General features: G+C 51.8%; 8 protein-coding genes across 8 annotated transcripts in view; 4 read left to right on the top strand and 4 right to left on the bottom strand.

The window, feature by feature from the left end:
* The window catches only part of ST7L (suppression of tumorigenicity 7 like), a gene marked incomplete at both ends in the record, with an annotated part of 19908 nt that extends 8062 nt beyond the window's left edge, over positions 1–11846 (bottom strand). The window contains 15 exon segments of the mRNA XM_079546537.1: positions 4–154; positions 2847–2949; positions 3593–3665; positions 5275–5389; positions 5826–5923; positions 6320–6474; positions 6779–6857; positions 8484–8599; positions 9193–9247; positions 10005–10164; positions 10876–10958; positions 11447–11747; positions 11750–11767; positions 11769–11807; positions 11811–11846. Coding sequence (XP_079402663.1) covers positions 4–154; positions 2847–2949; positions 3593–3665; positions 5275–5389; positions 5826–5923; positions 6320–6474; positions 6779–6857; positions 8484–8599; positions 9193–9247; positions 10005–10164; positions 10876–10958; positions 11447–11747; positions 11750–11767; positions 11769–11807; positions 11811–11846 — 1582 coding nt within the window.
* A 141-nt stretch (positions 11847–11987) lies between these two features.
* CAPZA1 (capping actin protein of muscle Z-line subunit alpha 1) lies at positions 11988–20485 on the top strand (the record flags this gene model as incomplete). Its single annotated transcript, XM_079546307.1, has 10 exons — positions 11988–12026; positions 15790–15853; positions 16083–16134; positions 16910–16973; positions 17406–17612; positions 18023–18102; positions 18523–18601; positions 19094–19165; positions 19775–19837; positions 20345–20485. 10 exons carry the CDS (start codon positions 11988–11990, stop codon positions 20483–20485), a joined length of 861 nt encoding a protein of 286 aa, XP_079402433.1.
* A 3061-nt stretch (positions 20486–23546) lies between these two features.
* Positions 23547–29024, top strand: MOV10 (Mov10 RNA helicase; the record flags this gene model as incomplete). Its single annotated transcript, XM_079546451.1, is given in 21 exon segments — positions 23547–23680; positions 24441–24537; positions 24677–24804; positions 24885–25123; positions 25195–25435; positions 25608–25730; positions 25841–25994; positions 26066–26220; positions 26292–26468; positions 26548–26695; positions 26770–26931; positions 27009–27261; positions 27264–27365; positions 27446–27565; positions 27641–27743; positions 27905–28028; positions 28104–28295; positions 28382–28456; positions 28533–28658; positions 28758–28846; positions 28916–29024. Coding segments are annotated over 21 exon segments (3051 nt in total).
* A 942-nt stretch (positions 29025–29966) lies between these two features.
* On the bottom strand, positions 29967–31284 carry RHOC (ras homolog family member C; the record flags this gene model as incomplete). The annotated part of the gene is made up of 4 exons (XM_079546375.1): positions 31126–31284; positions 30806–30926; positions 30328–30458; positions 29967–30140 (listed from the first exon to the last, which is right to left on the bottom strand). Exons 1-4 carry the CDS (start codon positions 31279–31281, stop codon positions 29967–29969), a joined length of 582 nt encoding a protein of 193 aa, XP_079402501.1. The 5' UTR covers positions 31282–31284.
* Positions 31285–36817: 5533 nt separating this feature from the next.
* Positions 36818–43199, bottom strand: PPM1J (protein phosphatase, Mg2+/Mn2+ dependent 1J; the record flags this gene model as incomplete). Its single annotated transcript, XM_079546344.1, has 10 exons — positions 36818–36965; positions 37199–37350; positions 37481–37588; positions 37833–37896; positions 38012–38130; positions 39350–39434; positions 40621–40733; positions 41113–41412; positions 41504–41630; positions 42919–43199. 10 exons carry the CDS (start codon positions 43197–43199, stop codon positions 36818–36820), a joined length of 1497 nt encoding a protein of 498 aa, XP_079402470.1.
* Positions 43200–50617: 7418 nt separating this feature from the next.
* On the top strand, positions 50618–56060 carry TAFA3 (TAFA chemokine like family member 3; the record flags this gene model as incomplete). Its single annotated transcript, XM_079546450.1, has 4 exons — positions 50618–50732; positions 54629–54778; positions 55356–55480; positions 56049–56060. The coding sequence occupies 4 exons, from the start codon at positions 50618–50620 to the stop codon at positions 56058–56060; spliced, it is 402 nt and encodes a 133-aa protein (XP_079402576.1).
* Positions 56061–93660: 37600 nt separating this feature from the next.
* Positions 93661–98270, bottom strand: SLC16A1 (solute carrier family 16 member 1; the record flags this gene model as incomplete). Its single annotated transcript, XM_079546540.1, has 4 exons — positions 93661–93941; positions 94270–95133; positions 95656–95799; positions 98054–98270. 4 exons carry the CDS (start codon positions 98268–98270, stop codon positions 93661–93663), a joined length of 1506 nt encoding a protein of 501 aa, XP_079402666.1.
* A 19206-nt stretch (positions 98271–117476) lies between these two features.
* Positions 117477–133102, top strand: LRIG2 (leucine rich repeats and immunoglobulin like domains 2; the record flags this gene model as incomplete). Its single annotated transcript, XM_079546341.1, has 18 exons — positions 117477–117697; positions 119157–119228; positions 119756–119830; positions 120255–120389; positions 120733–120876; positions 120977–121120; positions 121608–121751; positions 121996–122139; positions 124973–125053; positions 125826–125897; positions 126026–126094; positions 126808–126971; positions 128008–128328; positions 129650–129931; positions 130342–130791; positions 131277–131426; positions 131972–132253; positions 132873–133102. The coding sequence occupies 18 exons, from the start codon at positions 117477–117479 to the stop codon at positions 133100–133102; spliced, it is 3180 nt and encodes a 1059-aa protein (XP_079402467.1).
* Between the last annotated feature and the right edge of the window lie 7751 nt (positions 133103–140853).

Here is a 140853-nt window from a genome sequence, read left to right as displayed (position 1 = left end):
TACTGCCTTCCCATGTGCAGTGCAGCAGATGTAGAGCCCCTTCTATTCTCTTCCAGTGCTGGAGATGGAAAAAAGCATATGCTACTGCCTCACTGTCCCCTCGTTTCAGGATATGCTCTGGAGGTAGGACTAAGCTTTTCATCTCCAGTAGATACTGAAAGTAAAAAGGGAAAGCACACTGGTTAAACAGAATATTCCAAAAATCTTTACTGACGGTGGAGAGGATCACTTTTGGGGCAGCAGAGCACCACAGAGACCACTCTCCATGTGCTGATAGAACAGCCCAGTCCTCACACAGTGCAGGTAGCAAGGCAGCACCCACTGGCAGGGGAAGTGAAAAGCACTGAGTCACCCATCAGTGTGTAAGACTCAGTTTAGTGTTCTCACACACAAAGTACCAAGACAGAAAGAAGAAAAGAAAGCATCTTCAGTAAAACAAACATTAAAAAAAAAAATCTTGTGGTACAATGCCACAGGAACTACAGGTTTAGGCTAATAAAAAAATTGGTATTTTTGCTCATCATTTCATCCCTGCAAGTTTCAGCATAGAACACTAAATAGGTATTAACTCCCAAGTATAAGGAGTGAGTCAGGAAGCATCGGTATGCTAATCAAACAAAGAATAATCCACCAAACCCAGGAAAACCTTAATTTCATCTGGTTTAGTGGAGCTAGCATCAAGTATCTCCAATCTGAACTTTCCCCATACATCAGCAGAATGTGTGACGTGCAGAAGAGTCAAATAACACAAGACTGAATAACTGAAGACTTTCCTCGACACATGGGACACACAGTTTTGCTTTTTCACTGTATACTAAAAACCCAAAGAGAGGTATTGCTTTGGAATTTTGCTTTCAAAAACAGATGAGTCTTTTTAAAAGAATTAAGTGATAGTTCCAGCTCTATTATTTACTTGAGTTGTTCTCCCCCAGCATATAGCACCTCATTCAATAACAGCCAAAGCTAATCCACATCTTTGATCACTGTAGCTAGCGATTCCTTTGACTGTCTCCCGAAGTGTAAGAATGCAGCTTGCTCACCGATTTATTTCAGCAGATGCCACAAACTATGAGATTATTTACTAATCTAGTTTGAGGACTTAACTTTTCCCATTCAGATTCTTGAAGGAATGTAGTAGGGGTTGTGCCCCGGCCAAATAAAGCACATTTACTGCCTGGCTAGGTTCTTCCCTTAGTGCCTTGGGCCCACACTCTGGAGGGTAATATTCTTGCTAATCCTCTCTAATCCTCTTCAATTTTTTTTATTTTTTATTTTTTTTTAACACAGTAAAGGATCACTCACACAGGGCTGCTGTGGGAAAATGGTCTCAGATATCTGACCTCTGACCTGACTCCTCATGCTCTCTCCCGTGCCCAGTTTTCAAGCTGTAGGAACTGCTTCGATTGCAAACCCAGCAGTTGTGATGGAGCCCTGCTACCAGCATTGCCACAACACCCCACAGCAGCCTTCTCCTAGCACTGTGAAACATCTCCTCGCCTTCCAAACAAACAAAAAAATAAAAGTAAAGCTCAGAGCAGAGAGAAACAGACACTTCTCCTTACACAGAATGATGTTACGTGTAAAGAAAACCACTTTCATTGGATCCCAGAAGAGATTTCTGTGTTAGATATTTATTTATTGTTAGTCTATGGGACAGAACAAACTGCAAATTCAAAAAACAGATTTTCTTCCCCATTGGACCACTGCAACCAATGAAATGCTGCCATGCAGTCCAATAAAGCACTGCTTGAAGGCAACATTTTAATTTTAAAAAGTCACAACAAAAATACGGATAAGCACACAATTGGGAGAGATGATCAAATTACTGAAACCTGGCCTCCGTTTCCATGCATGTCTGCAGAACTACTGTCTGCAAACAGACTTTTGACTTGCTGTCTCACCAAGGTATATGGGACTCCTGAAACAACTGAAGGACAAACAAAATTAAACAAACTTGTAGATAACGATAATGCGTTATAATCTTCTTCCCCTAGAGGCAGAGGCAAAAGAAAAGTCTGTCTGAGACTGTCTGAAATGAACTTGCTACGCTCTTGATCAGTCATGCAAACAAGCAGCAATTTCTCCCAGCAATTAGCTTCCCCAGTGCACATTCTATTAGATTGGACAGGCAGACAGAATAGAGGGGTTGGATAATTTGAGCCTTCATAGCAATAGTCACTCGGACTCCATGATCATTTGCAGAGGATTAGGTCCAGACCTAAGCAAACCCTTTGCATTCAAGGTTTCAAATTGAATGCATCACCAATACCAGGACAGTAAAATGCAGTACAGAATTTTATTTCCACACAGTGCTCGGTGGAATCCTTACCTTGGACACTTAAGCAATGAGATATGAAGTTACATCATATGGTAGTATTGATTCTTCCTCTCATTTAAAAAAGAAGAAAATCAATGCTGGCACATCTGCCACCAACCAGAGCTCCAGAGCCTGGCTTCTAAGCATAACATGAAGAAGCATTATGAAATTCTGTGAGTAGCTATGGTTTGGAAACCTCATTGGGCTACAGGGATTTTAAGTGTTTAATTCTACATTTGCTAATATCTATCCTCATCCAAGAAGGGCCTGTAGAAATGCATTAGTGGAGTTTCCAACAAGTTAGATAATTTTGAGGGTTTTTTTGTTTTGTTTTAAATCAAAACCATTCAAACATAACCTATTACAAAAAAAAACACCTTTACAATATAAATAGTTGACTGTTTAATAAGTCAAGGGCCACAGTTAACATCAACTTCAAGAAAATCTGGGGCTCAAACAATCTGATAATACAAAATGACTACTTTAAGGAAGTAATAAAGCAATCCAATAGAAAATAAAACCCTCTTACCTTTGGAACATGAGGGTTAAATTCCACAGCTCTGTGAATTGCTTCCACAGCATTTATTTCTGCTGTACTAAGCCCTCTTTTGAAGGCAGTTTCTGGGGAGAACCTGAAGGGGAAAATTCATGCTGAACAGAACTAATAAATAATAAACACTAACCAGGTCTTTATTGGCTTTTAAGCTTGAAGTTCATTAAAATTGACTGATTTGTTTCACGGAGGCAAACGTTCCTGCTAGTTTAAGTATCTTGACTGTCATCCAAGCCCACAGGGCAAAGATATGTTAAACTTTTTGAAAATTTCATGTCGACCTCCCAGGGTGACTGAGCACCCGTATCTTTCATGAGATTGATAGGACACCAGCTAGGGGGAGGTAAAGCTGGAATCAGCCACGGAAACAGACCAGAATCCAAGCACAATGCCAATAAACCACCACCATCACCCAACCCAAAAGCAAAGAGCTGCTGAACGCCACGGGCAAGATTGAAACAAGATTATACAGAGGTGCATGTGTGCCTGGGCTTTCCAGAAACATCTTCACCTGTGTTAACGCTGTGGATTCTTAAAAGAAACTTTAAATTATGTCTCGCTATAACTACATTTAATTATACATAACTAAACATATACATAAGTATGCATAACTTGCTCGTCGACATATATTACACATTGGGCCTTGACCTTTTAAATTCATATTTTAAAGCTTAACTGGAGATTAGCAACCAACCACTGCTTTCACAGATGTGCTTGCTTACCTTTCTGAAACAGCTCTGGCTTTTAACAGGGCTGCTGTGTAACAAATTGCTGCTGATTTTGGAAGACTGATATCTGTGATAAAATAATCAAGCCGTAAGATTTTAAGGCAAGACAAAACCTTTTCAATCAACTTCCTTTGAGCTTAAAGATTTTTGGTACTGGTACACCATACAATAAACGTAACATCCAGAACATTCCACCTCCATTTAGAAATGTTGATTTCCTTTGCAGTCGTCTTTCTGATCGCTCATCAGCATCAGATTAAAAACTCGGAGCTGCAGTTAGGCAGTAAAGTGACTAAAACATAACAGAACACTGAAACTGAACTCAAAGAGAAGTGCATCTATAAATGCACACTTAGGAACAGTGTGCTTTTCCTGTATTAACTCAGGAAGATTTAAAACAAGCTTCTGATCTTTGCCTAATTTTGTAACATTAACACAGTTTTACAAAAAATGGACGGAATCTAAAAGCTGACCAAAAATTGCATTACAGACAGGTAGACAAATTTTATAGAAAATGCAACTTCCATTCTTTTCCAGTTGCCCAGGAAAAAAAAAAATCTATTAGTTATAGGTTTTGTAGAACATGCAAGGCTACGTTTGAGCTGACAATTACAGATTGGAAGGATAGCACTCCACAGTACAAGTTTACTTTAGAAGCAGACAAAGTCTGGGGTCTAATTCCCAAATACCATGTTGTGTATAGTCAGATGGCTCTTGCTTTTTTTTTGTAAATCCCATCCTAGGCTTGTCCATCACTTACTAGAAGTCTGGCTGTCGTACCAAGCAAAACACAGGGAGGCTACAGAGAGTTTGAAGCTCATGCTCATTTTTCCAGATGCTTAGGAAAAAATCAGAAACCTTTTCTTAAGCAAGTGTCACAAACTCTGATGTTAACAATGAAGCACCAGGAAAAAAAGCAAACGATTGTGTGGAATTAATAAGAATCCACACAGAAGAACATAGATGATGAAATAAAAGGAGCTTGCATTTGGGGTGGCCACATACAACAGGCACGGGATTTTGGCAAGAACATGATATTTTTAATTCCCTGAAGCTATGAAGGAAGTTTACATTTTATTAGCTTTTATCTAGACTTGTACAACACCTGAAACGTATTAGTTCAGATGGAAAGTGAAAGCAAACTGCTGCCAATTAATGGACAAAAGCTTGCACACCACTAATCTCTGGCAAGAAGTATGCTTGTATGCCACTAATAATCCCTGACAAGCAACCTCAGCATTACAGAGTTATGAAGCCAAGCCAGCAGCACAGCAGAAGGGAAGACTAACTTGTTCAGCCATTTACATCAATTACATAGGGGGGCATGCACTAACTGAGAAAGGCTGATGAAATTAGGCATAACCAAGGATGCAGAAAAGATTAAAAAATTAAAATAATCCTTGAGCTGGAGCAAAGTGAGCTCCAAGACCTCTTTATGAATTAGAGTTAACTTAGGACGTGTGTACTGGCTTACAGCTTGACTAAATTAGAGCTCACCATTGAAAAAAAAAATATACAGCCCACAGTATGGAAGAACCTATTCACTGGTGATTATAAGAATCTATTCAAAGAGATGAGATACTGGGCAGATACCTGCTTTCAGACAGGCACACCTTGTCCAGTTCACCTGTATGCTTATACAAACCCACCAATATTTCCCAACAGGTGTCACTTACCATCATACTTTGCTAAAACTGCCTGGACATCTGCATAAGCCTGTAACTCCAGTAATGCCTCCAGGAGGTTTTCATGAATATTCAGCATGCTGAGAAGTGGAAACTCTTTCATTAACTGAAAAATCAGTAAAGAGAAATAAATTAAGCACATACAAAAAATCACTTGAATCCCTGAATATTTAATAAAAGGCAGCATGATAATTTAAGCTTTTTTAATGTTCTTTTCTTTCCCAGTGTCAGAAACTGACAAGAAACACAGAAAGAACTGCAGCATTCCTACCTTAAAGTCATCACTTTTTTCCCCTCAATACACCTACTAGAAAAATAAGCACACTGAGGCTCAATCATGCCCTCAGCCCAGATCTGCACATCTCCCATAGTGAACTGATTTGGTTAGTAGTATTTTCCCATACAAAAACAGCCTATTATACGTGTTGGGCAAGGGAGAGAAAAGTTGATGTTGAGAAAAGGATGAGGTATATAAAGAGTAGTTGATAAGGCAGACACAAAGCAAACTGGACAAGAGACTCAATTTTTTTCTGATTACTTACATCTCTCATCATTTTTACCGATTCCCGAATTCTTCCAAGTTTTCTTGCACACATAGCCAGCCTTCTTTTCACATAGACCAGCACATTAGTGTCTCTTCCTGATTGAAAGAAACAAAAACAACAGACTAATCAGCTCCAATTCTTTCTCTCTCTTCAAAACACACCAGAAATCCTACAGCCTTTATCCTAGCCACACATAATAGCATAAAATAGTTACTATTGCTATCCCAGCAAAAGCCCATCTAGCCCAATGCCAGCAACTTTTAAACAGGTTAAATTACAAAAAACCCTCTTTTCACAACCTGTGGTGAATACACAGCAAGCTGCCACTTCCTAGATTCATTCAGGTACTACAACAGGTCATACAGCAGACGATGCATAAGTAAGAAGTGCCTCAATACACTGTAAATCAAACTAGCATCACTAATTCTAGCTTTGGTTTTCCACTTCTGCTCACATAAAAATAAGTGTTTCTTTGATTGAAAAGTGCTTACGTAGCTGTGCTTCATGCTGGGGACTTTGGGAATGGCAGTTCTGAGACTTCCTGTAAATCATCTCTCCTGCTTTCAAAGCCTGCTTGAAATACCTCTCAGCATCTACAATGGTTGTTGCTTCTTCCTCTGCGAGAAGGACGTATGCAGTGGCACAACTGTAACAAGGCAAAAAGCCACAAGTCACTGTGAGGGACACAGGAGCCTATTTTTGAATAAGTACAGAAGAACCAGAAACGAGGAGTTTTCACTTACGTGAACCTACAATAACATTGACTGAGTAAAGCTAAAATAACATCAGGAAAACAAAACTTTGCAGTTTTAGAGAAAAACACAAACTTTGAGAAAATTTGCTGATTGTTCCTGGAAGGAGAAACTAACAGCGTAACAGCGCACTCAGCTTTACTCCATTTAATCTTTCAGACTAGAAACAAAGCAAAGGAATCCACAGACTAAACTTACTCATTGTTCAACTCTAAGGCTTGATACGCTGCTTTAATCCGGGCTTGAGGGTTTCTCTCTCGCCATGCTTTCTGCATAACTGTTGTAAAAACACGTAAAGGCTGGTGAGATACAGAGAAGCTGGCAAACACCTGCTAGCAAAGCAGAAAAAGTGAGGCAACAGAGGCTGCCCATGCCTCAGTTCTGTGTTAACATCCACTTGCGTTTGCAAATGCCTCTTTGCTGTGTAACTGTTCCAAGGAAATGAATGTTTTCATGTCAGCAAGAGTTTCTATCGAAAGCAGCAGAATCTTGCAACTTCTCACTGTGTCACAGATTTGATTTAAGATAGCAACGCCATCAGGAAGATTATTCACTGACCATTTAAAAACTCCTACACTGAGAAGCAAAGACAGCTTACATAACCAGACAGATGTACAATTTCTAAATTACTACAGCTTTTGGAAACATTTCCCAAGACTTCTTGAAAGCTTGGCAGGAGTAATTGTTAAACACAGGCTCTTGCACAGACCTGCACAGAATTTTAATTTATGCTTTCAAACAGAACCTCCAAGAAAACAGTGATAGAGTTAAGATCTGTTGCACATATCTACGAAATGCTTCAGTGTTTAGATGAGATCATAAAGAGTTAAACAACGCCCTTTTAAATTTGCAAAGTATCTTCCAGTGGCAAAGCCACACGACAAAGCCAATTCAGTATATACTACAGTTACCACCTTATTAGAAAGTGTTGTAAGAAACAAAAACAGCAAGTTCTTCCCACTCAGAAGGGTAATCTGAATCTCAATTTGAATTCAAAATTACAGTCAGATGAAGAGCAAACAAATGGAATGCAGCATCTCTAAGCCTTTCCCTTAGTTGGAAATAGAAGTGAAATTCTGATGGAATGCCTCCATCAGGGAAAAATGGGAATCCCAGAATCCCAAACTGGAAGTCAGCTTCTAGCAGAAGACAGACAGCATACTTAGAGCTGCCATTATCTGTGCTGAAGTAACAGCTTTCACACTAAATAACAGTTCTGAAATAACTCCAAAACTTTACGTTCATGGAATCACATATCTGGCCTATCTCAAAGCACGATAAGAGAACTGAAGAATCCATACATGTTTCTTTTGGAACAAAACTTTCTGCTGTCCAGCAAGAATAACGTGGAAAAATGTTTGAGTTTTCTTTTGGAAACAAAATATTAGTCTTGGCTTAGCAAGAGAGACAGTACACTGCACTTGTGAAACAGAAATACGTAATTCATATCAAAAATGTCACAACGAGCTGACAAGCAATGCTTCCGGAACGTGAGAAATTGGTAACAGCTAGGAGCCAGTCTGACAATAGCCAGGTAGAGAACAGTTTCTTCACTCAACATTTGGAACACGATGGCAAAATAACGGAGATGGCACTGTCTGCTCGTAAAGTTTACATGAGATCACTTCAGTAGTTGTTGAGGAAACAGTCCATGTTTTCAATATTGAGTTGTTCGCTATTTTTTAAGTGAGCTATTATAATATGCCAAGATCCTGAGAGCCTTTATTAAAGCACGAGGTGAAAAAAAATCTTCCCAAATCCACACGTTAAACCTCCAAAGTAGGACAGAAAGGTTAATTCACAAAATATTTGGCAGGATAGCTCGTGCCACCTGGAAGTACGTGAAATATCTCCAGTTCACACACCCCAGCTGTTGTGTATCTTATGCATACGGTACAGGTACCTGTATCCGAAGGCCGAAGGGCATCTGTATCACATGTGAAAAAGTTCTGATGATCTTGAGCGGATAAATTCATGTCATAGTAGGTAAGAGGCTCTTTCCCAGTCACCCACATGTATCTTAAATGGGAGAAATGTCAGTAAAATGGTAATGCTGATGCCAAAGAAGATATCTGATGCGTTTTACAAGTAGTGCAGAAAATTTGTTATTAATAAAAGTCAGGTGCTACTAATCAGGAGTTTTCTAGTATTACTGTTCCATAATCTTAACAGGATGCACAAGGAAAAAAATCTTTTTGATCCTGCAGTCCTAATCAACTTTCTTCTCAAGAAACAAAATAACAGAGACTTACAGCTGCATCTTCTCAGAAGAGAGACTTAAGATTCAGAATCACTGTCTCAATCTCTGAATAAAACAGTAACAGCTGTAAGACCAGGACTTTCGTTTTCAAGAAGAGGGAAAATAATTCCGGGAATATTTTTCTCCTACTTTACTCTCAAAAAAAAAAGGATTATTTACAATAATATTTGCATTCTTAACATTGAAACTGTCAAAGCTTGGATAGGTGCCTTTTAAACACAGGACTGGCATCAATCACCCCTGCAGGGTTCGGCCATTTCCCAGTACAACCAGCAAAAGCTCTGCACTGAAGTCATGCATAGGCTCCCAATTAATTTTAAATACATGCAATGGAAAGTGATATGGTTAATACCTGCTGTATTCTGCCCCTCTGAAAAGATTAAGGGGATTTCGCCACATCTTGCATTCTGAAAAAAAAAAAGCACTTTTTGAATTAAGAGCACAAACAATCCTACTTTGAGATTAAAATGCAGTTGTGAAAACGCAATTTTAATTTTAGAAGCTCGTTTAATTTTCAACTTGATTCAGCTTGATCACAATCATACAATCTTTCCCATCTCCATAAACTTCTGCTGTCACATACGTGTTTTGGCTGCTCGTTAGTATTAAATATTAAAAAGTGCCACTTATATCCAAGCAAGTTGTACCTTGCACGTATTTAGAACAGCAAATATCTAAAGTTACTGAAACAGTTTTAGCTGAATGTGTCATCTATTTACTAAGGGAATAAATAATTAATGTTTTAGATCAATTACCTCATTGTATCATTATTAACAACACACACCATAAGATGTAGGCCTTTCATAGAATGATAGGATCATAGAATGGCCTGGGGTGAAAAGGACCACAGTGCTCATCCAGTTCCAACCCCCTGCTGTGTGCAGGTCACCAACCAGCAGCCCAGGCTGCCCAGAGCCACATCCAGCCTGGCCTTGAATGCCTGCAGGGATGGGGCATCCACAGCCTCCTTGGGCAACCTGTTCAGTGCCTCACCACCCTCTGGGCGAAAAACTTCCTCCTAATATCCAACCTAAACCTCCCCCATCTCAATTTTCTCCAATTATTACAAGCAATAGCGCAGAGTAAATTCCCTTTAAAAGTCAACTCATTTGAAAGCATCACCTTCAAGCAGAATGAAAACTGTTGGGATGTGTTAGCAATCACCTGGCACGTTCTGTCTGTTGGCCTCATTCTCCCCAGCTGAGAACGCTGCTGGTGCTGGAGGGCTGTTTTCCACGCCGCCGATGAGCGGCCTCAGGTGACTCACAGATACCTGCTCAATGAAGGACGTGCCATATTTTCGGAAATGCCACCACTCAAATACCTGTTATGGGAGGAAAGAAAAAAGCACCCCACATTTCCTTAGGCAACACCCTTCCGACATAAACACCAGGGATGAAGAGAAAATTGCACAGAGCGAGGACATCCCCTTGCAAATGTTTACAGACAGAATATATTTACCTACAAATTAATGGTAATTACCTACTTCAGGATTGTCTTGTCACACAGGATTAACAACACAACATGGGAAAGTTTGAAAAAAGGAAAGTTTTACTCTCATTATGTTCCTCTCTCCCCAGGTCTTATTGTTACACTATGGACAATGAGGTATTTATACCTTAATACATGCACAAACCACCAAACTACTACTGTTGGAAACTAAACTCCCGACCTTCCAAGAGATAAACATCTCAGAAGTTTATTTCCACAGATGTCCGCAGTCTCTGCATGTATATTTTGAAATGTTTATATGTTTATGCATATAATTTATGCACACACCTGCTCAAAACAAGCCTGAGTCCCTTAAAACAGATATAATCTACTTTGCCTAGGCTCAAGTGACACACAAGACACGTAATTAAAAAGTATTTAGAATAGGTATGGAAGGATACCAAGTAACAAGCTCCTTGCTAGTGCAAAGGCACCCTCTAGAGTCTGAGCACAGAAGTCTATGGCATTCACCTTCAATGAAACTACCTCAGAGGTGCTGAAAATGCAGGGAAAGAAAAGGAAAAAAGAAGAGCTGCCTACTTACAAATATCAGTCCGGATATAAAGGATGAGGTCACTGTGAGGGCAAAGTAGAATTTTGGAGTCAAAGTGCTTAAGAACACAGTCACTGTTGGGAGACAGAAAAACCAAGACTTAACAAGCAGAACTGAAACACGCAGAGAGGTTTTTATTGAACAACACAGCATGAAAAATTACACACAAGTGTGGTATAAGATCACCCTTGGGACCTCGTGGCTAAAACTGCTTTATTAGAGCTCTTTTGGTCCGAATGTATCTCTGTGACAGCTCGCTGCTTACGCGACCGTCCCAAAATACAAACGTCACTGAACAACAGCCTCGTGGCACGGGTCCTTTCAGGGCATTATTTCATCTTAACTTATACCCGAAACGCGCCGCGTTATGCACGGTGCTGCCCTCATCGCCCTCACGGCACAGGAGAGGAAACGCGGTTCTCTCTCCCTTACACAGACCGAGGGTTGACCACAGCCCGGGCTCAGTGCAGCGCCCGGGCGGTACAAAGCCCGGTTAGGAGAGCACAAAACCCGGCCCGGAAGCCCCGCCGGGCTCCACCGCCCCACTCCCCGCCCGCCTCACCGGCCGCCAGGCCGTCCCGGAGCCGTAGCGGCACCCGCAGCGCAGCGTAGAAAAGCCCGAGCCCGGCGGCCACAGCCAGCAGCCCGCGGGCCCACGGTGCCGCCGCCCGCCGCCTCAGCTGCTCCCAACGCCGCAGCGCCGCCGCCGCCCCGAGGCACGGCGGTTCCCTGCCGGTCCCGCAGCCGTCCGCCATGGCCAGCGCGGAGGATGCCGGGAAGGGGCGGGGTGGACGGGCGGAGCCGGGCGGGGTCTCCCCGCGGTGCTCGGTGCTCAGAAGCGGCCTCGGTCCGGCTAAGTTTCCCCCTGTTCCCCAGGCTCATCCACCAGACCGCAGCCCCGAGCTTCCGCTCCGCCTCCAGCCTCACGAGCCAGCGGGCTCGGCTCTCTCAACCGCACCCATCTCTAAGATGGCGGCCGCGTGGCGTCTGCCCACAGCCAAGATGGCGCGGAACGCGCTTCCGGTCCAGCCCCGGCTACGGCGCCCGGTGCGGGACTCCCGGCGTGCTCCGCGCGGGGCCGGGCCGGGCCCAGAGCTGCCAAAATGGCCGACTTCGAGGACCGGGTGTCGGACGAAGAGAAGGTAGGGAGCGGCCGCCTCCGCCCCACGGGCCCCCTGCTGCCTCACGGGCCAGCCCAGCCCAGCGCTGCGGGGCGCCGGGAGCCCTACAGCGGGCAAGGGCTGCCCGTCGGCTCCTCCCTTTCCCCGGGCCCATTCAGTTCGTAGCCCTGTTTCGTTCCCACGCATGCAGCCCCGGCTCTCCGCCCGCATTGCTTCGGTGCGGATCGAGGAGCTGAGGGGACGGGGCGTGGAGAGAAAGGCTCGTATTGAGAGGTGCAGAAAGATCGTTCCTCTGATGTGGGGATGCGGAAAAATTGCTGTCTTAAAAGCAGCGCTGAGTTGCTAGAAAGGAAAAGCTGGCAGCCTATGGCCATTTCTTTCCCACATACCACAGCTAAAATCAGCACCCACAGCTAAAATCAGTACCCACAGCTACTCTTCCTTGCATAGTAAAACTATTGCATGTGGGTTTTTTTTGTTGGTGGTTTGGTTTTGTTTTTGTTTTCTTGAAATTCTGCTTTGGGATGCCAACATTCGTTGATCCTCAGGGATCCTTTGAGCACGGAGTTGCTTTTATTTTCCTCTCCAGCTGCCTGCTTGTGCTTAATGACAGTGGCCACATGGTGAAGGAGGCTGGCAGGGCCTTATGATTGATGTGGCCTTTGATACAGTTCTAGATCACAGCAGCATCGAAATGAATATTTCAGAGCAGAATTCACGTGGAACTGAAATCTCTCCAATGCTGTATCAAATCTTTGACCTGCTTGGCTGCTGCAACAGAAAGCGTGTTTGAAATGAAAATGAAAAACAAAGCTTTAGCAAGTTTTTAGCAAAGGAAATGAAGTGAATTGCCTTTGGTAACCTCACAGGTCATTAACAGAGCTGGAAAGTAGAACCAGATCCCTGTTTTAGGCTACAGCTAAACTTATCACTCAGTCTGGGAGCGAGAATCAGGATGTAGAGTCAGCTGGGCTCTTTTTCCACTGCATTCCCTGAAGTCTGTGGTTCCTTCACAGCACGTTCATCCTGCACTGCGTGTATCCCAGCATTTCATTTGTCCAGGCAGATAGGATTTCACTTGAAATAGGAGCCCTTGTTCAACTTTATGTCCCAGCACGGGCAGGTTTGAATCAGTCCAAGTAGCTCCGTGTCCAACGCTGGTAGAAGATGGAAATGAATTCTAAGAAACATGCAGCAGAGCTTTATTACAGCATCCATGTAATAAACAAAGAAACCCAACGATCAAACAAACGGTAAAATTCATTTATTCCCTCACACCTCCCATCCTTATAAGTCTTACTTGAGGAAAGCCAGGGCTCAGGAACCAGACCTGCTGCAGTGTGTTTTCTAACTTTATTCTGCTGCTGTTTTGCCAGCTTTACCAAATTGCTGGGCAGCTTCTCTATCAGCAACTCTCCCCATTTTGGAAAAAGGAAGTCAGTGTAGTTAGCTTGCTGCAGAGCTACCTGAAATGGCAGCGATGGGCAGGAAGTGGGGCAGCTTGCAGAAAGCCTTATTTTCGCGCTTCTGCAAAAGAACTTCCTTCCACTGTGCTGACACTGCTCCGAAACAAACCAGCCCTAAAAACAACAAGTAATGGTGATTCAAATGCTTGGCATTTAGGATTAAGTTCTCTACTGTCAACTTCTTGATTGATTTCAGTGGTTTGATTTAAATGCTTTTTATTTTATTGTTCCACGACAGAATCAATGCAAGGGCTGCTTTAAAACAGTGAGTGGTTTTCTGTGGCAGAGTTTGCTTTGTGTCTGGTTTTGTGGGGACACAGAATGGAAGTGCAAAGTCCTTTCTGTGTTGACTTAATTTTACACATCCTTCCTGTGTTGACTGAATTTTACACATCCTTCCAAGGCAGAGGAATGTAGAAGACTAAAAATCTCTCCTGTAGTATTTATTTCAGCCCCCATGTGTTTTATCAGAAACTATAGACCTGTAAGTCCACCTCCTACAACCGTGGTCCCCTTCTGCCATACAGAGCACAGTTCTGCAGCCACAGCATTGTTCCTTATGTGTACACAGAGTAATTCTTATGGCTTTTAGAGGGGCTTTTCCATATGTTGAGCACCTTGTAAAAAGTAATCTGTTCATCTGGAGAATTAATTTGCAGTGCACATTCTAGTCACTGAAATGGATCTTGGTGTGCAGTGGTACATGAGCTCCAAGTACTGTATCTCCTGATGCTTTAGAGCAGTCTGATCCAGCTGTACTGATGCTTACACTTGCACTTTCTTAGAAAAGCACATGCTGTAATTTCCAGAGTGTTTCAGCCCTTCAGGGCTGTCTGTCAGAGAAATCCACAGAGGATACAAAACAGAAGCATCCCTCTTAATTACTGCAGGATTATCTTCGTCACCATCCGAGCTTCCAGCAGCGAAGTCTAACAGGATTGTGAAGCAGGACATCCTAATTACAGTTCTTTGGACAGTGAGAAGTTTCACGCAATAAGAACGATATTATTACAATCCTAACATTCTTATCAGCCTCATTTAAAAGCAGGAAATGATGAGAAAAAGGCTTTACATTTTTACTAGTATGAACTGTACAAGTTACCAACTTACACCAACAATCTTCAACGTAAGTTTTTCACTCATACTACATAATTATTCCATGCATAAAGAATACATGTTTTTTGCAAAATAGACTCCAATTTGGAAAGCAGTCTCTTTTTATCTGAAGCTCTGCCCAATTAATGCAGGGTTGTTACTTGATACTGTTGGGATAAGGCAGTTTACCCTTTGTTTGCAAAGGTGTGAGTTTTCTTTCATGGCTTGCTTTAAATCATTATGTGACAATTGATGCAAACAACTATTACTAATTAACACAGCAGACAGGAGAGAAGCAGTGTTTTTCCAGCTGTGGCAGTAATTCAGCTGAAATAGGTGAACACTCCAAAATTCTAATAATCCCAGACTTGTATATGGGATTTTTGGTTACAGTACAGCTTTATTATTTTTCAGAAGGGAACTGCTTTTGTTTTTACAGCCTCAGTTTACAGATATTTGGGTCTTTTCCTTCCACTTGGCCTTTTCTCTTATTGTATCAGTTCCAGATGCCTTAATTCTTTCCTACAATGACAGCTCATGGCTGGACTGTGCTGCAGTTTCCAGTAAAAGACTGCTGCAGGATAAGGGAAGGAGTAAGGGTGCCAGACAAGGGTGGCAAGTAACCCTTGAGAAAACACACGCCAGAAAAGCTGGTACACTGCATGGAGTAGTTCCAGTTCTTTTTGTTAACCACAGACTTCAAAGAGACAATAACTCCTGAAAGCATAGCGTGACATCGATAACAAGAAACCAGGACGTCCTGTAACGAAGCCCTGTTCAGCTCCTGACAAAGTCAGCAACAAATCCATAAGTCAGGGTGAGGTCAAACAGGTTTCCTACACTGTTTCCAGATAGGTTTAGGGTCTAAGACTTTGAGTACACACTCAGTGTTCCTGCACAGGGCATCACGCTGCATGGATGAAAAGCTAAATGTGGGTGTGATGGATGCACAGATACACATTTGCAATACAATATTGCAACTCTTACAAAGAGTGAAACTGTACTGTGAAGGTTGAACAGTTCCCATTTTTTACAGTTACGTGGGTGGAGTTGGCTCTTCTTGCTGAGCATCTGAAAAAAATACCTAGTCTCACAGGACTGAAGGTTTCCACTTTGAAAACACACACCTGGATTTCTCCCCAACTCTGATAGTGTTTTTTGTTTAATTGCTTCGGAGTGGGTTGCAGTCTGTATGAAGTCAGCAAGTGGTTTTGTCTTTACAGGTGCGTATAGCTGCAAAATTCATCACTCATGCCCCTCCTGGAGAATTTAATGAAGTATTCAATGGTAAGTAAAGAAAAGCCATCAGTGGCATTTTATTCACATTCATCCACTGTGACAGACTGTGTCACGATGCATTGCTCTGAGGTCAGAGTGGGGAAAAGCATGCTGCCATTCTGTGACTACTTACCTTAATAAAATGATTCAAATCAGCAACGTTTATGTTTGTACAGTTGAAAATTGGAGAAACTTTGATCAAAAAGCCAATAACTTACTCGAGCACTCCCTCCTCCAGATGTCCGGTTATTGCTTAACAACGACAATCTTCTCAGGGAAGGAGCAGCACAGTGAGTATTCGTGTTTCAAGCATGCCAGAAAGAGTATGCCTCTCTGTGGTGGTAGTTTGACTTACACCCATCATGCTGGAACAAAGGAAGCCGTTTGTTCTATTGAGAACAGGCTGCTGTCGTTCCTTACCCCCACCAAAACATATAATGAAAGGCACGGCTGGTTCTTTTTAAAAGGCTTAAATTGGAATTTGTGGTGTAGAGGCCCTGTGTAACTGACAGGAAGGCAGTCTGCCAAAAAGGGTAATTCTGCAGCAGCAAGAATGGCTGATCTTGTTGGAATGTGATTTGGTGAGCAAGTGAAGCCTGAAATTCTGAGTAGTCCTCAGCCAGAGCTTAAAAAAAAGAAAAGCTGCCTTCAAAAAATGCTGTCAGAGCATCTTGTTTACTTGTGCAGTCTCATCAGAAGGTGTCTACATGTTATGCATACAGGGCTTCTGATGTTTTATTTAGGTCTGGGTGACACATCTGTCAGCAGGTCTTGGCAGAAGGAAATTGTTATAAATATTAGTCTACTCATATTTGTTTACCTTGCTGCCTGTTTTGCATCAGCTTGCTCATTTTCCCCCAGGCTGCCTTCTGTTCTACTTTTGAACTCTATACTTTCATGATTACTAAATAAGCCTGGCTTTAGACCCAGATGATTACAGCTATCAATGTGTGGATTATTTGCAATGGCAGTTTTCCCTGTAGTATGAGTCACACCATGTACTTATCACTAAGAGAATGTGAACGTGTACGTACAGCTAAATTTCATGCTCTTAATTCTTAACAGTGCATTTGCACAGTATAACATGGATCAGTTCACTCCGGTGAAGATAGAAGGCTATGATGATCAGGTAAGGAAAAACTTTACTCTCAAGGTTTGTGTTACTGCCCCACACAGATGCAAGAAGTATTTTGTTTTATCAGGATCTTTATGATGATTTTCTTTCTACCTGCAAGTTATCATCTTTCCTTCTTCCCCCACGTCATCCTTGCATTACCAAATTGTTGTTCTTGTGCAAGAGGCAGAGGTGAAATCTTTAGAGCATTGTCTGTTACTACCTGGTGACCAGTTCATGTTAGGTAAAGCTCCACACTGAAGTCATTGCAATTCCACTTCAAGTATGAATGATTAAAGATTGCTGTTTATTTAAAGATTGCTTAAACACTTTACTGCATGCTCACAGTTCCTACTGGTAGGAGCGAATCCTTAGTGTTGTTTTCTCCTGTGGTCTCACATTTACAGCAGCAGAAGAGCGTTTTGATTTCTGTTCCTTATTTTTCAGGTCTTAATCACAGAACACGGTGATCTGGGCAACGGCAGATTTTTAGACCCAAGGAACAAAATCTCTTTCAAGTTTGATCACTTAAGGAAGGAAGCCAGCGACCCCCAGCCTGAGGACACAGAATCAGCTTTAAAACAATGGAGAGATGCCTGTGACAGTGCACTGAGAGCTTATGTGAAAGATCATTACCCCAATGGCTTCTGCACTGTTGAGTATCCATCTTGTCTGATGGAAAATCTTGGCTCTGTGTCACTCAGGACTTTGAGTGCATTCTGTGCTGGGCAGTGCTGCCTGAGTTCTGTCTTCACTGGTGTTCTGGCTAATTTTGGAATAAATTCAAAAAGGGTGTGAATAATCTTGGTATGCACATAATGGTAAAGATTTATTAGACCCTGTTGTTCATATTCATGACTGCCAAGTGCCCTAACACCTGCAATAAAAGAATAGGAGGCATTGTTTGCACATAACTACAAGTGGAAGTACTGGACAGCATAACTAAGCACACATTCCCAGTGAGTTTCCACAATGGGAAGCCTCCACAGCGCTGCCAAGAACAGAAATTGCAAGTGGTTTTCCTCAGCTCTTGTGCTGTTTTAACTCTTTTTTCCTGAATACAGGTTTATGGTAAATCTATAGATGGACAGCAGACAATTATTGCCTGTATTGAGAGCCATCAGTTCCAGCCCAAAAATTTCTGGTAAGACTACTTAAACATTATTTTCTTCCTTTACTACACTTCAAATAAACCCTTCTTCTACTTGCCCTGAAAGTTAAGATGCCTTTGGCTCCTCAAGGGGTTCAGTTTCTCATTCTTTAGTCTACTTCTCTTTGCCAGCCCCTGATGCTTCCCTAAGTCATAACTCAATGACTTGCCCAGAGAAAAAGCAGCTAGCAGGGCTAAGAAGATCCCCCTTAGATATTCCAGAGCATAAGTGGTTGGAGCCAGCCTGTAACAGATGCATGGTGTTGGAACTGTGCTTCAGAAGTTGAGTTCATTGGTATATAAAGCACTTCAGCACCGATCTCAGAGCAGCAGGACCAAGTTGTTCACATTCATTTAGCTTTTTTTTTTTAGCACTTGCTGCAAATACAGTTTTCATGCTTCACCTGTTTTTAGGAATGGTCGCTGGAGATCAGAATGGAAGTTTACCATCACACCACCAACAGCTCAGGTGGCTGCAGTGCTCAAGATCCAGGTGAGCTGCATTGTCTGGCAATAACAGGAAAAACTGCTTGCCAGACACCACTGCATTTGCTCAAAATGAGATGCTGAAATTCAGCAAATGTCCTTCTGGAGTCAAGATATTACTGAGCTATACAATTCAAGATATTAATTCTTAAAGCTTCATTGTTTTGAACATTGTCTGCAGCCTGGCCTGTGATTTATTGTGTAGTATCATCCTGTGTGCCTCCAAGTGTTTGACTTTTCAGGCCAAAACCTGTTCTGATTTCATATACTTATATATATAATTGCTCTTATTTCAACTCTAGGCGTTTACTGCATTAACATAATCTTGAACAGTCTTGACAAAGAATGAAACCTTTTAGAAAATCCATCCTGCTTTTAGTCTCCACGTAAGCAGAGAAGATTGGCACAACAAAGCTGCTGTGCCATTCTGGTAGCATTTGGGGGCTCTAGGGATTATAAAACGAGTATTAATGATAACCTGTGTTCTGTCTTTGTTTAGGTTCATTATTATGAAGATGGTAACGTTCAGCTGGTTAGTCACAAAGACATCCAGGACTCTGTACAGGTTTCAGTAAGTGTGCCACAACACTTTTTTCAAAGATAAAGCAGCTATTTTATTTCTTAAACATCTCATGAGGGATTTGCTTGTATGACTACATTCCATTGAGTTTTAGTTTAAGGGTGACTAATCAGTGTCATTTTAGGGTTTGTTTTTTTTTCCTTGATTGTATTAAATACACAGACTCTTAATTGCTTAAAATAAGACAGTATTAGGAAGTACAATCTCCCTTGGACAGCTTAAGAGTGTCATTTAAAGAGGGCAGAATACACCTTTCTATATACAGGCTATGGAAATCAAGGCAGTATTCTCAGGGCAAAGTAAGAAGCCCTGTAGCACAGCAGGGGGAGCAGTAGTCAAAATCCCAAGTCCATACTCCATCCCATGAAGGCTTACTTGCCTTTTGCTCACAAGGGTGAATCCTGTTTCAGTTTGAAGCACAAGCTCAGCCTGCTATCTTGAACTCCACTGAGATACCTGCAGTGAGCAGAAGCTACAAATCCCAGCAGCTTCCATCTCATGTTATCCACTGTGTCTGTGCTCAGCCTCTCGTTTGGGAAGACATCCATTAAAAATGTTATTTTTAAACATGCAAATTGTTTTTTTTCCCCCTCTTTGCAGAGCGACGTTCAGACAGCTAAGGAATTTATTAAGATAATAGAAAATGCAGAAAATGAGTACCAGGTAAAAATCAGTGGTTGTTAAACGTGGTGGAATCATCTCAATCTCCATTTATGAAACTGGCCTCAAATTTTGCTCCTGACTTGATCTAGCATTGACTCTAAGAATTAATTAGAAAAGGGCATTAGTTGAATTAGAATCTAATGATAAAGGTACGTGTAATTGTTCAGTTTGCTGTATAGCAATTTCAAAGGGTTGCAAATGATGCCTGGAACAAGCATGGAAAGGGAGTGGGTGGGTCTCAATGTTTTCCTCTGTCTGAGGGCTTGTTATATTGTCCCAGCCTGTGTGCTGGAAGGAGACTTGGTGCAGATAAGTCAGCGAGGCACCTGGAGCAGACCTGCTTTGTACAGCAGGGCTCAGGAGAATCCCTTTACTTGCACCCACACTGCATTATTCATTTGGTTGTAGCATGCATTCCTCTCATAGAAAAAGGCTTCGTGGCTTTAACAGTGGTGCTTTTTCAGGGTATCTTAGCACTGCTCTAACTGAATCTGCTTGCCATTGCAGACAGCAATCAGTGAGAACTACCAGACAATGTCAGACACCACCTTCAAAGCCTTACGCCGGCAGCTGCCTGTCACCCGCACCAAGATCGACTGGAACAAAATCCTCAGCTACAAGATTGGCAAAGAGATGCAGAATGCTTAAGGTGGAAATAAGGAGCTGTATGAAATGTTTGTGTGCAAAACAAAAAACAAAACAAATGTGGTCCTATGCCAAGTAGATGGTTTCTAAACCAGTGCAGCATATTTCTAGGGCTTTCAAAGTTGACAGGTTTTCTAGCCTCAGAGAGAACTGTGGAACAAATAGCATTGTCTTTGTGTTTTGTGTTTCCTGCCACGTAAGCTTCCTCTTGTGATTGCATATACTGATAGGTCATTTTAATTAAACCACATTCATGGTTCAGAAGTGTAGCTGTTTTCAATCACTAATTGTAATGGTTGGAAAACTGCCTAGCTGCAAAAGCCCTATTATAAATACATCTGAGGGTGCAGGGCATTTCCTTCACCTGTGTACAGCACTCCAGGTACTGCAGTAAGTTCATCAAATCTGCCAACAGCTCAAGGCTCTGTGCTGCAAGTTGTAATAATGCAGACACAGTAAGTGCTCCCAAGCATCCTTACTACTGACCTCCACAAAGCAAAAGCCTGTAGGCCTGGATTTTACTACACATAACAAGTTTACAGTAACCATTACAGAAATTCCTGCACAGCTAGCTCTTCCAGGGGCTTTTTTTCCCCTCCAACCTGAAGATTTGAGACACGTTCCCTTAGAAGTGAACATTTTTGCTCTCCCTTACGTATGTACAGTTATCAGACATCTGCATTTTTAGAGAACTCTGAGTCGGGTCGCTGCTGATCTGTGGAGACTGGATTAGATTAAAAATGCAAATGTCTGCAAAATAGGGATGTTGTGCTTTAATGCTTTGTGGCAGGTTCATAACATTTGTATCACAGGTGTATGGATGGATAGCATACAAAATAAATAAACTTGAACCAAAGTGGGAGGAACAACTTTTCCATTTTGTCTCTGTCGTGGCCAGTTTCTTGTCATAGCTAAGGGGAATTCTGGAATTAAGATCTTCATTGCTCTTAACTGCTTGCTCCGTGTTGATTTGTCTTTCTGTAAAATCAAGAATAGCAGTGCTATCAGTTTCTCTGCCAGAAGAGACGTGCATGCTTTCTCCTCAGTCAAAACTTGCAACTAGATCCATCACAACATGAAACCCCTTTGGTTCACCCGCTTTGCCTTGTTTACACTTGGTTATCAATGGGCCTTTTTTTGCAGGTTCTGTTTTTTTAAACTGCCTAGCGTCTTCCTAATTTTTAATTACACAAAGAGCTCCAGAAGATAGGGACAGGACTGCCTGTGCATTGCAGCTCAGGTTTTGCACAGTAATATCATGTACCCTTTGTGAGATATTTTGTCTAAATAAAATATATTTGTATTTGCTGTTGAAACCGACCGTTCGTAGCGCAGGCACCCTCTGTGTGGTCTGGTAGAAATACACCAGCCTTTGTTTTAAAGCCATTCACGCCTGTTCTTTCCTGATGACTGCAAACAGAACTGCAGGTGACAAACTGAACGCTGCAAACATCCACCAGCCCCACACGCAGCCCAGGGAACTGGAATTGAAGTCTTCCAGGTTCAAAGAGAAAAGCAGCCGTACGGCTTTAACAGAGAGCTTCGCCCTGGTGAAACAACAGATCAGGGCGTTCTGCTCTTCAGTACTGCTGCAACATCTCCTAAGCTCGTATGCTCAACTTGTGTAACAGCACTGGATACAAACACACCATGCTCAGAACGGCTCCTCTGGAAGGGACCTTCCAAATCAACACACGTCCCGGGTCAGGCAATCAGACAAAGCAACACTGCCTGAGTGCTAGCAGCGTTTGTGCTCTGCCCTGCTTGCACACAGCTGTGCTCGGTGCTGCTGAAGGACAGAGTACACCTTGTGCCAGCACTGTTTGCAGGAAGGTTTCCTCCCTGTGCTGCCAGAGGAGGTGAAGCACAGCGCAGAGATGCTGTGGGCCCATCCAGACAAACACTGCAGCAATTCCAAGAATGTGAAGCTGAAACAGAGGCCCGAGATAACGCTGCACACAACAGAGCTTTTATCTACCAGCACAGCCTCGACCTCAAGGCCAGTCTCTTCCTGCTCTGGGTTACTTTGCAAGTAGTTCACTGCTTGTCCTGGCTTTAAGATTGAGAGGACAGAGTGTTTCTACCTTCAGAAAGCCTTCTTTTAGGGCCAGTTCACCCCCTCACCGACCTCCTCGCCTTCTTGCTCCATCAGCTTCTCTGCAGCACTCACCTGTCCTTACCCTTGGCCCAGCTCTTGAAAAAAAATGAACAAGATTCAGCATAACAACTGCAGCTGAGGCACTGAAGTGCCAGTGATGACACGTTCTGAAAGCTGCTCTATCTGTAAAGCTGTCAGCTGTTCTCAGCCAGAGGTTTCAGATGAAACTAGCTTGAAGCTGATGTATTGGTACAGCGTGCAGCCACCAAACACTGAGCCACTCACAGCAGTGCAGCTCGACTAAACCAGGAAAACTCAGGCAGTTTTCCTACTTATTTACAATATCAGACTTTAAATTCCCAACATCCTAGATGTAGAATATGACAAAAATGCTCTGAAGTGACTTTTTCCAAGAGCAACACCTGCATTTTCCAAGCCTCAGAGCCCTCCCACAACCTGCCCAGGACCCCAAAGCACAGCCAGGAGTCACCCAGCTGCACCGACAGCAGCCTTACCCCAGTTCCTCGTGCTGCAGGCAGTCCCGGGGCCTCAAGCTGCTTTACAGGAGCAAGTTGAGAATCCCCATCCCTCCTAGGCAGGCTGCAGAGTTAAAGCCTAGAAAACTAGCGGTAGAAACGCAGCCAGCGCTGTCGCCGCCCTATTTACGGAGCAGCAGTGCCAGCTGCGAACCCACACCCCTCATCATTGCCTCCAGCACACCTGCTGTACGTCCACACCTCGTGGACCACGCAGCCCTGACGGCAGCACAGGACTGAGCCCGGCCCTGACCCTCTACCGGGATCCGGGATTTGGGGCCGGGGGCCGGGTAGCGCTCGTGGGGGCGGCGGAGCGCCGTAGGGGCGGCCCCATCCCTGGACGGGCGGTTCCGTGGGGCGTTCGGCCCCTTTCGCTTTCGTTTCCCTTGCGGAGCCACACCGGCTCGGCACGGCGCTGCTCGGCACGGCCATGCCGCGGTTCAGCGTGGCGGAGGCGAGGCGGTACGGGGATCAGTTCGTGCAGTTCTTGCGGGACACGGACCGGGAGCAGGAAAGCCGGAGGGACGTGCTGCGGGACATCTACAGCCAGGAGTTCCGGGCCAGGTGAGAACTGCATTGCTGCGGAGCCGAGTGCCGGGCAGCGGTGACCCTCGGGGCTCTCCTCTGTCACCCGCTGGGATGGGATGAGGGCTGAGCGCTTCCGAGGAGACGCCCGACCCGTGGAACTCCGAGCACAGTGCCCTGCTCCTGGGGAACGTAGAGCGGTGCTGCTGGGCAGCTTGACTCCTGCAGCACGGAGGTGTGACTTGACTCGCAGCACGGCGAGTGACTTCTTCAGACGTTGCCCTGTGCCTTCTGTGCCGCCCGCTTCACGGGGACATTCCTGGCTGCAGGGACCCCCGGCAGCAGCCTGGGCGCAGCCTTGGGCATCACTGTCCACCCGCTCCCCGCCTCGCCCTGCTGACACTGGTCACTCTGGCCCCGTGCAGCGTCACCCCTGTTAATCATTGGCAAAGACAGAGTTTATCCACCACGGGCCGTGCCCCAGCACAGAAGGAGGTGGGTCAGCCTTTGGGTGCAGGGCACTGTGCACCTCTGTGCAGCCTCCACCCTACCACCCAAGTTCTGGCAGGGACAGGACTGCAGAGTTGGCAGGGCACAGCTGGAGAGGCCGTGGCACAGCACAACCGTGCTGGAGCAGCCTGCAGGGCTGTAAGGTCTGAGTGGAGCTAGTGAGAAAGCCCCCGTCCTTTTCCCTCCCCTAAAGTAGAGGGAATGGCTGGTGTGAGGGGTCGTTTTTTACCCCCTTCCACCCCTGCCCAGCATTTTGCTCCTCACCCAGAAGGTCTCTCTTTATATGTAGGACTGACACAAGAACGCCCAGTTTCTCCTCCATCCTGTATGCCCTGAGAGCGTCCCAGCGGGCGCAGGTACATGGGCAGACCGTGCGCTTCAAGAAGGTAATGGAGGCCCTGAGCTGGGGCAGTGCAGCAGCTCCTTCACCCCCAGGGATGGGCTCCGGTGGGGTCCCAGCTCCCAACAAGACCCCGGCACACACTGAGGGGCTGTGCCCACACTGATGCTGGCTGCTCCCGGCAGGAGAGGAGGCGGGTTGTGGTGGCAGATCAGTACCGCAGACCCAGGACAGATGTTGAGGTGTCTGCACCCACTCCAGGCCAGCAGCCCAGCTCCGGACCAGCAGTGCCACTGAGCCGTGCCAAGAAGTGGTAATACTCCCATATCCTGCACGGGGGGCTCCTGATATCTCCACCACAGCTGGGGAGACCTCAGTGCCCCCTTCCTGCAGGGCCGAGTTCATCCGTGGGAAGCATGGGGTAGAGATCGTCTCAGAGTACGACCAGGGAAATGGGCAGATCCGCTTCCCTGTGGCTCTCAGCGAGACGAAGACATTCACCGTGCAGGTGCAGAACCACGGCGCCGAAGCCGTGACCATGCACCACTGCCGTCCCCTGCACCGCGTGCGGGAGCTCTGCTTCATGGACGAGCAAGGGGTGACACAGAACCAAGCGCTGCTGCTGCACCCAGGTACTGCCTGGCCCCACTCCCTGCTGCCCCAGGGACACAGGATGCAGCCCCAGCTCTCCCCCCCCTCGCAGGCGGTGCGTACCCCATCCAGGTCCGCTGTCAGACCAGACAAAATGGGTTCTTCCGTGCCGTGGTGGTGTTTGAATTCAGCAAGGAGCTGGATGGGCCCTTCCGCATCGGGCGCTCCATTGCTGCCATTGCTCAGAGCCAGCTGGCCAAGGAGCTGGGACCCTCGGCGCCCTACAGGCCCTACCAGGCCAGTCTGCAGCGCCCCATCACTGTCATCACCGAGGACGGAGTGCCCCCCGTCAGGTACAGGGCCATCACCCACTGCTGTTCCATGTTGAGAGCCCTGGGCATGGCTCTGCTAGCAGGGATGCAGCTCTCTGCGCTTGTGCTGGCTTATGGCTGCTTCATCCTGGGGGGGTCAGTGGCAGCGGGCTTTGGGACACAACCCCTGCAGCATCGCTGTTCCCTCACCCAGCTCCCTGAAGAATGAGCTGGAGAAGGAGATCCCCCTGGGCACCTACCCGTACCCCAAGAGCCTCAAGGAGACCATCATGCTCGGGCCCAAGACCAGCCCTGACTCCAGCTGGATGAAGATGCAGTGAGTGCTGATGGGGAGGGGGATGCCTCCTTGCACCGTGCACATCCCATTGCTGCCCCGTGTCCCAAGGGCTGTGCTGGGCATGGTGACATCCAGCTTCACATCTCCAGGTCACTGCTGGAGGCCCCGTTGCAGCCTGAGAACTACAAGCAGAAGTTCCAGCTGCTGCTGCACTTGGAGGAGATCCAGCTGGAGGTGGACATCCGCCGCTACGACCTGCAGGAGGTGCCCATGGTGCAGAACGGGACGCTGCTGCTCCTTAACGTGAGTGGGGACTGCTGTGGGGCACAGGGGTGGGGGCAGCTCCGAGCACCCGATGTGACAGCTCACTGCAGGTGCCTGGCGTGGCCGAGAATCGCCCGTCGGTGCTGCGGGGCGACCACCTCTTTGCCAGCCTGAGCAGCGAGCGGGATTGCTCCCCACGCATCCTGTACAAGGGCTACGTGCACAGCGTGGAGCTGGAGAAGGTCCAGCTTGGCTTCTCCCCCAAGTGAGTGGGCCCTTCCCCTGGGCTGGGGGCGGCCATGGGGCAGCATCCCCTCTCACCCCAACTCCTTCCAGGCTCATGAAGAAGTTTGTGAACAATCTGAAGTTCGACGTGACCTTCACCTTCAGCCGCCTGCCGCTGCAGGTGCAGCATCGCGCCGCCGCCATGGCCATGCAGAAGGGCCTGGACAGCATGCTCTTCCCCTCAGCCTCCTGTCAGCGCTCGCTCTTCAAGGGCACCTTCCAGCCCCGGTGAGTCAGGGTGAATAGCAGCTCTGTGCATCGGGTGGAATTGAGTGCGGGGTGCTCAGCTCAGCCTCTGTATTCGCAGGTGGTTCGACCGCAGGCTGGAGGCGAACGAGGAGCAATGCCAGGCTGTGAAGCACATCGTCACCGGGATGTCCCGACCTGCACCGTACCTCATCTTTGGGCCTCCTGGGACAGGCAAAACAGTCACCCTGGTGGAGGCCATTAAGCAGGTGGGTGGTGGGGCGCAGGGCCAGCACAGGGCATCGCTGCCCAGCCCATGGGGCTCAGCCTTCCCTCCCCTCAGGTGTGGTCATGCTGCAAGGATGCCCGGATCCTGGCCTGTGCCCCATCCAACAGTGCTGCTGACTTGCTGTGCCAGCGCCTCCTCACCGACATCCCGTCCCGTTACATCTACAGGATCATGGCCAGCTCTGCCAACTACAGGGAGGTGCCTGTAGACATCAGGGTAGGTCTGTGCCCCCCACCCCAGCCCCTGCAGAACAACCCTGAGGAGAAGGGCCCCCACCTAATGCTCTGCTCCAGCCCTGTTGCAATTGGGACGACACCGAGAAGTGCTACGTGTATCCCAGCAAGAAGCTGCTGCGGCCCTACCGGATCCTCATCACTACACTGGTGACAGCAGGAAGGTCAGGGCCCCTGGGGCTGCCTTTGTGCCCAGCTGCAGGAACAGCCTCAGCAGAGTGCAATAAGAGGGGATGTGGGGGGCACGTGGGGAGGGTGATGATGAGGGAAGATTGTGCAGGCAGAGCTGCTCATGCCACCTCACTCCACCTCTCCTCAGGTTGGTGTCAGCCAACTTTCCCCCAGGATATTTCTCCCACGTCTTCATCGATGAGTGTGGCCATGCAGTAGAGCCAGAAAGTGTCGTGGCAATCGCTGGTGAGTGGCCTCTGGCTGCCTCCTTGGGTCAGCATTGCTGCCCGGTGCTCCCTGCTCCCTGCTGAACTTCCTCTGCCTAGGGCTGCTGAATGTCATGGACCCAAACACCAACCCTGATGGGGGACAGCTGGTGCTGGCAGGGGATCCCCAGCAGCTGGGCCCTGTCCTGAGGTCACCACTGGCTGCTAAGCATGGCTTGGGTGAGTGAGGGCAGGGCTGGGGGTGGCACAATGCCTGCATAGCATCACGGGAGCCATGCATCTGACTGCATGCAGGCACCTCACTGCTGGAGCGCCTGATGACACACAATGCACTGTATGCCAAGTCAAATGAGGGCTACAACCCACAGTTCGTAACCAAGCTGCTCTGGAACTACAGGTAGGGACAGGGCCACGCAGCTCAGTGCAGGGCACGTGGTGCCGTCCCACTCCTCATGGGTGCCGTGGCCCTGGGGATGGGGGAGACCTGCAGCCCTGGGTGCCTGGTGCCCGAGGAGAGCATCAGTTCTCTCCTGCACTGCACTGTCTTGCCTCCGCCAGGTCCCACAAGGCCATCCTCAAGGTGCCCAATGAGCTCTTCTATGACAGCGAGCTGAAGGCGTATGAGGGCAGCGAGCTTGACATGCGCAACTCCTACTGCACCTGGGAGGAGCTCCCCAAAAGAGTAGGGGGGCACGGGGGACAGGGGTGGGAGGAGCCCCTGCACTGCAGCTGAGCTGATCCCAATTCTTCGCTCCAGGACTTCCCCATCATCTTCCATGGGGTGTGTGGGGAGGACGAGCGGGAGGCCAAGAGCCCCTCCTTCTTCAACACGGCTGAGATTGAGGTGGTGGTTCAGTACCTGCAGAAGCTGCTGCAGAACCAGGGCCGGCGCGGCTGCCCCACCATCTCACCCAAGGAGATCGGCATCATCTCTCCCTACAGGAAGCAGGTGCAGGCTGAGGGAAGCGGGATGGGGGAATTGGGGTGGCTCAGCCTCCCCAGCAGCTTCACTGCAGCACATCCCGTCCTCCCCAGGTGGAGAAGATCCGCCTGGCCATCACCTCTAAGGACCGCGTGCTGAAGGCTCTGCCAGAAATTGAGCAGCTGAAGGTACCCTGGGCCCCACACATCACTGGGGAAGTGATGGAGCCCCAGCCCCTCTCACCACACAACTCCCACACCCCAGGTGGGCTCCGTGGAGGAGTTTCAGGGTCAGGAGCGCCGCGTCATCCTCATCTCCACTGTGCGCAGCTGCAGTGAATACCTGCAGCTGGACCAGACCTTCTGCCTTGGCTTCCTCAAGAACCCCAAGGTGAGGCCCCCAGCTCCCTGGCAGAGCTGCTATGGGCACAGGCGCCCCACAGCCAGCAGGTGAACACAAGGGAAACCCCAACTCTTCTCCCTTGCTCAGAGGCTCAACGTGGCACTCACCCGGGCGAAGGCGCTGCTGATCGTGGTGGGTAACCCAGCCGTGCTCAGCAAGGACCAACACTGGCACAGGTGAGCCATGCAGCCCTCCAGACCCCCCCCAGCCCCACACCCTTTGCCCACACCCCGCTGCGTCCCCAGGTTCCTCAGATACTGCCAGGATGAGGGTGCCTGCAGGGGGTACTACGAGGAGCCCCCCGAGGAGGACAACCTTGCCAACCACCTCGACTCCCTGCACCTCGGCAATTAACGGCCAGGTAACGCACAGCTCAGGGCAGGAGCTGCTCTCTCTGTGCTGCTCCTGAACCCTGTGCTGTCCCTGCAGGAGCCCAGCGCAGCCCTGCAGAGCTCCGGCACCCCCGACCCGGCCCCATCCTGCAGCCACCTCCTGCTCTGCCCCCCTGGAGCCGGGCTGTGCGCTGGATGGAACCCACCAGCCGTCACACAGAGGGCTGCAGCTGCGGCTGAGAGCCCAACCCAGACCGTGGGGCTGAGCCCCGGGATCATCAACGTCTTATTTTTTGTTTGCTTTTAAATCTTAAGTGATCTTTTTTTTGATACAACTGTGGAAAACCAACTGTGCTGTGACTGCTGGCCCCAGCCCGCATGCTGAGCCATGTGCAGCACACCTACCTTCGTGTCTTTGGAATAAATGTTCAGAGAAAAACGCTCTGTGTTGAGTCCTGGGTGCTGCGTGAGCACAGCACGGGGTCTGCAGGGGCAGCCGAAGGGATGCCACACATGCAGAATTACAATTACTCAAATACCAGTTAGCATTTATTCTCCCAGTTACTCAGCTGAGCATACTGGTGCTAAGAGTCTATGAGGAACTCGGACTCGAAGAAGGCACCGTCATTCTAATGGTGGATGTGGGGACAAGGCACTGCCCCGGGGCAGACCCAGGGTGCAGGGCACTGCTGGCACTCCTCGCAGCACATCTCTGCAGGACAAGGCTGAGCACAGCCCTGGTGAGTCCATAAAGCCAGGGGGCAGCAGGGGCCACACAGTGCGGGGAACAGCCAGCAGCCCCTGCTTCTGCCAGCCCTGCTCAAGGCAGAGAGACCTCACAGCCCATAGAGAGCAATGGGGAACGAAGGCATCGCTCCACAGCGTGGCACAGGGATGCCCCAGTGCCTGGGGACAGCTCTGGGGCAGAGGGTCGGGGACAGGCCTGGAGCAGAGCCCTTCCTGCTCACAGCAGCGGGCAGCCCCGGCGCTTCTTGTTCTTGCGGACCTGCAGGCCTGCACGTGTGGCCATCTCAAAGACCTCCCGCACGCCCTCCTTGGTCTTGGCCGAGCACTCGAGGTAGCCGAAGGCGTTGATCCGGTTGGCCATGTCTCTCCCCTCCTCTGGCTTCACAGGCTCCTGGGCAGCATTAAAAAGGAGGGTTGAGAATACCACCAGAAGCAAGAAGCACAGCAGCTGCCTGCAGGGCATCCCCCGTGCCCAGATCAGGGCTGCAAGAAGGAAGTCCCAGCAAAATAGCCCAGGGTGAGGGGATCCCAGCACTGGCGCTCCACTGAGCGCACACCCAGCCCCAGCACGTCCCCACCTGCTTCATCTTTGCCAATTCCCGCCGTGTGTGCTCATCGTTGCGCAGGTCCTTCTTGTTCCCCACCAGGATGATGGGCACATTGGGGCAGAAGTGCTTCACCTCCGGGGTCCACTTCTCAGGGATGTTCTCTGCGAGGAGCAGAGTGCGGCTGCTGAGCTATGGTGCATGGGGACACACAGCTGTGCTGCTGCTCCGTGCAGGGCAGGAGGGGAGCACGATGAGCTGCAGCCCTGCACCGTGCAGGGGAGCATGGAAATGCCCCACAGAGCCCCAGGGCCACCCAGCTGGGCGCAACAGCCTCTCCCAGCACCTCCACCATGCACCAGCTCCCAGCATCTTCCTGGAGCGTGCAAAAAAGCTGAGGGTGGAGCAGGGAGACACAACACCCCCAAAGTGGCACAGGGACTTCCCAGAACCCAGTATGCCAGCAGGGTCTCAGCCAGCAGGACCCCATGATGCACCCCCTGCTCCCTACCGAGGCTGTCTGGGCTGTCGATAGAAAAGCACATGAGGATGACATCCGTGTCCGGGTATGAGAGGGGCCGCAGCCGGTCATAGTCCTCCTGCCCAGCCGTGTCCCACAGCGCCAGCTCCACCTATGGGCAAAGGGACACTCAGCACCTCACAGACCCTACAGGCAGCCCGTGGGGCCAGGAGGGATACTTGGCCTTCCTCAGCTGCAGTGACGAGGGTCCTTTGCAAACCGGGGCATGGTTGGGATAAAATCAGGGGTGCTGCAGGGCTCACTCTCCACCGCAGCATCCCATCACCACCTGCACAGAGTGGGGTCTTTACCTGCTTGCCATCCACCTCGATGTCGGCGATGTAGTTTTCAAACACGGTTGGCACGTAGACCTCAGGGAACTGGTCCTTGCTGAAGACGATCAGCAGGCACGTCTTCCCGCAGGCACCATCCCCCACGATCACCAGCTTCTTCCTTATGGCTGCCATCGCTGCAGGAACGAGGATGAGGGTGAGTGGAGCTGCAGGCTGCACGCAGGGAACCCCGTGCAAAGCCACCGACTCCTCCACCTGACACTGAGACAGCATCTGTCACCTGTAATGCTGCAGAGCACCCAGCCCTGCCCACCAGACCCTGCGGGGTTTCCTCTCTCTGCTGTCACCAACACGCAGCAACATCAGCCACGCACCCTCCTTTGGGATTTATGTTCAGATTATGCATTCTTTGGGCAGAATCTGCACCCTGGGTTGCACACGTTGGCTCCTCTGTAATCAGCTCAGTGGCAGCAACACGCCACACTTGTGAGCAATCCCAACTTGTGCCTGGCACCCGGTGCTGGGGCTGGCCACATCCCAGCCCTGTCCCAAGGAGTCTGTGCCACTGCTGCAGCTGCACCAGGGCTGCTGCCAGGCTCTGCTCAGTGAGCACAGGCCAAACGGGCTGCATTCTGCCCCTTGCACAACAGACACATTCCTGCAAGTCAAACCACACCTCTCATCCCGCAGTCTGGGAATACTGGGAATGGCCCAGCAGTGCCTGCCCTGGGGTCCGAGGGAGGAAGGCAGCAGGGTGAGATCGCACTGGGGTCCAACAGTTCTTTGGCATCTGCAACTCCTCAGAAACCTCAGTGCAGAGTCTGACCCATTTCACAGGCCCCACTGATGATCCCATCAGTTTCCCATCCCTGCAGAAACCCCAGGCAAGGCACATGATGACAGCTTCAGTCCCCATGCAAGCACACTGCTCTGTGCAGAGGAGGCTGTAACCCACTGCAAACCCCAAGCTGTGGGGCTGCATCCATCCTGACCCACGGAGGGGTCAGCAGCACCCAGAGCCCTGCCCAAGGCTGCTGTGACTCACGGGGCAGAGGCCCTGTCCCCGCCCAAAATCTCAGCACAATTCATTCCATTACTCACCCAGCAGCCCAGAAATAGCCCATTGCTAACACACGGCCAGCCTCCACAGAGCAGCACGGGAGGAGGCAGGGAGCAGTGCAGCCACGGTGCCCCTCAGGCTGCCCCATCCCCGTGGGGACCTCGCATGGCACCAAGCAGCTATTCTAAGGTCACCAGCACTAACACAGCAAGGGCTCTGGCACAGCTGCTTCAAGGCGAGCAGCTGCTGAGCTCCGTGCTTCAAAAACTGAAATTCCTGCTGAGCAGGAAATGGGGAATTCCTGGTAGGATGCATCTTTCACCCAGTTTCTGTTTCTGAACCTCGGGAAAGAGCACAGAAAGACGTCACCACTTTGAAGAAGGGGTCGGACCAGAAACAGAAACCTTTCCACCGGCCTCTCATCCTGAGATCCCACCCCCATCACACCCAGCCCTGAGCTCACAGCACTTTGCAGCCATGGGTGGGGGGGACACAGATCTCCAAGGAGAGCAGCCGGCTCAGTCTGTCCCTCACTGCTGTGTCTGCAGCCTCTGCTGAACCTCAGTGTTTAACAAACAAGTGTCCTGAGCACTCAGACTGTTTGGATTTACTTCTGGTTGGAAGGAGCTGGGCTAATCGCAACACAAACCAGGCTCAAGGTTAGAACATCACCATGCAGTTCGCTGGGTTTCACTCCCCCAGGTGCTCAGGCAGCACAGCCTGTGACACAGAGGAGACCTAAGGAAGCCTGCAGCACCCAAAGAGCACGAAACCCCAGCGGGGAACACAAACATCACTTCCCAACCAGTGCAGCCAAGGACAGCAGTCTCTGCTTCTAAACATGGCTTTGTGTGTTCAAAGTGCTGCAGCCGCACCCCGACGCACGCCAGGCAGGGGCGCATCAGGACAGGCCCTGGGGGAGGCGCAGCACGGCAAGCACAAGGCCAGGGTGGGCACAGAGCATCCCTGGGGTGCTTCGGGGCTGCAGCTGAGCCCAGAGTTCAGGGGAAAGGATTTGGGGACAGTGACAGAGGTACACTGAAGTCGTCACGACTCCAGCAGAAAGTCCCACGGCTCGGGATGACTTCCTGGCAAGGCTCAGGAATGGAGTCTTATACAGAAGCAGAACAAGATTCCAAAACCAGCTGCGAGGGAGGAGTGACACCAACTCACAGCACAGCAGCAACAAAGCTCGGGCTCTGGGGTCCTGGTTGCGAAAGTTTGGAGCTGTTCCTAAGGTCTGACCAGACACACTGTGTTACACCGGGCTCCAGCACAGCAGCAGAGCAGGGCTGCTCTGCAGACAAGGGGCAGAGCAGGCAGTTTTCATTGCCAAATCCCACAAAAACATCCACAAGCAAATCAAAGAAAGGGATTTGGAGCAGAAGAATGTTAAAACCCAAACTGGGCTTGAGCTGTGAGCACTTTGTGGGAAAACATGTGGGATTGCTGCCCAGCAAACCCAGCGCTGCACACCCTGCAGGGTCGGTGCTCTCTGGGCAGATACTATGAAACCAACACATGATACCAACCCTGACCTGCGCTTGGAGTCTGACTGCAACCCATTTAAATGTCTTCTGTTTCAGGATGACATCCAAGGAAGCAAAAACATCACATGTGCACAAAACCTCTTAAACTGAAACTCCCAGCTCTGGCTTTGGGACTACAGCCACAGCCTCCCCCTTTCATACATCACGGGGCTAAAGAAGAGAAGCCAACATTTTGTACACAGTCACCAAACCTGCAAGGCTCCTCAAGTGCTGTATTTCAGTTGGACACATTGAAAACTCAGCCTGCTGCAGCAACTACTGCTCCTCAGGAGCCCCGTGCTGCCCTCACCTCCTCCCCCAAAGGACATCCACTGCGTTCTTACCTTACATCCCACAGAAACACCTTCCCCAACAGCACCAGTATCTGCTGAATGCCTCAGATGACACTCCCAGCGCGGGCAGGTGGCTGTATTTGTGCAGTGCCTCACAGCTGATTGCTGTTTGCATACACATTCCACATTCCCCATGCCCATACACATCCCCATCCCGGCACACACATCAAGTTACCAAGCAAGCCAGGTTAAGCACTCCCAATATCCACAGGTATATCCCTATATCCACCTATAAAACGCTTCCCTGGAAAAGCTGAAGCTGTCAGGAGTCAATGTAAGGCACATAAAATCACACGCAGCCGTAACCGTGCTACCTGGAAGGAAGAGAGGAGCAAAGATTCACGGAACGGCACCGGGAAGGAGGAAAACGGAGCGCAGACGGCCTCGTGGTGCCGGGGGGGATCGGGCGGCCGCTGCCCGATTTGGTGCTGGAGCGCCGCTGTTGGTCATGGTTCTGGAATGCTTCTCTGCTCTGAGACATTGCACAATTGTTTCTGCTCCGCCGCCTGCCCCCCTTCTATAAATGTTTACAAATGAGCTCAGCGCTAAGCAAAGCAAACTTTTGTCCTTCTTTTTTTTTTTTTTCTTTTTCCCCCGAAGAAAATACAACGCTGCTGTGCCGGGGGCGGCTCCGTTCCGGACGGCTCCAACCCATCTTCGTCCCCGGGACCCGGCCCGGCCGATACCGCACGCGGTACCGCACTCAGCACCGCCCCACGGCGCACCGCTATGCGCTCGGTCCCCCCGCAGCCCCGGCCCCGCCCGCCGCCAGCAGCGATCCCCGCACCGCTGAGCTCCCCGCAGCGCCCGCATCCCGAGCACGGCCCGTACCTCTCTGCGACACGGCACGGCACGGCTCCCTTCCCCGGTCCCGGTGCCGGCTCCAACCCCAACTCCGGAGCGCGGATCGGACGGCACCGCCCCGTTGTGGGGCCGCCCTCGGAAGGGCGGAGCTGTGCCGAACCGAGCCGGGCCGATTCTCGACGGGGGCTCCGCTCCCAGCCCCGCTGCTGCTGCCCCGCCCTGGCACCGGGGCTCTATCGGAACCCAGGCCGTGCCCTATGAGCCGTTTCTATTTTCAGATTTCGGAGACAATTTCTCCTTAATTTATTCCTCCCCGGGCCAGCAGCCGGCTCCAAAGGAAACGTTTCTTTAGTGAAGGAAGCTATAAATGCAGCCTCTGCCCGCGCTGCCCCGCCTCGGCCGGCAGCAGCGGAGGCATCGGGCGGCTCAGGGAGCAACGCAAGGGCGGAAGGACAGCGGCTCACATGGCACCCAACCTGCCTGCACGAATTAATCAGCGCTAATTAGCTTTTAAGTTAGTCGTCTCTGCAAGAGCTCCGCAAGAAAGGCGCCGAGGTGGGACTGTGGGTGGCACGACCTTTATTTAACAACGCAAGGGCAGCTCCTCCAAGCCCAGCATCATCATCCCCTGCTCCCTGCGGCACAGAGATGCACACAGGTGCAAATCTCACTGGGTAACTTTCACTCCCCACTAAGTGCACCCAGTTTATTTACATCTCGCTGATTACAGAGAGGAACACGCCCCGAAGGTGACACCCAGTGACGAGGGGCAGACGCTACCGTGCATCACCAAAGCACAGCACAGGGCTCAGCTGTCCCCACGGCCACCCTGCCTCTGTGCTTTGGCAGGGTGCAACGCTGCCGAGGTGCAGGAAACTCATCATCCCCCAGGTCAGAGGTATGCCAGATGCAGAATGCAATACTGCAGAGAAAACAACTGCAGCTACAGACCTGCTCAGGACCAGCTCCGAGTCTGGGGAAAAGCCAGCCCACTCCATTTCCCAGCCACGACCAAGCTGCTTCTATTGTGGGCTTTTAGCCCCCAGCTAAGCAGATCCATGCAGCACTTTAAGCTGTTAAGCTTGGCTGAACGGGGCTGCTCTGTAACTGCTGCTCAGCAGTTGCCAAATTAGAACGGCTCAGAAATAACAGACCTATATTCATACTGACTGCCACCTCACACCAAGAAGGAATTTAGACACTTTCCAACTCAGCTCTCCAGTTAATAATAAATAATTGGCTCTAGAAACACAGCGGTGATCCAAGGCATGAAGAGAGGTGGTGGGCAGAGCCCATGGCACAGCCTGGGGCTGGCAAACACCATGAGAGCGCAGCAGCTCATTTCCTCCCAGGTGCTCTGTGACTGAGCCCTGTCACGTCCACCGAAACCTGAGACCAAGGCAGTGTGCCCGGCTGGGGATGGGGCCCAGGAGCCAAAGAAGGCGAGCACAAGACTGGGACATCCTTAGGGCTCACAGCACCTGCAGCTGGGATGGGCACTGCCCCGCTGCCAGCAGGACCCCACTCCACACCCATCCCAGTGCAGAAGCTTCAGCGTCCGTGGTGCAAATGTCACAGGGCAGGAAAAGGAGGTGATTGCAGCAGCAAGCACAGGCTTCACCGGGTACAGGCACTCAGAGCCCTGTCACAGGGCTGTAGGCAGCACACCTGGGCCAGGGCAAGGTGCTGAGTGTGCACCGAGAAGCCAGAGAGCACTGAGGCTTTTCACAGCAACCAAGAAAACCAGCCCTTGAGCCCAGTCTCTGCTCTGTCCTTCCATCTCTTCAGAGGGCAGGGATGCAGTAGGTGAGGGGGTGCTTCGAGCAGGAGGCTCCGAGATCCTCATTCTTGTTGTGGTCAGCTCAGGAAATGAGTGCTGGAGTGAGCGGTGCCCTGGGCAGTGCCAGCATCCTGCTCGTGGCCATCCAGGCAGCGCGACTCCTCTGCCCAGTGCTCTCAGATTATCACATGTAGTTGCCAGGGCCACCCAAGGGGATCACAAACACGGAGATGTCATCGCCAGAGCCCAGCTTGTCGTTGGGCAGCCGCCAGCCTCGTTCCTTCAGGACACCCCTGGAGCGCACCACCAGCTCCTGGGCCACCATGGTGTATCTGGGCAGAGCACAGCGGTCAGCCCAAGCCCAGCAGGAATCGTGCTACACCACACTGCTGTCCCCAGGAGGAATGGGGAAGCTGATGCAGCCAAAGGGGGAGGGAAGGGGCTCTAGGAAAGCTCAGATACATGCATACAGAGGGGCACTGTGCACAGAGGGATACGTGGCCACAACGCTGCTCCAAGCAAGATGTTATGGCGCAGGACACACCTGTCTGTGTCTCCCCCTCACCTGCAAGGGTCATTGGGCTCATAGCTTGTCAGCACCTCCATCACCACGCTGGCCACCTCCTTGTCATTGGTGACATCCCAGAGCCCATCGGTGCCCAGGACCAGGACGTCATCAGGGCAGTGCTCATACTGTGTGAGGTCATACACCCTGACCTGGGAAACAGTGGGGCAGGATGCAAGGGTGATAGAGGGCTCATGGACACCCCAACACCACCAGGTGCTCTGAGCTCTCTCTGAGATCACCCCAGTCAGCTCCACCTATTGAAAGAGCCCTCCGGCTCACCTCTGGGAAGCAGGACAAGAAAGGTTTAATGTGGATGTTGGAGCTGAACACCTTGAGGTCGTGGTCTCCCAGGCCCCGTGTCACCCCAATAGTGGCCATCACCCGAGCCTGGAGAAAGGCAAAAACAAAAGCAAGCTTTAAGCTACCTCGCCTTCACCTCTTCTCCTAGGAGAAATTATACACATGGCATTGGCACTGTGACAGCATTGGAAAAAATGGGTTGGGACCCCCAGTTCAGCAAGGGCAGATAGGGAACAACCCCTGCATGGTGCCAGAGCCCTAGCTGTGATGCCACCAGACCCCCACCTCCCAAGGCAGCAGGGACCCCTCCCCTCACATCCCAGCATATTACCTTTTTGCCTTCCCCATAGATTAGTGGAAACTTCAGGTCATCCTCTTCAATCTTTTTGTAAGCCCTGATTGAAACAAGGCAACCTGTTGGCCAGTGCCCTGGGATTAGGCCCCTTTGGTACATGGGGATGGGGCTGGAGCTGTGGCCACATGCAGCAGCAGCCCCAGACAGCGCAGTACCAGCCGTTCATGCTCTGGTCTCTGTACAGCATCTTCTTCCCCAGCTCCTTGGGCTGGATCCTGCGGGGGAACTCGAGGTGTGTGAACTCCTTTCCCAGCAGCTCAGGTCTCAAGAAGGCCTGCAGGAAGGGGCAGAGGGTTCAGCTGCAGTGCCATGAGAGCAGGGTCCTGCCCAGCACCACCCATAGAGCACCCCAGCACGGCACAGGACAGCCAGGTGCACCCGTGGGACATCGGTTGTGGGGCCTCAGGGTGAGGACAGCATCAGCTGAAGCTCAGGTGGTAGTGATAACAATGCAGCTTCAAAGCTGCCCTCCAGCACAGTGCTCAGAGGGAGGAGCAGTTCAGGACACAGAGCCAGAAGGAGTTTGGGCACATAAGAAGCCCAAAAGGGATCACAAAAAGGGCAAATTGCAGAACTGGCCCAGGAGGAGTCAGAGCCACAGAGCTCCAGGGCTGCAGCTCAGCACAGAGCACGGTGCTCACACAGGGACACCAGTTGCTGTCTCCTTCCCAAGCATGCATCCTGTCTGTGACCAGGGGCAAGCAGCAGCACAGAGCACAGGGCTCCAGGACATTGCTGGGTGGTCGCCAGCATCCCCACAGGCATCACCACCTCATGCAGAGCTGCCAGCACGCTGCTGGAGCCCGGCCTGGAGCTGGAACCCCAGGGACCTCACCCACACCCGATGCCCCACATCCCCCCCAGCAGCCCCAGTGCTTCCCCAAGCGTAGCCGAGATTGAGACAGTGCTTCAAAGTGCAGGTGGAGAGGGAGAGCAGCTGAGAGGAAGGAGAAGGGCCTTTGAGTTATGGCAGAGCTGGTGCCAAGGCATGGAGAGCCCTGGCCACAGCCCAGCCGCTGCGCAGTGGAGCAAGCACACGCCTGGCCCTCTGCCCATACACGCATCACAGCTGGGGAGGATCTTGCTTACAGCAACTTCTTCCCCTCAGTCATTCAAACACAAACATGAGAAGAAGTACCACAGTGCTCTCTCAGATATTCTGCGAGGCAGAAAATCCCATCCAGCAAGACCTCCCTTAACACAAACACCTCCTCCTCTGTGCTGCCCTCAGAGAGGTCTTTATAACCTTAACAAGTTTCATTGCACAGCACAGAAGGTCTGCCCAGGACAGGGAGCTCTTGGGAAGAAAGCCAGAAATCTGCCAGCACTCTGCAGCTCCCCCTGGGAGCACCAGGCAAGAAACCAGCACTGAGCACAGGGACCCCTGAATGCACGATGGGACGCTGAGGGTGAAGGCAGCAAGAGGGGCAGCCCCAGGCAGGGCTCAGGAGGTGGGTGAGCAGGAATGGGGTTAGAAGAAAGGTCTTCCTTACTAAGAATTGCAGCCTCTGCCTCTCTGTCTCTGGAGTAAACTCCCTGGACATTGGAATGATTTCCCCGTTACGGATGATAATGGCCCTGCAATGAAACATGGAAGGATGAGGTTAGAGGAGAGGTCCTCTCCCCGCTGCCCATCAGCTGCAGGGACATCAGCCAAGCCCTGCAGCCCAGCACCCAGGGCAGGGGAGGGAGGACAGGGAAATGGAAGAGAAGCATGGGACAGATGGAGAGCAAACTACGATTAGAAGAGAAGCAGCACAAAGGTTATTAAGCCTCCATCTCACGCAGCGCAGGCAGAAGTCGCCAGCAGCAGGACAGAGGTGCAAGTGCCCAGCACTGGGGGTGAGCTCCCTGCAGGAGGGCTGAGTTTTTTGATGGCTTAAACAACGGCTGCTTATGAGATGTTCCTAGAAGTCCCAGGGGATCAGGGATCTCTGACACTTCTGACCCCCTGTCCCACTTGCTGTCCTGCAGAGGGCTGCAAATCCCCTGCAGTGATGCAGGGCCCAGGTGTGCCCAGTTCTGGTGGGGACCGATGGCAGGGAGGGAGGGCAGAGTCTCACTTGGTTCCAGGCAGGAACTGCCTGGATGAGCAGCATCCTTTGCCCCAGTCTGTCCCTCTCACCCCAGGCCACCGCCTGCTGCTCTCACCGTGTCACAGCACTCAATTCCACAGCACCTGCAGCCCTGTGACACTCCAGCAGATCCATAACACCCAGCAGTCCCTGCCCATCACCCCAACCTCTGTTCACGGTCCCTGCCATGCCACACAAATCCTCAGCAGAAAGGGGCCAGGACTTCTTCCACACCATGTATGGAAGCACATTCAGAGCACATTCACCCTCAGCGCCAAACCCTCATAGCTGTGGGCTATGAGCACACCTATGCATAACTGCAGTAATACAACCAAGGAAATGCATGTCAGGCAACGTCCTTGGATTCTGAGCTCCCTCAGGCCCTGTCTGCACAAAGATTTGCACATCCTTCTGCTGCAAATGTTTGCTGGTACAAAACGTGCCCCCACATTGATGCTTGCACATTTTCAGCAGCTTTGTTGGAGCCAATTTTCATTCCCCCAACATGTAGCCCAAGCCAGCACTAAGGTGCAGTTCAGGACCACCTGCAAAGCACAGACACAGCTGGGAAGGCAAGGATCGCGTGCCAGAGGCGGGGAAGGAATTCTGCAGCTCCCTCAGTGCTGCAGGCACACACAGCACAGGGAGGAAATCGGGGTGCACCCCAGCCTGGCTGGGACCATACATACCTGCTGTCACCAGCGTTGGCTACATAGAACTTGCCCATGAGGTAGACAGCGGCCAGGGCACAGCAGCCCCCAGAGATGTGCTGGGACACCCGCTCCTGCTCAATCTGCTCGTCCTGGAGAGATGGAGAGCTGTGGGCAGAGCGGGAAGCAGCCCTTGCCAGCAAGCAGAGCTCCAAGCAGTCCGAAATAGCTCTGAGCTGCCCCGTCAGCACCCTGGCTGCCAGCTGAGGCTGGGCACATCGCCCTGCTCACCCCAAGGTCCTGTGTGCAGCCCAGGACACAGCCTCCTCAGCGCTGCGGAGCAGGCAGCAGCTGGAACAACACCCAATGAAACCCTCTTCACCCACAGAGCCCAAAGCCTGTGTGTTTGGTGCCCCAAAATGAAGCAGAGCAATAGGGCAGGAGCTGCCCAACAGCTGTCACTGCAGACCTCCGTGCTGCCAGAGGAGACAGGAGCAAAGCAAACGCTGCCAGTCAGCAGCTGCAGCTCACCATGTGTTTGAAGGCGTTCTCAATGGCGCCGATCACCAGGCTCTCGTGGGAAACTGCCTTCTCCAGGTGAAAGCGTGGCAGAGCATCACTGGGGACCTCCCGGCTGTCCTCTGCCTGGCTCAGCTCAGCATTGTGCTGCAGGCAGATGGGAGGTGGGGAGGGATCCTGCAGGATGTCCACCAGGTCCCGCAGCTGCTCGCAGATGTGCAGGTGCAGCCTCTTGGATGCCATGACAGCAGCACCGCTGCCCGCGTGTCCATCAAACAGGGCCCAGTAGTGGAAATAAAACCCCCTCCTGCCCTGTGGGGAGAGATGGGAGACTCAGCGACGCCTGCAAGGGAGCAGGTGGGCTTAGAGCTGTTAAGGGAGCAGCCTCCCACCATGCCCTCACCCTGTCAGGCTCCCCGCTGCCATCCCTGCAGGGCTGGTGGCCCCTGGGGCTGGGCCTCCTCTCCACAAACACCACCTCACAGCACGCCTGGTCCTCGTTGTGCTGGCTCTTTCCTGCATTTATCACCCTGTCGGGAGGAAAAAAACCATTAGGGTTCTCCATTTTGCACTCGAATACCTGGGTTTGCCCAGAGACGCTGCAGAACACCAGCCTCAGCTCATAGGGATGAGTTGGAATCAATGTGGCAGAGGTGACCCCAGCAGCACCAAATTCCTCCATCCCCACCACTGCCCCAAACCCACCCCAGCCTCAGGGCACCCAGCCTGGGCACATGGACACCGCACTGGATGCACAGCCTCCATCCCAATCCAGCACCTTGCAGAGGGAGCAGGCAGCTCACAGAAGGAGATGAAAAATGGAACCAACAGGACTTTTGCAAAAAGATTCACATGAACTTTTTGCAGCTTGTGCTGACAAAGCAGATCAGGTCTGGACTGCAAAACCTGCTCACGAGGGGAAGCTGTAAATGTGCACAACTGAATGAGCTATTTGGGTAAGGACTTCCCAAGTGGTTTGCAGAAAGAAGTCCTGGGACAGAGAGGAGAAGTCCCACTGCTGAGCGCAGGGTGGTTTTCCTTCCTTTCCCCACAGCATCTGCAGGGTTTCTGCTCCTGCAAGAACGAGTGCAGGCTGCCCCTACCCCAGCACTTCCCGAAGGAAACACATCTCAGGAGGTTCCAGGGAAGCTCAGCTCGTGCAAAGCTGCAGGAGCAGAGCACAGAGGTGGCCTTCAGCTCCTGACCTTCCCCACCTGCATTCAGCTACGGGTGGAATTCAAAACCAGCAAAAGAAGAAGAGAGTGAGCTCCCAAAGGGGAAATCAGGGTCAGGTCCTGTTCCCATCGCAGCTTCAATTCCCTTCTCCCATGTCCTGCGAGAACCGGAGCGGTTCCTTCAGCTCTCAGTATCAGTTCCCTGCGTAGCACCGGGCATCGGGCAGATAAGCGCAGAAAATGGAAGAGCTTCGAGCTCTGAGGGGATGGGGAACAGCGTAAACAGCTGAGCCGCCGGCAGACGGGCAGAGAGCCGGCAGGCAATCCTCCCGTGTAGGAACGCACAGCTCAGCACCGCCTCGACCCACTTTCGTTTCTCGTGGCCCCGCTCCGCCCGCTTCTCCCGGCTCGGTGAGGCCGCAGCGCGTTCTCCGTGGCCGGGCAGCGCCGGGAGCCCCCGCAGCGCTCACCGCCCCGCACCGCAGCGCCGCGCCGATGCCGCCGAGCGGTGACAGCCGCGGAGCAGCGCGGAGGGACGCGGCCGCCTTCGGGAGCGGCAGAACGGAGACGCGTGTCCCGAACGCCCGCCCCACAGCCCCCAACGGGCACGGCGCTTCCCCCCGCCCGGCCCGGCCCCGCTCACTCAGCGTAGCCCGTGCTCCAGGGCAGGCGGCGGCGGCCGTCGCGGGGGCTTTGCACCGCCCGCCCCGTGTGGTCGTCGGCACGGCGCAGTTCCTCGGACGTCAGCTGCAGGAAGGCCGGCCGACAGAACGCCGTCACCCGCGACCCCTCCTCGCCCCCGGCCCCGCTACCGCCGCTACCGCCGCCACCGCCGTGCCGGGGCTCGGCCGGGGGTTGCGTGCCCGGCCCGGGGCCCAGCCCCGCCACCAGGTGCGAGACCGCCGAACGCACCCGCAGCAGCATGCCGGGCCGAGCCGCGCCGAGCCGCGCCGAGCCCCGCCTCCGGCCCCGCCCCAGGGCCGCCCCCCCGGGTGAGACGCGCACCGGGACGGAAAGCGGCGGCGGTCCCCGGGTACGAGATGGGACCGCTCCGGTGATGGAACTCTGAGCCTCTGGGCTGTGAGGGATGGCAGCCGTGGTCCTGGCAGCGGTCACCTGAAGCTCAGCCGGCCCTGATCCTCTCCGGCTGCTGGATGCTCCCCGGCTCCCGCACAGCCTCCTGCTCCGACCCGGCATCTGCCGCTCTTGGCAATGCTTTGTCACGCTCAGCGTTGAGACCCAGCCCCCCGCGGTCACGCCGAGCTATTAATAAGCAGCCGTGCTGCAGAGGAACGGGGAGCTGACGGGACTGAGAGCAGAACCTCCTTCTTCCTCCGGAGCTGCGGCAGCGCTGCTCGGGATGCAGACTCAGCCGCCCCAAGGCGATGCGTCTCTGCCGGCTGGGAGAACTGACAGTTCGGAGAGCACAGCTCACAGGGCCTGACCTCAGCACCTCCTGCCTCGGTATTCCTATGGCAACAAGCATTCTGCTGAAAAAATACAATATTTGTCTGTGTAAAGTAGAACTGAGTCCATCTGCTGGGCTCTCCGTGTCCCGGTGCACTGCGCTCCCCAGGGAGCTGCTTTCATCCTTCCCGCACAGATCTGTACTTTCAGGTCTGTGCAGAAACACAACCCTCACTGCTCGCCCTGCACAGCTCCGAGTGCATTCATCACGTCCTTGGCTAAACCTTGTCCCCTAAGCAAACTATTGAGGACATCCTATGGGTATTGTATTACTCTCTTTTTCTCCCGAGCTGCAAGCCGCTCAGCAGCGCGTCTCGGTGAGGTCAGAACGCACGCACCCTTTCCAGGCTGCTTTTTGGAGCTGCCTTCACGTCCCTGCCGGCCGCTGCTGCCTCCTCCTGCCCTCTGTCTGCCGCTGCTCGGCTCCCACTCCTTCGTTCCCTGCTCAGAGCTCCCTTCTATCTTCTCAGCGAGGCGGAGCGGGCACCAGGGGGCGGCACAGACTGCGCGCAGCGCTGGAGAACGCGGCCCCTTCCCTCCGCTCGACCCCGTCCCCGACCCCTCCCCACCAGCGCAGTTCCCTCGGGGGGTCCTTAGCGGCATCCCCCACTGCCCAGCACGGCTGAGTCACCTTGGAAAGGGGGAAACTGCAGCGTCCGGATTGACTGCTGTGCAAATCCGACCTCGTTTCGTGCTCTTTGTGTTTCCGTTCTGCTACGCGCCGCGCAGAAAGAAAACATAAAAACATGCAGCAAAACGTTCCCCGAAACAATGCAATGCTAATAGCTGTTTTCCAAGAAAGAGAGCGACATTTCCTCCCATTCATCCTCCCTGCAAGCTCAATGCAAGCTTCCTCCCTGCGTGCTGCCCCTGCACTCCTTTCCGGGCACTGCTGGTGCCAGGCACACGGCTGAGTGACGCAGGGAGGCCCAGCTGTGTCCCTGAGTCCACTCTGGACGTCACCTACTCCATCCTCATGTTTCCTTCCCACCCTTCATGTTCCTGCCGGGGCTGCCCTGCCTGGGTGCTGCACTGGGTGCTCACCCTGCATGGAACCAGTTTGGGTTGTCCCTGTCTGTGTGATCCCTGCCGTGACCTCAGCTCCCTTCTCCCTGTTCTTGGAGGCCTCTCCAACCCCCAGCTGTAACGAGCTCCTTTCAGCACAACAAAATTGCTGCTGCTCCCCCCAAAAGGGTGATTGCTTAGGGCACAGCAGGGAAATTGCCATGAACTGTAATGCACTTTCTGGTGAGAAAATGTGAAAGAATATGTTGGTGGCATTTAAGGCAGTATGTAAGCAAATTAAACATCTAGATCATAAAAGTAGTGAAGGATGTTTTAAAATAAGCCCTTTGCAGCAGTGCATTAGTTGGCTGCACAGCTTTACCGTGTAATGAGCAATATATTAATTTATAATTAGTGTAATACAGTGAAGCCCGCAAATAGCTCTGCGCGCTCCGGATAATTCATCAACAGAAGAAGCAGCTCTTAATGGTTTCCAAGCTTTGCCTGTCCCCCGTAATTGGGGAGTTCAGAATTTACTGTTCTTTCTTTTAAGGGGTGATTTGATCTTCGCTGTGTGTCTGCTCTGCTCTTCTGCAGGGCGCTGCACCCGGAGCTCAGCTGTGACTCTGCGCACATCCTGACAGTGTGCGGTGCTGTGGGCTGCCCCCATCGCCTCTGCTGCGGGTGGATGGAGGTCTGCTGCTGGGCTCTGCTGCTACAAACCCACCTCCCCTCCTTGCACTGCCCTGGGGATCTTGCCCACATGAATGCAGCTGAAAGGGAAATGATTTTTTCCATGTAAAGTCTGCAAGGTTTTCTTGTGCAGTCCTTTCCCTGCCAGCCTTGTTACGGGCACTCAGCTTTGTTCCTCCCCTTCTCTTCCTCTACAGCAATGCAAAGGACTCCTGGAAGAGTCAGAGCCAGGAATGAGGACAATGCAGAGAGGTCTATGAGTATACCGAGGAGTGGAGAGAAGGAAATTACTGCTCTCTTCACCGGAATTCCAATGAAATCAGTTCTGCTGAAGTGTTAATTCTTCCCCTGTATTGAAATGCTGTGATCTGGAAAAGCAGTTTGTATTTCTATGCCATTGCATCAATAAAGAGCTTGATTTTGTAGGCTTCCTTATTGAATAATCTGGCCTAATTTAATTGGAGTTTGGCTGATGTGAAAGGTGGTTTTGTTTGCCTTTGTGCTTGATGATTTCCATTAAAACTTTGCGATCTGGAAAATAATATGTTTGTATTTACTTATCACAGCCATTTGTGACTCTCTGACAAACTATCTAATGAATACAAAGAGCAGACTTAATTTCATGTTGTATTAATTTTTTCCCAGCAATTTCCCCATTACTCTCTGATCTGAAGAGTATGATGCTCATATTTCCTTAATATCTTATTACTGGAGTTTGGGTTAATCTTGTAGAGCTTTTTCTCCCCCTTTCTTTTGAGCAGCCACGTCTAACCAATTTAACGTGGTGATGTGATTTTTCCCTTTCAAAAAGAGGACAAGAAAGTTCAGCTTAGTGAAATAGCAGAGGGAATGTATTCTTATGAAGGGTTTAAGGCCAGGAGTCGTCCCCTGGTTGCAGGGCTCCTCTCGGCTCAGGGAAGATGCCCGGATCCCCACTGCCCCTGGAGCTGATGGGACGCAGTGGGGCCGGGCAGCGCCTCTGTGCTGGGCTGTCACTGGTCCGAACTGGAGATGCTATAAATCAAACCGAGATTATAGAAGGATGCGCCTGAGCTCGTGCGATGGGTCCATGCGGAAGAAAGAAACGCTCCCCGGTGAGGATGCTGTCCTGCAGCCTTTCCTAGGAAAAAAAGCTTGCGGTGTTGGACCAGATGCGGTGCTGCGGAGGCGCTCAGGGGCTGCGATTTGTTCCGAGCGGCTGCACGGCGCAGCCCAGCGCTCTGTAGGGCAACCCCGGGGCCGTCCCACGGGTTTGGCTTTGTTCTTCTTTTGTGGGGGGGAGGAAGGGGGATACGTCGGGGAGATCAATTCGCTCTCTGACTGACCACTCCTAACGGCCCCGGTGATGAGCAGCGGGGATAACTGGGACGGGGCCGCGCCGTTCCCGCAGAGCCGCGCGGGGCCATCGGGGCGCGCAGCCGGGGCTGAGCCCGGGGGGCGGCCGGGAGCGCTCCGCCGGTACCGGGGAGGCGGCGGCAGGCGGCGCTGCGCCCCTTCGCGCCGGCGCGGGCACCGGGGCCGCCCGGCTCCGCGCCCCGCCGCCCCCGCCGCCGCCCAGCCCCGCCGAGAGGAGCGGACCGAGCCCAGCGCTGCCGGCGCCGCCGCCCGGCGATGCCAGCCGGCCCACGGCCGCAGGGGGCCGCGGAGCAGGCGCTGATCCTGCGGAGCGCACGGACGGCGGCCATGGGCAGCGGCGGCCCCGGCCCGCACGGACGGCACCGGCAGGTACCTGCGGTCCGGCCCGGCCGGCTGCGAAGTTGGGGCGGGACGGGAGCGGACCTCGGGACGAAGCCGAGCGCGGCGGAGTTGCGGTGCCGTCGGGGTCGGGGCCGTCGCGGGGGCCGGTGGCGGAGCCGCTGTGCCCGGCTTGTCCGTGCGGGGAGCGCTGCGGGGGAACCGGGGAACTCCGGCGGGGCGTGAGAAGCGCTTCCTTTGCGGGCAGCGGGTCTCGGTGCGCGGTGTCCCGGGTCGGTGCCGGTGACCCACACGGGGCCCGGTGCGCAGCGTGCAGTCTGATGCGCTGCCATCCGCTCGAGCCAAGCGGCCCCGAAGGCAGCGGCAGTGCCCTGCTGCTGTTAGTCCCTTCCCGTCCGTGCGGTGCGGGGCTTGGGGCCGCCGGGGCTGGGGGAGCCCGTGGGCACGCAGGGTGCCCGTGCTCTGCGAGATGCTCTCTGCACTACGGGGAGAGCCCACGCGGGAGAATGTGGCATCTCCTGGAGACCTCGAGCTGCCTCCACGGTGGTGCCGAGGCTCCCTTGGCTTCTGCTGAGCGTGGTTGGGTCTCACACCCCTGGTATGTGGCTGTTTTCCTGGCACATGGGGAGGGTGAGGTCGATGCTGACCTTCAGCATGCCAGCAGCAGCAGGAAGGTGGGATTCACCGAGATGAGGGGGCAGCAGTCAGGGCCGTGCTTGGGCTGAATTCAAGTTAAAAACTCTCCTGGACAATTGAGCTGGGAAAAGAAAGCTGCAGACACAGAAGGAGTGAGGAAGGAGCTGAAAAACAACCAGCACACAGGAGAGAACACTTCTATGGGAAGCAGCACTCTGTGTTCCTGTGCCCCCTGCCAGGTTGCCGAGCTCATGCCTTGTGCTGCCCTCTGTGCTGGGGCTGTGGGACGTAATGAGCTGCAGTGCTGCAAGTGCACTCAGAGCTGGAGCTAAACTGAAGGGTATGAGAGGGCTCAGCTCAGCCCGGAGCTCTGCAGTTTGGCTCTGGAGAGCAGTGGTGCAGCTCAGGACATGCAGGGTGGGAGTTGCTGCACAGAGCTCCTGATGGTGTCCATCCAGGTGTGCACAGCAACTCCTTGTGTGCATCCCTAGCTCTGCAGCTGCAGCCTCATAGCTATGACTCCCCAGCCTTGCCTTTAATTAAGCATCATCAGTGCTGCTCAGGGAGCTGGGGTGTAGCCAGCTCCTGGCCAGCATGAACCCAAAATTGTGCATACAAAGAGTGCTGCCGTTGTGCTCCGTGCTGAGATGCCTGACTTGGTGCTTCAGGGAAGCTTTAAAATCAAATTGCTCCTCCAATAGGCAGTGTAACATCTGCAGTGATCACAGAGAGGTTTCTGTGCCTGCTGGGCTCTTCTGGGGTCTCCTCCCCACTCTGGGGCTGGGCATGGGGCTGCCCACCACTGCAGAGCCCTGGGGAACCAGAACACTCTCTTCTTACATTCAGCAAAAACGGCGCAGTTCCAGGCTGTGCTAAAATAGCAGGAGTGCTAAAATAGCTTTCAAACAAATGGCACATCTCTTGGGCCAGGTGTGCACAAAGGTTGGTGATGCTGGAGCTGCATTGGAGCGTTCATTAGCACAGACAGCCAGTTCACATCCAGCCTCCCCTGTCTCTTTGTTTCTTTTTTTTGGGTAGAATTTTGCTGGCTGTAATTATTCAGCTCATGAGGACCTTTGCAAGGAGCACTCCCGACTTCCAGAGCTCGGCGCATCATTTGGCACAACAGAACTCCTCATTAGCACTGTGAGCACCGGGCTGTGCTCCAGCATCCCTGGCTGCAGGACCACCTCTGCAAGTGCAGGAGGAACCTCCAGGTTCACATCTGGGACTTCTTACCTTCTGCATCAGTGTTGAGGTCCCCGAGGCTGCATGTGAGGGACTGCTGCTAAGTCCACCCATGCTTTGTCCTGCACAGCTCCATGCTGGGGTTAACAAATGTGCTAAAGAATTAAAATTGTTGTGCAAAGGGCTGGGAGAGCAGCAACGTGGCGTGCAGGAGAGCCACGCTCACTTCTGGCACCGTGGCTGTGCTGAGAGCTGCCTGCAGAGAAGGTCGAGCCCCGCAGGTCCTGGGTGGGCAGAAAGCAGCTAACAGAACTTTAACAGAAAATATAACCAAATCCCAAACGGAAGAGAACAGAAAACACCGATATTTTCCATCAAAATGAAGTGCTTTGATGTGCCGCCACATCACTCACTCTTCATTTCACAGTGACATCCCAGGATGAGAAACTTTGTCAGACTGAACATCTGCAGTTGGTGTCTCACGGTGTTGGAGGCTGGCAACTGTCAAAATAGCAATTTCTGCAAAGCTGTGTTTTTCTATCCTAGGGGGACTTTGTGTGTGAGCATCGTGCATGTCTGCCAGCCTGTGCAGTCCCCTTGCAGAGCAGTTCCAGGCACCAGGCTGTGGGCACAGGATCTGCAGGGACAGATCCAGCAATGGGGCAGCATCACCTGCGCATCCACGCAGTCCCACTGCATGCATTGCTGTCCTGCCGTACCCATAGGGAATATCTTTGTGCCTCTGAATTGTTTTCTAGCATAAAACACATTCGTGTTGAGATCGTTTTCCTCTGGGAGAATATCAACATTTTTGGTGACATTTTCTGTTGGATTTTTTTCCCCCCAGCTCAGAAAATCAAAACGGAAAGCATCGCTTTCCATCAACATTTTGGAACGCAACGCTTTCTGTTCTGAAATGTCAGTTTGAAGCAGCCCGATTCATTTTGGAATGTTTCAGAGCAAGTAGTGCCCTTTACCTCCTCACATCACCTTGTTTATTGTTAAAAATGTCAGTGTTTTCTGTGCTGGCACACCGTGAGATGAGCACCTTTCGCTGCCCCAGCCTGGCCCAGAGCAGGATCCTCATTTAGAGGACTGCTGGACGTTGGAGCTCTCTCCTTCCAGCACTGTGCTGGGCAGCACTGTGGGGTGCAGGTGAGAGCCCTGGTGTCGTTCCTGCTCATCCCTGACCTCCATCAGTAATTTACAGGCTGGTACTGAAGCGCTGTGTGGATTTGCTCACCAGACCCCAGTGGGCACGGGGCTGGCCTCACCCCCGAGGAGGTGATGGGAGAGCGCATAACTGCACTTGGAAACACCTGGCAATGGATTGCTCGTGGTTTGCTCTGCCAGCAGCATGCCCACGGGGCTGTCTGTCTCCCCTTTCAGATGCTCTGATGTCTGCTGTGTGTGAAGCTCCCAACACCTGTGCTTGGCGGATGCACGGCTGTTAGCGGGAAGCCCCGGTAAGAGGTAAACTGTGCTCCTCTTTGCTGCTGTGGTTTCTTGCTGTCCTGCTGCAGATGAAGCCCAGGGGAGGCGGGTGCATCCCCACCGTGCCCCCACTGCCCTGGGGGAAGGCTTGACCCCATGGCTGCGTGCTTGGGACACCCCCAGCCCCTCTCCATCTGTGCTTCTCTCTTCTCGTTCTTGGCAGAATGAGTGAAAGGGACGTACAAAGCTTGAGCAGATGGGTTTTAGTGCTCACTCTCTGCCTTACCACACTATGGGGAAGACTGACGCTGGCCTCCACCCACCACAGAAGCCATTCAGGTAGGGAAGTGATGCTTCATGTCCCTGCGCCACCAGGGGCTCATGGCACGGTGTGACCTGGATGCACTCAGTGCCTCGGGGCTCTCAAAGACAGCAGGCAGCCAAGGGTTAATCTGAAAATACCGTGCGACAGCCTGACCCCACACCTAACCCCGTCCTATTTCTGTTTTTCCCTGGCAGTTAAAGCACTTCTAATCCTGTAATCCCAATCCTCATTGCTTAAAACTGAAGAGTATCTTCCCGAGGGGCTCTATCAGCCAGCTACTCAGGGCTACCTGCTTCCCCTTCCAACCTGGAGGGTGCAGGGGAAGGAACTCCTCCTCTACCACCTCAAGGATGGCCCTGGCTGCTGGGATCTGCTCTGGCTCCAAGCAAAGCCAAAACCACTGCCCCGAGGCATGGCCAGGCCCTGAGGTGACACAGCTGTGACTCAGTGAGTTGTGGAAGGTGCCCCACGCATGTGTGTGGGGTTGGGAGTTACATGCACAACTCTGACTCTGTATGCAAGAAGCACTGATACGTTCCTATGCTCACAGGCAGAGCTGGAGGTTCTCACTTGCAAAGATTTACTCACAGAGGACCAGAGCTGTGCTTCTTATTCAGGCAAATGCTGATCCACAGCAAAGAGGGCATAATGGGAGCACACGTTGAGAAGTCCAACCCTGCTCTGTGTCTCTGTGTTGTCGAGGTTTCTTGCAGCACATCCTTTATGGTTGCTGTAGGAGTTTTGCTGCTTGCACTGTTTCTTGCTTTCCCTGTTTTGTGGCGGTTCGTAGCATTCATTTTCCACTTGTCTGCCCCGTGCTTTTGCTTCATTGAGGGCATCTTTTAGTAAAGGTTATGCTGGGAATGCCCTTTTATAAGGTTGTGTTCTCAGTGGCGATGACATTTTCCCCTGGAAAGCCTGCAGTTATGCTGCTGCACACCGAAATGAGAGGGAGGTGTGGGCTGGGATTGCTGCACCTCTGCTGCTGACAGATGGCATACACAGAGGGACAGACACATGCCGTGCTTTTGCCTGTGCACTGCTTTCAGTCACCTACCAATGAAAAACTGCAGGAGGAAGGGTGCAATTGTGACAACACAGCACAGGATTTCATGACCTGTGAACTCGGGAATTTCATGAAAGGAAGGAACGTGCAGATCCTTTGTTGGCCTTCCAGGAACACAATGCATTTTAACATCTGGCTTTGGAGTACAGTCCAATTGCTCGTGTTCACTTCACACCTGGAGAATGCTGATGTCAAAGCAGAGCAGTGCATCCTGGTGTGTGCAGTTGGATTTAAGCAGCCACATGGACCCCGTGCAGAGATGGAGTCATCTGGGGATGGAGAAAGAGACTCCTCAGTGCAGAATGACCCACGTGCACCTTGCTATGTGAGCAGCTCTGGATGGAGCCCCAGCACCTTCTGATAAACGTGAGAGCCACAGTGCCATCTCTGCCATCACCCACAGCCACCTCTCAGCTGAGTGGGCACAGGAGGGAGACCTGGCCAGCTGAGCAGGACACACTGCCAGCAGTGGGGGTTTCCACAGCAGCACATTATCAGCAGTTCTCAACGCAATCCCTGGATTTGTTTTTCTTGCTCGTGAGCATCAGGTGCTGGGAGCTGGGTGAGCAGCTGTGTGCATGCACTCGTACAGAGGTGCTTCCTCTGTGCTGCAGAGAGGGACGGGATGAGCTGAGTTCTGATATGACAAGCTACTAAAAAGCTCCAGCCGGCGCGCAGTGATAACGAGCAATAAAAACAGAAGCACTTCTCTCCAAACCCCTTTTAAATAATGCATGCACCCGAGGCAGTAGTGATTTTAAGACGTGAATTATTCAAGCCGTGGTAGCAGTGGGGCTGTTGCTGGGTGGGCAGCGTGGTCCCCCCTGCCCTCCTGCCCTGGTCAGTGCTGCAGGTGTTGGCATTGCCTGTGGTTACACTGCACTTCAGTGCACGGAGATCTTAGGCTGAGCACACAGGGCATTGCCTGCTCCTCCTCAGGACAGAGCTGTCGTTTCAGGTTGTGCCATCAGCGGCCCCGTTCTGCCACTCGCTTAAAGGTCAGCCAGAGTAGGATGGTATTTTTGCTTTATTTTTTTACCCACAGGATTCAAAAGCCTCGTGCTTTCATGGCGCCTTTATGGTTCCATCAGATAAGAGTTTCTTAAAAGGGCTCTGCTGGAGGCAGCTGTGTGCCAGCAGTGCTGCAGCTATCCCAGGCTTGCAGGGTTTGCTGTGCTCACTCTCTGCTCTCCTCCAGCTTGCTGCAGCTACCCTGGGGCTCTGTGTGCCCCCCAGGTGCCCTCTTACAGCCAACCAAACCCCGGGATCCTTGCTTGTCCTGTGAAAATCCCATAAAAGCAAAGCGAGTCGTGGTCACGTTTGTCCTGTAATGATGCTTTCCTTTTCCCTTTCACCAAAGTGTTTAATTTCTGCATACAGAAACAGTGGAGGCTGTCATTAAAACTGAATTATGATGGCGTTTAAAAGGAAGGATTAAATTTATGGCCAGAGATGCTATTACAAAATACTTCCAGGATAGGTAATTGTGTAATTATTATGGGCAGAAATGAAAGCGATGGTTCATTAAAAGAAAATGACCGTGAAATAACAATAAATAACAGCAAGTAATGGCACAAGCTGCCTTTCCCATGCACGGATCTGTGTGCGCGTCACAGGAACGCAGCTCCTTTCTTCCCCTCTCCCCTCTCTGCCCAGCAGCTGCATGACTGCAGCCCATACCCAGCAAGGCAGTGATGCCAACACACAGCTCCGTGCCCGCTCCTCTGGTGCTCATTGAACGGGACCTGCAGGGATCAGTGGTGCTCAGGTCATGGGAATCAAGTCTATCCAGCCCTGTTTGGCTAATTTGTATTGTGCCTGCGTGGGCCGTTACCCAGTGAAATGCATTGATTTGCGATGCTAACCAGCTTCTGAACCCAGATCCCAGAGGTGATAAGCCAGCACATCAGTTTTCTTTCTGCCTTAATATTTTAATGGCACTGGGAGAGGGAGCAGCAGAGCAGCCGGGGTTCTTGCTGCTCACTGTGATGTTTCTGCAGGCTGGGAGCACTCTCCTGGCTCTCCCTCCTCCATCCCGAGGACGGTGCAGTGGGAGCACTGCATTGCACTGCAGGGCTGGGGGCCAGGATGGTGCTGCTGTGCTGGGAGCTGAAGGCAGAACGATGCAACATCCCCTCCTGCAGCAAAGCACACCTCTCATTATCAGCTCTGGTTAGCTATTGTGCTCATTTGTTTCTGCAAGGCTCTTGGCTTTGCTGTGGCAAAAGCTGTTCATTGTGCTCAGTGATGGATGTGAGAGCTTTCAGGGCTGGATGCCGGGGGGTCTGGAGCAGGACCAGTGCTTCCCATCAGCAGAGGGGTGGCCAGCAGGGACAGGGAGGTGATCGTCCCCCTCTGCTCTGTTCTTGTGAGGCCCCACCTGCAGTGCTGTGTCCAGGTCTGGAGCCCCCAGTACAAGAAAGACAGGGAGCTGTTGGAGAGGGTCCAGAGGAGCCACAGAGATGATCAGGGGGCTGCAGCACCTCCCTACAAGGACAGGCTGAGGGAGCTGGGCTTGTTCAGCCTGGAGAAAAGAAGGCTGCGAGGTGACCTCATTGCAGCCTGCAGTACCTAAAGGGAGCCTACAAACAGGAGGGGAATCAACTCTTGGAAAGGGTTGATAACAGCAGGACAAGGGGAAATGGTTTGAAATTGAGGGAGGGAAGATTGAGGTTGGATGTCAGGGGGAAATTCTTTGCTACGAGAGTGGTGAGGTGCTGGAACAGCTGCCCAGAGAGCTGTGGATGCCCCGTGCATCCCTGGAGGTGTTCAAGGCCAGGTTGGATGGGGCCCGTGCTGAGCTTCCTTCTGTCCCCACATCACACAGCTCCTTCTCTCCTGCAGCACACGTGGAGCCCGGCACCTGCGAGGTCATCGCAGCACACAGGTGCTGCAATAAGAACAAGATAGAGGAGCGCTCCCAGACTGTGAAGTGCTCCTGTTTCCCAGGGCAGGTGGCAGGCACCACACGGGCAGCCCCCTCCTGTGTGGATGGTGAGTATCTGTGGGGCAGGGGAGCTGTGCTGGGGATGCCCTGTGGTCACTGCCCCCACCCCAGAGCTTCCCAGCATTGGTCCCTGTGTGCCTGCAGCCGGGGCAGGGACGTGACTCCGGCCACGCAGTGCCATCACCGGTGCACTTAGGAGCACAAAGCACAGCTCAGCCTATATATATTTCATCGATTGACGTCACATGCCATTACCATAGGGCCACCAGGAGCAGCTGGGAGCCTCTGCCGGTGCATTATTGATTCTCATCCTGCAGTGCATTTGTGCACAGTGCCAGGAAATACCCAGGTTAATTCTCAAGCTGTCTCACACAGCTTTTGTGCCGTCCTTCCCAAGGATAAGGAAGCCCCCTCTAATTATCCACACCGTTGGCGTTGGTTACTCACAAAGCTGGGCAGCACAGAACAGTTGCTCTCCGTCAGCAATGGGGCCCAGAGCAGAGATGCCTCCCCTGCCCTACAGGGATGGGGCTGATGATGGGGGCAATGATAGGCGATGGGATGCTTTGGGGGCACTGGGAGCAGCGGGTCCCTTCCTCTCACTGAACGGCTGCTCTCCCCCAGCCTCCATCGTGCTGCAGAAGTGGTGGTGCCAGATGGAGCCCTGCCTCGCTGGGGAGGAGTGCAAGGTGCTGCCCGACCTCTCAGGCTGGAGTTGCAGCAGTGGCAACAAAGTGAAGACCACCAAGGTACGTCAGCCCCGAGCCCCCTCCACCCCCCACCTGGGGCCACCAGTGGCAGAGCACCGCATGATTGTTATTTTCATGGCTTGCTGAACGCCCCAAAGAACAAGGTGTAATTAAAATTTTATCAAACACATTAGTAATTACATATATGTCACGGTTAATCAGTTGCATAATTTTGCAATCATTGTTCATGCAGTCGAGGGTAATTATTCCTTGTGCTGGAGCTCTTCTCACCCCGCATCCCCTGCCGTAAAATTATTGTATTAAAGAAATGCTGGGGGGGGATTTTTTCTTTTTCATTATTGCCATTATTTCGGATCACCAAAAGGACTTTCCTGCTCAAGTGTGTGTGTGGATGTCTGAGAAGGTCTCTTTGCTCTGGGCACCCGTCCCTACCTTTAGCTCTTGGTGTGCATTACTTGGTTCCCTACCCCCAACTGAGCCCTCAGCCTCCCAGTGCAGACAGACCCCAGAGGGAGGTCACAAATAACCCTGGAACAACCGCCCTGCGGGATGCAAGGAGCAGGTTATGTCTGCATCTGCTGGGTGCTCATCATCTCCTCTCCTGCAGGTCACCCGGTAGCTCCTGCAGCCTGGAGTCAACCCTGATGACATCGCAGTGCTGGGTGGGATGGGATGGTGCCAGCACTGCTGCAATGCCTCACAGCTCCACAGCCCCGTGATGCACCCTGCAGCCAAGAAACGGGCTCGTTTTCCCATCCTCTGAAATAAAATGCTCCGATTGTTGACAGTTATGGAGACAGACAGACAGCAGAGCTTTATTCCCAGCTAAAACAGCGAAGGTCAGTGCTGTGGGAGTTGCACAGATAGCCTTGCTGCCTCCCTCTCCCTGACCTGGAAGCAGACCCAGCTCAGCGCTGCCCGCAGTGGCGGTACCGGGGCGGTCCAACACCTCCTCGGGCTCCGGAGATGGCAAAACATTTCCACAGAGCACACTGTTGGTTCTTCCTTCCTGTGTAATTGCATTAACGAGGCGGCGAGTTTAATGCCTGTTCCTGCAGAGCCAGTCCCAGGCACCACATTGCAGCTCGTGTTTGCATCGAATTTCAGAATAAAGAGGAGGATTCCAGTGCTGGACACGTGCAGGCTCTGCAGCCCTGGGCTGAATGTGGCATTAAGGAAACAGGCACCGTGCCCCCAAATGTGCTCTGTCCCCTCTCTGCAGCTGGAGGGGAGGTGGGGGCCCACGGACCCGGCGTGGAGGTGCTCCCGTTCTGGGGTATGCAATGCTGCTGCAGACTGATGTACATAGCAGACTGTGAAATATTAAATCCAATTTAATCTCTGCAGAAGATCTCTTCATTGCGAAGCTGAGGGGCAGTGCTGGTGATGGGGCTGAGGGACCCTCACAGGCTCCGATGCTCACAACTGATTTTTAGTGCCATCGGACCACAGGGAGAGACATTTCTGCATCGGTTCCCCTACACATGAAATTGCTTTGCTGATTTGTTGAGTCCTTTGTGGTTTGAAGCATGCAGGATTTGGGCTTTCCATCAGTTCCTTTAATGGGAGGTGTTCTGAAGGAGAGCGGGGGTTTTAATTCAGGGAAGGCTGATTTACACTTCAAGGGCAAGCAGAGGATCCCTCAGGTTGTGGTCTGCATCCCGTTGTCCAGCAGAGGTTTGCATACAGGACACACCATGGTTTGGGGGAGCAAATATCCCCTCTGTGTGCCTGTGTGCTGAGCACTGATTCCCTGCATTGCTTGCCTCCTCCATGGGAGGATCCACAGGGGGGCCATTGGCTCCTCCTGGCAGTGATGCTGCACCTCCTGCTCTCAGGGGGGGTCCAGGAGCTGCAATGTGGCCCCATCCCCACTGGGCATGGTCCCTTCAAAAGGCACAGCCCCTGGGGGCTGTCACAGTTCAGATGCTTCCATGTCATCTCCTGGGTATTGTAATTACACCTCGTTCAATTAGTCTTTGGGGGAGGAGGGAAGAGAGAAAAAAAAAAAACCCTTTGTATTAAGGTTTGGTGGAGAATTATTAGAGAGCGAATTAAAAGACAAGGATTCCATTTTACTTCACAATAACAAAGGCCTAATGGATAAAATATCCAAAAATTACGAGCTGATTAAATTTAGAGCTGTGCTAGGTGGTGAAATGAAAGGTAAAATGAGACTCTTTGAGAAGCGACGACGTGCGGTACGAGGGGGTGTATTATCTGAGAAGTAAGATGGAAACATAATTAACCATCCGGCGTTACGCTGAGAGATGGAAAATTGAAATGGGAGACAAAATTAGGTGAAATTGCAGAGCAGACTCATTTATTTCCGTGGTATAAATCAGCATTACCTGTCAGCAGGGCTGAGCTGCTCGGGGCGATGCTGCCGGCGCAGAGCGCAGCCGGGTGGCACTGCAGGGTGGGCTGCCCCACCGGGCATCGCCTGCAGCTCGGATGGGGGAAACCCATCCCGGTGGGCGCTGCTCTGCCCCAGCCTGGCTCTGATCCCTGAGTTTTGCTCCTCCCACTGCTGCACGCCCTCCTGCTGTGATCCCTCACGGTGATGAGCGCCGCAGCCCGGGTTAGAGCAGGAGGGACATTTTTGGTTTAGCGGCTTTAAATTTCTGCCTTTCAGGCTTAATTGGATTTCTTTCCCCTGTAGCAGGATAAGAGAAGTAACCCCTGCCACCTTCGCCCTGCTGCTGTCACTCGGTTTGCTCCTGTCAGCCCGTTTGGTTTAGCGCTGCTTTGACGATGAGCAAGGAAAAGGTTTGTTCTTCCAGAAGCCACAAGGGGAAGGTGCACCGTGCAGCTGCAGTGCCCCATTTAGGAACACGGAGCATCACTGGGGCAGGAGCAGCGGGACGGCTGGGCCGTGCATGAGGAGCTGAGCTGGGGGTCGCGGCCAAAGCTGCTGCCCCATGTTTGTTCCAGGCAGCAAAGCAGCGCTGCAGGATCACGCAGCCTGGTGTTTTATGAAGCGTGCATTTGTGGGGATGTTCTAAGGAAGGGAATCAGTTATTCACTTGGGTGTTTCTGAGCTATAAAAGCAGAAGCGGGGTGCCACCCACTGCTCCAGCCCTGCCGACCCTTTCCTTTGCTTTCCTCTCTGCCCATCTCGCAGTTGAAGGCGGTGGGGATGGGGCACAGCCCGCTCTGCACGCGCTATTTACCGACCAAATCAGGGATTAAAAGAGATTTTCATTTTTATAAAGTGATTTCTAACCTTGTTTTCCTGCTGGCACTGTTGGCATTGTGCAAAGCAATGAGGGAGATTGCAATTTAATTTGTGCCTTTCCCAGCTTGTCGTTAATCTCCCGACTTACTGCCGGTATTTGATTTCTGTAGCATTACTTCATGATAAAGGGATTATCCTGGACCATAGGTCTCCTCTTTGATGCTCATCTGTTGGGGATTACTGAGAAATTCTGTAGTTAGTTAATGGGTCAAATAGGCACTGTCCCTTCCAGCCCTGAGCGCAGGGATGGGGTGCTGCCCGCTCTTCCAAAATGGGAAAACAGGAATAAATTATTTAAATGGGCAGAAGATAATTAGCACTAATCAATCTGGATTCTGCCCAGGCTATATAGCATTAATCTTACTAATTATTTAATATCGCTAACGCAGTTTGCAGTGACTTCAACAGTTCAGTGAATTCGGCGTTGAGTAATAGATGTAAAGTGATTGATTCTGAGTTGAAAGGCCCCTTGGGGCTGTAGATCTGACCATTTAATTAATCAAATTATCACTTTCAGGCCTTTCGAGGAGTAGCGGCGCAGTCTTGCAGGGGGACTTTTTTCCTTGCACGGATGGTTATTCTCAGATTGCAGGAGGGAGCATTGTGTCAAGAACATGAAGGGAGAAGTTGGAGCACATTGGCAGTGTGAGTGATGAGTTCTGAGGGGACGGGGTGTGCAGCCTGGGCAGCCTGGGCTGCTATGAAACGTGGAGGTTGGTGGCCCTGCCTGTGGCAGGGGGTTGGAGATTCATGATCCTTCAGGTCTCTTCCAACCCGGGCCATCCTGTGAGTGCTGACATCGCAGCACAGTTCTGACCCAGGGGAAGGCTGAGCTCACACTGTGGCCCACAGTGACCCACAGCATTGGGGCTGTGCAGCCGAGGTCGGGCAGCCTGAGAAGTGGGAAGGCGGGGATGCATTATGGAGTAATTACTTACTCATCTCCTGGTGGTTATTGAGCACAGCCCTGGCTTTGATGAATCGCTGCTCAATTTCTGTGACGGATGTGCAGTTGGAGCAGTGCCCCGAGGCTGCTGTCAGGAGGGGCTGCGAGGTGCTGAGCGGTGAGCAGCAGTGGTGCTGAGTAGGAACTGATGGCATTTGCTTGGGATTGGCCTGGGATTCGTTCAGTAGTTCTACATTTTCTTCTAAAGAGCTCTGGGTTGAGCACTGGAGCCCCTGTCTGCAGCACGCAGCTGTTGGCCGTGTGCAGGTAAGGAGAGCTTTGGTGAGGCTGGTAATGGATTCACAGTAAGGAAACAAACTGAAAGCAGTGGTCGATTCCAGAGCAGGATTCTCTGGAGCTCACCCAGCCCTACCGTGTCCTGGCAGCAGCAGGAGCAGGGAGAGAAAGGGGAGCAGAAACCTTCCTGCTGTGATGTCGGGAGGAGCCGTGGGACTTGGAGTCAGCTTTCCTCCTCCGTTCATCTGTATTTGTGTTTGGAGAGATCGGATTGCAGTTTACAGATGTAAACGCATCTCCCATGACGTCTTCCTCACCTCCCAGGAATACACAGCAAGAGCTGTGAGTTGTGCACAGTGAGAAAACACACAGCACTGCTCCATGCCCCTCTGCAATGGCAGTGACAGCAGCAGTGACAGCAGGGCTGCAGGCAGCAGGTAGGGATGCTGCTGCCCCTGTGACCCAGGGAAGCTCCTCACCAGGAGCTCAATGCACTGCACTCCCCACCTGCAGGGATATCATCTCTCTTATTAGTGTTTGCCATCACACAGTTTAATCAGGGTCACTCAGCGGGGCTGTAAATGACATCTTAATTAATGGCCCTGATACATGCCAGCGCCCAGCAGCCCCGCAGCGCTGCCGGCTGCATGCTGCTCCCCAGTGCAGCCTTAAATCAGCACTGAGGCTGTGATCTGTGTGTCCAGCTGGGTGAATCAGTGCCTGCTCTCCCAAAAGAGCACACCAGGTGGACATCCCAGCAGTCAGAGCACAGCACGGGGCATCTGATGTGGCAACGTGCCGCTGTGTGCCCACATCCATCCATCACCTGACTGACGGCTCAGCTCTGTGACTTATTCCAAAGTCAGTCATAGTTCAGAGCCAACCCATAACTCAGCACATCACGTCTTCGTCAGTGACACCGAGCTGGGATAACTCAGGGGTAACTTCAGAATTAATTGTGTTACTGATGAAGTTACTGACATGACTTATAAATTGCCCTACGGCCAATAAATCAGAGAGACACCTGAGAGATCCATCATATTTCTTTCGGTCAGAAACTTCATATGCCCTATAAATCAGATATCTGAACAGCTCATTGCACATCAAACCCATGCTTAGAAAACAGCTTTTGGGGAGAAGATACAGAAGATATACTTATGGGATGTCTGTCTCAAGCTGCTTAGTGGGGCTAAAGAAAACATGAGATGGGTGAGGGGCAGTGCTGAGCATGCTGGGCTGATCGGCCCCTGCTCTGAAACAGCAACAGGTACAGCTTCCTGATGACAGTCAATGCATCCAGAGGAGAATTGGGTTTTATTTGATGTGCAGTTCACTTAGGGCCTGACACATCTATTCAGATTTATTAAAGCAGTTCTCGTGCGTTGAGCTGGCGCTGATGGATTCCTTGCAATGCATTTTAGGGGGATTTTAAAGTCACAGTGAGGGAAACGTTTTCTGTATCTCACATCGAAACTGCTGTAACTGCGGTGTGTTCTTATCAGCAGGACTCCCTCTGGATTACAGAACCACTCTGTTTTTGTCCTGTATAAAATGCATGGAGGAGTATTGGGGGCATTTTTAAAGATGCGGAGTTTTAATGAGTCTGTGGGCAATTTACCATAAATCACACATGGAAATGTAAAATCTAATCAACTAGTTGCATCAGCAGAGCCATATGGGCAGGAGTTTCACTCCTGCAAAACCCAGCAAATCCAATGAATACATGGGAGATGATTTGAATACATCAAGGAGACTTTTAAAGAACTTCCCCGAGAGCACAGCCTGCACAGAGCTGCACCACCAGCAGAGTGGGAGAGGTGCCAGCAAACATTGACATTAGAGGCCTGATGGAAAAACAAGGGGGGAAATAAGAGGGAAAAAGGCTTTGGGTTGATGATCTGCTGCTGCTGGAGCTCTTTGCAGCCGTGAAGGATCAGCAGAGGGGGAAATGATGCTGCCACCTGAACCCAGCGGTGTGCCAGGGCTGCCATGGGGACATGAGGATCTGGTGCTCAACAGAATGCACATCTCCATGCTGCTGCTGCTCTGGGCACTGCTCCGTGAACCCCAAGCACTGGTAGCAGCAGGGCTTCAGCTAAGGATGCTCACCTAGGCAGAAATGAGCCCGAGTGATAACTCCTAAAAACAGAGGTGCTGAGACTCGGTGGTGATGCTGCTCAGTTTCTATGGGAACAGGCTGAGCTGATGAGAGAACCTCGTGTGGAAGAGGCAGGAAAAGAACCGAACGGTGCTGCTGATGTGGGGATTAATTGGTGTGAGTCAGGCTGTGCCTTTATGTAACCTGCAGCCGCCCCAAAGCCACCTCTTGTATGGATGTAAGGAGACGTTGGCAGCAGAACAATCTAATCACTTGTAGCAGCAATTGAGCCCCTGCCTTAAAAGAAAGGAGTGATTTATTTGTGTCTGTTGGTCTCTGTATCAATGCCCCGGCAGTGCCATCGAGCTGCCAGCCCTGCTGCCATCCCAGCTCCCAGCTCCCAGACCCAACCATCCCTGATGCCATCCCAGCTCCCAGCCCCATCCCCATCCCCACTGCCATCCCTGATGCCATCCCAGCTCCCAGCCCCATCCCCATCCCCACTGCCATCCCTGATGCCATCCCAGCTCCCAGCCCCATTACCATCCCAGCTCCCAGCCCTGTTTCCATCCCCGCTGCCATCTCTGCTTCCATCCCCACACCCCAGGCTGTGGGCTCTGAGCAAAGCACGCAGGAGAGGCTGCGGCAGGTGTGGGCTCTGAGCTCCCCTCCCCTGTTTGGAAATAATAAGCACAGCTGTGGTGTCATTGTGAAACAAAAACTCATCTGGAAACCAAAATTAGACCCAAAGCTGAAAGATAAACTCTGCTGTAAGCACTTGTAAGAAAGAGTTTAAGAAAAGGATTAAAAGGGATTTGCTGGGTCCCTGGGGCAGAGGGGGCTCTGTCAGGCTGATTTCCAGCACTGTGCTCTGCCCAATGGCTGTGGGGAGCAAAGCTGGGGGGCAGCAGGGAGAGGGAAGGATGCTTCTGGTGATTTGAGATCAGGAAAGCAAAGCAAGCAGAACAAAGTGCTTGTGACTTTAATCTAAAACGCCTTTATGTTCTTGGGGAGCGCAGCTCGTGTTCCAGAGTTTGTGTCAGAATAAAACCACCACGAATGTTGCTGGGAATTTCCAGGATTGACATCACAGGGGTCACAGGCAGGAGAACGCTGCAGGCAGGGCTGCATGAGCTGGTTAGCAATTATGTTAATGCTGGTAATTAAATTCATTTATTGGAAGCCATGGGAGCACCGCTGCCACGAGCACTGCCAGCACTGCGCTGTGCCCATCTCCATCCCGAGCAGCACAGCACAGCCCTGGGATGGCACAGCACTGCTTGGGAGTTACATTGCATTCAGAACAACTGTAGCCTGAGCAAAATTACACTGAGAGAATGCAAATGAGCTGCAGTTCCTTTTCGTTTTCCCCTCCAGCTGCAGTCATTCTGTTGCTGGTGGACTTATGCAGTTGGGCTGCACATTTTAATTGTCGTTTACGCGCATGCACTGTCACATCCAGGGACTAAAAATGTATTTCTGTATTGCATCCTAATCTGAACCACAGCAGAAAAACAGACAGGATGTGTGGTTTGGTTCCAGCTCCATTTTGATCTGCCCTTAGAGTGGCTGAGGGGAGAGGACTGCACATATTTGAGGTGCCTCACTGCCTTTCTTTCCCTTCCCTTTCCCCTCCCTCTTCCCCTTCCCCTTCCCTTTCCTTTCCCCGTCTTCTTTCTCTTCTCCTTCTCCTTCTCCTTCTCCTTCTCCTTCTCCTTCTCCTTCTCCTTCTCCTTCTCCTTCTCCTTCTCCTTCTCCTTCTCCTTCTCCTTCTCCTTCTCCTTCTCCTTCTCCTTCTCCTTCTCCTTCTCCTTCTCCTTCTCCTTCTCCTTCTCCTTCTTCTCCTTCTCATCACTCTCCTTCTCTTTCCTCTTCCCCTTCCCTTTCCCTTTCCCTTCCTCTCCCTTTCCCTTTTCCTTTTCCTTCCCATTCTTCTTCTCTTTCCACTTTCCCTTCCTTTTCCATTTCCTTTTCGCCCTCCCCTTCCCTTTCCCCTTTCTCTCCTTTTTCCCTTTCCCTTTCCCTTTCCCTTTCCCTTTTCCTTTTCCCTTTCCCTTTCTTCTTCCCCTTCCCCTTTCTTTTTCCCTTCCCTTTTTCTTTTCCTTCTTACACTCCTTCCCTTTCCACTTTCCCTTCCTATTCCTTTTCCTTTCCTCTTCCCCTTCCTTTTTCCTTTTTCTTCCTATTTTCCTTCTCTTTCCACTTCCCCTTCCCTTTCCATTATTCCTTCCCCTTCCCTTCCTCTTCCACTTCCCTTTTCCTTCCTGTTACCCATCCCTTTCCCCTTCCTCCCCCTTTCGCTTTCCCCCCCTTACCCCTTCCTCCCCCTTTCCCCTCCTCCTTCCTCTTCCCTTTCTCCTTTCTCTTTCCCCTTTCCCTTTTCCCTTTTCCCTTTTCCCTTCCCCTCTCCCTTTCCCTTTCTCTCTTCCTCTCTCCCTGGCTGATCAATTATTTAACGTGTTTCATCCCAGCTCAGAGCTCCCTGAAGTGAGTTGTTTTAAATTAAATACATTTCTCTTTGAATCAACTCGAGTCCCTGGGAAATTTTTACTTCTGCAAATGAGCTCATTTGAATTTTGGAGGTGTACCTGAAGCTGGTGCCTGTGTTTTTTTCTTTATTTTTATTATTTCACATCTCATTCCACTTTGTTCCAGGCTCAGTCTTTCCCCTGCAGCAGTGCCCCATGCACTAATTTATCTGAATAATTTCAAAAGGAATGCATTAAAGTGCCCAACATGAGATTTCCTTGGAGAGCTGATGTGGGTTAACCGTCTGTATCTTATTGTGCTGGCTTGTTTGGAAGGCGTCTAACAACCATCCATTAGAGTTATAAAGCTGAATAATGACTACGGTTATATTTGGGAGAAAAAAAAAAAGGAGAGAGAACTGTTTTCTATGAATAACAGCACTGGGGCATTCAGAGCACTATTGGCTGCATGCTTTTCAGGAGCCTGTGCTGAAAAACACATTTCTCCCTTAATAACAGCTGTATCCCTTGTACGACGCGAGCTTTCCCTAATCCTCTAAATACATTTGGAGAAGACAACAAAAATATGTAAGTCACACTGCGGATTATGGCTTCCCGGGATGCAAACCACCTCTTCATCTTCCCAGGCTCGCAGAGAGAGAAAAGCTGCCTTTAGGAACGCAGTGCTGGCAAAGAATCGCTCTGCTCCTGCAGCTGGAGCCGGGCACGGTGGGCACAGCTCAGGTGGAGCTCCCTGCACTGTGCTGCTCAGCTCTGCCCCACAGCCCTGCTCCCTCTGCAGCCCTCCATCACAGAGATCCCTTCTCCGAGGGGTAATTTCCCCTCGTTTTTGGAGGTGGGATTGAAACAAGGTGTGCAGTTTACACCTGGATCTCATCCTTTGTTGTGTGAGTGCACGCCTGGCAAACCAGCTGGCTCTCACACCAGGCTGAGTGCTTCCACCCAGCAGTGGAAATGGCGATTCACCCTTGGCATTCCCCCTCACCCTCAGCTCCAGCTCTGTGGTCAGGATGTGATGGCCTTTGCACGGTGCATGGTTAAGCAGATGGAGGGAGTTGAAGCAGCCACTGTCTGTTCCAGTCCAACTGAAGCTTCAGAGCGAGCTCATTCCTTTCAAACAGAATAATTTGCAGTTTCTTTGGAGTTTTTAAGCCAAGCTGTTTCCCTGCTTGTTACCTGAATCTGCCACTCGGATTCAAGAGCTGCCTGCTTTGTTCAGCAGTGACTGCGGGCTTCCTGCCTGCCTCAGCTCTTGACAGGGAGACCAAAAAAACAGAAAATGATCCAAAATGGGGCCCTTCAACCAAGGTGAACTGCAGCAGCACCAGCTGGCACGTCAAGCTGCCAGCACTGCAGCCAGCACCGTGCTGCGTGCCCATGGCACTGCTGCTGCACAACCAGGAGCAAAGGGAGCAAGCACCCCGTGGTTGAGCCCCCTGCACCTGCTAAGGGCAAACAAAGCATCCCCCAAGGAATCAAATCAGTGGTGCTCTGCCAAAATGCACAGCCGATGGAGCACAGCTCATGGGATGGAAGAAATTGCTCGTCGTGTTGGCTTACAGACACGCTTTGGGAGGAAGACGGAGGCTGCATGCAGACAAGGAGTTTCACATTTTGGTGGTGGGGATGCCCGGAGCTCTGGGTGCCCCTCCTGCCTGCTGGGGCCTCTCATTCCCTGCCCCCCCAGCTGCCAGGCTCCGAGCTGCTGCCACCTTTACTTATTTATCCGTCCGTCTCAGGCACAGCGCTGCCTTTGAAGCTCCCTTAGCTGCTATCTCTCAGGCTGGCAGAGCAGTACTGCACATCTCCTTATTTCTTTCCTTTTGATCTCCCTGAAGTGATTTGCGTTACCCCTGCCAGGCTGCCTGCCCAGGCCTCCATCTCTGCTGTGGGTTCACAGTGCTTTGATGTTTCCTGGAGCATCACTCAGACAGCTGCAGCTCTGGTGCAGTGATGGGGAGGTGGCACCGGTGAGCTCCCCATGGCACCGCTGTGTGCCACAGTTGTGCTGCTGTGCTGGCCAAGGAGTTCGCTGCTGGCAGCAGGTCTGCTGTGTGCTACTTAGCTCAGAGAGTGCCCTGATGTGCCAGCTTACTGCTTCCAATCCTCATGCCAATATTAGCATTAAGGCTGTGCTTCTGAGCCAGGTGAGCCCCAGCACTCAGGACTCTGTAGGAGCAGCTGTGGCCATAAGGGACATACAGCTGTGTGCACACCTGGGCCAGGTGTTCAAGGGCTCAGGGCTAAGCAAGGGCTGCACTGTTGCGTCTGCATTTTGGGTTGTTGTGCTCCAACTCCCAGGCAGGTCAATGGGCAGGAGATGCAGTGAGTACCCAGAGGGATGAGATGCAGTTGGTGATGCTGGTGTCTGGCAGTCCCTGCACGGTGCTGTGCTCCTGCAATGCCATTCCCAGTGGTGCTGGGCCTCACTGTGCAGGCTGTGAGAGCTTGGTGACATCTGCCAGGGCCTGTGGGTGCAGGCAGTGGGTGTCTGGGTGGGACTGGGGAGGGAGTATGGGACCTGAGCAGAGTGGCTGCACTGCTCTGTTCCCTGTTGCTTTCAGGGCTCTTCTGCAGCACACGCACTGGGAGAAACCCAAGCACAGTGTCAGGTGGGTGGTACTGCATGTGATAACTTCACAAAAGTTGCTTCCTCCCAGTGGAGAAATAGGGCTGAGAGAGAATGGCTGAGGGGGCAGAGGGCTGTGAGTTAGCACAGAGCTCTGCTTTGAAGATCAGCCTGAGCTTCCCTCCAGAGGACTGAGCAGCACGTGATGTGATAACCTGATTAGCACAGGACTCCTTGCAAATGCATCTGCAAAGGGCTTTGAACTTCTGCATGGAGCACAATCAGCGTGCACTGCATAACAGAGGGGGATGGAGCATTCAGAACACCCCCTCTGCAGCCAGCTGTGCTCAGAACATGGTTACACTTGGTGAGGGAAGGTGGGCAGGGGCTGTGCATCAGTGTTCTCTTGCTATGAGGAACACAGAGGTGCCTTCAGGCTGGGGCTGAGGCTGCTCAGTCTGTGCAGCAGCCCCAGAATGGCACAGGGCTCCCATTTATCACCTGGAACACTTAAAGTAGTGCTTTTCTTCGAATACGGTCTTACGGGTTATTCATTTTAATTCGAGACATCCTTGAAGGTGAATTTAATACCATTCATACATTTTCATTTATAAATTTGTCAGTAATAAAAGTGTTGGCTCATGGGGGAAAGTAGCTGCATAATTGCAACTTACACGCTTGTCTTACTGAAAAACTGCTGGCTCAGGGCTCGCTCGCGCCGCGCGCCATGCATGAAATTGCAAATAGAATTTAATTTGCCCTTGTATCCTGTAAGATCAGCTTCAAATGATTAATGCAGGAGAGAATGCTGTCAGGATTTTATTCACTACAGCCTCAAAGGAGCGCGGAGCAAAACTGAAGTGTATAACATGACTGTGTGCAATACACAGCACTTGGAACTTCTGCCGTGCAGTGAGCAGTCGCACTCCAGCTGTAGTTCAGGTGCTGAGAAGGGCTTCCCTCTGCAAGTCACTCTTTGGAGGGTTTGGAGGTCTCTTCAGAGGGACTCGTGCTGCTGGAACATTTTCTGTTGCTGCTATGCCCCAGTAAGAAATGTGATTCATTTCCATAGGGCTAATTTAAGGAGGGAAGATTGAGGTTGGATGTCAGGGGGAAGTTCTTTGCTTTGAGAGTGGTGAGGTGCTGGAACAGCTGCCCAGAGAGGCTGTGATGCCCCGTGCATACCTGGAGGTGTTCAAGGCCAGGTTGGATGGGGCCCTGGGCAGCCTGGGCTGCTATGAAATGTGGAGGTTGGTGGCCCTGCGTGTGGCAGGGGGTTGGAGCTTCGTGATCCTTGAGGTCCCTTCCAACCTGGGCCATTCTGTGATTCTGTGACTGGCTCAATGTGTTGGGAGTCATCATTGCATTGTCCTCTTCTCCAAACCACCTCAGCGTTGGGTTTGTGAGGAGGTTGCGGCTCAGCAGCTGTTCCAATCAGAACAGCAACTGAGGAGTGAAATGTGGGTCGTGAGCGTGTTACTGACATTGATTGCCTGGTACTGATAGGAATACAACAGAATTGCTGTAGATCCCATGTAAGCCACAGCCGTGGGCATTCCCATCCCAGCGCAGCACTCCCTCCATCCCACAGACTGAGACTGCACTGGTTCAGCTGCCAGTGAGATGAGATAAATCAATGCTAATTTCATTGTATTACAACAGTATTGATTTCCTATTAAACAACAGACAAAGCGGGTTACGGCTTTAGGAAAGCTATTAGGAGTTTTAAGAAGGTTTTGTTTCTTTATGGAGAATAAATGGGAAATTGGTGCTTACCACTGCTGGGTCTGCAGGGCTGGAAAGGGGGGATGAGAGCAGCCATGCAACCCAGAGCTCAGCAGGGCTGGGAGAATTCAGAGGAGGGATGACATAAAAGCTGGGAGAGACAATAAAAGAGCAGAGAATGAAATGGGAAGACAAAAGATCTAATTACAAATGACATTATTTGCCTTCTTATCAGCGTGACTCAATTTTATTTTCTTATTGCTTTAATCTTAAAGCCTAATTCAGTGGAACACAGTGCATAAGGGAGGCAGTGAGTGCCACCCGGTGCTCATAGGGGCAGGCTGAGGCACAGAGCCCACAGGGATCCCTGGGCACCACTTCTCTGGGGCTGGATGCACCCCTGCTCAGTCCTGGGGAATTCATCCTAATAGGAAAGCAATACAAACTCAGGGTTCTTCCCTGTGCTTGTGTGCAATGGGATCCAAAATGCTCTGGCTGTGATGGGGCACCCAGTGTGACCCAACGTTTAGCTGAGCACCTTACAGAAGAAGTAGGAATGATTCTGATGTTGCAGTGTGTTGTGCTGAGTGCTGAAGGGAAGCCAGTGATGCTCAGGGAGAAATGCAGTTGTGCTTCCAGAGGGGGCTGCGATTCTGAGGCAGTTTGTATGAATTCCAAAGCAAAGCTAAGCAAGAATCTGGCCCAATGCTTGAGGACTCTTGAAAAAACTCTTTGAAATCGTGCTCTCAGTAGGCATATCACCATAACAAAGTAGTAATTAGTCCGGAAAAATTAAGTGATCTAAATAGCCCAAGAAGCAAACCACAGGTGATGTTCCAGAGGGAAATGACACCTGAAGTCCAATGCTGACCTCAGTCCCCACCTCTCTGCTGCTGAGCTGGGATGAGGTTGGGGCATTCCCACTCCCAGCACCACAGCCTGGAGGGGATTCCTCACCCCCCACCCCCATTGCAGCAGTTGGGGTGGACATTATAGCAGTTGAGGTGCAACCTTTCGTCGCAGCTCTGGCAGAGCAGGAATGTTCACAGTTTGAATTGCAGCTCTCTCAGCCCGCTGGTCCATTTGTGTTCAGCCTTTATTGTCATCTTATGCTGTTTTGTGATTGACTAAAAGCAGACCTGGCTTTATTTTGGGTTATACATAATGCCAGGGACGTGCAGCTGACACATTCCCATGCATTGATCTTTAGGCCAGCTCTGAGAAAGGCAATTCAATAGACAATTAAATTAGCAGTGGCATTTGTCATGTTGGGCCCAAATGAGATCCCAAGAAGAAATGGCCCCATTACTGCTCTGAGTTCATCACTCCACCTGGAATATCACAGCCCCTCCAGCTCAGGACATTCCTTCATTCCAGCAGCAGAACCTTGGTTGCCCCACAGTGAGACAGCAGAGCAGCACAGTACAACGCCAGCACTTCTTCCCTGGGTGAACGCATCTCTCCAAGCCCAGACACGATGCAGGTAAGCCCACCTAATGGCACAGTAACACCTTCCATCTGCTGTGGGATTCCAGATCTGTGGGGGTGCAGCTGCACACAGAGCGTGTTCTGCAGCAGTGGCAAGTCTTGGAGATCTGGATCACTTCTGCAACAATGAATCCGTGCTAATTAGCACTAGAAATAAATGTTTATGATGTAAGGAATGACAAAAGGTGTTTATCACCAAGATAATAACTCACTGCAGAGGAATCTTAAGGCCAAGCCATGCAATGTGAATTGAAATGATGCTCAACACGACTCACAGAGCTTCGTGGCATTAGGCAATGTGCTAATTAGACAAAGCTACTCACTGGTAATGCCTCTCTCGTTAGGAACAGACATTGGCCATCAGCCTCTCGGAGCTCTGTGAGCTGTGCTGATGTTAAACCAGGGCTCCAGAGACCTCCCTCTGAGTTACAGGTGACTGCTGAATAGAAACAGGAACTCAGGGCTGAGTTCTGCTTCTCACCACTCAGGGGTTCAGTGCCTGAGCTGCAGGGATGTAACACCGTGCCTGCACAGATGGGTGCACGTTGTAAGAAGCTAGCAGCTTGCATCGTGATGGAGAACATCTTCATTAGTTCCGAGGGGAAAAATACGATTAAACTCAAGATTGGGCGCCAACACGGACTTCTAACGCTTCATTTCTCCTACTGGATAAATAATCTGGAGCGTGAGTGCAGCTCCCTTCCCAGCATCTGCAGGCACTGCACTGAGCACTGCTGGGCAGGGCTGGCTTTCCCCTCCAGAGCTCATTTCCAGTCACAGATTTGGTTAAATCACCTTCGTTTCAATAAATCTATCGCAATTAGCAGCTGCTGCTTGGAAATCAAACCACTGCTTTGTGGTTGGACCCGATGATCTTTAAGGTCTTTTCCGACCTGAGTGATTCCATGATTCTGTGAAACTCTCCAACTTCTTCTCCTTGAAGAACAGCTCGCATCGTCCAGCGTTCTCCATCCCCACCGTCATTTAGAGGAGCTGAACCTCTCTATTAAGTAACATTTTCCAGGCCATGATTTCCCTCCTGATGTTTCCTGTCAATTAGCCAAAGCAATTTCCGCTGACTAATAAAGCAGTTGGTTAGGCTCATTTTCCAATCAAAACTCACTTCATTTCAGCAAATAACAGTTGAGAAAAGAATTGATCAGAATCCTTGCCAGGCACCAACCTCCCCAGCCCAGGATGGTCACAAACAGCAGCAGGAGGTGCAGTGATGCTTTCTTCTCCTTATTCTTTCGGCTGTGCTGGTGGGAGCAGCACCACGCCGTCATCCCAGCCCACCGAAGAGAGATGGGCACAGCCTTGAGTCCTTCATGTGCCTCACGCTCATTTCCCATCGCTGTTACTAAGGGATGGGGCTGTTTGTTGGTGGTACCCCTCCTGAATTGCTTGCTTGATAGGGAATGGGAGGAGGGTTTGTTAAGGGTGGTGACCTGGCTTTCCTTCCCAGACATGAATTCTAACAGTTCATACGGTTTCGCAGTGTGTGTCGTGCACTCTGCTGGAAGAGCAGAAGGATGCTGAAAATAATGGCTTTAATTTATTGTACCTTATGGATTAAGTCACCTTCCATGAATATTAACGGGACGAGCCACGACAGTTTTGAAAACACGTCTGAATGATTCATTTTCCTATTGCTCCACGGTTCTGCTTTTGCTCCCCATGAGCATGGCAGCCCTGCCCACCCCCAGCAGGACTCCCCACACTCCATCTCTGGGCTCGGGTTCAGGAGCTGAGCTCAGTGTCAGTATTCAGCTCAGTGACTCCTGAACCCCCCCCCCCCCGGGCGGAGTGTAAAGAGGCTTCAAAGGAAAACTTCAGACCAAAATCTTCCTTGCCATCAGAATTTTTTAACCTTGAAGACATCACCCTGCAGACGCATCCCTGACTGCTAACGAGGAGCAGGAGGTGAGGCCGTTTGGCTGGGATTTTTCCTGCTGAACTCAGAAAACAGCCCTGGGGAACAACATGTAAATGTAGCAAAACTGCAAAGTGTGGGAGCTGCACTACAGCGACGTGGATGGGCATGGAATTCCTGAGCAGCAGGTAGCAAGGTGCCTCAGCAGTGCACACCAGTGGCCTCTAAAGAGCCCGTGCAGGGGATTCACCCCCACCTGCAGAGGCTGTGCTCTGTTGGCACTGTCTGTTACATTTTGCCCTGCAGCCACGCAGCAAATTGCTTCTCCGATCTCAATGTCAGCCCCTTAAAGGCGCTGCTGACCTCACCTCCACCTCTGTGCTCCCTCAGCCCCCCGTGCTGCTGTGCAGACGTTCACAGTGCAGCTGGCAACGGCCACCCCTGAGCCCACGCACATCCAGAGCCTCACAGGGCGCAGTGCCAGGGGCCAACAAGCTTCACTGTGCCCTCAGACCTCAGGCTGCAGAGGCAGCCAGTCCATACAGCACAGTTAAGCTGTGCGTTGAGTCTGCAGCCAGCTGGGTCCGTTCTATTTGCTTCAGAGGTTAATCCTCCAACTAAACCTGCATGGCACCCATGCGCCAGGGCAGAAAAGCACCCATGTGCCAGAGCAATGTGGTACCTGTGTGCCAGGGCAGCAGGGCTTCCCCTCTGCAGCACATTTCCCTGCACAGCCATGAGAGAGAATGCAGAGCGAATGGCACCGATTATCTTTCTTTCTTATTGAGGAAAATCTTTAAAAATATTCACAGCTGTGCTGAAAGCTCTCTGCATGTTCTTCCCGCGGATCCCAAACAGGAGCGGGTTGCAGAGAGCCCTTTTATTCCTCAGTTATTACTCAATCACTGAAGGAGCAGCACAGGGGAGATAAATGAGATCTCATCGTCTCCTCATGTTTCTCAATTTATTTTGTGGGACACATTTCCGCACGCTTTTCTCCAGACAGCACTTTATCTCTGCTTTTCTTCCATTACCTCTCTCATTTTTCACTTACTTTTTTTCCCTTTCAGCTCCCTTTGGTTTTATCCCTCTGCTTCTCGAGGGCATCTGATGAAGAGCACAAACAGCCACGCTTCTTATTCTGGAGTACAGCAACCCACAGTGCAGTTGTGTTGTGAATGTTGTGTCCGTGGGGCTCAGCTCTTGGTGCACAGCTTTGCATCCTTGAGATGCTGAGGATTTTCTTCCTGGGTGCTGCTCCATGAGCAGAGTTGCTTCTTCCATTTCTGACGCTGAATTATTGGAGTTGGTGCCGTGAGGACAGAGCCCAGCCAATTCTCATGGATTTTCATACATCAACTTCTTTAATGGTGAAAAAGTCTCAGAGATCGTTGTGGCTGTGGGACACACACAGACATCTGAGCTACGGCGCTGACTGGGGGCTTTGGGGCACTTGTGCTGTGAACACAACTTCCAAAGGGTTTGAATCACAGCAATGGGAGTCAGATCCTACCAGGAATAGACAATAACTCTACATTTGGGTTTTAAATGCCATGAATGAATGAAGATGTATCAGATCCCACTGCTAATGAATGCATTTATCTCCATGTGCAGCTGTCTGCTTAATTCCAACCACCCAGGGGCAGCCTGGGCTACGGGGAGTGGGAGGAGGAGAGCATCACTGCACAGCAGCCATGACCTGCAGGAAGCTGCTGTGCCTGGGAACTGCTGAATTTCTGTTCAGCCACAATTATGGACTTCCTAAACAAACTCTCTTTCTGTAGAGATGAGTATTTTAATTATACGTGCTGTTGCAGAGTCATGGTTTATGACTCAACGGGGGACCTCAGCTGCTGTAAATTGCAGCAGCTCCACTGAATTCAGTGCCCACCGCACGCCGCTGCCTCTCTTCATCTCCTGTTTATCCCATTATCCATCACCCAGAACCTCTCTCCCTAAAAAGTTTGCATCTGCTTTAATAAACACTGGCTCCAGGGGAAGAGAAGCTGCCCTGCAGAAGGCTCCCCACAAAGGGACAGGGCAAAGCAACAGGCTTTGCTGGGGCACACAGCTCTGCTGCCCTGAGGAGTGCTATGGCTGCCCTGTAGAGCTGGAGCATCCTTCCCATAGGTGTGGGGCATCCCTCCCATAGGTGTGAGGCATCCTTCCCAGAGGTGTGAGGCATCCTTCCCAGAGGTGTGGGGCATCCTTCCCATAGGTGTGGGACTTCCTTCCCATAGGTGTGGGGCATCCTTCCCATAGATGTGTGGCATCCTTCCTGTAGAGCTGGAGCATCCTTCCCATAGGTGTGGGGCATCCCTCCCATAGGTGTGAGGCATCCTTCCCAGAGGTGTGAGGCATCCTTCCCAGAGGTGTGGGGCATCCCTCCCATAGGTGTGGGACTTCCTTCCCATAGGTGTGGGGCATCCTTCCCATAGATGTGTGGCATCCTTCCCATAGATGTGGGGCATCCTTCCCATAGGTGTGAGGCATCCTTCCCACAGGTGTGGGACATCCCTCCCATAGATGTGGGACATCCTTCCCATAGATGTGGGACATCCTTCCCATAGATGTGGGGCATCCCTCCCATAGATGTGGGACATCCTTCCCATAGATGTGGGGCATCCTTCCCATAGGTGTGAGACATCCTTCCCACAGGTGTGGGACATCCCTCCCATAGATGTGGGACATCCTTCCCATAGATGTGGGGCATCCTTCCCATAGGTGTGGGGCATCCCTCCCATAGATGTGGGGCATCCTTCCCATAGGTGTGAGGCATCCCTCCCATAGATGTGGGGCATCCTTCCCATAGGTGTGGGGCATCCCTCCCATAGATGTGGGGCATCCTTCCTGCAGCTCCTTAGCATCCTTCGCACAGAACCAGGCATTCAGGCCACTGGCAGCACCCAGCCTCCCCGAGCAGGTGCTGCTTTATGGAGCACTTGTCAGTGTTTGAGGGGTTGGTTTGGTCCTGTTTTGCTAAACAGAAGTCTGTTTGTAAATGAAGCTTTCTCTTTGGCAGTAAATATTGACATTCCTCTACTGAAACATGAACCTAATGCTGAGGGAGCCTGGAAAGCCTCATGGCTGCTGCTGAGCACAGTGCATCCCAGGTACCCACTACTGGAAGAAGCCCGTTTTGCTTTCTGAACCGTGCTCCTCTGCTTTCTTAACATGTCGTGTTAACATCCTGCCTGCTTAATGCTTAAAACTGGGCAGGGCTCAGGATGCCCACACTGCTCAGCACCCATTATCCACATCCCACGAAGCACTGAGATGGCAGAGCAGAGCCCTGCAGCTTTACGCCGCTGCTGGTTATAAAATATTCAAGGTGAAGCCGACGGGAACAAAAACAGTTTTGCAGCGTTAATTATAATGAGGATAACGCTCAGCATAATTCTGTGAAAGTATTCAGGCCAACATATTAAGATCTTAACAGCGGCAGATAAACCTGAAATTACAAGTGCCTTGGGTTTAAATGAGGAAATGTTGAGTCAGTGTAAACAGAGCAGAGGTTCCACTGAATCAAGATAAATTAAAGCAGCTCACTTTCATTTCGAAAGAAAGGTCTTCAATGAGAAGGAAGAGATTGCTTCACAAAGCAGCCATGCCCAGCAGTGTGAACCTTTGAAACACAGCAAAGCACACTGCTGATCCACACCTCTCCTGTTATGTTGTCTGTGTGTCCAAAGCACGTCTTGCTTCCATGGGATAAAGTGTTGTTAGTCAAAAGTGTCCATGTATATCACAGATGTTGGGTGAGGATGGAGTCACACAGTGGGACTTTGCTTGCTGGAAGTGCTGAGGACCCAAAGCAGCACTGCCTGCTCTGGTGCAGGGGTGTGAGGTCATTTAGCACAGCACCACAGAGCTGCACAGCTGCTTCCAAACCGCCGTGCAGGTGGTAGCAAACGTCACAGATGGGTGAAAGTACTTCAGTGGGGGTGGAAACTGCAAGAGAAGGCAGCGTTGTGCAGTCTCACTTTTGGTCCTTGAGGCCGGGTGGCTGCTGGACGGCAGCAGGTTGATGGCAAGCAGCAAACCCAGCTCAGGCTCACACCACTCATCCACGTGGCACCGGGAAACCCAGCCTGGGCCTGGCACACTGGTGCAGCTCTGTGCACCCCAGCAGCTCTGCACTGCACAGGGCTTGGCAGCCGCACGCTGCCTTCACATCCTCTGCTGCAATGTGTTCCCCACCTCTCACACAGCCCTCTGCCACAGGCAGCCGCCGTGCGTACGGTACGTGGTGATGCATACGAGCATCATAATGAACACAGTGATGTTTTGGTGCAGATTAAAGTGAAAAATTGACATGTCCCTGGCTTCGTTTTACTGCAGCGCCATTCATTGGTGCCATCTGTCTTAGTCCTCCGTAAATGGCAGCTCTTCGGGATTGATTGACAAGGGGATAGATTTCCTGCCACCGAGTTTTGAGGCCAATCAATCACCCGTGTCTATTAATTACAAAGACCTTAAAGTTGCAGGGTGCCATTTTTTTGCTCCGTGCACAGAGTGCTGCCACTCTCCCTTGGCAGCCGGCGACGCTGCTGTGCAGTGCACTGCAGGTGGGGGATGGATCCAGATCTGCTGCCATGCAGAGTGCTGCCCTGGAAATGGCAATGCATCCAAATCTCCTCACGTTCTGCACGGATTTGTAGTGCTGCTATGCACAGTTAAGCAGATAATGTTTTTCACCCGGGGAAACCTGCATTTTTACACTCGGACTAATGATTCTTTATACGTGCAATATTTTCCCGTATAAAGTTGCCAACGTATGAAATAGAAAATATAGGATGCGAGATAGAGCGTGCATACAGACACATCCATAACTGAGGACTTCCTGTGGACTTCTTGCACTTGCAGGCATACAAAGTGGAGCTGCAGCGCTGAGCAGCGGCTGCTCTGAGCCACGGAGGAGCAGAGCAGTTCTGTAGGACGAGGATGAACAAGAACCTGTCTTTAAATTCTTTGGTACACAAACCCGAATCCGACCCATCCTGCAGTGAGGTGATGTCTGACAGCCTCTGAACTGAAAGAGGCGGATATTTGGGGAGGCGCGGCGCTGCCTCAGCTAATTGCGACTCCGGCAAATGCTGAATGGTGTGAAAATTTGAAGAGCGTTTTGAGGGACGTTTACAGTGCTTTATTTCCTCTCGAATGGAGGATTAATGTGTTTGTAAATTCCCCCGGCTCCAGCTGCAGCGGGAAAGGAGCTGTAATATCCTCCTTGGAGATGAGCGTGGTGTGATGAATGCTTCTGCTCAGCCCCAGCCACGATGGGCTGTGCTGCATCCCTACACAAAGGGGATGTGCAGCACGAGCCCCACACTGCTGTGGAGTAAGCGGGCAGCGTTTGCTCCACAGGAGATGTTTGTAGAAGTCATCTTTTGAGAGTTCTCCATGTGAAACGGCCCTTTGCTCAGCTCCGAGCCTGGCCCGGCCGATTGAAATTCCCAGCTCCTGCTTAGGGGAATATCTTGAAAGAGAACTCAAGGCTGCAGAGCCATCTGTGCTTGTAGGCTTCTATTTATTGCGAAATAATTTCCCACTGCTGTTTTCTAAACTGCTCTGACAGAAACAAAGCGGGCGGTTGGAGGGCTGCCTTGCTAGGCAGCGGCCTCGCGGAATTGCGGGTTTGACCTCATTTTATCCTCCGAGTATTTAGAGATTGCTTTCATGCCCAGGAACCATATGAGAAGAATATAGATTCCTTCCAGAGTACATTGAACTTGGAAACAAGCGGTGACCTCTAAAGTTGGATTCCACGGCCGTGAGGATAAAGAACTTTTCTCTTTAGCAATGAAAGGAGCGGGTTTTATATCAACAAGGAAGAACAGCTGCTCGACTAAAAATAACAATAAAGTGGAAATGGAAAAGCTGCTTCCAAATTATTTCGTTTTGAAGATATCATTATGCCAGCTCTGCAGTTCCCTTGTGCTCCCCATGTCCGTGTTGCTGTCTGGCAGTGGAAGCCAGTGGAGGAAGTTGGGGGATGCGATGGCCAACTGTGTTTCTCCTTTGTGAGCAGGCTGGAGGAATCCCAGGCATTTATACGGACTGGGAGGGGCAGTCCTTGAGTCCTTGAAAAGGACCTGGGGGTCCTGATGGAGGAAAAGCTGAACATGAGCCAGCAGTGTGTGATTACAGCTCGGAAAGCAAATGGGATCCTGGGCTCCATCAGCAGAGGGGTGGCCAGCAGGGACAGGGAGGTGATCGTCCCCCTCTGCTCTGCTCTTGTGAGGCCCCACCTGCAGTGCTGTGTCCAGGTCTGGAGCCCCCAGTACAAGAAGGACAGGGAGCTGTTGGAGAGGGTCCAGAGGAGCCACAGAGATGATCAGGGGGCTGCAGCACCTCCCTACAAGGACAGGCTGAGGGAGCTGGGCTTGTTCAGCCTGGAGAAAAGAAGGCTGCGGGGTGACCTCAGTGCAGCCTGAAGTACCTAAAGGGAGCCTACAAACAGGAGGGGAATCAACTCTTGGAAAGGGTTGATAACAGCAGGACAAGGGGAAATGGTTTGAAGTTGAGGGAGGGAAGATTGAGGTTGGATGTCAGGGGGAAGTTCTTTGCTGTGAGAGCAGTGAGGTGCTGGAACAGCTGCCCAGAGAGGCTGTGATGCCCCGTGCATCCCTGGAGGTATTCATTGTGGAGGTTGGTGGCCCTGCGTGTGGCAGGTTGTTGGAGCTTTATGATCCTTGAGGTCCCTTCCAACCCTGGCCATTCTGTGATTCTACGACAGAATAGGGAGGGTGTCCAGGGTGGCAGGAACAGAATGGAGAGGTTCTGTGGGCCTTATATAAACCTCTTGTCTCCACGCTCTATGGAATGGCATCGCTGTGTGCAGGGCCACTGCACTCCTCCTCCTTGCCTGCCTCAGTGCTGACACTGCTGGGAGAGTCGGAAATAGGTCCGACACGGATGGCTCTGTCCTCCTTTGTATTTCCCAGAATAAGAGCCAATTAACGTGTTCTAAAAAAGATGATGGGGGGAAAAAAAAAGAAATAAAAAGCCCTCTTGGGATGGAGCTTTGATCTCTACCTGCAGTCCTGATGGCAGAGCAGAGCAGCTCTCATCTCCTGGGGGTGTCACATCCCAGGGGACCACGTGGGCCTCCATCTCTGGGGGTCCCCTGGGGCAGCGTGGAGCAGGGACAGCTCCTGCCAGCTCCTGCTCTGAGCAGCAGTGACAGAATTAAGGACAGAAGTAGGAAATAGAATCAGGAAATAGGAGCACTCCCTGCTGAAAATAGCTCGGCAATTGCAGATGTTATATATATTTCATTTATGCAGTCTGCTGCTGCATCTCGGCTAATTGCATCCTGGCTGGAGGAGCTGAACCCGGCACGTGGGCACCACAAAGGCCCCAAATGGGAGCGCTGGGGGTTCCTGCTCTGGGCATCCCTCCCCCTGCCCCTGCAGATTGTAATGGGCTTTAGGGGCACTTAGCATCAGGCCATAAATGCACACCACCCAGTCACCCACCGCAGCAGCCGGGGGGATGGAAGCAATTTCGGAGGCTAATAGGAAAAAAATAAATCTCACCGAATGGAAGGTGATAGCACTGAAGTAACAAATGCACACATCTCGATAAACAGAAAATACTGTAGGGGCCAAATTGTCTTTTTGAAAGATGATGGAAAGACAAGGTCATAAAAGCACTCTCTCACCATAAGTGCTTACCCCTGGATTTAAATTAGAAATGATACCAGCACTCATTACAGGCATCCATGTGCTACTGATGGGAGCTGGGAGCGTGCCCTGCCCTGGGCAGCATCCCTCTGGGTGAGGACATGCAGGGTAGGGGCTGAGCAGCAGCTCTGGGTGCTGAAGCAGGACGGTCCCTCCATGCAGGCAGTGGTCACTGCTGTGCAACCCTCGTTACACAAAGATTAATTTCTGCCACTGATCTCGGTCTCCAGCTGAGCCCTTAAATGCGGCAGCAGGAGCTGGGCAGCGATTAATTGGTGGGAAGCTCTGATTCAAAAGAAGAAGAAAATTCACCAAAGCTGATTTGAAGGAGTGAAAATCCTCTCCCGGTGTGATGGGAAGTCCTGCAGCCAAACCTGGGGCTGGGGCTGTGGGAGAGCCCCCCAGTGCCAGCGATGGAGCAGCTTCAGGGCACTGCTGGGGGCTGTGATGATGCTGAGTCCTGGGCCATCCCTGCTCCCTGCAAAGCTCCCTGGTGTTGCTTGGGGAGCAATCAGTGCTCACAGCTCCTGCTCCGTGTTACAGAAGGGAGGAGGGCTGGGATGGAAGTGCAGGTCGTTGCACCTCGCCATCAATTTTCATCTCTTTTTTATATGGCACATTAGCAGAGTTACAAACCTTATTACAGTTTAACAAAGCTCATTCCAGAGCCGTGGCAGCACTGCTCCTGTCCAGCAGTGGGGTGGCAATGGGCCCAGGGCTGGGAGCAAAGAGTGCAGTGAGACCCTGCCCTGAAGGGTCACGTCCTTCCCTGCAGGACTGCTGCTTCCCAAGCAAAATGAATGTATCCTCCACGTAGTTATAGAAAGGAAATAGTTTTGATCTTAGCTTCATACTTCCCAACTTCATGTGTATCATTGTTGGGTGGCTGTTTGTTACCATCAGTGTTTCACCCCAGGTTGGTGCCGGTTTGGGGGTGACAGCAGAGCAATGCACCGAAAGCCAGGAGACTTCCTGAGACCAGCCAGGTGGGGAAATGAGAGCTAGATGGGGCCTGATAGCACAAAGAATTACTGGGAAATAGATTTATTTCAAGAGATTAGCTGCCCTCCGTCCTCTGACCCCAGGAGATTGTGCAGATATCGAAGCTGTTGTCAGAATTTGCATTTCAAAGTAAAATATGCAAAAATAATCACACATTTCAGCCTCCGCAGTATTAGCAGATTAAAACAAATTGACTCTGGGTGCTCAGCATTTATAGCACATCTGATCCAAACCCAGCTCCCTGTAAAAGCCACGTGCATAACTGCAGGGCACGGTGCAGCCCAGGGCACTGAGCAGCATTCCCAGGCAGGGGCTGCCCATGGGGGCTCAGAGTGTCCTGGCCATGCTGTGTAGGATGGCTGTTTTCTTATCTACAGCACCCAAGGGAGCCAGGCTGCAGAGCCATTCCTCATGGCAGCAGAAATCAGAAGAGGATATTCCCTATTTGTAGGTGGATAAGCCCTGGTGTGTGGCTATGCATGGCAAGTGATTCTGCACTCAGGTCTGTGCATTCAGCCCTTCTCACTGCCTTAACAGCAGCCTGCTGGTCTGCTCACAGCCAGCCCTGCACCTCTTGGGCAGCTCCAATTCATGCACCAAGCCAAGCCAAGCTCCTTTGGCTGTATTTGCAGCCTCTCCTTCACCTTAATGATGCTCCTGCCCCAGGCAGCTCTGCCCCAGGGCAAGCACACTGTGAGGACTACTCACTCGGTGCCTTTGGTCCCAGGTAGGGACCTGGGAGCCCCTGTGCAGTTTGCAGTGGGTTGGTGCACTGCGAGCCCATCTGCTCACTGCCCACAGACCATGCAGAGCACAGCCAGCAGTCCGTGTAGCATGGAGCCCATTCAGAAAAATACAGTGCTTTCATGGGAGAGTGAACCACACACCCAGTGCTTAATAATGCAAGGGCTGAGAAAGAATGTTTATAAATATTTAAGGCTGCTTGCTTTTGGGACAGTGGGAGAATCAACCTCTTTGTTCTGCAATCGCTTCCTTCCTCTTTGCTCCCAGGCAGGTGTTAAACGAGGGGAGAGCACTGCAGCCTTGTGCACCTGGAAAACACCTCTCTCTTGCATTGAAAAACTGAATCACACCTGAAATGGGTCATGCTGAGTGGTAGTGGTGATGTTTATCCCACGCTGTAGCTCTCAGGGCTAGAGAAAGGGGCTCCTGCTGTGGCCCAGCAGTGCCTGCATAGTGCTGTGACCGATGGCTCCACTGACTGATGCATCCCCTCCAGTCTCTCTATGCAGAGGGATGTGGGCAGGGGCAGCCCCTGCAGGAGCAGCTCCCCAGGGCTGTGCTGAACCTCACCAAAGTGTTCCTTGGTGGCTGTCTGAACAGTGACATGCAGTGGTGGCAGAGCACAGCAGTGATGAGAGCAATGTCACAGCGAGTGAGAACAACGTGAGCTGCTCGCCATCGATACTGGGACAAGTGTTTGGTTGTTGCACGTGGTTAAACAAAAAGGGCGCTGCCATGGAAGGCTGTCCATGTTCCCAAGGGGGGATGATGGGATGCCCTGCAGCTCCAAGCACTGTTTGGGATGTGGGTGCAGCTCTGCTTCCAATCTTCCAGGGCTGTGGGCACAAAATCCTCACTCATGTTTGATAGGAAGATGTTTCTGATGGCCTGAGCCAATTAAAGAAGTGCATTTTCTCCTTTTTGATTAGCTCTGGCCAGCATGCAGATGCCACCAGGCCCACAGTTCATCATTTCCCAATCTAATTACTGGTGAAGAGGGTTGGGAATAAGCTACAGAATTGAGTACATTATTAACTGCTGCGTGTTGTGCACAGGACAAAGATTGGATATTAATCCTCCGGGCACCAAAGGTCTCCCCTGACCCATTCCTGGATCAAACACCGTTCCTAGAACTGATTTAATTTGATGCTGGGTTACAGCAGGGTCCTGCAGCCAAAGGGCATTGCTTTTCCTTGCAAACAGAGTGTGTGGGGGTGCACAGAGCCTTCCCAAGGATGGGCAGGAGGGGCTGCATGGCCCCCAGCTCGCACCCCATGCTGCTGCTCCCACCCTCCCTGCCTCCCACCCTCTCCTCAGGGATCACAGGGATTAACGGGGATCTTCCTTCTTGCTTGAGAGGATTAAATGTGTTATCTGCCTGCAGTCATTATGCATTGTGCTTTTTGTCTTAAAAGTGCTTTGATTTTTGGAATATCCCTTTTTCATGCCCCCAGGGGAGCAGGGACCTCTGGAAATTGTTGTTCTCTCTCTGCCCTGATGGCAGTGAAGCTCTGGGGTCAGCATGGGACAATGCTGAGGGTCAGAGCAGCGCAGGGCCTGGCCTGATCCCATGCACAGCTCCCATGGAGCACCCACCCTGCCCACGGGTGCCAGCTCTGCTCTGGGTCCTCAAAATGCACCATAATGAGCAGCAGAGGGAGGGAGCGTTAGGGAGCCTGGCAGGCGTGTTACTGACTGCACAATTAGCAATGAACAACTCCCTGATGATTGTTAGAAAGTCCTAAACCAGCTAATGGGGCCCTGGAAGGCGAAGTTCATTGAAAGTACAAAGCATAAAAGAGCAAAATGCAAGCTGTGACATTCTAAATGAGGAGGCAGGAACTCGGCACTCTGCGAGCAGGGATGGCACTACGGTGCTGTGGGCACTGCACGATGGGGATGTGCTGTGCATGCAGAGTGGGGCCCAAACCAGCACTGTGATATGGTCACACCGCAGCCACCCCAGCACTGAGCCCACTGCAGGGCAGGGGGATTTGGGGAGCTGCTGAGAGGCTGATGCGGTGCCACATTGCAAACTAGGAGATGTAAACGTGGAAAAGATGGATTTGCACGTGGATTGCTTTTCATTCCCCTCAGCAGCCTTAAGAAAAGTGTGGGCAGTGGGTGGGTGCTGTCAGGATGCTGCTCCCTGCTTGAATCCCTGCGCTCCCTGGGGCTGAGTGAGGGGTGGAGGGGGAGCAGGGAGAGCCTTCCCAACCTCCCATCTGCCCCAGAAGCACTGCCCAGCTCCACACATTTATCCTTTATTACGACTTTCATTCCACTCTCTGGTGGCACCGCTCCAATTTAATTAAGCAAATAAATAAAGCGATTAATTTAGATGCCATGCACTCCCCTGCACAAGCCCTGATAGCGCTCAGGGCTGCTGGCTGGGCAGGAGCTGCTTGTCCCCAGCTGTCCCCTCCTGTGCCAAACTGCAGCTCCCCATTGGGCATCCCTGTGGTTCCTGCAGTGCTGCTATCAGGGCTGCAGGTGATGGAGGGGAGGTTCAACCACAGCCTGAGTGCCCCCATAACCCCATTTTGGGCAGGCTCCACGCTGTGCTCGGGGTCTGCATGCTCCATGCATGAGGCTGTGCTTCCCTGCTGTTATTGCATCCCAAGGTGGGGCAGGAAATGGACTTTGCAGCTCAGAACAGGCGGTGTGCAGCAAAGCAAGGCACAGCACAGCACGGGCTGAGCAGCAGGATGCAAGGAGATGCAGCAATGTTGATGATATTAAGTAAACCCGAGGACCGCAGTTAGAGGTGAAGGTAGCAAAAAGAAGATCAATATAATGTCTAAAAGGTACCAAAGGGCAATTTAATTGGGTGTTGTGTTTGATAAATTATTTGTAAAGTTAAGCACACGGTGGAAGCATCGTAGCCCTGCGCAGGAGCCAAATGAGTCCAGCAGCACAAATTGAGCCCAGGTGATTAATGGCTGTAAGCACCCTTGGCTGAGCTGACACGGCACCGGGACTGCAATCAAAGCTGGAATGTGTTTAATTGGGTTCTGTGCACGTCCCCTTGTTTGGAACCGGTTTGGGAGCGACACTCCTTGGAGCAGGAATGGAGGAAGGGAGGCGGCCCGGCAGCGACGGGCTGAGTGCAGTGCGATCTGTGCCCTTGGCAGCTCTTTTTGAGAACGAATTCCCTTCAATCCTCCCCCCCATCTCATTCCCAACATCACTGATTCCTCGTCAGACGATATAAATTAACGTGAGCCCGCCACTCTCTACCCCGTCATCCTCCCCTCTCATTTGTGAATTTTAAATCCACTTGTTAACAACCCACTTAGTTGCATAATTTCACCATAATAATCCATGCCCCCTGGCCGACTGTGCATTAATTTGCAGATAATGCTCTGCAACCTCCAGCGTATGCAGTGCTGGTGGGGCAGTGCTGGCAGAGGGGGATTCCTGGCTCTGACTGCTGGGGGCTGCAGAACAGAGCCGGGGGTCCTTTGGGATTCCCCAGCTCCCAGGTGAGGTCAGCTCAGTGAGGTGCCTCCCAGCCCTCTGCCTCCATCCTGCCGGGGTTCCCTGCCCTCATCCCGCTTTCATTCCTCCTCTCTCATCTCTCTCAGGTCCCTGCAAGCAGCACTTCTTTACCCAGCTGCCCCGTGTGCTGATCCTCCTTGTTCTAATTCCACGGAGACGAGCTGAGAGCACCGGTCCTTATTTTTACTCCTTTTTTTTGTTGTTGTTTCCTCTGTTAAATTCTATGGCTCAAGAAAAACCATCCGTTACCCGTAATAACAACAACAAATTAACAAGAGGTCTGTTAGAAGTGCTGTGCTCCAGCAGGCAGCGTTTTACCTCAATTACAAAGCTCTTCCCCGTGTGCTGATGCTCTGCGGCTGCGAGCAACGCAAAGGAGAGGGCAGAAGGGGGAAAGGCTGAGAGCCCCGGGGCCGTTCGCTTGGAGAAGAGACGGCTGGAGGGGGGAGATGAGGGGGAATCGGCGCCGATCGATACCCAAAAGGGGAGTCGGGTCAGGATCGCGCTCAGCCCGGCGGTGCCGCTCCGGGACCCCGCGCCATCCCCGCCTCCCGCAGCCGCTCCGGCCCCGCACTGCCCTCTGGTGCCGCCCGCTGTGCTGCGCTGCTGCCGTCCCGCAACCGGCCCGGTGTCAGAGCCGTGCGGGTGCTGCCAGGCACTGATGGGGCCGCGTGTCCCCTTCGTGCTCAGCCCAAGAGGATCGGATCCTTTGGTGCCGCACCTTGCGCTGCCGTTTGGAGCCGATGCCCCGCGCAATGTGGGTGGAAAACGAAATAATGAGTGAGCTGGTATTCTGAGATGATATCCCATAATGAAGCATAATGACTTCAGTGTCTGCCTGCGTGAGATGCAGGCATTACAAACAGTGGCTTTCTCTGCCTTTTGTTTGAGGTGCCTGAGATCCCCAGATAATCTCAAGAGCTGCTGTTAGCACAGGTGTGGTTATAATCGGGTTGGTTCTGACTCATGTGCTGCTCATTACACACTTAGGCCCGTAAGGTCTCACTTTTACGATACAAAGCCTCATGCAGGGACAGCTGTGAGTGCCTCTTGTTCAGCACTGCAGTGTGGGGCTGTGCCCCATGCGCTCCTATTGCTGTCGTCAGTGCTGCAGAGGAGCTGCTGCTGGGAATTTCCCCACATACAGTGATCCCGGAGCTGTGCTATGGGCCAATGCAGGCACTGCTTTCCTTCTGTGTGCTTTGCAGTGGGAGCAGCTCATGGAAGCAGCATGTGTTGCCTCTCCCCACCTCAGGGTCAGGAGCCTACAAACAGGAGGGGAATCAACTCTTGGAAAGGGGAAATAACAGCAGAACAAGGGGAAATGGTTTGGAGTTGAGGGAGGGAAGATTGAGGTTGGATGTCAGGGGGAAGTTCTTTGCTATGAGAGTGGTGAGGTGCTGGAACAGCTGCCCAGAGAGGCTGTGATGCCCCGTCCATCCCTGGAGGTGTTCAAGGCCAGGTTGGATGGGGTCCTGGGCAGCCTGGGCTGCTATGAAATGTGGAAGTTGGTGGCCCTGCATGTGGCAGGGGTTGGAGCTCCATGATCCTTGAGGTCCCTTCCAATCTGGGCCATTCTGTGATTCTGTGAGTTCAGGAGTTGCTCTGGGTGGCACCATGGGTTTGCCTTCATCACATTCACATCAGTCTCTGCCATCTGCAGCGTGGCTCCCTGAGCCCTGCTGCAGGGCAGCCTCAGCAGAACCAACTCTTTGCTTTCCTTCTTCCTTTTCTATGAGAAATTGCAAACACGCAGTTCCTGTGCCAGGCAGTGACAGCTGTGCACAGATGAACCCAATCCCCTCACTTCTGCACACAGTGACTCATCTGCAGAGGAGGCTCCTTAGGCACTGGGCCATGCGGTGCCCATGGGCTCTGAGTTGCAGTCCCTCTCCCAGTGCTGTGCTGGGGACGTTCTGCTGGGATGTCACAGAGCAGAGGGCGACGCTCAGCCCGTTTTGCTGCAATCTCAGCTGCAAGCTGGGTAAATTTGCTCCCTCCACGAAGATAAAAGCTATGAAACCATCAGAGATGTGACACAGCGCAGTGTGGGACTCCACTCTTCGTTACTGAGTCATCAGACTGCAGAACTGATTCCATTTTCACACATTTGTTGGGTGAAACAGCTCGGTTGGCTTTGCTATGGTGGCTGCAGGTTTGGGGCATCCCTGGGCTGGGGGTGAAGGATGTGGGGCAGTGGGGCAGGACCCACATCTACAGGGAGCTGCATCATGGGGACACACCTGCAGAGCTTAGGAAAACAGGGCTTTTTTTTTTTTTTTTTTTTAGTTAGTTAATTAAAATGAAGCTTAAAAAAAAAAAAAAAAAAAAAAAGAATCCCCAAATGAGGTCTCTTATCTGGAGAGTAAATTGAAATATTACACTGATATCTTCCCTTAACTTCTTCCTCATCAGATTGCATCCTGGCAGGACCTTGCTCAGCCACTTCCCCTGATTGTTAATCTCCATCTGACTGCAGGGAGGAGGCTCTGGGGCCGTTGATTCAGACGATAAACTGAACTTCCGATGTGGATGTGCAGGAGTGGGACAGCTGCCCTCAGGGTCACCGTGCCTGCACTGCACAGCCCTGGAGCTGATGCTGGTGCTCTTCAGCCCCTTCCCCCCCCCCAGATACAGCCCCCATGCACCCCCACATCCCTGCTGCTGCTGCTGCACGACTCAGGTGTGTGCAGTGGGGGCAGGAATGGGGGCAATCCCACTGAGCTGTGACTCAGCTCCTTGCCCCAAGCAGATTCAACCTCTGCAGGTTGTGACAATGTGATTAAGCAGCAATTACCCCCAAATTCAATTCGATTAGGCTGTGGGGAATGCTGAGCTCTGCAGATGCATGTGACAATGGCAATGCCCGTGCAGGGCAAGGGGAGGAGGGGCACGAGGGCACTGCCAAGGGGGGCTGCGGCGGAGTGATGGCAGGGCGAGATGAAACCGAGACACAGATCTTTAATTGCAAAGATCAAATCCCCCAAATCAGGCTCATTCTTATGTACAACATGCAGCCGCCAATTACATTTCACACACGTTTCATTTTCTGTCGTTCCCTTTCTAAATTTTGCATAGGAAGCGCTGACTCTCCCCGCGGGTACGCAGCCCAGCCTCCCCCTCTCCCGCACTGTCCAAACCCGCCGCCGCCAGGGGGAGCCCCGCACCCCGCACCCCGCACCGTGCCCATCCCGCACCCCGCACCCCGCACCCCGCACCCCGCTCCGGCTCCGCTCCCGATCCCGCTGCTCGGCCTCCCCCCCCCCCAGCCCACTCCGAGGCTGTGCACCCCGACAAGAGCCTCTGCAGCCACCAGAGCAGCGTCTCTTCGTGATTAATGGTAATCGTTAAATCCATACCAAGGAGAGAACCGTCACAGCAAAGGAAGACTCTTTTCTGATGCCGAAGGACCCCTGGGATGAGCAGAGATGCGCTGAGGCCGTAGGAGGGGAAATGCTTTCCCTGCAGCCTCTGCTGATGCTCAGGGGGTGATATTGTCCCCCTGGCCATGCAGTGCAGGGGGGTCCTGGGCACCCACCAGCAGCTAACAGAATCACAGAATGGCCCGGGTTGGAAGGGACTTCGAGGATCATGAAGCTCCAACCCCCTTCCACATGCAGGGCCACCAACCTCTACTTAATAACAGCCCAGGCTGCCCGGGGCCCCATCCAACCTGGCCTTGAACACCTCCAGGGTGTGGGGCATCCACAGCCTCTCTGGGCAGCTGTTCCATCACCTCACCAGCTCCCAGCTTTGCACTGTGTGCAGGATGGACACGATCTGAGCACAGCCCCAGGAACCATGCAGGCAACACAGCAGCGGCTGCGGGCAGACTCAGGACACATCCAAGCCCATCTCAAGGATGAATTCAGCCACTCCCCACTGCGCACAGCCACGGCACGGAGCTCAGACGAGTCAGGTGTCCACGGCAGGGCTCAGCCAGTGCTGCGCTGGCCCGGAGCCCCGCACGTGGTGGCACTGCCCCAGCCCCGTGCCGGGCAGCAGCACGCCTGGCCACAGAGATGGAGTCACAGCTGCACGCTGCGGAGCTGCCAGGTGCACCCGAGCAACACGAGGCCACCACGGTTTGCAGAAAGCAGAGCAAAGGTCTCGAGCCCTCCGAGGGAAAAGGCCTGGGCAAAGTGCAGCGCGGTGCGTCCTTGGCCGTGTTTGCAGTGAACGCAGCCCATCCGGTCCCGCAGGACCGCACCGCCGGGGTGCGCTGCGCTCTGCAGCCGCCTCTCTGCCGCGCAACGGCTGAGCATCACTCAGCGGCTCCTTCATGTTTCTGTGGCACCGGCAAAGGGCTCTCGTTAACAGAATATCATGTGCAGTGAAAATAATTGATGAGCATCTTGTAACAATTGATTATCTGTCCGCTGTTCTGCTGCTCTGCTCATACATTAATGGATGGTGCTTTCCCCTGCGCGGTTCAGAGCAGTGGAGACGCAGCGTGTCGGCACCCAACTGCTCTGTGCTGCAGTCTGAACAGACCTCAGGTGCACTGAGATGATTGTAAGAGGGCAGGGAGCAGCTGGATGCACATGGCACAGCCTGGTGCTGCACAGCCATCCTCCTGGGCACGCTGCAGCCTCGGCTGCATGCAGGGCAGCTCGCTTCTCTGCTGACTCCCAAGCAGACTCAGTTTTTCTGGGCGGCTGCCCTCAGGCCAGCAGCTCCACCACCTCCTCTTCCCAGCACGGCATCAGCACAACTCGTGCCAGTGCCTTCACCAGGCGGCTGGGAACAGAGGAGGTTGTTTGCAGAGCAGCAGCCCTGACTGCTCAGCCAGAGCTGCAGACTCAGCAGAACTCAAAGCCACCGAAAAACCTGAACAAACTCCCGCGTGCACAGAGCCAACCTGCAGCGGGCAGGAACCCAGATCCTCTCCTCATGCTTGTCACATGAATGAGCTCTGCTCTGGGCTCACGCCTTTCATCTCGGAGGGGATTGTGTGCATTACGGGGGGATTAGGCTGCTCCACCAGGACCGGTGTGTGCAAGGCTCCAGGCTCACCCCCGCCCTCCTGCTCCAGCCTTTGGTGACCCGATGGGGACACAGCACGGCCCCTGGGGCAGTGAGACCAGTGGGGTCACAGAGAGCTTGCCCCACACTGCCTCGATACCTGGAACTGGGCAGACAGGAAGGGAGCAGGCACTGTGATGGGAGGTGTGAGCCTGGCCAGCAGCCACAGAGCCCATCCGCTCCCCCCAGAGTCCCGGTCACTGCTGCACATCGCCGGCCAGAGAGCGCAGCTGGCTGGGAAAACAAACGGCATGGGAATTAGCTCCCAACTATTTCCTCAATTCTACCTGCTATGAAGGGAATTTTATTTTGCTGCCCTGAGAGGAAGGAAGGCAGGCTGCCTGAGTGCCTTGAGGAAACGCTTCCGATAACTCCTGCAGAGCACAGCCAGGCCAGCACTGCACCCCACGGCCCCCAACCTGCCTGCAGCAGCCCCACACAGGGATAACGCTGCCCACAGCAGCACCACTCCCTCCCTATGGATCTGAGGCTACAGAGCAGAGGCCACTGTGCCACGCATCAGCCACCTGCAGCACGCACGCAGCCCAGCCCACACTCTCAAGCCTGAGTCACCTCACTGTCTAAGGCAGGGCTGCAGCACACCTAGTGCCACACACCAGCCCCTTCCTCATCAGCCCAAGGCAGGGCTGCAGCCCTCAGCCAGACTGCCAAGCAGCACCGTGACACCTCGAGTAAACAGCAGGACTGGGGAAATGAGCGTTATCAGCTCACCAATGCAAAACAGGAGGAAATTATTTAAACATCTTTTCCTTAAGAAGCCAAGTTGGCCGTCAGCCCAGATGCCTTTCAGAAGTCACAGGCAGGGAAGCAGCGTTACTTACAGTAAAGTGTGTATCAGTAATTGTGCTACTGAATTCCAGGGAACAGGACTCCAGCTCCTCCTGCAAGGCTCACAGGGGTCAAGCACAGCAGCTCCAGCTGAGCCCTTCCTTCTGCAGAAGGAATCATCATTCCAGAGTGCCAGCAAGCACAGGAACAGCCTGCAGGCTGCCTGACCTCCACGTAGGGCTCAGGAACCAGCTCAGCCTCCATACCCACACAGCCCCCTTACCAGCAGGTGAGGCCCAGCACCACTGGAACCATCAGTGCCTACAGAACAGGGACCACACCGCAGCTCATCACGGTTAGTTTATTGCAACAGGAACCAGTTATGGTAACTACAATAGACGCAGAACTTAATGAAAAATACAATTGCTCGGTCTTCCAGTATTACAAGCTCAGTACAATAAAGTCCTTTTGTACAAAAATACTGTTGGCTTTATAAAGTTACTCTACAGTATGAAATACCCTGGCCTTTTTTTTTTTTTTTTTTTTTTCCTGTGAGATTTGGAGCTGGCTGACAGCAATAGAGAACTGCAGCAGCCAGGAGAGGTGCAGAGCAGAGCAGTCAGCACCCTGAGTGAGGCCACCATGGACACCAGGCACCCCATGGGGTGATGGGGGGCAGCTGGGTTCCGTCCTCCCGGCAGCACCAGGCCTGCAGACATCCACAGCAGCACAGACAGCACCAGAGGCTGCAGCAGGGCTTGGGGTGGGAGCCCCCCCATCACAGCTCTACCCACAGAGCAAACAAAGCAGCCCCCACTGGCAATGAAGAGGAACCTTACGGCTTTCATAGGCATCCTGCTAAAAAGAGAGGAAAGCTGTCTCTAAAAACAGAGCGCGTAGGAACAAACCTGGCTGTTGCCATCTTGCAGCTAGAGAGATTGAAAGAGGCACAAAACACACACTTCACCCCTCGCTGGAGCCACAGCAGCTTCTGGCCCAAGCAGGGCACACCACACCAGCAGCAGCTCTACGCAGCTGGAGAAGCAGGCAGGAACTCAGTTTCTCCCCAAGGCTGTGTTTTCCTGACATGCAAAGACTGTAGTGAAGCAGTAAGACATGCACACAGGCATGCACACACATGCACTCCTACACACCCCACGTCGGGCACTGTGTCAGCCTTGGCCAGGCCCATGGGAAAAGGCACTGTCTCCTGCATGCAGGCCAAGGAGCTTCTTGCTGCAGGAAAAGATCTGCATACCGAGGCTCAGCCATCCTCAAAGGGAAGCACCAAGTTTCTTTGCTGCCTCTTCTCTCACAACACAAAAACCTGCTAAGGAAGTATTCTGCACCATACCTGACCGGTCAGCCTGCTGCTTTAACCCCACTCGTCTCCCCAGAACCAGCCCAAAATACACATCTTCTGGCACGTTTCTGGAACATGCTGTCAGCATGAAATAAGAGTTAAACATTAAAGGGATAATTGTAAAAAAAAAAAGTTTATTTGAAAAAAAAAAAAAAAAAAAAAATAGCCTCTCACAAGGTTTCTGATCAACGTGTACTATAACTTGAGAGCCACGAACCTGCTCCACGTACATTGAGATATTTTCCAACACTAAAAAATAAAAAATAAATACTTACAAATTCTTTCCTCCCCTTTACATGTCCTAAATGAGAGCGGTAAGTCATCCATCACCTTAAGATCTTAAGTTGAACAGAAGCAAGTAAAAGAGGTTTTTCTAAGAGATAAAAGAGGAAAAGCAGAATGCCTGTCTCAGGGATGCATCTACAACAGTCTGGTCCACCCGGCCCCTTCAGTCTGCAAAGCATTGAGCATCCAAACCCACTTGTCTCAGCTGGATAAGATGCTGGGCTGCTGTCCTCCAGGTAGAAGCCTGTCCTGGATGTGTTGTGCAGAGGCCAAGGGATGTCACCTGCTCCAAGCCCCGCTGTGGTGCCAGCTGAGCTCCACTCATACGCATTTCCTATTACATCTTATTACACTGAGAAGAGTCCCTGCCTCAGCAGAGCCAGGTTCCCCACCCGTGGGCACAGACCCCAGCACCCAGGTGATGCCTTGCTGAGGGAGGATTTGCTCAGGCCCAGAGTGGGCGACAGGAGACGCTGCCTGATATGAACTGCAGCCATCCTTCTCCAACCTGCTTATCCCATGAGAACCAAAACTACAAAAAAGGAAGAATTGTAAAGAACTACAGTAGCTAAAAGTTTTCAAATCATGCCTGAAGACCACCTAACAGAGCCAGGAGGCATCTGGCATGGAAGCTGAAGACCCACTGCCCCCATGCCCAGTGTCTGCAGTAAGAAGCGTGTGAAGCAGGGTTCATCTGGGGCTCAGCCCTGACATCTATCGTGCTCCAACAAACCCAGTATCCTGCTATTTATGGCTTATATCAACAGAACTCTCAAAGATGCACACGAACGCACACACATCAAACCCCAAGCAGAATACAGAGCTAAAGCACGGCTTAGAGTAGAGTTAAGGCTCATTCAGATTCAGCTAGATTTGAAGACTGTAAGGCACATATTAGTACAATCGTGTTACTGTTAAAAAGCCAGAATATAAAAAGTCATCCCTTCCCCCACCCCCACCCCAAACATGCGAGGATACTGCGCATGTAGCTCTGTTACCTTTGTTGAACACAGATGGAAAGACAGTTCAGAGCCTGGTTAAAAGTGAACACCTGGTTTATACACTTCTCACAGCCGCCCAACACGAGCAGAACATTTCCCCAGACACTGCTTCAGGACAGCGGCGCTTCCCCCGACACACTGGGATTAAAACCAGTCCCTCACATGTGGCTTTCCTCCTCTTTGACACCGTCTTCTGTGCTCTTCTGAGGCAAGGTAGCCACATCATTGTTTGCTTCTTTCTGTTTCTCAGCCTCATCGATGTTGGTCTCCTCCTCTTTCCCTTCGTTCTTCGTCTTCTCCTCCGCCGCCTTCTGCTCCTTTGCCACCAGGCGGTAGTTGATGCCCATCCCAATGAAGAGGTAGATCCCAGAGATGATGAGGATGACCCCACAGGCCCAGTACGTGTACTTGTAGTCACCATACATGTCGTTGAGCTTACCTGATGGGACAGAGAGAGGACGGTTTAACAAGACTACCTCCAGTGCTGCCTGGAAACTGCTCGGGGTTCAGGAAGCATTCCCAAGAGCAGCCCAAGCCAACCACATTTGCTTCAGGCCTATTCCTTCTGCTCCCCCAGCTCACACCAGGGCTCAGCCCATCTCTCATTCCCCCAGATGTCACAGCAGGTCCAAAGCTGCTGCTTACCTTCCCTCACCTCCACCCAGGCACAGAGAGCACCGCCCACAGATGGGACCAGTAGCCCCACTGGTCTACTGCTACCAGTAGCAAAGCCAGACAAGGAGAAGCAGCACACAGAGACATCCTACCGAGCACGGGGGGTCCCAGAAGCACGGGGCAGCACTCCACGATGGTCACAAGGCCAACAGCACTGGAGAACCTCTGCGCTCCCACCAGGTCCATCAGGGTTTCAAACAGCACCGAGCTAAGCCAGCCGAAGGCAAAGCCAAAGAAACCAGCATAAATGCAGAACCCAGCGTAGGTGGTGGACATGGGGGCCAAGAGGTGGCACACCCCATTGTAAATCACAGAGATGGCAAAGAAATACTGGATTCTTGGTCGGATCCACTTGGTGTTTGCCACCAGTCCCATGGAAGGTCTGGCTACCATGTCTACGAAGGCCAGGATGGACAACAAGAAGGCCGCAGACTCGCTGGCAATCTTCTTGCTCTTTGCATAATTGCTGAGGAAGACCAAGGGAGTGAACAGCCCAAAGAACATGATCACATTGCCTGAGAGATAGAGCAGGAAGCCTCTGTGTGTGAAGAGGGACAGGTCCAAGAACTTGTTGATCGTCTGGAAAAGCGTGCTCTTCTGTTTCTTTGTCTTCCCACCGATGAGGTCTGTGCTAGTATCACCATCACCTTTCTTCACTGCTTTCCCAGCTTCCTGCAATACCTCTTTAGTGGGCTCTTTTTTCAGCTGGTCTGGCTTGGGACCAATCGGCCGCATGAGGGATCCAGCAACGCAGCAGTTCAGCAGGAGACCACCGAGGATGAGGAAGCTCCCTCGCCAGCCAAATATGCCAAAGAAGAGCTGGTTCACAGGTGCCAAGGTCGACAGGAACACGGGGCTGCCTGCCATAGCCAGTCCATTCGCCAGGGGACGCTTCTTGAAGAAATACTTGCCAATCATGGTTAAGGCAGGGTTCAGGTTAAAGGCAAGTCCAAGGCCTGAAGAGGAGAAATGAAGGATTCAGAGTTCTACATCCCCAGAAGCCAGCAGTGGTAACAGAGGGGCTCAGCAAGAGGAGCAAGAGATCAGGACTTCAGTTCTTTGTGTTCAATAGTATCACTCCAGCTGTATTAACCTTCAACCTGTATGAGCAATACTCAGCACCTCAACACCCACTGTGGAGGTAATTGGGAGGACAAGCTGTGTGCATGAGTTAGGAGAGCTGAAAAGACAGACCTGCTATGACCCCTGACAGACCTTACATCTACTAGCATGGCACAACCCTAACCTGAGACAGGAATAAAGGGAGGCTTTCTATTTTAAGTAGGCGAGTGAGTGCCAGTGCACTTACATTCCTCCTGCATTGCATCACCACGGCCATCCTCTTACTGGAGCACATAAAGGGAATTGGGACTTATACAAATTCATAGTAAGCATTTCCTGAGAATTACTAGACAGAAGCTGCTCCTCTGAGAAAGGCTTCTCAGTCGCAATCCCACCAGAGCACAGCTGGCACTTACCCCCAACGACCCCCACGCAGAAGTAGAGCTCCTCCACGGTGTTGCAGAAAGAGGCTGCAATCAAACCACACCCCGAGAGGCACCCACCCACGATCATGATGGGCCTGCTGCCGTACTTGTTCACCAGGATGCTGCTGATGGGACCTGGAGAGTCAAAGGAGACATGCCCAGAGGTGAGTTACTGTCATGGCTGCCTTCGCACAAGTGACCAGGCAGACATGCGCACAGGAAGGCTTCATTTCTGCACAGTGCCATTTCACCCAGCAAAGGAACTGGGATAAGAGGGAAGGGCTGAAGGACCAAAGACAGCTGGAGACAAGAAATGTGATATTTAGTTAAAGCACGTGCTGAAATCCCAACTGGAAAAGCAAGACTCTAGCAAGTGCCGAGGACTGTAGCCCTGCGGAGCCCCAGAAGCTGTTTACAGCTGTTGAAAGCCACAACTTCCCTGGGCAAGCAGCCTCCCATGGCCTATGCAGGAACCTGTCAGGCCACCAGCTGCCCTGCAGCTTCCCAAGGACCAGGGCAAAGGCCCTGCCCCGTGCTCTGTAACCAGCATGGCCCAGGGGCTTGGCAAAAGATAACAAGGTGACAGTTTGCATCCAACATGATGTTTCTGGTGGAGGACAAGGCCATGAAGCAGCAGCTTTGGTGGGTGCTGGGCAAAGTGCACCAAGGGCTTGCAGAAGGGAAGGCTCCTGCGCAATGCCAGGGAGATTGAGGCAAAGTTTTCACTGCTACCCCCTGAAGCAGGAGCAGCCCAATCGCTGTGCACACCGCCTTTTAAGTGCTTCATTATCAGGAGCTTTAATCCAAAGCAAACAGTGATTAGATACCGCAAAGCATGCTCTACAGATACTAAAATGTATTTAAATAAACTGAATGAACATCCATTGAATATTAACAGACCTAGTTTCACCATTAACAGATAGCGAGGTTGTCAACATGTTATTCATGGGTCCTCAGACACTACTTGACCTTTCTGCCTAGTTTAAACAAAGCCTAGAGAACGTTTGGGAAGCCCAGCTGCTACTGCAGCTTCTGCAGCGGAGGAAGCTGTGCTCCACCAGGCCGAAGGGATGCATCTGTCTGTGTGCAGGTAACAGCAAGTGGTGCAAAAGCAGTGAGCTGTTGGATCTGATGGGCACTGTTCAGTATGAGCAGCTGGCAGCATCATCACGAGGCACAGGACAAGGGAGTCTTCAGGATTAGAAGCAAAAGTCACTGCAAGTCCAAGGAGCAGCAGGCATCACAGGTTCTGGGGCACGCAGAGGGACTGTTCTCAGTGCATTAGGAAAAGGAATGGCCCAGATCAAGCCTCATTAAGGCAGCTACACTGTTTACAAGCTTGTTATAACATTGGAGCAGAGAAATGTGCCCACTGCCTCACTTGCTAAGCAAGGACAAAGCAGAGCCTGTTCCCCAAAAGGAAGAGCCTCATGCTCAGCCAGGCCGCTAACGTCAGCTCCTTTTGATGCACAAATGCAAATAAGACCAGGCATCCTGCCAGCTGGGGATGGCAGCGGTACAAGCTCCGATTTGCCTCTGAAGTGCACACAACAGCAGGGTCCCAATAAGAACTTCTTTCAGCCAGGTTACCCGGTGCAAAACTGCATGTGCAGACTGGCACAAGGCACCGGGGCTTAGGAACTTGGAACACATGACCCCAGCGGAGCAACGTCTGCCTGCTACTTGCTGGTGTAAAAGCAAGCATGAAATGTACAGCTTGGGGATTAGGAGACTCCAAGCAGTTCCTGAAGGACAGGAGAGGGGAGCTGTTTCACTTTAAGTAGTTGGCTTTATTCTGCTCATGTTTCTGATCTTCCAGTGCACGCTGCCATCTCCAAACAACACAAGCTGTCTAAGGCACTGCTCAGCACCACTGGGAAGAGCAGACTACATCCATTTTCAGTGCACATTTCAGCAGTCAGAGCTGACCAGAAAAGGGAACAGATTCTGGTAGGCAGTCAGTGCTCACTGGATGCCAAAATTAAGCATCTTGAACCAGGAAAAGACTCTATAACAGGGCTTCTGTGCTCAGCACAGCTACTCTCCCCAGCCTTGTGGCAGGTGCTGAGGGCAGACAGATCCTCAACCACACACTGTTACAAGAACAAGGGCAGAATTACACAAGTTGTAATACCCCGGAAAGAATTTACCTACAGCTTTGCTGAAGAGGACAGATTAACCCAGCTTTTGCATTCTGGACACTGAAAAGAACTTGGAGCAATCTACTCCAAGCAAGCTTGCTAAAGACATTTTGCTCTCACGTAATGAGAAAATCCTAACTTTTACCAAAGTTTTGACTGTTGTCACTACAGCAAGACGCAATTAATGAGGCCCAGCATCACATACTCCAAAGCAAGAGCACATGAAATGCTGTCCTCAATTCTCTTACCTCCTGCATACATAACAGCCAGCATGATAGAGGAGATCCATGAGACTTTGCTGCTAGATGCGTTGAAGATGACCTCAATCTCTTTGAAGAACACAGTGATGGATTTGGGGAAGGCATAGGAAAATCCAATGGAGATGAAGGCTCCGATGACCACAGCCCATCCCCAGCCTCCTTCAGGAGGAGTGTATCCCACAGGGCCTCCGATGGCCGGTGGCATCTTGAATGAGGCTGGCAATGGATCAGCTGGAGTTCAAAGATCTGCAAAGGACAAAGTATCATCTCAGCTGAATACAGAGTGCTGTAAACTCATTCCCCTACTGTGCAGGGCCCCATCCGCAAGGGGCACAGCACCCAACAACCCCAGTGCTGCAAAGGAAGCTGGCAGCCACACCAGCACCCCAACTCCCTCCAGGAAGGCTGCTCCCAGTGGGGAGAACCCAGGTTTGCAGGCAGGCTTTGGAAAGTTAACTTAAACCAAACGCTCAGATCACCGGTGGCCTTTAAAAGCACTGGCGAGCAGGTGTTTATAAAGTACATATTTAAGAGATGACATCCTATTATAAGCTGAAAAGGGCAAGCCATGATCTTACAAGAGTAGCTGAACACAGCAACAAAAAGAAGGCATTCAAATGGCTGCTCTGACAGCAGCACCAGGCCGGGCCCTGCTAGGTCCCACAATACAGAACCCATCAGTCGGGGGCCTGGGAACCTCAGCACAGCTGGAAACCCCAAAACCTGTTCTCATTTGATGAGCAGCATCCACACACCCCTCTCTGACCCATCACAGACAAAGTCAGGAAGATGCCAGTGCTTTGGCCAACAGTGAGTGCTCCATACAGGCCGGTGAGGGGCAGGTGTGCTGGGGATCCTGCAGCCCACAGGTGGGCAGGAAGATCTGGGAAACCCCAAAATGGGGTAAGAAGGGAAGGGACTCCTGAAGTCCTCCAGAGCAAGCACCTCATGCAACAGAGAGCTGCCCAGAGCAGGGCAGCACTCCCAGGTTCTTAAATACACACCTACCAGATAAAACTGTGCACAAGCCAGGACTTTCTGCAATGCAGGCAGGTGTCAAGACAGCACACCCATTAGTCCTGCATTCCCAGAAGGTCACACGCTGCAGCTAAACTTAGCTGTGAGCAACAACATGCTGCCAGGGCTCTGTCCTCCCCTGGGGCAGGGAGGGGGAGGTGCTCCAGCCCTCCCAGGAAACTGCATCGCAGCACTACTAACACCCCTCCTGATACCAGAAAGGCCATTCTCAGCACAAGGGAATGCAGCTGGGACAGTGCTGCTCATGCACCCCCAGCAGCACAGCTCCTGCACAGGCTGCACAGCTGGCACACACCTTGAAGCTGCAGTTACTTGAAAAAACAAGGCTGTTCAGACAGCAGAGAGCAGCACAATCCATCCCGCAGAGGAAACACAACCAAATCAGCCACTTGCATGCGTTTCACTGTGTGCAAAACAGGAACCACCACAGCCCCTGAAGCTCCCATGTGCCCCTGCAGATTTCAGGATGCCTTCAGAGCCGGGTTCCCGTGCAGCAAGATGCCTGCCGAGAAGGGCAGAGCCTGGAGCTGAAGCACTGCAGAGGCTCCCCCAGCCCTGCTCACACCAAGCCTTGTGAGCACAGAGGGGAAGGAAGGAGCACATCAAGCTCCTTCAGCAGAGCCTAAACGCTCTCATGCAATATTCCAGCTCAGGCTTTCACCTGAAGACATAACAGAGCACCAGACGTTTCTGCAGAGCTCCTATAAGCGACACCACAAGGCAGCGGCAGCTCCAGCGGCAGCTCGCTACCTGGCACAGAGGTGCAATGCACCCTATTGATAGCACACATCCGCTCGGCCCCGTGGCGATTACCATCGCATCCACGGCCGCTCTCATGCCAGCATCCACCTGGCACGTTCTGCCGTGCTCTTGGCAGCCAGCTCCTTCCCACGGCCGCCCGGATCGCTTTCACCTCACAGCACAGGCCAGGCCCCACGCGGCCCTGCAGCTCCATCCCCACACCACGGGGAGCCCCGAGGCCGCCCTAAGCCTTTAAGACTGGTTTAGCCTGAGCCAGGCGTGGATCTTTTTGGCTGGAAGGGTAATTCACCCACGCTCCAGCCAGCGCAGCACATGACTGTCATGAGCACACGGGCTCCTCCAGCCACAGGAATCATTCACAGGATGCTCCTCTATGCAATCCCCGGCAGCTCGACTCGCTGAAGCCACCAGGCAGCCCCCAGCTGGCACAGCACAGCACAGCTCACCCCAAACAGCCACCACACACTCTGCCCTCAGGCAACCCACCCTTAATCACAGAACTGCAGGGGTTGGAAGGGACCTCCAGAGATCATCGAGTCCAACCCCCTGCCAAAGCAGTTCCCTACAGCAGGTCGCACAGGTCGGCATCCAGGCAGGTCTTGAACATCTCCAGAGCAGGAGACTCCACCACCTCCCTGGGCAGCCTGTTCCAGTGCTCCGTCACCTCACTGTACAGAAGTTCCTTCATGCATTTGTGCAGAACTTCCTATGCTGCAGTTTCCAGCCGTTTCCCCTTGTCCTGTCTCCACTCACCACTGAAAACAGTCCGGCCTCACCATTCTGCCCCCCACACCTTAGATACTTACAGACCTGGATCAGGTCCCCTCTCAGTCTTCTTTTCCCAAGGCTGAACAGACCCAGTTCACTCAGCCTTTCTCCATAGCAGAGATGCTCCAGGCCCCTCACCATCTTCGTGGCCTCCCACTGGACTCTTTCCAAGAGATCCTTGTCTTTTTTGACAGGAGCCCAGAACTGCACGCAGTGCTCCAGAGTTACTCTAAGTTAAACACTGATAGAAATACTGGCGTTTGACATCACCTCCAGCCACAATGCACAGCCTGCAGCTCACTCCTAGGTTTGGAGTCATACTGAGCTCTCACAGCACCCAGCGAGCTTTAAGGCATCATCTAGCAGCCTTGATTTGCCTGAAATGTTTAAAAAAAAAAAAAAAAAAAAAGCTACTGCATTTTGGTAACAAAAAACCCAGCTGCTAGTCAGTAAATACAAACTACTTGATAGCACAAGAAAGGCCACTGATAGTAACAGCTATTAAACAGAACGCTGGGGATATTGCTGAGCTGCTGCGGAACACAGGTTTAGATCTTCCATCAGCCCCAAGCAGCTGAGCCAAAAATGACTATGGCTGGGCTCATTCCTCTTCTATGGCTGCTCAGGTGGCATCCTTCCATAAAAGACTTTAGAAGACCAAGACAACCTCTCTTGTAGCGCCAATGCATAGTGAAATACCTTGGACTGAAGTTGGAGACTATTAAGCAAGAACCCCAAAGTTTGATGCCAGAGGGTTTACATGAGCTCTGCATGTCACAGCACTTCGCCCTGACTCACTGCAAACCCTCATTAAGGAAGGCCAGTTTTAAAATACTTCTTCTATCAAAGGGAGGCTTCAAACGAGAGAGAAAAAGCACACGCCAGGCAGCCAGTCCAAAGGGAAAGCTTCCCTCCCCTTTGCAAAAGAAAATATATAAAGCAAATGAACAGTTATGACATTTACAGTGCTGTTTTGGAAGAGCAGCAACATGTAAGATGTGTTTGGAAATCATATTCACAGCTGCCAGGCAGCCAGCTACAGTTTGCCCTATTAGGAAACAAAGCAACCATACTAGCTGTAATTAAGACTGATGAGACCAAGTAATGACTGCAAGCATCACATCTGCTAGCCTGTGAAGTCTTGACAAACCTGCAGGAACAGGTAGCCTACAGCAAGCCCTCATCCTGCAGAGCAATGGCAGGAGCAGTTGTGTCTTTTTTTATGCAATCCAGACTGCATCAAATGGGAACAGACCCTGGGGAAGACCACAGTCCTTTCCCTCTCCCAGGCCCTATGCGCTGCTGCTGCTGTGGTCTCTTCTTTGAAGATGCCTGAATCAGGAAGATTTTAAAGACTTCTACTTACATAACCCAGCAAATCGCTGTGCTTTTTAAAGCTCCAGATTGGCAGGATTCCGGAGGAGAGACAGAGGCTCACATTTATAAAGCACCGCAAATGCTGCAAAATATTTCTGGGGCAATCCCTTTACAAAGGTAACCTCACAACTCTCTTTTTCAGGGCAGAAGGGGTTTCTCCCATGAGCAGCACCCTGGCCATGCAGATCCCTGCCTGTCTCCTCACATCCATCCCTCCCACTGGGGATTTTGCTGCACCAGGCACACATTCCTATCACACTTCCTGCCTCAGGTGCTCTTAAAGCCTTTCCCAGTGGCAGGGTTTGCTCAGCTGCCACGGACAGGCAGCATCCAGGGCACAATCCAAGCACCCCTTAGAGGTCCTCACTCTGAGCTGCAGGCTTATACTTATTGCTGGGGAGATGGAACTTCTAGCAACTGCAAGCTGGGGAGAGCAAGTAACATCTCACAGCTTCAAATCAGGACATTTTCTGGCCAGAGAAAATATCAAATAGAGATTGTTATGAACTAATGAGACACCGCTTCCACTGGCTTTAAGCACATTTGTAGAATTAAGCACAGGGATGTAATTCCAGTGCCCCTAGCCAGGGTTTTAACCTGGCTGTGCATGGCATACGTGACGACCCAGCATTTGCAGGGACTCTGCACCAAAACAATACTCAATTGAGGTCCTGCTCAGCTGAAGCATTTGTTCCCAGGGTGATGCGAGGTCAGTAGCACGAAAAGTTTGCCCAAGGACAGCAGCCCACACAGATGAGCTCAAGGTTCCTTCGCCAGCCACAGCACAGCCTGCTCAGCACCCCTCCTCTGCCCAAGGATGGCCAGCAGAGCCCCAGACATGCTGCAGTCTGCCAGCCTGGCGAGCAGACAAGCAGATGCCAGAAGGCATGGCTTCGTGCTCAGCAGAGGTGCCAGTGGCTGCTGCCTTCACCTTTTGCTCAGCGCCGGATCCCACAGCAGTGCAAGCCCCAGCCTGCAGTGCAGGATCTGAGTTGTGCAGCAGCCCACTCAGCAGCACCAGCGCTCACCTCAGCAGGGCTATGGGCTCCGCTGGAGCATCACTCACTACAAACGGCGGCTGAGGACAGAGATGGCAGGGATCTGAAGATAATCTCCCACACAGCAGCCACCACACCTGGTTTGTGGGCTGCGAGAGGAGGCTGCACTGCTGTGCATTGACCCCATCCAGGCAGCTCCTCACCGCCTGCAGCCATCAGCACTGCCCTCCTGCCTGCAGGGAGCTGATGCAACAGGACTCTGAGGTTGTTTGTCAGAAGCACAAAGCAGGGCAGGAAGGAAAAACAAAACAAACAAGAAAGCAGGTACCAATTTCTCTCCCCAAAACAGGCCCATTACAAGCAGCCATTCTAGGCTGCTGTCTCCAGGAATTACCACCAGTGATCTCAGCCTGTCTGAGCAAGGACCAGGAGCCTTACTAGTATGAGAAAGCATGAAGCAAGCTTAAGCAAGCAACCAGAGGAATCAAGGGAAAAAACCCTGGCTGACTTTTTTTTTTGGCTGGCAATGGCCACAACTCAAGCAGAGTTCTTCCAGATCCCTCTGACCCACAGCTCTAGTGTGGTAGCAATGAAGGCCCTGTGGCACAGCTCCTGCTGGACTCCCCCCGCACAGCACAGCACAGCACAGCCCCCAGCCCACCTGCAGCCACCCAACTCCATCCCAGGAGGGCCATGGTTCTCAGCATCCCCTCGTGCAGGTTTCAGTCTCAGGTGCCCAGGCGCAGACCACACTTCAACAGGAGCAGGGATGTTTCTCTCAGCACTGCAGTACTCACAAATGCCTCAGAGACGATCTGCGCCTTGCCAAGAAATCCTCAGAATGAGAAAAATGTGGTACCAAGTAGCACCAGCATTCTTTCATTAGACATCAATACACACAGCCAAGGACGCAGCCACTCCAGGTTTCACTGTGTGGGGCAGCAGAACCTCAGAGCCCCACAGCTGTTTCGGTCTAAACAACCGCCCCTCTCTTCCCTGAGGGCAGCAGCTCATCGCCTTTGTTCTCAGCCACATCCATCTCATCCCTCTTTAAAGCCTCCCAAGCACAGAGGAGGCGGCTGCAGCTATGTGGATGGAGATTACCTGACACCACCTGCAGGAGGACTGTGGTTTTGGGAACCAACTACAGCCCCACACAAACTTTCTTTGGCTGCAGCACAATTACACAGCAGCAGCTTGAAGGGAGCATTTCAAAATGAGTCATTCAGACAATAATGGCAAGAGGCTCCTGCTTTCTTCATCAGAAGGGTTGCTATTATGGGCTTATTCCACCGAAGGAAGTGGGAGAAGTCATAAAACTACAACATTAACACTGATGTGCTTAGACAGAACTTGCCTCCCTTAGGCTACGTGCAACTTTTCAACTCCTCATGAAGGACCTATGGAACGGAATCACGCAAGCCTCCAGCCCTGCAAAAGTCTCTGGGTATTTTCCACCTTAGCTGCCAGACAATTCAAGGCAAGTGCGAGAACAGATGCACCATTGGCACCTTTTGATTAGAAACCACCTCCCGGTGGGCACAGAGCAGATAATGCTCTCACACCTCTGCCTGGAGGGCAGGACAGGATATGGCCACAGCTGTGACACTGCAGGGAAGCTCACAGCATGCCTGCACCATACCTGTGTGTGGCTGGAAGATTCACCAGGCAGGGATGAACTGAAGACAGAGAAGGCTCCTTTGAGGGCAGGACATGGGGCTCTGAGGAGTTCCTGAGTCCCAACAGCACTCCAGAGGGGACTTTTTCAGCCCTGCTCTTCTCCGTGGCCAGAAAAGCCTGGAGCAGAGGCATCCAAGGGACAGCGCACCAAGTTACCTCACTTAGCATGAGAAAGGGATGCCTGTGCACCACAAAATGGCTTCAGGCATACAGAAAAGCAAGAAAACAAACACCACGAAACGAGAAAATGTATTTCAGGTGCCTGGGAATAGATTTAAAAGGCTCCCCTGACACTGAAGCCCAAGAACACCAACTAAGTCCAGTGTACCTATGGGGCAGGCGGGTGCCCCACAGACGTGCTGTGCCTATTCACAGCACCATTACAGGACTGTGAGCACCTCAGCCTTTCCCAACGCACTGCCCACCACCCAGATGGCCACAGAAAGACCCCCCCCCCAGCCCACAACACGTGTTGGCAGGCTCATTCCTACACGCTGACAAGGGCTGCCGTGTTGCCCCAAGCAGCAGCAGGCCGTGGTGGCCTTTCTATCAGGATATCACCCAGCCCGGCTCGCTGCAGCAGGGCAGCCCCACACCACAAGCTGTATCAGGCTGCTCGGCGAGGGCAGGGGCCCCACAGCCCCCCGCTGCCTCCTGCGATGCCAGGCCTGGGGTGAGCAGAGCGCTGCAGCCTTCCCGGCCTCACTGCCTGTGGGGGGAACCACGCGTGGGTCCCGAGCCGAGCACGGCTCCGCAGCCGAGCAGACAAGATCGGCCTCACGCTCCCCACGCGGCCCCCGGGGCCTCAGCTCCCGCGGGAGCTTTTTCTTATCAGCCATCCAGAACTCGGTTAATCGCCTCGCATCCATCCCCGCTATCTGGAGCGCGCAAGGCGGAGCGGATTTACCCTCCCCGTTCAGCGGCCAAAAAAACACGACCGGGGCATCGCCCACCCCGGGCCGCCCCATCGAGCAGATGCAGCCGCAGCATAGGAGCTCGCGAGAGCTCCGCTCAGCGCTCACCTTGGTTTCGGACGACCCTCAGCCAGGAGGTCTTCCGTTGCAGCACCGACGGCGCGGAGCCCCCCCCGTCCCTCCCTGCCCTTGGAGCGCCTCGGAGGGCGCTGGAGGTCACCACCGCCTCCCGCCGCTGTTCCACGTGGGGGAGAAAGGCAAAACGCGGGCCCAACCGCGACCAAAAAAAAAAAACAACCAAGGCCTGAATTACTACTATGGAAAGGTGACAAAACACAAAGGCAGGCAACTCCGACGGCACAGCGAACCAGGAGCGGACCCGTCGAGCGGCGTCGGACCACGACCCGGCGCTGCACGCTGCGGCCCCGAACACACGGCCGAGGTCCCAGCAGCTCCGACGTCCCAGCAGCTCCCGAGGCGATCGCAAAGCTGCCGGGGATCCCAGCCCAGCCCACCGCCGGGCCCACCGGCCGCTGTTCAGCCTCCCCGCGGCGGAGCCGAGCAGGGCCCCTAACGTTATGCAGGAGCTCAGCGCCCAACGGACACGCACCCCCCCCCCCCAACGGCTGGGCTCGGGGCCGCGCGTCCCCGCAAACCGCAGCATCAAGGCTCCCGCCACGAGGTCTCGCCGCCTCCCCGCGTATCCTCCATCCCCCGGCCACGTGGAGCCCCGAAACCTCCCAGCAAGGACCGCTCTGCCCCCTGCCCCGCTCCAAGCTCCATCTCCTCCCCCCGAACGCCACGTGGGCCCAACGCAGCACCAGGCCCCTACCTGCGCGTGCCGCCGCCGGCCGAGTGCCGCCTCCTCCGGCCCCCCCCGCCGCTATAAGGGCGGAGGGGCCGCGCCTTCCGTTCGGGGCGGGGGCAGCGGGTGGGGCCGGCCGCGGCACCGCCTCCGTCCTCGCGCCACGTGCGCGGAGCGCCCCACGCGTGGCCGCGGCTCCCGTGCGGCCCGGCACGTACCGCCCCGAGCGGAAAGCGCGGCCCGACGGCGGGCGGGGGAGCGCCGGCACCGCGCTTCGGTCCGCGCGGGTCCGCGGGAAGCGGCGTCCGCGGCCCCTGGCGGCGGTGCTTCGCCCGACATCAGCCGGCCCGACTTTGTGCTCTTTGGCTGCGGCGCTTCCCTCATCTACCGGAACGTTTCTGGCTGTCGCCAGCGTCAGCTGGCAGGCGGCTTTTCCAAGAAGCCGCTGTGCTGCCCGTTGGTGCCGTAACCGCGAGGATGGCGGATGAGACGGACTCGAGCAACCCCCGCTGCCGGCTGCGCTGCTCTGTGCACAAACAGATGTTGTGCCCGGAACCGTGGGCTCAGAGCAGGCAGAGCTGGCGGGGAGGGGCCCAGCGCTGCGCCTACATGGAGCCGGGCTCGGCCCTTGTGAGCTCACAAAATGGCTCGAGTTGGAAGGAATCCCCGAAAGCCATCCGGTCCTGCACTGAACAGGGGCGCCCACAGGTCCATCAGTGCTCAGAGGCCCCCAGCCTGAGCCTGGGTGTCTGCAGGGACGAGGCACCACCACCTCTGTGGGCAACTTGTGCCAGTGCATCAATGCCCTCAGCATGAAGAACTTTTGTTATATCCACTCTAAATCATAGAATCACAGCATGGCCTGGGTTGCAGAGGACCACAACGCTCATCCAGTTCCAACCCCCTGCTGTGTGCAGGTCGCCAACCAGCAGCCCAGGCTGCCCAGAGCCACATCCAGCCTGGCCTCGAATGCCTGCAGGGATGGGGCATCCACAGCCTCCTTGGGCAACCTGTTCCAGTGCCTCACCACCCTCCAGGTGAAAAACTTCCTTCTAATATCCAACCTAAACCTCCCCTGTCTCAGTTTAAGACCATTCCCCCTTATCCTATCACAACAGACCCTGCTTAAGAATCTGTCCCCTTTTTCCTTACAGCCCCTTTATGTGCTGACAGGCCACCACCAAGTCTCCCCAGCTCAGAGATGTCCAACTGCTCTCTCTTCATCCTGCTGCAGACAAAGCTGCTGCACAGCCTGGGCACAGAAAGGCACTGCATGGCACACAAGTGAGGTTCTTACATCAGCACCAGAGCTCCACATGCTCAGGATGCAGATCTGCAGCGGTGACGCATCGCATGTGACAAATCCTGCACAGATGACTGTTACTCTGAATGTTCTTCTGTAGCTGCTCTCTCCCGCAGCCTAATGAAGTTAATTGTGTTCTGGGTTGCATGCTGAACGCTCTGTTTTAAAGCAGAAGTATGGTGTAATTCACCTCAGAGCCATGGCAGGGAACAAAGGGGAGAAGCCCAGCTACAAGACCAGGAGCAGCAGCAGGAGATGCGATCCCTTCTGTATCAAAGGCAACTCTGCAACCCCACAAGTGTGTGCATGGGTGTGTGCTGTGCATGTCGGGGCACTCCGTGACTGGGGGCACCCGCTGGAAGCGGAGCAACCTCACTCACCCACTTCTGAAGGACAACGCAACCCAACGAGCGAGTGGGTGGCAGGTTTTCCTGCTGCATCTACCTCTGAGCAACTCGGAGAGCAGGGAGAGGTCTGCGCTCATCGGGAGATGAATAGTGATTAAAGACAGGGAGTTTGGGAGCGGACTCAAAGTGCCACTCCTGCAATGCCTTCGCCTGCAAGCAGTGCTCTGCCGGGGCACGGGATGGGAGCAGCAGTGAGCTGGGATGGTGCTGCCATGCTCCTTCATTTGTAGACGGAGGAAAGCCATGCTCAGAGCCACTGCACTTCCGCCTTCTTTAGAAGATGGATTTAGTATTAATCCCTTCAGGAATTTTTTTTTTTTTCTCATGAGGAAAACAAGATATTGTTTCAGGATATTGGGCAACAATGCTGCCCTTTAAGGGCAGCTATAAGCAGCCTTGCCGCCCTCACTACTGGCTGCATTTGTTGCTAATCGAGTTTAAGATTTGGTACAGCCGATGCACTTCCAGAGAGGTCACAGCAGAGCAATTCCAGTTCAGGATTTCTGTATCCCATTGTAAACACTAAGGGCCTGTAGTAACCTCAAAATATAAACACTAGCTTTGGTTTCCATTGGAACTAATATCTCTAGCAGCTGCAAATTCAGCCCTCCCGTCTTTGTCAGCATGCGTGTCCTGCTTGATAAGAGGCAACAACGGGAGTCAAATCCAGGAATTATTGGAAATCTCCAGGGAAAGCCTGTCCTTCTGAGATATCCATCAGCTTCCTGATGGTCTGGGGAGGTTTTCTGAACCTTTGGGCTCACATTTCTCAGTCTACCTCCAGGTCCTGAGGTTACCACCCCAGCAGCCCTGGGACAATGGCTGTGGAAGAGAAGGCGTCAGGGCAGTCCCTGGGGAGCAGCAGCTCCTCTGAATGATGACAAAGGCGTGACATTGTTTAGGGCTGTGCTACAACTGCTGTCGTTGTTTACAATATAACGTGTCTTAGGAAGAAATTGTTTGTTGAGAAAATGTTTAAAATTGCCACTAATGATCAATAGAAAAATCCCTGCAATTGCCGCAACCTTCACGCTGCGCACGCAGTGATGCACGTGGCTGGGAGCAGGGTGCAAGGGATCCTCAGCCACGTGCAGGTGGCACAGTGGACACTAAGAGACATCATACAGAGCATGGTCTCGCTGTTCCCCCACTCTGTGCCCATTCCTCACCTCTCAATGTGCTCAGGCTGTTCTCCCGGGGCCGCTGCTGTACGGCATATGCCAGCATGCCACCTCTTGCCAAGAAGCTTATCTGGCACAAGAAATCACATCTGTTCATCCTCCCTTGCTGTCCTTGCAGCCAGAGGGAGGTGGTGGTTCTCGGTGTACTTTCAGTGCTGGCTCCTGCTCCATGGGGATTTGGAAGGTCTCTGCGTGCTGCGGGGGCTGCCGGCCCTACTGCAGATTGCTGCCTGTCTGCTCCCAGTGCAGCTCCCTGAGCACTGGCTGCCCAACAGATCCCCGCTCTGCTGTTCTCCTTGCCTGCAGGGGGTGGCTGGGGTTCAGAGGGGATCAGAGCCCACCTGGAGGTGAATCACACCCTGGGCTGGAACATGGCAGAGCCATGCAGCACCGCGCTGGTGGGGGGCACAGGGACCCATCCTCGGGGTGATGCTGCAGAGGGACACTCCGCTCCAGCCCCACCTCATTCCCAACCCCTCACATTGGGGTCAGTGCCTCAGGGACATCCAGACTGGTCTGACCGGTGCAGGGTCTGGTTCTGCAGAGCAGGGGGACCTGGCCAGGCCTCAGTGCTCTCCAGTAGGATTTTGCTGTCCCAGAACACTCTGTTTTAATGACTTTATTCCTGTTCTCGGGGGTGGGGAGGAAGAGGTGGGGGCTCTGCTAATCATTTAAGCATATCCCACGTAAAATGACTTCATGTGTCACTTGCACTGCCTCACCTGCCTCGTCCCCTCCCTTCTGTCTGTCCCCATCCACAGAGCCTGTGTTATTTTCATGTGACCCACAGCTGCTGCCAATAGCATCCATTGCCATGATGACACTACTGGAATCAGCCCCCACTGCCTGCACCTTTGTCCTGTTCCTGAAAGGATGGTAAATGTTCACATGGTGATCTCAGGACAGTCTCACTGCAGGGAAAATCTGGAGCTCCAGGCTGCTCTCCAGCTCCAGTCCCACACTGCAGCAGCTGTTTCCCTGGGATGTTGCACAACGCCTGATTTCTCTGTGTGTTACTCGGTATTTTCAGTTCTGCATCATCTTTGGGGAGCTCAGTGCACTCTCCGAGCTCTGAAGCAGCCGAGGACAAACCTCAGGGCTTCGGGACACACAGCAGGATGAGACCAGAGGCCGCCCTGCCTGGCAGCACTGCCAACACAGACGCGGGACCTCACTGCTGTGTGAGTCCCCAGGAGGCAGTGAGTGCCCAGCCAAGGGCTGGAGTGTGGGAGCTGAGGAGACAAAACACAGCCGCCAATGTTTGTTCTGAAACCTGCCCAGAATTTCTTTGGCCTCAATGAGGCTGAGGATTATTTTCCTTAAGTATTTTTAAACCTGGAGCCTGGCAAGGGCCAGAGGGCTGGGATTTCCTGGCCTGGGTGGATGAGAGGAGCTTGATCCTTCCACGCCATATGGGAAGTGCTGGTTACCTGTATGGGGTGAGCAAGGGTGGCCAGGCTGGCAGGAACCTTGGGAAGGAAGGCACCTGCGGGAGGAAAGCAGTGCAGGAGGAAATCAGTGCAGGAGGAAAGCTGTGCAGGAGGAAAGCAATGCAGGAGGAAGGCTGTGCAGAGGAAAGCACTGCAGGAGGAATGCACCTGCAGCCCTGGGGCCCCATGCCAGCAGGTTCTGTCCTCACAGCAGGCACTCTCTCTACCAGGATGGGACCAGGGCTGCCCTGTGCCCTTGTGACAGCCAGGAGGGGAAGGCAGCAGCCAAGGGGTCAGGGATGTGCTCATTTCCCCCACACTGGTCAAGGGGATGCAGAACCCTATGGGCACCCAAGCAGGGCAGCTCTGGAGCTGCTGGAGATGCATTCACATCCATGGAGTGAGAGTGGCCCAGCTTCTGGGGCTGAGTGAGGCCATGGAGACTCAGCACAGACTTTGCTCTGTGTCTTTTCCCTGCCAGCCCACTCGGGTGCCCCAGTGTGGCTCACTGGCAGCAGCATGGCAGCAGCCGGGTGTGGGGTGGAGCAGCTCTGTCTCAGCACCCCACTGCTCCCCCCTGGCTGTGTGGGTGTGAGCAATGGAAGGAAAGCCCCCACCGTGCTGGCAGCTCCCTCGCTTGTGTGTATCAGTAATGCTCTCCTGGCCTTCCCCTTGCTGGCAGGGTTTGGCAGTGGGACAGCCACATTTTGCTCCCATTCAGCATGGGTGAGCACACGACCTATTGTGTGCATGTGTAAATACACAGATGTGTTGCTTGTTCCAAAACCCTGCTTGTTCCTTTCCCAAAGATCCAGGATGGACAATGTCAGGAAAGCCTCCGTCCTCCAGCTTTGTTCAACTGCGTGTACTGGGAGGAAAATTCCCTGCAGAGGAGCTCCCAGCACCGTGTGCTGCATGCATGGCATCTGCTGGTGTGCCCAACCCTGGAGCTGCTGGGATGGGTGAGCAGGGCTGGTGCCCACGGGGGGAAAGGTGGGGCCCTGTGCTGCGTGCTTGTCCCCAGGGCTGGCACCTTCTGAAGCAGGTTGGGCCCTTTCCCTGTGCACACACAGGCCCAAGTCCAGTGCCACCAAAGTACACCGAGCGCTGGAGGAAGTCCTGGCCCCATGCTGCTGACAGGACTTTGCCTTTTGCTTCAGCAAAAGGGCTGCAGGTGTCTCTTAGCCCTAGAAGCTGCTGTGCGGCCGTCCCGCAGCTCCCTGCGTGCTCTGAGATCCCCAACTCAGCTGCACTCCTGCAGATGCTCCCGCAATAACACCGACAGCACAGTGCTGGTCTGAGACAGAGCAGCGCTGCCATGGGCAGACAGCACAGCAGCACAGCCCGAGATTACACCCCTTGTAAACACTGCCAAGCACCCACGAAAACCATCGCTTGCTGCCCGTTTCGGCCCCACGTTCTTCATGTGCTCTTTGTGTTTGCTGAGCATAACTCCTGTGGTTGAGCTGTGAAGGCAGAGAAGTTACGCAAAGCAATCTGATGACTCTGATGGACAAGCCAGAACTGCTTTCTCACCTGAGGGTGTCCCATAAAATGTCTTTTGACCCAGTCACAGCCGCACAGCAGCCCGTGGCAGGAATCTGGCCATGTGCATGCATGTGCTGGCCCCACAGAGATGCAGAAGAAGATCCTTGAACAACCTCAGCCACCATCCAAACAGATCCCAGATATCCCATAAACAGATGGGGGTAAATGTGCCCCACAAGCTGCTCGTTCTGCGTTATCGTCCCTTTCCAATAACAGCTGATAAGCTGTGGATCAACAAACATTGCTGCTACTCCCCAAGCCCCACTTCAGGATAAATAAAGCCTGCCTTCTTTCTAAGCAGGTCGTGCTCCCTCTTGGGATGAAGACACTGCTACCCTTTCCCTGGTTTACAGGCTAAAGAGGACAAAATGTATTAACGGGTACAAAAAAAGCCAGAGAAAACTGGAGCAGAAGCAGCAAGAGACATGTCAGACACACTCCCATTAGCTCCCTTTCCAATGTGCGTTTAACAGATAATTCGTTATCATCACAGTCCAAAGTTAACCTGCTGGAAATCTGCTGTGGGAGAGCTGGCTGCAGCTGCAGCATTTCAGCTGGGCATAAACAAACCAAAAAACACAGCAGAAGCTTGTTTTTGATTAAACCCACTGCTGCCAGGCACAAATACGTATTTTGTGGGTGGAAGTTCATTGGGGCACAAGCACCAAAGATCGTCCCTCCCTCACTGAAAAGCAGACTTTGTGCCCCGCGCTGCACGTCCGCATCCCACACCGATGGCCTGGGAGGAGCAGGAAGCAGTCGGGCTTTGGCTGCACCTCCTGCAGCAGGAAGCTGCTGCTCAGCCTGGTTCTGCCCCACCTTGCTGCTGTTCCTGCACACCTCCCATCCCTCTGTGAGATTTCAGGCGATGCTTTGGCACGGAGGAGCAGATCCCCGCGTGGGCACGGCAGGGCTGTGCGTGCACGTGGCTGTGTAATACCATAACAAGATTACCCTTGGACACGATGGCTGTGAAATAATCCACGATATCACTCAGCAAATCCCAGGATCCAATTACTGCTTTGCATGACACCGTCCTGGAGTGGGGGGCTGAGCAGTGCCGTACAGCTCCGCTCCCCGTGCCCTGGTGTCACTCAGCATTAGCACATTTAGCCATGCCCTGTGGAGTGCTGGCCTCACAGCAGCTCCCCGTGCCTCCTGCATGCAGTCGAGCCTCCCTTCCATCCGCTCCCAAGCATCAGCCCCAGCAGCACTGGGCCGCTCTGCAGTGCTGCTCTGCCCAGGGCATGTAGCAGAGGAGCAGGGTGATGCAGCCACGCCGAGCTCCGCTGTTTGCAAACAGCTCTGCAGGACACGTTCCTTGGCCCAGCACCTGCTCCCTGCAGCCAGCAGGAGCACAAAACCCAGCACTCCAGACCCAGCAGTGCTCCCGCAGCGCCCAAGCAGCGCTCCGCAGTGCTCTGCCCTTGGCAGGTGTTCAGACAGCAGCGCTGCTGCCAAGACAGGCAGGGAACGTGGCCAGCTGCAAATTTAGTTCATTTTTGGAGCCTTTGAATCGCTGGCCGGCTGCCAGGCTTGTTATTTGTTATTTGTTGGTCTCTTTAAGTATTTTTTTTTTTTCCAAGTGAATTTCAAGCTGGCAAGTGGAGCCGGGCAGAGGAGCGTGGCAGCGCGATCCACCCCGAGCACCAGCAAACCTGGGCTCTCACCTCTGCTGCAGTGGGAATAGAATCGAGGCTCCCAGCACTACAACTCCTGCACTCAGCCCTGCTGCACAGGGATGGCACAGCACTGGGCTGGAGGCCTGGGTTTGGCAGGCAGTGCCCAGTGCTTGCGGCCTCTGCGAGCCCGGCCAGTGGTGATTAAGAAGCGAAACAAAATGGGGGCAATTTAAAAGGGAAGAAATTGCTGTTCCGTCTTGGAAACCTGATCCGCAGCTCCATTTCCCTCCAAAGGAGAGAAACAAAGGCTTTCAAGTGGCTGCCTCAGAGGGCAGGAGGAGAGGGGCTGCAGGGCTGGGGCCACCAGGAGCTAAAGGGCGGGGATGGGGAGGATGGGGCAAGGATGGGGAAGATGGGGGAGGATGGGACAGGGATGGAGCAGGGTGGGGCGAGACAGGTATGGATGGGGCAGGGATGGGATGGGATGGCAGGGGCCGTGGGGCAGGCAGGTGGGCTCGTGTTCTATGCCCTCCCCCCACCTCATGCCTCTCTGCCATTGTTCATGGCCCCAGGGGTCAAGCTGTCCTTCCTCTGCCCACCACCTTTCCACCACACCTCCTGCCCTTATGTGAGCCCCCACAGCACCCCAGGGATGAAGGAGCCATTCTCTGGAGCCCTGGTGAGGCCGAAGGAGTTGAGAAAGCAGTGAGTTTTCCTTGATGTTTGCTTTAGACAGAGCTGATGCTGCAAATCAGGTGGCGTGTGCTGCAAGGCCTGGTGAAGATAACGGGGAGGATGAGCTCCCCTGGTGAGTGTCATTTGGAGAACTTGAATGGGGGCTCTAAAGTTGAATGCAAAGTAAAAGATTAAGATCGGTATTTGTCCCTTTTCTTCCTTTTTCCTTCCTACCGGAGCAAAAATACTCCTGTTTATTGCTACAAACCCTCGGGGCTGTATGGTGAACTCTCAGCGGGAACCAATGTCTCAGGAGATCAGAGATCCCAAGAACATTCTTCTGCCAAAGCTGCCTCTCTAATCAGCCCCATTCATCTCCCTCTGCAACTCTATCTGAGAAACGAGTAACGGGTCAAACACGGGACAGCTTCCTCAGCACTACCACCCATCTGCAGCCTCCCTCAGGTCACACATTGGGGTGGCTCATGGTGGACAGCTTCCCACTACCTTTTTCTGTAGCCTGGCTTGCATATCTGTGCTCAGTCTGCAAATCCACCGCTGCTGTTCCCCATCAGCAGAGCTCACCCAGCACTGCCCCTCTGCTGCCATGCACTGAGCTGCAGCACCGAGCTCCAGACCTTCCCGCTGTATATTCTTCCTAAGAAAATAAAGCATCACTGTCCTATTAATTATGTGAGTTACGGAGCAATATTTTTCCCAGAGTCACCTACTGGTTTGCGTATTATTTTTCCAGGCAGCTCAGCCAGTAGCCTGGCAACGCGGTGACCTTATGCTCTGCGCAGCTTTGAGTGTTATATCAGCCACACTGGACTCTCTCCACTGCTCCATATTGCTCAGCCCCTCATTAGTGCAATTAATAAGCCGCTTCTGTCAATTCAATCAAATGCCAGGCTCGACAGCAGCGGAAAGTTTTGGCAGTTCGGGTAGGAGAGATTCTGGGCAGCACTGGGAAATTGCAGGAAACCTTTCATCTCCCCCAAGGAGCTGAACAAGAATGGGATTGTGGGCCTGGGATTCTCTCAGGTCATGTTTATTTATCGCCTGCTCGTTAGTATAATAAATCAGATCCCCTGTCACTTTGAATGAAATCAGAGGTTTGCTGGAAGGAACTTGGCAGAACACCTTGATATTATTCGTGATGATGCAGACAAAGGCTCACGGAAGGCGATGCCCTGGCTGGGCAGCACCTCCCACATGGCAAAAGCAAACTGGCCACAGCAATGCGGTCATCCCAGGGCAGGGAGGGATGCGATGGGCTGGGGGCACACTGCACAACCGCACTGCACAGCACGGTGTGCCAGGGGTGCACGGCAGCGGGCAGGGATGTTCCTCCTGCTGCCACCAGTTCCAGGGGACGTTTGGTGGGAGAGCTGCCTGCCCTGCCACTGCTCTGCCATCGCTGCTCCGGGTGCGTGCAGGAGGCAGAGCTGCTCCTCCACCTGCAGTCACATGCACCGTGATGGCATTTCACTTCTCACTGCAGACTTTGTCCTGGATCTGATGTTGCTGTGCTCCTTGGACCTGGGAGCTCCCATGGCTGCAAGGCAAGACCCTGGCAGGAGGAGGAGGCCCTGGTGAGCATGGCGTGGGTCTGATGAGATGCTGCAAGGTCAGGCTGTGCCCATTGCACTGCTGGGAGCACCCTGGGGTGGCAGCAAGGAAGAACTGCTGTTCTGTTGGTCTGAGCAGTGCTGCAGGTGAACGGCCCAGAAACGTTCCTAAAATAAAACTCCCCGGGACATTCTTCAATCTGGTCTGGCAGTGGAAGTGCTGAATAAAATAAGAACTTTCATCCCAAGGTTATGACAGAACAGTTGTGTTTTATTGGTCAATTTATGACAGCATTCACTCTCCACGCCGGGATAAACATTAAACTCTTCCTAATTGCTCAAAAGATGCAATGCTAGGGGGCAGCTCGTGCCCTCATTGCAGCAGGACCAGCGGAGCACCCCGGCCCCAATCGTTAGCAGCCGCGACTCCCGCTGACCCATAAAAGCTCAGGGAAAGAAACAGCCGCTGGGAGGGGAGGAAGGGCCAGCTGAAGATGCTATTATTGCTGCAGTAATTTCCCTGGAAAAACAGCCCCCGGTTGCAGCCATGTGCGAGGAGGAAGAGGAGGAGGAGAGCCTCGTTCCTCGCCAGCCCGGTGCCAGCGGGCAGCTCTGCGCTGTAGGCCGGGCGGCAGCTCGCACCTCCCGCGGGGGCGGCCGGGTCGAAATACCGCCGGATCCGCGGGGCTCCTCGGGGCTCGCGTGCCCCCCAGCGGCCAACACGGCCCGGCGCAGGGACCGCAGCCGGCGGAGGGGAAGCGCCGCTCCCACGGCCGCGCCGCAAGTACAGCCGGGGCGGGGCGGGGAGGAGAACGAGCCCGACGGCTGCGGTCGGAGCGGGGTAGCGGCGCGGCGCTGGGGCGGGCCGCTATTAGCGTGCGAATGTGGCTGCAGTAGCGATGCTGTCACGCACGCAAATTGCGGTGGGAATCGTCGTCGGAGCCCCGCGCGGGGCCCTCGGCTTTGTCTCGCTGAGGCGCTCCGTTGGGCTGCAGAAGCCCGACCGAAGGAGATGGACGAGGGGCGGGAAGGGGCCGGGAACCGCAACCGGCAACCGCACGGCGCGCGGCGGAAAGGGGGCGGGGCCTGATTCGAGCAGGGGCGTGGCTTAATGCGATCGTGGTCCGATGTGCTCAGGATGCGGGGCCGACGTGCCGGGCGGTGCGTGAGCCGTTCGGGGCGGGGCTATCTGGAGCCCCGCCCATCGCTCGGCTCCCCGCCTTAGCCCCGCCCCTTGCCGCCCGCACGCCGACGTGATGACGCGGCGCGGCGGGGGCGTGGCGCGGCGCGGGGCCGGGCGGGCGGTGCGGGCCGCGCCGCGCTGAGCCGGGGATGCGGGGAGCGGGGCCGGGCGGCGCGGCCGCCCGCGGGGCGCTGGCCCTGTTGCTGCTGCTGCACCTCCTGACGGCGCCGTGCGGGCGGGCGGCCGCCGTCGAGCCCTGCGCCGCGCCCTGCTCGTGCCGCCGCGGCCTGCTGGACTGCAGCCGGCAGCGCCTGCCGCCCGGGGCCGGACCGCGGAGGATCGCGCCGTTGCCCGCCGGCACCACGGCGATGTGAGTGAGCGCGGGGCGGAGCGAGGCCGAGCCTGAGGCCTAGCGGGCGGAGGGCTGCGGTGGGGCCCGGCCGGGGCCTAACGGGTCTGCGGGTGCTGCGAGCCGCGCTCGGCCTCCCGGCGGTGCCGTGGGGCTGAGCTGTGCTGAGCTGTGCTGACCGCACAGCACCGCGGCTCTAAGATGGGCATCGTGCTGGCAGGCGGCGCTGGATGTTCCCCTACAAACAGGAGGGGAATCAACTCTTGGGAAGGGGAGATAACAGCAGGACAAGGGGAAATGGTTTGAAGTTCAGGGAGGGAAGATTGAGGTTGGATGTCAGGCAGAAATTCTTTGCTATGAGAGTGGTGAGGTGCTGGAACAGCTGCCCAGAGAGGCTGTGATGCCCCGTCCATCCCTGGAGGTGTTCAAGGCCAGGTTGGATGGGGCCCTGGGCAGCCTGGGCTGCTATGAAATGTGGAGGTTGGTGGCCCTGCATGTGGCAGGGGGTTGGAGCTTCGTGATCTTTGAGGTGCCTTCCAACCCGGGCCATCCTGTGGTTCTGTTCTGCTGGGTGCCATGCTGGCTCTGAGCAGCGTTATGCAATCCCACATCTGCTGCAAACAACATTCAGTGCGTTCTCTGTTGTGGCTTTCAGGATTTTGGCACGTGGAGCACATTGGGGGGGAGGGGGTGACATTTTTCTTTCCGTCTGACAGTTGTGGTGGTTCTGAATCTCAGCGAGCTGTGATGCATAAAAGCTGTTTAAAATGAATGAAAGCACATTTTTTCTCACATCACAAAGTCCCAGATGGATTTTCCCCCCATTGCTGTTCATTTCACCCATTGCTGTTCATTTCACCCATTGCTGTTCATTTCACCCATTGCTGAGGACCGAAACATTCCCTTTCTCATAACTGCCAGACCTGCAGTGATGCTGGCTGTGTGCTTTGGTTTTCCTTGCTGCTAGGAAAGAACCTTTGGAGTGCGTTGTCCTGATGAAAGCAGGCAGCTGTTAGTGCATTTTTCCTGCTAAATCACACGTGCTGTGTGGATGACTGGAGGGTGATGGAGAATCAGGCACTTGGTGAATGTTGCTCTGTGTTGTAACGTTTAGAACTCACCCCGTGGGGTGTTGTCAGTTTTTGGCTTTCCCAGGGATGCTGTTTGGTTCTGGAAGGAGCAGCAGCCTTAGCTGTCAGTTTGTAGGTCATGCTGTGCTTTTCACTGTGTGCTTCACCAGGACAGCAGTAATCAGGTGGAGATACGTCAGTGCTTCTCCAAGTACGAACCAGATACAAAATTTCTCCTAAGAAGACTACATGAAAAGCTTGTTAACAGCATCATCTCAGTTAACCATCACAGCATCTCCCTCCTTTAGTGAAAGAGCATCAGAAACACGGCTTACAGCTTTTAGGTTGCATAAAATGCACGATTTTTCTTAATTCCTGCATCCAGAATAACTTTTCTCTCTGTTCTACAGGGATTTAAGTCACAATCATATCTTGTCATCCAACTGGAGCATGGATTTGTCTGCTCACACGCTGCAAGAAGTGTAAGCATTTTTCACAATGATAAACTCAGCCTAATTGTAATTAATACTGCATACCGAGATAACTGGTCTGACTTGCAGAAATATGCAATACCAGTTAATTTAACATGGATGCTTTGCTGGCAGCGTGTTTTATGTAAAACTGATCTCATAAAAAGAAAACTTTCTCATAAAAGATGAGAGGATACTTGTGAAAAGAAACGAGACATTTCATAGAATCATAGAATCACCATGGTTGGAAAAGACCTAAAATCATCCAGTCCAACCGTTCACCTGTTACCAACAGCTCCCATTTGTTTTCACTCTGGCAAATTATGAGTTAAAGAGGAGTGGTGGAGTCCAATAAAATGGTGGAAGCTGATGGGCCTCACTGTGAAGTTCTTCCAATTGTTGGTATTTATGCAGTCTGCTTTGTCTGCTGATGTTAGTAAGATGAAATTGCTGAATGTTTGGTGATTGCATTTTCTGTGCATGTATGTGGGAGGGGTTTTCTCCTCTTAGTGTCAGTAAAGGTTGTTTTTTGCTTTAAGGAAAATGAATTACAATGAGCTGAGTGAAATTCCCTATTTTGGAGAAACGACTTCCAATATCACCCTGCTCTCACTGTAAGTAACAGCTCGGCTGCTTTTTCCTTGTTCAGCAAATGGGGGAACTGTAGCAGTGCTTTGGGGAATAGCGAGCACTCTTTGGAGAAGTAGGAATCAGTGAGACAACCGAGTCACCCTGAATTACCAACAACGTGCAGTCAGGTACAGCAGGCAGCTTTGAAGGGGAGGGATTGGGTCTTGGAATGACAATTCCCACAAGGAACAGCCTGATTACAGACCCAGAATGTGAATCTGTTCATGTGCCAGAGCAGCACGTAACTCTTGGATTGCCAGTATTGCTTTCAGAAGGAATGTTCTGAAGCGTGTGCTGCGTTTCCAGTTTGGGAGGTGCACTGATGATGTGCAGCATCCTACAGCTGTTTCAGCTGTGCAGCACGAAGATGGGATGTTTTGGGACTCATCTCTTGCTGGTGTTTTTCAGGGTGCACAATGCCATTCCAGAAATAAACGCTGAGCAGCTCCAAGTTTACCTTTCATTGGAAAACCTGGATCTGAGTTCCAATCTTATATCAGAAATTAAAGCTGCTTCTTTTCCACGGATGCAGCTGAAGTACCTGTAAGTATGTGCTCTGCTGTGCCCGGGGTTCCTGGCAGTAGGAACACACCTCACCTGCTGTGTATTTCTGTCTTAATGTGGGATTTGAGCTGGCAGGAACAAACGTGCCTGAAATAAAATGCTGTTCATAGCAGTTTGACTTGCTTTTTCTCAGATAGTGTGGAGAGCAGCGCTGTCAGAGTGCTGGTACATCAGCCAGCAGGGACGTGGAGTCATTTCTGCTCCTTTGATGCAGATCCTTGTTGACGTTGTTTTAACCTCGCCTAACTGAAGTGTGGGCCTGTGGTTTTGTTCATGGAGTTCTCCGTGTTCTAAAAGGTTTCTTTTCCCTCTTCTCCCTTAGGAATCTGAGTAACAACAGAATCAGCACCCTGGAAGCAGGCTGCCTCGATAATTTATCTAGCTCTCTCATAGTGCTGAAGCTGAACAGAAATAGGATCAGTGTGATTCCACCAAAGATCTTCAAATTGCCTCACGTGCAGTTTCTGTAAGTTGTATTGAAAGCTCACAATGCATTTGTGTTCATTGTGATGTGTGTTCTTGATGATCAATTGTGCTTTAATATTTTGCTGTCTTCTTTATATAAGGGAACTGAAAAGGAACCGGATTAAAATTGTGGAAAGTCTTACATTCCAAGGCCTGGAGTCCCTGAAATCCTTAAAGATGCAGCGCAATGGGATTAGCAGACTCATGGACGGAGCATTCTTTGGCCTCAATAGTATAGAAGAATTGTGAGTATACTTAGTGCTAGAATTTCTCCTAAGGACTTTTGGGGTGTGTGGAGGGGCAGAATCATGTCCTCTTTGGCTTCCCTGACACCAGGGCTGTGCTGGAACAACGACGAGCATCACAGGGTATGAGCTTATAGATCTGCATTTTCCCATCATGTTGGTGTGTCTGTTCACTCCAGAGGTGGAGGGATGCTGCCTTTCTGTGCCATGCAGAGTTAGCAAAAGTTTGGTTTTTTTTTTTTAAAGTAATGTTTTAGAGACTGTAATTTCAGTTCTGCTGGATTGCTGTTGCCATTGCTATTATGATTGTTTTTTTAATATACTTTTGTTCATTCTTGATTTCTATCAGATGAATATAATCATGCATTTCAGGTTCTATAAGGCCTAGTGTCAGTAAATTGTTCTGAGATCTACTTGGTAAACTTTGGGAAATAAATATTTCATTGATTATCTGTCTGGCAAATGTTTTTCCTTCTATTTTCCTTAGAGAACTGGAACATAATAACTTGACAGAAGTAAACAAGGGCTGGCTGTACGGGCTGCGGACACTGCAACAACTCTTCGTCAGCCAGAATGCCATTAACAAGATCAGCCCAGATGCATGGGAGTTCTGCCAAAGACTTGCTGAGCTGTAAGCCCTGGGCTGCTTTTCAGTGGGGATTTTGTAATGTTGCAAATAACATATTGGATAGCACAAATGCAGTGAGTTACTGGAGGAAGTACTTGACTCCTTTGCTAAGCTTGTGTATTTTAGCTTTGTTTTTTTTTTTAATAAGTCTTCTGTTAGAAATTAAGATTCAGTACTTGATTGTTTGATGGTGTCATCACAATAAATCCCCTCCACATGCTTCTGAAGTGCTGTTCAATGCTTCCAGAGACCTGTCGTACAACCAGCTAACTCGCCTCAGGGAATCTGCCTTCGTGGGACTTGGTTTGCTGGAGAAACTGAACTTGGGAGACAATCGGATCAGTCACATTGCTGATGGTGTCTTCAGAGGTCTGACAAACCTTCGAACCCTGTGAGTGCAGAGCATTTCTAACAACCTCATTTTAAACTTTCTGGAAGTGAAGGTGCTGAGCTTTGCTCTCAGCAAGCCTGAGGTCGGTGTTTTGCTGTCCTGCCTTCAGATACAACAGGGCAGATCATCATTTGGTGTGCTGAGATGACAGAACCTCGGCATAGCTAACACAAACCAACCATTTTAGTGGTGCTAATGAGCAGTGACTTGATGACCTTGAGCTCTCGGTTGCATGCCATACCAGGTGTGAGGAGGTGCAGACAGTCAGCTTGCAAAATGCCAGCCTGGACCTCTCTTTATTCCAGGTGTTGTTCTTAGGGTTGGAACCTGCTGGCTGCTGTGTGCATGCAGGAGTCACAGCACAGCATGTAGGAGAGCTGTAGGATTACTCCTTTCCATCAGAGGCACAGCTCTGCTTTTGCCAGGACCTGTGTCACCAGCTGAAGCCGTTCAATACTGCTGACAGGACCCAAGTATTAATTAAAAAAACAACCAAAAACCTCAAGTAGATCCAAACGCTTACGATCATCCTGAACAATGATAGTTGAGAAAAGAGTGAAAGTTTATAACCCCTCTGTCAGTTCATTAAATAAATGCTTAAATAAGCAAACTTAGCAGAGAAATTTATGTAAGCAGTCATATTCTGTTAACCTTACTGCAACCTTTTAATGAAATAATTAGAACTAATTTCTTAGATTTAGAGTAGCATGAAAGAAGAACAAGAGCAGATTAATTAGTCGGTTTTCCCGGGCTCCTCAGGGGCGAGGAACAGCTGAAAGGGTGCAGTCTGCTTCAGGCTGGAATTTGCAGGACAGCAGCTCCAAGCATTCGTGCCCAACCAAGCAGAAGGAGCAAACTCCTCCACTCACACAATGAGGGGCTTTTCTTTTGGGCTGCTCACTCATTTTACTGAGCAGTTGAAGTAGTGGAGTGTGAAAACACTTCAAACAAGAGATACTGTGCTGCTGTCAGATTGCTTCCATTGTTGCTTGTATGTGATTTGTTTCAGTGCTGAGACTGGCACAAGTGTTTGTGTGTTCAGCCCCTGCCACCGTTCTGCACGGTCGCTTCAGTGACCAGGAACAAACTCAGATCTGTACGTAAAGCCAAGGTACCAGGAGCACAGTGAGATTAAAGGTGTACTGAGGAGCAGCCCTGAAGTTTGAGACTTCAGAACTTCGAAACATTAATTGCTTCTTTAATACTGTAACTTGGCACTGATGCTGCTCTGGCACTCAGAATATAAAATTCTGAAGCAGACCTGGAGAGTATTCAAGAAAATAGTTCAAATCATAAGAATTAGCAACTTGGGAATGCGTTTGGCATATTACTCATGTAGTTGTTTTTTTCATTAGATCATATCTGTATCCAGTACATTAAACTGAACACGTTCCAAAGAGGAAAATATCTTAATATCAGCAACTGCTAAGGCTGCACTGGAGTCCCTGGGGTACACGAATGGTGGAATCACAAGCACTGTTATTTTTGTCCTGAACTTTAAAGTCCACTTATTGCAGAAATGCCTCACGCAGGCTATTGAGGACAAGGCTTCTGTCATTCAAAGTGAGAAAGTGTGATACCCCTGGCAGCATCCTGGAGATTGATCCTGGTCTCTTCCAGAGCATTAATCCACACGTTTACAACCCCCCCCCCCCCCCCCCCCCCAAGGGAATATGGATGCTGCCTTTTTCCACCCTTAGCAAAAGGAGAGTAGCATTACATGAGATGATGCACACAGCTGTGTGCCTGGTTAGCATTCTGTGTCACAACTTCTTTGGAGGGTCCATTGAGCTGAGGCACGTAGTGATATCTGGTAAGGTGCAATATAAACTGGTTTTCATCTGTTTATCTTCCTTTGAACACTTCTGTCTGCAAACTCTTCTGTGCACAGTTGTTTTAAGGCACAAAGTTTTGGCTTTATCAGTAGAAACTCTTTGTTTAGTCCATGCCATTCTGCCTGAAAATTTCTGAATTTATTTCACCTTCTCTCTAAAAAGCATTTGATCCTTCCAAGCCTGTTCTGCTCTATTGCTTTCACTGCTTAGACCACACTGTTCTGTGTGAGGGGCAGAGGAGCTGTGCAGAGATCGAACAGAAATCCCATTAGCTTGTAACAAGATTTGTGAGCAGAATATCAACTTCAGTCTGAAAATCTACTACTTTATGCCTGGCAGCCTTGCTCCATAACCTGTGTGTAATCTCTTAGTATGCTAATGCTGTTTTAAGCCTGTTACTCAGGGAGGTTAATGCTGCAGTGGGTTGGTTAACTCGCTTGCATGAACCAACTTGCTGCAGGAGCCTCTCCCAGCTCCTGGTGAATGGTCCATCACGTGAGTGCTGCTCGTCAGGCTGGGTCTTTCCTTAAATACCACATCAAGAAATCACACTTCAGAATTCATTTGTGGTTCTGTCTGAGGCGCTGATCTCCAACAAATCTGCTTTCCCTCGCGTCTCTCAAGTTGGATGTTCTGATAAATACAGTTCTATGAAAGTTCTGAGACCTTCCAGGTGACCATAGAATCTTTCCTGTCCCATAGAATCATAGAACACCCCAGGCTGGAGGGAACCCATGGGAGTCATCACGTCTGACTCCAGGCTGCACACAGGGCTGCCTAGAAATTCCAACGTGTGTCTTAAGAGCGTTTTCCAAACGCTGCTTGACCTCCAGCAGGCCTGGTGCTGTGACCACTTTCCTGGGGGGTCTGTTCCAGTCCTGACCCTGAACACCTTTCCCAGGCAGTAATATAACAGTCAGTTTTCTTCCATAGCTAAGCACTAGCAGTGGTCGTGATGATGTTGCAAGGTTTGTAAGAAGATTTTTCTGCTCCTGCAGGGACTTGGGGAACAACGAGATCTCCTGGGCCATAGAGGATGCGAATGAAGCATTTGTGGGACTCAGCAGGCTGGATAAACTGTATGTATTACAAAACATCAGTGACAGTGCTTCAGAAGCAAACAAAAGAGGGAAAATGCAAAATATAGAGTAATTGTGAATGGCAGAAAGCCTTTCTGGTTGGCAGCTGAGTTTCCCCTTCTATGCTAGGACAACTCAGTGTAGATTTGGGTTCCGTGTTTGTGACCACTGAGTCTGTGTAGTGCTGGATCATTTTGCAGGACCAGTTTGAAGAAGTCATTTGGCACGAAGAAGGCATTTGAATGCAGCTGTTACTGAACAGCTCACTCGTGCTGTGTGGTGACTGTCACTCTTTGTGCCTTAGTTTGGGGAAAAACTTGCTATTTCTCTGAAGGAAGGGGGGAAAAAAAAGTATTGTTGAGCAAATATGAAACAGCATTCAATTATCAGCTTTTCAGTACTTTGGCACTCTGTTCAGTGCTGTGTGCTTTGTAGGAAAAGAAAGCATTCTGTGGAACTGCAAACACTGCTTGTGGCAAACAGCATAAGTGTGCAGCCTCAGGAGCTGATGTGGCTGTGGCAGATTAGGAGCTTGTTGCTCCTTCCCAAGAACTGTTCCCTTCTGCTGGTTTAATTTTCTTCTGGCCCATCTCAAAGATAGAAAAGAAAAATACTATCCTTAAGAAAATTAAATGATTGAATACTACTTTTTTGAGCTTAAACTCTCCTAGAATGAAGAAAACCTTTGTTAAACATCTTAGGGAACTTTGAGTCTTACTTATGAGCTCGCCTTGAGATTGACTGCTTTCTGGGCCTGGTACTTGTGTTGCAGAATCTTACAAGGAAATCAGATTAAATCAATTACGAAGAAAGCATTCTCTGGTCTTGAAGGACTTGAACATCTGTAAGTACTTTGCTCTGTAGAGCTCCTAGTTGTTTATTGCTTTCAATTTTGTATTCTCTCTCAAGTTTACAATGATTTAACTGAAGGTAGCGTGTGAAATCATTCCCACCCGTTGTTGTTCCTTGCAGAGATTTAAGCAACAACGCTGTAATGTCCATCCAAGAAAATGCATTTGCCCAGGCTCAACTGAAGGAGCTGTAAGTCTATGACAGTTCTTTACAGTTCTTACAATTCTTCCTTTTGTAAAGAATCCATCAGCCGTTGTGGAACTGACTGATGTACATCCCACTCCCATAACAGAAGAGTTAAAGTTCTTGTAACTTACCTGCTCAAAGTCCCTGGCACTACACTAAGCTTGATTTAGGGCATGACAAAATCTGCACCTCCGTTTCCTGAGTTATAATCAGAATTGCTGATCTGTATTTATGAATAAATTGTTCACCAGGATTTTTGGGGCAGGGGGAGGTTATCAAAACATACATTTTGTCATCTCCTTTTTCAGGCTAGGGAAAGACCTTAAAATTCACAGCTAGGCAGAAGATTTTAGATGCTCAATGGATGCTTAAGCTGCTATAGAGCTTCTTGTCATCTTCAGACACGTGAAGTATGATGACATGAAGTGACCTTTGCACCCAAGACTAATCCCAGTGTAACACAGTTGTCTCTATGAGATAAAGTCTCTGAATATCATGTAATCTGTTTTAAAACTGCTATCTGGTTAGCATTGGCCATATGGACTGTTAGTCTGCAAGGTCTGCTTGTCTGAGGAAGGTGAGGAGAAGCACACTTACGTGTGAGCATAAAAGAATGCTGTAAATCTTACAACTTCTGGAAGTATATGCTTTAAAATTGTTCTTCTGGGTGAAATGTGTGACCTTTGATCACATTGCGTTTTGCCTTCCTTCTGCAGGGTTTTGAACACCAGCAGCTTGCTCTGTGATTGCCAGCTGAAGTGGCTGCCACAGTGGCTCGCTGACAGTCACTTCCAGCAGGCTGTGAACGTCAGCTGTGCTCACCCTGAGTGGCTGGCAGGGCAAAGCCTGTTCAGCGTGGAGCCCGATGACTTCGTCTGCGGTTTGTATTTTTAATTCCTATGGACATCAAAATGTAGTAATGCAGATCTGTGCAGGTGTCTTCCTGAAACCAGGCTGCAGCACCGCTGGAGGTGCTTGGTCTGTGTCATTCTGTGAGACTGCTTTGTTTTTCATTCAGATTACTGTTTAAAAACTGATTGTGTTTCCGTTTCTCCTGTGTGTGAATGCCTTTTGCTTTACAAGAGGTGTTTGGCTCTTTCTTGTTTGCTCCTCTCCATACCAGCAAGGCTAGGACAGTTAATGCTCTGACGTAATTTCTGATGCTCAGAATCTGTAACGTTTATCTGGTCTCTGTGCTGCCACAGTTTCAGACATGAGCCCATTTATTTCTGTAACCAAACTGTGAAATGGAAAACTGAGAGACTGCCCACAGTCGTGTGTGAAGTCTGCGGCAGAGCTGGAAATAGTCTGCTCTGCTGTTATCCAGTAGTCTAACAAGTGTTGCTTTTGCATACATAATTCTTTAATTGTTTTGGTGGTAAAGGATACAATAATCACCATGTAGGCACAAACATCTGCTTCTCCATTCTGATGTTACCAACGTTGAGTGCTGTGTGCCTGTGAGGCTGTCTCTGCTGTAATAAGAGGTGTCAAAATAACTGTTCAACTGAGATCATGTAAACTTCTTGCAGTGCTTTGTGTTTGTGTAACTTAAAGGCTTTTCAGGATATTAAACTGCCTGAAAATAAATCGGCTCCTCGTGAGCAAACCCAGCTCTTCAGCTGAGCATGCAATCTAAACAGGGCGAGTTCCAGAAGGCTGTGGAAAGGAAAGGGCTGCTCGAGTCCGTGATTCTGCACTGATTGTCCTCTGCTTCTTCTGCACTCCTACCTGCGGTTCTAATCCTCTTTCACAGCTTGATTTCTAAATAAAAGCAACTAAATACGTGCCTCCCAAGCAGGACATCTGTTCCTGCAGCTTTCATTCTGCTTACTGTGTCTTTCGAATGAGTTTTCTTGCAATATTAATTGCACGTGGAAGAGGAGAGTAGCTAATCTTGCTGCTTTCATTTCCAGATAATTTCCCTAAGCCACAGATACGAGTGCATCCTGAGACCACGATTGCTCTGCGTGGCATGAACGTGACTCTGACCTGCACCGCTGTGAGCAGCAGCGATTCACCCATGTCCACTGCGTGGCGTAAGGACAGCGAAGTGCTGTATGATGCAGAGGTTGAGAATTTTGCCAGGTATCAGCAGCAGAATGGTGAGATTGTTGAGTACACCACTGTCCTCCACCTTTTCAATGTGAATTTCACCGATGAAGGAAAATATCAGTGCATCGTCACCAATCACTTTGGCTCCAACTATTCTGACAAAGCCAAGCTGACTGTTAATGGTAAGTGATAATGGTAACGTAGAAGAAACATCTGAGGTTAAAAGTGGAGCAGGTCTGATTCTGACCCTTTCTTTTTTGATTTATAACATCTATTAGGATTCCTGAGTTCCCAATTAGAGCAGGCCCAAAGTAGCAGTGATGTCTTGCTGGAACTTAGATTTATCAAATACCTTTTCATAAAGCAGGAAAGAAGTAATGTTGTTAGTGGAAGGCTTTCTGTTCACTTCTGGAAAGGGGCAGGTATGAAAGCATGGGAGACTTTAGCTCAGTTAGCTGTTGATCTGTCTGAGTGGAAGTAAAGTCTCTTAACTAAAAGCTCCCTCTGCTGTCCCTTCATTAACTAAGCACCTTGCCCTAGAGAAGATTCAACAAAAAAAAATTACTTGTGGTACTGGAAACAAACTCTGAAAAATCATTTCATGAGTTTCTTTGTTATCTATCTATCTATCTATCTATCTATCTATCTATCTATATTTTTTTTAAGCCAAAATGAAGGGTTCCTATTATTTTGACTTCAGGGAAGGGTGTTGGGAAGACAGCATTCGCATCAGCTAGCAAACCACTGTTCCCTGTTATGTTGGAGAGCAGAGGTGCACATGCTCTTTCTTTTGGTTCCATAGAACAGATAATGCAGACTTCAACTTTGGAAGTGGAAGTTCACCTTCCCTGTTACCAAGGAAGAGAGAATGGCTTGGATTGGAAGGAACCTCAGGGATCAAGTTCCAAATCCCTGCCACAGGCAGGATTGCCAAGAGCTGGATCAAGTACTCACTCAGTTGCTCAGGCCTCCATCCATCCTGGCCTCGAATGCCTCCAGGGATGGGGCATCCACAGCCTCTGGCAACCTGTCACAGCCCCTCACCACACTGTCAGTGAAAATCTCCCCCTCTTTTAGTTTAAAACTATTCTTCTTTGTCCTTCCAGTCTAAAAAGTTGATTTCCTTTCTGTTCATAATGTCCCTGTAAATACCAGAAGGCCACAATGAGGTCTCCCTGCAGCCTTCTCTCCTCCACACTGGCCCAGCTCCTTCAGCCTGTCTTTTCCCCATGAAATGTCCTACAGATCTTAAATAAACACCACAGATACCATATTGAGGTACTGTACTTAAATTTGAAGGCTAGGCTTTTAGAAACGACCACAGAAAGTTAGTGCAGTTCTTCAGAAGGCTCTCCTTTGAACAGGAAGAAGTAAAGGTGCATTGCAGATTTGTTTATTTTCAGCTATTCTGCGCTGCAGCGCTTTTGCTGCTTTTTCTTTCTCTTTCCTTTTTTTCCCCTGCTGCTGAAAATAGCAAAGCTTTTAATGTCTCTCTTGATCCAGAGCTGCCTTCCTTCCTGAAGACCCCCATGGATCTCACAATCCGCACTGGGGCGATGGCCCGACTGGAGTGTGCTGCAGAGGGCCACCCCACCCCTCAGATCTCCTGGCAGAAAGATGGTGGCACAGACTTCCCTGCTGCACGAGAGAGGAGAATGCACGTCATGCCTGAGGACGACGTGTTCTTTATTGCAAATGTGAAAATAGAAGACATGGGCATCTATAGCTGTATGGCACAAAACGCTGCTGGGGGTTTGTCAGCAAATGCTACACTGACTGTGTTAGGTAAGAGACGTGCTGGCATGGATCATTTAACTGAATTTGCATGACTTAACTGTAAGTAGCAGGCTTAACTCCTACAGAAAGAAGTTAAAATATGAAGAAAATAGTTTCTTCTACCTCAGGCTGAAGTTGGTATTCTATAATAAGGAAAAAGAGAAGACTGTTTTTTGCCCCTGTAGTTGCACCACAAACCTCCCTGTCCACCAAGCTTGAAATTTAAATCTTCTGCCTCTGGAAGAACATCTGTAACTGCTTGGCAGGGGTTGGGGGTGCTTGAATACTGAATCCTATGCTTCATTGCAAAAGTTTGCATTCAGGTTGTAAGGCTGGACTTTTATATCATGGGATACGCAGTGGGGTTGCACCGTGAAGCCATCTTACAGTTGTTCTGTTTGTTTTCTCCACTGCCACAGAAACTCCTTCCTTTATTAGACCCTTGGAAGACAGAACAGTGACCAGAGGTGAAACTGCAGTCCTGCAGTGCATAGCTGGTGGCAGCCCTGCCCCTCGCCTCAACTGGACTAAAGATGATGGACCTTTGGCTGTCACAGAGAGGCATTTTTTCGCTGCTGCCAATCAGCTCCTCATCATCGTGGACGCTGGGCTGGAGGATGCTGGAAAGTACACCTGCATTATGTCCAACACGCTGGGCACTGAGCGTGGGCACATTTACCTCAATGTGTTGGCTTCCCCCAACTGCGACTCGTCCCAAAATGGCATCGTCCACGAGGAAGATGGTTGGACGACAGTAGGCGTTGTGATCATCGTCGTGGTTTGCTGCGTTGTGGGAACTTCCCTGGTGTGGGTTATTGTGATTTACCACATGAGAAGGAAGAGTGAAGATTACAGCATCACTAATACAGGTAGGGTACCACAGCACCGTGCTTCAGTCACGTTTCCAATCCAAAACACAAAAGGTGAAATTTCTGGTTTTGTTACGGCTGAATAGGATGAAAGGTTTAAAGATTTCCTTCTGAAATCTCTTAAGGGATTCACCTCAGATTCACCTTCCAGGTGAAGAGGCAAGCATAGAATGATTTGTTTATTTATTAGATATCAGCAGAGCTATTTTATTTCTTACACACTGAATTTGTTCTACGCTGAAGGAAAGTACAGAAGGTTTGGAAATGGATGTTTGAATTAAATTAAGGTCTTTAGGACCTGAAATAGTGTGTGTTGGAGCCCTGTTAGTTCTGAACTAGCTATATGGAGTTGTCATCAATGACTTAAAGGTAACAGTGCCCTTAAGGTGCCTCCTCACCCTCCGCTGAATTCTGAAATTCTGTGTGCAGTTTTGTTAATGTGGCACTGAGCTCTTCACAACATCAGTGTGAATTCTGCCTTGCAGAGGAGATGAACCTACCTGCTGACATTCCCAGTTATTTATCCTCCCAAGGAACGCTGTCAGAGCCTCAGGAAGGATACAGTAACTCCGAGGCAGGAAGCCATCAGCAGCTCATGCCTCCAGCCAGCAGCTACGTGCACAAAAGCACAGATGGTAAGCAACGTCCTCACGTGTACTGCTTGCATTCAGCAGGGTGCCAGGGCTGTAGTCCTCGTAGCTGGCAGCAGTGTTGCACAACGTAGGGCAGTGCTGCATGTTAACATCAAAGGTGACTTTCCTTAGAGAAGAATTGAGGTTGATCATAAAGCATCCATTGAATGTTTTGAGTTTGAAGCATCTCCTGTTTTTCTTTCAGTATTTACATTCTCCGATCAAAGCTGCTGCGTTCCATGCAGGTAATCTTTGGTCCAGCAATATCTGGGCTCACATCTGCTCTGAGTGCTTTTGCATATAGATGTCACAACTGCCTACCTTCAAGTCCCAGAGTAGAGCAGTTGCCTCCAGAGGCTTCTTGATTCAGGGTTTGTGATTTGCCCAGCAAGGCTGCATTGCCATTAGAGCTCCTCTTTCAGTGGAGTTTTGTGCTGCTCCTTTCCTTTGGCATCTCGAAAGTCAAGGATCACATTAAGCCATGAAAGTCGATGGAAATCAGGTGTTCTTGTCCTCTTGAGAGCATTTCATTTCCTTCCATTGCTCAGGTGGCACAGCACCACTGGTGATCTGCTCAGACTGTTACGACAATGCAAACATCTACTCCAGGACACGGGAGTACTGTCCCTACACCTACATCACAGAGGAGGACACCCTGGATCCAACTCTCCCTAATCTCATGGTGCAGATGCCCAAGGAAACATACTCAGCACACACCCAGCATGAGACCAGTGCTCTTGATAATGCTTTTGGAGACAGAGACATGTCTGTCTTCCTTACCAGTCACGACAGAATAAGTGAGAAGAAAATCTCTTCCCAGCAGATTAATGGTGAGCGTGTCCTTTTCCCTCTGAATAATTTTGTATTTTCTGATATTGCTGACCTTCCTTGTGCTGCCTTCCACTGTTGATTCACTGCTAATTCTACAGACTGCATAGTGTGTGGAGTAGTTCATCTGCTGATGCACTGCTTGTTAGCAGAACCAGCCCTCAGTTTGCATGCAATGTGCAAGAGTTGAAGAGGACGATGTTACAAAAGCTGTGTTTCTTGGTGTGCAGTCCACCTCTTACAGCTTGTGGGATGGGATCCCTTCCACGTCTGTTGGCCCAGATTTAAAACATCACATAGGAAACACAGAGCCATCCTGTGTGAGCTGGGCTGAGTTTCAGCTAGCTCCAAAAGAATTATTTTTGTGAATTGATTGATTTTCTTGTGGACTTTTTTCCAGGTCGCCTTTGTAAAAATTCACACTGGAACTGTTTGTTATTTTTGTGTTACTGTACCAAATACTGCTGAAATGAGAGGGCATCCAGCAAAGGGTGCCCTCAGAAACAGAGAGAGCAGCCTCAGGAGGAGGTTCTTGCTAAACAACACGACTCAGAAAAACCTAAGCCTTGTGTTTGCTTACCATGAACCCACTCTGTTCATCTCCTGCTGTTTCTTTTTCAGAACCCTTCCAGCTTCCCTTATGGGTGGTAAACAAAGACCTGGCGCTCTCCCACTCGCACTTTCTGCAGCAGCAATCGGCTCGTGAGGCCCCGCGACCTCTTCGAACTGAGGGAATCCTTGACAGTGAGAGGGAGCAGGCTGCTTCACCCAGAGCCCTGCACAGGTTACGTGAGCATAACTTTGATTTTAATAGGACACGGAACATTCGCGACTACAGCGAAACCACGTAAGGCACGGGAATGGAGCCTTGGAAGCAAATCCCTATCAGCTGACTTGTATTTCTACCTCAGGACTAAACTCTAGGCCAAAGATGCTTTAAACGTGTGTCTGCAATTCCAGGCTGCCTGAGCTGAGGCAGACCCCCTGGCAGGAGGTGGCACTGCCCTTTTTGCTTGGATTCGTGTGTGCTGCAAGGTGGGACGGAACCCGCAGTGATCAGTGACTGGCGTTACAACATGGATCTTCTGATGTTGGGAACAGCCTTTGTGTTGGTGCATGCTTTGAAAATCTCTCAAGAATGCATAGCTATTTCACACCACATTGTCTGCTTGAAAACAAATGTTCAAGGCCTCCTCATGGAATTCCCCAGTAATTGTAAGCATAAAACTTTTGGCCAGCTTTTTGTTCCTCGGTCTGTTGGCAGGCGTTTGTTACCAGTCTCACTTTGGGGCTGTTTTTCCCTATGAAAAAACAAAGTCTAGTTGTAAATAAAGTTGCATTTATAAATATTTTGTACACACTAAGCATATAAATGCCTTGGCTGTAATGTAAATATATTTTTTATTATGCCAAAGTATGTATTATACTGTTGGTCTTGACAGCTGCATAGCAAGCCGTAATTTGTTTTGTGGGATTGAAAGCTCGGTTCTGAAGGGATAAAGATGACTTTGTTTTGGAAAGAAGTGAATTTACAACAGGTACGTAGTGAAACTGTGATACTGATGAATTTCATTGCTGCATGCATCTCTGTGTGCATTGAGCTTGGCTGACCTGCCTGCAGGCTGATGCATTTCGTTAGCAGAATTCCAGGTCTGACCCATTCCTGTGGTGAGTCCTTAATTTCTATACTAGGCAGCCTGTCTTTTCCAGTAGAGCCTAAAGCCCAGCAGGCCCTGCATTAACAGCTAGCCTGCTCCAGCCTCCAGTGCTATCCAGCTTCTCAGGAGTTTCTGTAGTAACAAACAAGTATGGTACACAAAACAGTTTTCATCTGCTAAAACAGCTCTAAGATGGGACCTCTGAGTGGTTTGGTTCAGAAGTTTGTCTGAACTTCTGTCTTTACAAAGCCTTTGTGTTGTGCATGTTGCAGGGAGGCACGTGTGCATCTTCCATAGCTGACAGCTAAACGAACTTCTGAAAGGAGTGCCCTGATGAAAGGCATGGGGTGAGTTGGAAAAGCACGTGATGAATGCTCCACGAAATCCAGAATGGATTTTTCTGTTTCCTCTGCGCTGCCAGGAAGCACGTGGGCCTTTTCTTTCATAAAAGAGCAACGGGATTCTTGCTCTGTTAAACCCTATAAAGGTTCTGTAGGCCACAGTGTGGTCAAGATGTGAAGCATTTGACAGGTGAGCTGTTAAACAGCAGGAGAACCACTATTGAAAACGCAGCCCTTGCTGGGACAAATAGAAGAAGTGCAGAAGCTTCGCAGGTTGCAGTGGAGTGTGTGTGACAAACTGAGGAGGAAGAGCATTACAAAGACTTGTTCTGAGTTGTTCTTCTGGGAAAACACATCTTTGTGTTTTGTGTGACGTCCCATCAGCGATGGGCTTTGAGCAGAACGTTGCGCTCAGAGCTTGGGGTGCTTCAGTGCCTGAAGAGCTCGGGGTTTTTTGTCTCTGCTCTGCTTTTTCCGAGCCATGGGCTACAGACCGAGTGAGAGCAGCTGTGTGGTATGGCTAGAAAGACCAAACCTTCCTGGGGCAGCCCAAGCTGTAGGTCAGGATTCCCACTGCTCCATTCCTGCACAGAGCGTGTGACTGAGGGCTCTGATGCAAAATCACAGCTGAAAACTTTGGAGACTGGGGAATGGTTAAGTGAAAGAGCCAGGAAATGCTGGGGAAAAATATTTTCCCACGTCTCTTTGGGCCTGAATAGTAGATGTATGTAAATGAGCAAATGTTATTGAGGGCTCTTACCTTTGTTTTGAAAGCAATGGCAGTTGCCTTGGTAGCCAGCAGCTTCAGTAGGAAGAGGACCTCATTGTCTTTGACCTTTGTATGAAGTGGGGAAGGAGGTGTGTTAAACTCGGCCTCTGACCTCTCAACTATTGTAAGGACTTACACATAACATACCAAGAATTGTGTGTTTGTTTCTTTCTGGTTTGGTTTTCTCCAGGCTTTTCCCTTCCAGACAGCATTGAAGACGTTGTGGTTATGTTCTATCCCAACTTGTTTCTGTTGCAGGAGCTGTCAGTTTAAATTCAAATGAGAAAGGTCAGGTCATAAAACTGCAGCAGCAGCACAGAGCTTCCTGTTGGACTGCTGGCTGCAGCTATTCACACAGGCTGATGTGGCAGAGCTCTGCTCAGCATGAGCAGGAAAGCAGCATCCCTACTGCTGCTGCTTGGTCTGCCATCATCCTTTGGGACATGTTGAAGTTTTCCTTCCATTCCTCTTTGGGTTAAGCTAACACAGGTCTCAGCTCGCTTGGTTTAAGTGTTGATGTTGGTGTGCACGAGGGGCACCCAGAGCTGGAGTGCTCTTAATGCACAGCTCTGCAGCACGACCACATTCACACGAGGTTGGCAGGATGTGGTTAGCCAGGAGCAAAGCTTTAGCATCGTGCTGCCTGCACCAGAACAAGCTGAAGCCTGAGCTCTGAAATGCATTTAGGAGTTAAAGCTGCTCTGATTTCTAGAATAATTCACCCATAAAAGCTGCCATTGTGAATTAGGACGCTTGAATCCTTGCAGCAATGCAATCTCTGTGAAGTCCATAAGCTGGTTGTGAATAGCTGAAGCTTGCAGGTAGGTGAAGGAAGGCCTGCACATGAAGATCAGGGGTTTCTTCCTTTCCTCCGTGACGTGCAGGCAGTGCAGTGGCCGTTCTGATTTCAGTAAACAGTTTCTTCAATCAATGCCAAAGTATTCATGGTAGGGAATGGGGGGCTGTGTGATCAAAGCTGCTCTGCTTCCCTGTTGCTATTTCCTACTATTTTTTTTTTCCTCACGTAAGAATGTATATTTTGTATAGGATGTGTAATATATGTTTGTCTATTGTAACATACCTTCAATAAAATGCTATGTACACTGAGTATCCATTGTAATTTTCATTAGTTTGCAGATTAAATAATGTATTGTTATTGAATGATATTTAATTTTTATAGGGAGGAAAATAAAAGTCAACTTCATAAGTCAGTTTCAGGTGGGATTCTGATCTTTTTACTGTGGATGTTACATCAGTCCTTTGCTGTAATGGTGGGAAGCCACCAAATGCCAGCAAGGCATTTGATACTGTCCCCCACGACATCCTTATAACAAAGCTGAGGAAGTGTGGGATAGATGAGTGGACAGTGAGGTGGGTTGAGAACTGGCTGACTGGCAGAGCACAGAGGGTCGTTGTTGGTGGTGCAGAGTCCGGTTGGAGGCCTGTAACCAGCGGTGTTCCTCAGGGGTCTGTGCTGGGTCCGGTCTTGTTCAACATCTTCATCAATGACCTTGATGAGGGGATAATGGCCACCCTCAGCAAGTTTGCTGATGATACGAAGTTGGGAGGATTGGCTGACACGCCTGAAGGCTGTGCTGCCATTCAGCAAGACCTGGATAGGCTGGAGAGCTGGGCAGAAAAAAACCGGATGAGGTTTAACAAAAGCAAGTGTAGAGTCTTGCATCTGGGGAGGAATAATTGCATGCACCAGTACAGGTTGGGGGATGAGCTGCTGGAGGGGAGCTCTGCGGAAAGGGACCTGGGTGTCCTGGTGGATGACAGGTTGGCCATGAGCCAGCAGTGTGCCCTTGTAGCCAAAAAGGCCAATGGCATCCTGGGGTGCATTAAAAAGAGCGTGGCCAGCAGGTCGAGGGAGGTGATCCTCCCCCTCTACTCTGCCCTGGTGAGGCCTCATCTGGAGCACTGCGTCCAGTTCTGGGCTCCCCAGTACAAAACAGACAAGGATCTCTTGGAAAGAGTCCAGTGGAGGGCCACAAAGATGGTGAAGGGCCTGGAGCATCTCTGCTATGAGGAAAGGCTGAGTGAACTGGGTCTGTTCAGCCTTGAGAAGAGAAGACTGAGAGGGGACCTGATCCAGGTCTATAAATATCTAAGGTGTGGGGGGCAGAATGGCGAGGCCGGACTGTTTTCAGTGGTGAGTGGAGACAGGACAAGGGGAAATGGCTGGAAACTGCAGCATAGGAAGTTCTGCACAAACATGCGCAAGAACTTCTTTACAGTGAGGTGACGGAGCACTGGAACAGGCTGCCAGGGAGGTGGTGGAGTCTCCTTCTCTGGAGATGTTCCAGACCTGCCTGGATGCCGACCTGTGCGACCTGCTGTAGGGAACTGCTTTGGCAGGGGGTTGGACTCGATGATCTCTGGAGGTCCCTTCCAACCCCTGCAGTTCGGTGATTCTGTGAAGAACAGCTGGCATTAAGCCTGGCTCAGTCAGCTGGCACACGTGGCAGCAAAGTGATGCTGGCGCCGTGCAGCCCTTCCTCAGAGCGTTGCCCACCAGCTGCCATGCCTCCTACAAGCTGGTGTAAGTACTTTTTTCCCTCCTTCAGATACCCTTCCCTGTTCCTATCGCTGTAACTCTGTGTTCTGACCAACGCCTTGGCAGTTCCTGCCCTCTGTTTGGCACGCTTTCTCCATTTTACCTTGGCAGCAGCTGCTCGGTGGGGCTCAGCCCTGGGTCCCTGCACAGCTCTGTGCTGCATGCACTGCGCCTGCCAGCACTGCTCCCCCAGGCAGAGCAGCATCACCTCTGTAGGACCTTCATGCAGCAACCACAAAGCTGTATGTAAATGTGTGTTCCTTTGCTTTTTCAGCAGGAGTTAAAGGGCTGCCCTTTCCCTGCATGGAGGCTCTGGGCTTTGCGTGCCCCCTGACCCGGGTTCCTCGCTGCCCAGCTCTTACTGGGCACTGAGCACAGCTGCCTGCCTGCCCAGCTGCTGTGAGATGCATGCTGATGTTTGTGAATTCACACAGTGTCTGCAGCATCCCCCGGAGATCAGCTCTTTGCACACTCCTGTTTTCAACCCGCTGTCATTGCAGGAAGGCATCGGTGCTGTGAGGCTGCAGGGAGCAGTGGGACCCCACCTGTGCTGGGATCAGCTCAACACGGCATGCAGGAAAAACCAGCTATCACCTCTCCTGGTGAGTTCAGCCCTCCCAGGTTCACCGTGCACATCCCAGCCCTGGCACGGTGTCAGAGAAGCAGAAGCTATTGAAGATAAGATCATGAATAGTTAATGCTCTCAGTTACCCAAGCATATTTAAAAATTAACACTGCAGCCTGGTTGAGATGAGATGAAAAAAAAAAAAAAAAGAGGAAAAAAAAACAACCAAAAACTGGGTCATCAAAGGGAGGGGAAAACCAGAAAACAATTGCATCTACCCTTGGGCTTTGCTAACAACCGAGTTTTCGTGGAAGATCCCATCCCTTGCTTGCTCTCCCTCTGCACTTAGCAATGCAGCAGCTCCCATCCTGGCCCTGCAGTGCTCCCAGCACAGCTCTGCCTTCCTCCGGTCAGGAGGTCAGTGTGGGTGTTAAGGAAGCTCCTGCCCCAGGGGCTGGGCACAGCACAGGGCAGTTCCCTGCTTCCCATCCTGCTGTGCTGCAGGGAGCAGTGGCAGGAGGAGCTGCGCTGGGATTCAGTGTTGGCAGAGCGCTGGCAAACCCACGGCTTCTCGTTATCCCCTGTTGTCCCTGCAGCTGGGCGCAGGTCCATCCCGGGTTCCTCTCTGCAGGGAAATGGAGCATGATGATCACCACCACTTATCTCATTTTCTCCCCACAAGAAGCAATCGATCTGCACTGCACAGGCTTCGTGCTGATTGATCCGTAAGTGTTTATGGGCAGGCAGGGACTTGCACCAAAGCTCTGTGTGCCCTTTGGGAGGCTCTGTCTGCCCTTCTGCCTTCTCCAGCCTGCCTGCAGTGCTGCCCACCCATGCCGGGGCCCGGCGTGGTTCCTGGGCTGCGCTCTGTGCCATGTGCAGTGTGTCACACTCACAGCCACATGGCTGCCCTGGGGTCTCTCTGTGAGTTCTCCTCACTGTGTTTTTCCATAGGTCCTGGCTGTATTTCGTGTCTGTGGGGCACTGACTGCCAGGAGTGTGTGCTGTGCAGGGCTTTGGGTTCTGCCACGTCCCAGCTGGGGCAGAGCAGAGCTGTGGGGCTCAGTGCAGACCCCAGGCTGCGACTTGCAGCTCTCGCCTCCAGCTCAGCCCTTGGTGGAGGCAGATCTCCCCTAAATGAGATCCTCCTGAGCATAAGTCGTGTGTAACACAGGGGATCACTGCTCTGCTCCTTGCTTTGAGGGTTCGATTTCATACTATGCTTAATGTCTCATCCGAAGACTTACGTGTGTAATTCATCCCAGCATTTAGAAAAATCCCCCGTATCCACGCTCAGATTCACTGCTGCTCTGGCTCTGCTCAGCGCTGAGTGCCATCGAGCGCTGCTGTGATTTGTGGGTTGCCAAAGGGGATCTCAGGATGCAGAAATAAATGTGCCCTGCTCGACGAATGGCGAGGAGCCCGCAGAGCCCTGGCAGCGCTCAGCCCAGCCTGGCATTGCAGGCTGGATCCCTCCAAGAAATTTTAATTAACTTAAAACAAATGCGCAGGAAAGGGCCAGCCATTAGCTGCTATTGCTTCCTGAGTCTCATCTCTGCTAATTAACAGCGTGTCAGTGCAAACGACCTACAGATAGCAAAGCACCGAATTTGCATTTAAATTAAAAACCATATTTTTAAAAAATAAAGGTTTCATCGCGCCCTGATTGTTTGTCTTTCCAGCGTCCCCATCCTGCCTCCCCCCAACCCCAAGGGATGGGTGCTGCACAGGGGCACCTGGCTGCCCTCTGCCACGCTGCGCTGCCCGGCCTGACAGCTCTGATTTCTTTCTCCTGGTTAGAGAACATGAGGTTTTTGACAGCTGCCTTTGCCATTATTCTTCCCTTAATGCTGTTGTTGTTTTGCGTTACTGTCAAATCACATCTTATTAAAGTTCTTCCCATCCTGTCAGCAGCAGAGCTGAGGAGCGCGGATGCCTGCGTAATCTCCCGGCTCTGTCCGGGGAAATTGCTTTCCATTACTGATGGAGCAGTGCTGGAGGATGTGACCCAGCCACGCTGGGGGCTGCAGGCCCTGCCAGACCCCCACGGCTCTGCGGCAGCTCTGGCTCATGGGGCACAAACGCCGGGAAGCGGGCGCTGCCAGGGCAGGGCATGCAGGGTGAGGGCAGCGTCCCGTGGCTGCCAGTGTCCCATTTCCAGATCAGATTCTGATCAGCTGTTGGGCTCTGGTTACTCTCTGTTCTCTGGGAACTGTCACACCTTTGCAAAGCCAATGACGCTTCCCACGGCTTGCTAAAAATTCCGTAGCACCAAAGCAGTTCTTCTGGCTTCGTTCAGCTCCTGCCAGCAGAGCACAGGGCATGGCGGGAAGCCCGCAGACCGGAGGCACCTCCTTGGTTTTGTGGCACAGGAATGTGGGCATTTCCCTTGAGCTCGTTCTGTTGCTGCCCGAAAGAGCTGGATTGCAGGGCCTGGGTCTGTGCCAGCCCTGGATGCTACTGCTGGTGCTGTGGGAGTGTCTCCTTCGGTTGTTTGCATCCTAGGTCTGAGGGGACCATGGTGGCACAGTGTGGTGATGGATGGGGCTGGGATCTGCACACTCAGCAGCAGCCCAGCAAAGCGGGTTGGTTGGAAGTCACTGCAGCAAGCACAATGTTTTTGCTGATAAATCTTGTTTGTAGATCAGCTGCATGCCAGACTGGTAAATAATGCATCTTATAGATGAAAACACTGTTCAAATGAGGACT

This window comes from Tetrao urogallus, assembly GCF_951394365.1.
Source record: "Tetrao urogallus genome assembly, chromosome: 24".
NCBI classification, from domain to species: Eukaryota; Metazoa; Chordata; class Aves; order Galliformes; family Phasianidae; genus Tetrao; species Tetrao urogallus.
This window is presented reverse-complemented; position numbering and strand designations above follow the sequence as displayed.